The following is a 144,179-nucleotide window of genomic DNA, read 5'->3' on the forward strand; positions in this document are numbered from 1 at the left end:
CCCTTCCCAGAATCGACATCTTGGCATCTCCCCAAATCAGGATTTGTTTCTGAAAAGGTCAGCCCCACAGGTCTTTGTGCATACACACAGAGCTCAGCTTCTTGCAGAACAACCCTGGGGGCAGCAACACTGTCCTTCCCAAGTGTGGGCCCCTCCTCCAGGAAGTCCTCCAAAAGATGCAATGGGCTCTGAGGGCAGGGGACTAGGTGGATTTACATCATAAATAAACCAAAGGCCTTCAGGCGACTATCCTTCCAGACATCTTGTAGAGGTTGTTTGTGCCAACCTCGTTCCACTCAGCTGCCTCCCTCCCTACTGCCCTCCTCCAAGCTGGCATTGTGTCCAGGAACCATGCTAGGAAAGAGTGATACTGAAAAGGAGTTAAAATTCCATATACCTCAAGAGTACTGGAGAAAGCAGACCCATAGCCAGTTCCCATGTCGGCCTCTCCCCCAAGGAGGGCCCCTGAGGAAGGAGCAGAAACCAAAGGCCACAGGTGAGCAGGTGGCACGACTTGTCACAGGTTGCACCTCTCCGTGACTCAGCATTCACTTTCCACAGGTGAGTGCTGCTGCTTGTGCCCCTTCCCTGAGGCTGGCTCGGGTCCAGGTGTCCACAGCAGGCAGGGGGTGAAAAGCGATGGTTGCGTGGCACAAGACTCATCTCCACAGACACAGGACACAGCTGGGAAGATGGAACAGTACCTGTCTGCAGGCTGCCATCCTAAGGGTGAAGAGAAGGCAGACGGTCAGAGGAGTAGGGGACAGACCTCCAGATGGAAGCCTGTAGCCCCCAAGTCCCCACCAGAGTCCACGTACCTGTTGGCTGCTGCTCCAGCTCCTCCCCAGAGCAGACTGCCTATACAGGAAACTCTCCAGGCAGCACTGGAATCCCAAATCCCAAGTGGAAATACCCTGGTATACTCATATCAAGGGCTGTGGACAGGGCTATATCTGCCCGAGGTACAGAGAGCAACGGCTGGAGTGAAACCTCAGTCTCTTCCTGAAAGTTGATGGGGCTCCAAGGGGCCGTTGACGGATGGACTGGATGGGCTTTCCACCATCATAAATAAAGCCCATGGCCTTCCACTACTTGTGAGAGGGTCTGACATCAAAGTCTCTCTTCTGAGCTTGATGTCGTACCCTGAAAGCCTTTGGGGGATAACTTGGTACTGAGGAAGGGCTGCTCCATGTATGATCTTTAAAGAAGCAAACCACTATGAAACTCAGCGCAGAAAAGAGCACGGACAAAAAGACTTCTCTGCCTCCCACCAGCTGGACATGGCCTCCAGGGAGTCTTCCAAGGGAAGAACCAGGCACCAAAGGTGGAAGGAGGGCCAGATACCAACCACATAGCTGAAGACCACATTCCAGGTTCAGAAAACCTTGCACATACCTGAGAGGGGCAGGCATCAACTTCTCTCTGCTGAAGATGGAACAGGGTCCAGAGCACCTTCTCAGAGTTTGATACACAAATAAGAGTCTCCCCCTGTATATTCATCATGAATAGAGTGAACATACAAAGGGTATCCTCTCTTCAAGTACCAAAGAGCAGCCCTGGTGAGGACCATGCAGCCTCTTTGCCTCCTGCAGTGCCTGTGATCAAGGGAGAGAGGATCAGTGACCCGCATCATCTGCTTAGCCCCAGAGCTGAGCCCTGAATCCCACACACTGTGACCCAGCCCTGAAGGGCCACGTCCAGGATTCCAGTAAGGCAGGAGTCACTTCTAAACAAGAAAATGAGTACATCTTTCCACAAACATAATCATGCAAAAGTGAGCTCCCATCACATGCCCCCTAGCAACAAGGGGAACAGAGCTACTGTCTCCCTCCAAAGGTTTCCTGGCCCCAGGAGGTAGCGTTAATGACGCTTTGTGTATGGGGTTAGCAAACCAGAAGACATAGTATCATCAGGGAAGGAGGGAGTCCATAAGCACTCACAGACCCTGCAGAGAGTGGAGCCCAAGGTCCCTCTGCCAAGGTTGGTAGTGACGCATCTAAGCAATGACTGGATCCCAGAAAGCAGCCACCTCTACCTGCTTCACAAAAACACAAGGAGGACCCTACAGTCAGACTCCAGGTACACCTGAGTCATGATGACCACAGGCACCTGCCCATACACTCAGGGGCATCTCCACTTGACAATGTTCTAAAGGACTGGACAGTGTGGTCAGTGACCCAAGTGACTCTCCCAATAACCATGAGGTAGGCTTGGGGACTCACCCAACCACGTGCCCTAGATTGGCACTGACATCAGCATCCTTTGCTTAAAGTTGGAAGCTCTCTCAAGGATGGATTGAAGACCATGATTTGGTAGATGAGATGACTATCATTGAACCAGCGTTGGCTCTTTGTTCCACTATCCATGAGATCTCTCTTCTCAGACTGATGCTGTGAGCAGGAAGATTCCTAGATACAACTTGGTACTGAGTAAGAGCAGGCCCATGTATGATCTATCTTTAAAAAGGCAAATCACCATTAAACCCCCCTCAGTAATGACTACAGCATGGACAAAAAGACCTCTCTGCATCCCACCAGCTGGACATGGCCTCCAGGGAGTCTTCCAGGGGAAGAAGCAGGCACCATGGGTGAAAGGGGGGTCAGGGACCAGCCACGTAGCTGAAAACCACCTTCCCAGCCCAGAAAGCCCAGCACGCACCTGAGAAGGACGGCATCAACTTCTCTCTGCTGAAGACAGAGCTGGATCTGGAGCAACATGCCAGACAGAGTTTGATACGCAAATAAGAGTCTCCCTCTGTATATTCATCATGAATAGAGTGAACATACAAAGGGTATCCTCTCTTCAAGTACCAAAGAGCAGCCCCAGTGAGGACCATGTCACGTCTTCGACTCCTGCAGGGTCTAAGACCTAGGGGAAGAGGGCGGGTAACCAGCACGACCCACTCAACCCTGGAGCCAGGCTCTGCACCCCACATTGTCCCCATCCTGAAGTTGGCCTTATTTTTGGCATTCCTCCAAGGCAAGATTGGTTACCAAATAACAGGACAATCTGTAAGACTTAGAATATACTGAGTGTAAAATTGTTAACATCCCTTCAAAACCTGCAGAATCGCACTGGGATAAGAAGCAGTGCTTCTGCCCAAAGCCATGGCTCCAGGGAGGTCCTTCTAATGGCACACTGGTTGCTGGGGGATTAGAAGACACAGTCACATACATCATTAACAAAAGGAAAAAAAAGTGAAACATACTCCATGACCAACCACCCATTCAGAAATCCTGTGGCAGTAGTAAAATAAGTGACCCTTCTCCTGAACCTAGTGTTCTGTCCAGAAAGCCATCTGAACAGTAATTCGTTACCCATCTTGTGCAAGATTCACTAAAAGTAAGATGAAAGCCTCATGGGCACTCTCTGTAATTAAACGGAAGGGATATCAGCTATCCCAGGGCCTCTCCATCAGGATAAGCAACTATGCCAAGAAAACATCTATGGAACAAGAGAACACTAGGGCCATTGGATGCCCTGGGGCCATCCCCATCGTCTTACTCTGGGCTGGCACCAACACCCATTCCCTCCCCTTTAATGAGCATTAAGGCCCAGAAGTCAATTCCAGAATGGGCAGCTGGGTTCATGGAGGGCAAGTGGACAAGCTGACTCACATTTAAATTAGACACTAACTCTGCTTTTGACCATTTCTTCACATATCTTGGAAATGAACTCTCCATGAGATCTCTTCTCAGAGGTTGGGATCATGTCTAAGAAATCCCAGGTGGATGCTTCGCCATTACGTTAACTAGGACAACTAAGGAAGGCACCGCTTTCTAAACAGATTAGCAGTTCTGGAAAGAAAACCACTGCATTGTCTCTAAAGTCAGCATTTCTTCCAGCAAGTCCTCTCCGGGATGCCTGGGATCAGAAGGATCCAAGGACCAAGTAACAAACATCAATAAAGAGGTTCATGCCCTCTGGTCACCCACACATTTGCATACCCTGGACCAGTCCTGCCCTTGGGTGGGTCTCAAAGCTGGTCTTGTTTGCAAGAAGCCTTCCCGGTCACGATTTGCTCCTCAGAGAGAGCTTGCCCTTGTATCTGCATTACAAATAAAATAAACACACAAAAGATAACCTCTCTTCAAGTGGCAAATGATACCCCAACTGCAGGAAAGCCATGGTCCTTGTCACAAAGCTGGTGTCATCTCCAAGAGTGAGCCCAAAATAAAGAGATCGGATATGCAGAGTTAGCAGGCAGCCAACACGTGCTCTGTGTGAAGTACGCCCTGGTGGGTCAAACAGCCATTCCTTCTGTAACCCCTGGAATGGTACACTCCCACCAGTGCCCCTTCCTGAAATCGACAGCCCAACCAGGTGTTCCCTAAGGTGGGATTGGTTACTGAGAAAGAGATAGATTCCCCAAAACAACATCATAAACATGGCAAACACATAAAGAACAAATCATTCAAGGTCCACGAAGCGCTACCCGAAGCATAGTCGCGTAACAACACATTAAACGACGAGAGCAAATAAGGCAAATGGCACATTTCATACAAAGTACAGTGCTGTGTCCATGTCCCATTCCTGTACCCGGGAGGGGTACAGACATCGTCTCTTCCCCGATGGCGACTTCACATCCCGGAAGGCTTCCAAAGCAGCATTTGATACTGAAAACGTGGATTTTCCTCTATGATTAATCATAAATAATGTACTCATAGAAGGAGAATCTACCTTTTAAATACCAAAGAAGGATTCCATCCTGGAGCACGCGAACCTGTGCTTGATTCATCAAAAATGAACGTTGCATGGGGTAGATAAGCTTCCACGAAGAACAATATCTTCACCAAGGTGGCTTCTCAACAAGAAATGGCTCCTAAAGATTGGTGCTCCTCAGGCGTGAGTCGTTAAGATATGACATGTGGTCCACCATCTTTTCACCTCCCCAGGGCGAGCGGTGGTAAGGGGCTAGCCCTACCTTTGGAAATATTTCCAAAGCAGCATTTGATACTGAAAATATGGATTTTCCTCTATGATTAACCATGAATCGTGTAAACATAGGAGGAATATCCACCTTTTAAATACCAAAGAAGACTGGACTTCTGGGAAAGACAAATCTGTGCACATCTCATCAAGAGTGAAAGCAATAGGGAAGACCAACTGTGTTCTGCCCCAGGGAGCAGCTATGATAACAAACCACAGCCTCTTTGCCCAGTGAGTTTCTCAGTGAGAACGGGCTTCAGAAGGTGATGGTCAGCAGACATACGGCATGAATTACGCACATGTTCATGGTCCACCATCTTTTCACTTACCCCTGGAGGGGCCGAACCGTACTTTGCTTTCCTGATGGTGGTTTCAGACCAGGAATATTTCCAAAGCAGCATTTGATACTGAAAACGTGGATTTTCCTCTATGATTAACCATAAAACACGTAATCATAGAAGGAAAATCTACCTTTTAAATACCAAAGATTTAATCCTAGCGAGCATGAACCTATCGACAATACATCAAAGTAACAAAGGACAGAAATGACTGCTCGGCTGTCATGGAGAAACTGTGACCACGGACCCCAGCCACTTCGCCAAGTTGGCAGCTCAGCGAGAGGGGTCTCCTCAAGACAGGTGGTCCACAGACATATGGCATGAATCAAGCACATGTTCTGGGGTCCACCATCTTTTCACTTACCCTGGGGTAACTCTACTGTCTCTTTCCTGATGGTGGTTTCAGTCCAGGAATGTTTCCAAGCAGCATTTGATACTGAAAACGTGGAATTTCCTCTATGTTTAACCATAAATAACATAAACATAGAAGGAATATCCACCTTTTAAATACCAAAGAACGATTTAGTCCTGGAAAGCATGAACCTAAGCACAATCCATCAAAAATAAAGGTAACATAGGACAGACAAACTCTGCATGGGCCTCTTAAAGAAGTAGCCATGGTGGCCCACAACGTCTCTACCATGGAACTTACCTGGAGGACACTGATCCTGATAAGAACCCTCACTGACAAACGCGTAGCTTCTGGGATCCAGTTTCCATTCACTCCTGGACGGAATCAACCTTCCTCTCTCCTCCATGAGGAGAATTTTGTGTTCAGAAATGTTTTAAAAGCAACTTCAGATACTAAAAATGTGGATTTTCCCCTACGGCTAACCATAAATCACATAAACATAGAAGGAATATCCACCTTTTGAACACCCAAAATTGAATAGCCTTGGGAAGCACAAACCTGAACACAAGTCATCAAAAATAAAAGTAAGCTAGGACAACCGAACACACTTTGTAAGTTCCATGAAGGAACTGTTGGCCTCTTCATGTTCACGTGATGGGTCTCATTAATAGGCACATGATTTTGTCTGTGATCTGTAGTCACTCTCCCTGGCTAGAGGCTAACCCCAATGTCTCTTCCCTAATGGCGGTTTCACAGCCAAGAGTGTCTTCTAGGGCGTCACTGGATTCTGACAAAGCAGCTATACCTAGAAAATTCATCACAAATAAAGTAAGCAGAGCAGGGATGCCCATCTTTGAAGTTTCAAGAATACCATGGAACAAAAGAGAAAAACTGCAAAGTTCCTAAGGTCGGGATCACTTCTGTGAACTCCTCCTAGGTCAGAGCTTATATATAAGCAAAGCATCCTGTCACATACCTTGGAGAGATGAGGACATCGAAGACGCTTCTGGAGTGTGAAACATGGGTCCAGAAAGTCCCCATAGGCAGCATTTGAAAAGTCGATGTGGTAGACTGTTAGGAGTACCTCAAGCAAAGAGATCACAAAGAATATCTCTTCAAATACAACTGAGTAGCAGTAAAGCATAAGGTTCACCAGTCACTCCCAAATATTAGCAGATCTTCCAGAAAAACCATCTTTCAAGTGGATTGGATGTAGACACTTACCGAAATAGGTGCTGTGAATCCTCAGGAAAGCACGCTTCCAAAAGCGCCAGTCAAGTCCCAATAATCCCAGACCCAGTCCCTATTCTCTGCAAGGATGCCATCACCTCTAGGAAGTCAACCTAAAAATAAATTCAGTACTGAGGACAAATGGGTCAGGTAACATCCTTTATAAACAAAGCATACACCCTGGGGTTGGCCCTCCATTCTATTCCACAAAAGGGTGCCCACGCCACCATCCTTTTTCTGAGGTTGGAATTGTTTCCAAAAAGTCTTTGTATTTCAGAACCACTGCCTCCTCACAAGGGTGGAGTTCAGTGTTCCTCCTAAAACGAGTGGACATTGAGTGGACCGGTTAACATCTATCATCCACAAAGAGCCACAGTAGCCCTTCCCTGTAGTTGCAGCTTGGGAAGGATGCAGTACTGATCCATCAAAATCGGTCACGGGAGCACAATTTGTCACAACTACAGCAAACACACAATGAAAAAGTGGTTTTCACATACCATTCAAGAGCCATGTCGCTTCCCTGAGGTTGGTGCTGCCTCCACGAAGCCCTGTGAAGAATAAATGAGACACTGCTGGTTAGGGAATCAAATGGACTAAGTCATAAGTAAATACTCTGTGTGGTCAAACATCATTCGTGTGCCTGGGAGCAATGTTTTCAAGAATGTCCATGAAGGAGGTCGGATGCTATTGAGGGACACAATTTGATTGGGATCTTTATTGAAATACCAGCAGCCAGGAAAGATCTGTGATAGAGACAGTGACAAACCAAAAACTCCTATTCAGGTATCATAGTGGAGCAATGTCAGCCTATCCACTGTTTCTTCCAAGAAGGGGCATCCAGAAATTGTAACTTTTCCAAGCGAACAGGTATTTTGCCCTTTAAGATAAAGTTACTTCACTTCTAAAGCATTGGTATGCCTGTCATGTATTCACAAAAATCCTCGTGATCATCTTGTATTTGTCCTTTAAATTTTTTAAGTGTGTGTCTGTCTTATCTCTTCATTTAGAATATAAGCTTTGGAAACCGAGGTATCAGATAACATATATCTTGGTATTTCTCTACAAATCTGAAAACTGTGTGGAACATGTTTTGGTCACATTCCTTTATTAATTTTTTAAAAGAGATTGGTTTTGTGGTGGAACATAACTTCTGATGTTGATAGATTTACCTTAGGAAATAGGATTATATGTCAATTTACTCACTAAATTCTCAATTCTGAAAATAAATAAAGGAAAACACTTGCCATCCGGTTGATCATCTGTTCACATATGCTTGGAGAAGCACTGACACCCACATCCATTCCTGAACTTGGCCCCACATACAGCGAGGCCTTCAAGGAGGCACTTGACGCTAAAAAGAGATCGACCATATAATATTCACCCTAAACAAGGTGAACACATCACTGAGAGCTTTCTGAGCACCTCAGACCAACTTCTGTGCAGCTGCCTCTCCTCCAGCTCCAGGGTAACAAAAACCCAGTGCCGTCGAGTCGATTCCGACTCATAGCGACCCTATAGGGTATCGTCCTGGAAAATAGAAAGGAGGGTTAATGCACAGGGAACAGATGCCACCAATGACCTAAGGCTCCCTCGGGGCCTTCCTTTTACGTACCTGTGGCAGTGTAGGTAACAATGACCCTTCCTGATGTCAATGGCAGGATTTGGAAGCCTCCAAGATGGAAGAAGAGGTTCAATTCTGAACAAGAACTGTACTCTTCCTGTCTCCTCAGGCATAAAGCAAAGGCATCATGGGACAACTGGTCTTCACGGTCCACAGGATGTCTCAGAACCAGAATCCCTTCTAGAAGTCCTCCAGGCCAAATGGATTCTGAGGGTCCATGGGCTGGATGGCACATGTCATGCAGACAACACCTTACCTGTTCTCTATCTGCAGTTCAGGAAACATGAAGAGGCACTCCCAAAGCTGTCTTCCCTGAACTGGCACCCCATCTAGAAGGGTGGGTCTCGAATTAATAAGATGGGTTAACTGTGTGTGACATATATACAATATCTCTTGATGGACTGCCGATGAACCTTGGCACGAAAACAACTATGTTATGGATTGAACTGTGTCCCCCAAAAATATGTGTTATAAATTCTAACCTCTATGCCTGTGGTTATAATCCCATTTGGGAATGGGTTGTCTTTGCTATGTTAATGAGACAGGATTAGTGTAGGGTGTATCTTGAGTCAATCTCTCTCGAGACATAAAAGAGATTAAATGCAAGCTAGGAAGAGAGATGGGGGAAGAGAGATGTCAAGCCACATAGAGATTGCCCAGGAGGACAAATTCAGAAGAGACAAGGACCTTCCTCCAGAACTGGTGGAGAAAAAAAGCCTTCCCCTAGAGCTGACACCCTGAATTCAGACTTTCAGACTCCTAAACTCCGAGAAGATAAATTTCTGTTTGTTAAAGCCATCTACTTATGGTATTTCTGTTATGGCAGCGCTAGGTAACTAGACAGAAATAGGTAGCAAGACGGGGGTGCTGCTCTAAAAGATACCTAAAATGTGGAAGCGGTTTTGGAATCGGGTAATGGGTAGAGGCTGGAAGAGTTTTAAGGTGCCTAATAGTAAAAGTCTAGATTGCTACAAAGAGACTATTGGTAGAATTATGGACGTCAAAGACAATTCTGGTGAGGGCTCAGAAGGAAGCGAGGAGAGCTATAGAGAAAGTCTCTATTGTCTTAGAGAATACATACGGGGCCAGCAACAGAGTGTTGCTAGAAATGGAGACATTAAATGTGTTTCTGGTGAGGCTTTAAAAGAAAATACAAACATGTGATTGAACAATGGAGGAAGGGTGATGCTTTCTATGCCATGGCAAAGAATTCGTCTAAATTATGTTCAAATTTTGGTGGAAGATAGAACTTATAATTGATGAACTTATATACCTGGCTAATGAGAATTCTGAGCAATATCTTAAAGGGAATGCATGGTTTCTTCTTGCTGCTTACAGTAAAATGTGAGAGGCATGTCCTAGAATGTTCACCAAAGACATGGCTATACAATCTTTGGTTAAAGAGGTTAAGCCTGTGACTGATGGATCTAACCAACTACCACAGCAGAAAACCTATTAGCTTAGACTGAAGGGGACTGAAAAGGAATGAATGCTGTCTGCCTCTTGGAATTCTGCAGGCAGGAAACAGGCCAAAGGAGCTTCATCTTTTGTCCTCCAAGAAAAGGACCACCCCAGGATCAGCTCAGAGATCAGCAGAACCATTGGAAGGAGCATGGGAAGCAGGGCCTTTTCAGTTTCAAATGGTGGGGCCTCAGTCCCTGGATCTCAAAGGGTAGGTCCATAACCTCCTAGGTTTCTAAGAGTTGGATCTTTACCAACTCATTTCCAGAGTGTGGGGCTGCCATTAAGGTGTGCCAGAGGGTTGGGGCTGCCACCCAAAGCTGAGGGGGCAGGGCTGCCATGTCCAAGGGGCAGAAGAGCAGGAGCCTGCCAGCTGCCAGGGCTAAGGGAGTGGGCTCGCCACTCAGATGGACTAGGAGAATAGGGCTGCCCAAAGCTGAGGGAGCTGAGTTGCCATTCCAGAAGGCCTGGAAGGTGGAGCTGAAGCCCAGGGCCAAGGGACTTTCACCCAGAATCTAGAGGGCATGGCCAACAACCTCCAGAGTCTTCAAGCCTTGAGAGCTAATGTAATTTGTTCTGCTGAGTTCCGGACTTGCTTGGTGCCTATTATCCCTTCTTTCCATCCAATTTCTCCCATTCGTAATGGAAGTGTCTACTTTGTGCCTGTTCCACCATTGTACTTTGGAAACATAACTTGTAGTCTAGATCTCACAGGTTCACGAATAAAGAGGAGTTTTGTCCCAGGGTGGAATGTGCCTAAAGTCTCACCCATATTTGGCTTACATGATTCAGAAAATGAGATTTTGGACTTGGACTTTATTTAAGACTTTTGTGATGATGTGATGGGGTGAATTTGTTTTGCATATGGCAAGGGTATGACTTTTTGGGGGTCAAAGGGTGGGATGTTATGGATTTACTCATGTCCCCTCAAAATATGTTTTGCAAATCCTAACCTCTATGCCTGTGGTTATAATTCCATTTGTGAATGGGTTGTCTTTGTTATGTTAATGAGGCAGGATCAGTGTAAGGCATATCTTGAGTCAGTTTCTTCTGAGACATAAAAGAGATTAAACGAGTGAGCAGAAGGAGGTGGAGAAAGAGTGATGCCAAGCCACATGGAAATCTCCAAGGAACCAAGAAACAGAAGTTGAAGACAGAAGCACCTTCGACCAGAGCTGACAGAGAGAGAAAGCCTTCCCTTAGAGCTGGCACCGTGAATTCAGACTTCTAGCCTCCTAAACTGTGAGAAAATAAATTTTTGTTTGTTAAAGCCATCCACTTGTGGTTATTTCTGTTATAGCAGCACTAGCTAACTAATACTAGCTGCTGCTTCTCCAAAGACATCTTTCTAAGATTTATGAAGGAAGGTCAGGACTCAGGGGATGGGTGGAGCAGGAGTAACCATTAAAAGGGCATCTGCTAAGGCCACTAAGGTCCAAATGCCACGGACAGGCTTCCATTGGTGGCTCTTCCCAGATTTGGCATCAGACTTCAGTGATGGGAGATGATACTCAAATGGAAGTGCACCCATGACACACTGCATCAATGAAGGGTCTGCCCTCAAGTGAATCTTCTATGTACATACCAAGATAAGCAGTGACACCAAGGTCCTTTCCCCAAAGTCCCATCAGGGCCAGGGAGCTCTTCATGGTGAGTTTTGATACCGAAAAAGAAGTGCACCATGTTTGTTTCGTCACGTATAAAGCGAAAATAACATGGGCAACTTCTTTTCAGGTACCAGAGATTAGCTCTGGTAGGTGGCTGTCTGCACTTCCTCACCTCCTGCAGTCCACCTGGCTGTGAATGGACACCGAGGGTTAGGGCGTGGTGGTGGGACTGGGCAAACACCATTCATTAAACCTGTGCTCCAAAGCATTTGCTTACCCTGGAGGATACAGGCTGCAGGCACCTCCCCTGCAGCGGCAGCATGTTTGGGAATTCCCCACGGGCGAGGCTGATATTGAGCAGAGGTGGACTATCCCGGAGTCACCATGCATAAAGCCAACCGATCCCAGACTCCTTCTGCTCCAGCATCCTAGGAAGCCGTCATGGAGAGAGTTCAGTAATCAGGACAGACAGGTTCCTGCATGTTTACTGTCAACCCCTAAAACACTCATGGAGAACATTGCTTCAGGTAAAATGGGATGGTCCTGGTCTGGGAAACAGAATCTCCCCCGTGAGTCAGTGGTTCCAATAAGTCTTCCTTTTGGGAGATGGGAAACTGAGGATACCAAATTAAGCTCAATAAGCTACCTGCATCTGCTCTCTGTTGCCTTGCATGGCTCTGACACCAGTGTCCCCTCCCCTCTTGGTTCCTTGGAGGCACAGCTTGGTTCTAAAACCCTCTAGTTTGCCGTTGCTTGTCAGAAATACAGGAAACACATAAGAGCAAGCCAAAGAATGGCAAGGACAAGGAAATGACAACAGCTTCCTCAAAGTCAGCACACTTCTGGGAAGTTCTCCTAGGGATGGACAGGTGGACTCTGAAGGTGAATGGGTCAGGTGAAATGCTCTGGGGTCTGCCATCCTTCAGGTCTCTTGGAGGGGTGCGCACACCAGTGGGTCTTCCCTGTGACTGGCATTCTGTGAAGTTGGACACATGAACTGCGCATTATTTGTCATTCATAAATTAAGCCACTAGGATAATGCTTTTCAAGTGCAAAAGCAACAGCACCACAAGAAAAAGTCATCTTTCACCAAGAAGCTGCCTTAAATAGGAGAGGATACTAAGGGTGGCTGAGCCAGAAGACAAACAACCTGGAAAGGGAAGGCTGTTCCAGGCACACTGACAGTGGTATAGGATCACCTGGAATGTTTGTGTCCCAAGCAAAATAAAACCCAACTCAAACTGGCTTAAACAATAAAGGGATTTATTAGCTTATATCACTGAAAAGCACAAAAGCAGTGCAATTTCAGGAAAGGTTTGATTCAGGGAATCAAACAATGTCACCCAGGTCCCCATACCTCTCTAACTCTGCAACATGCCTTTCATGGGACAGGCTTCCCCTGTTGGTCCACACAGTTCCCCCTCCACAGTCCCAGGAACTCTTCTCTTGGTCTTTAAATGGCTTGGGAAGCTACAAGGCTCACGTTTATCAATCACATGACTCAAGAGAACAGAGAGGACCTACCCTAGCAGCTCTCACAGGAGGGGTAAAGGTATTTCCTTTCCCAGGGGCCTCAGCAACATCTCCTTGCATCCTATGGGCTTAATGGGGTTAGGGGCTCATCTCTGAGCCAATCACAGCAGTAAGGGGGCTGAGGCAAAGCAATTCACTCTAAGTGGGGGCTGCGGGGAAGGCCAGCCCAAGGCACATGGCGGGAAGAGGGGAGCATTCATGTAAGAAATCGGTCAACACTCAGGAAGGGCAAAGAACCCAAGGCAACCAGATTTGGACCAAAGCCCGCCACAGATGCCTTCCCTGGGGTTGGCATCCAAATCAAGACATCCTCGAGGCAGAATTGGATACTGAAAAAGAAGTGCACCGCGAATGTTTCGTCACAGATTAAGCGAAAAAAACACGGGCAACTTCTCATTAAGTACCGCAAGTCGATGAGCAACGCTGTATCTCCACGCGGCTGGTGTGTCCTCCAGTGGACTTCCTGAGGGGATCGGACGCTGTCAGCATACCAGGCAATGTACAGAAAATACTCAGCCTTGCTGTGAGGGCACTCCCGATCACGTACCTCATAGGGCTCTGGCAGGTGTGCCCTTCTCTGCAGGTGGCAGCCCATCCAGGAGATTCTTGTGGGCAGGAATTGTGCAATTCATCATTTGAAAGTTCTCCTGACGTGTCACAGAGATGACAATGGCACAGAAAACACTGGCTTTGCTTCCAGAAAGTCCTCCTAGGACTAAATGAGCAGGGACTAGGTGAGTTGAGGTAATGTCCTAGCTGTGTGGTCAATTATGCCCCCCCACTGAAGGTGCAGAGAGCAATGTGCCTTCCCCCAATGAAGCCCCAGGTCAAGGAAATCCTCATGAAGTGGGTGAAGGAAGAGAGGTGTGATGTTTGTCAAAACCCCATAAAATGCCTCATGGGCAACACCTCCTCAAATGAGAGGAGGCCTGACTCAGAGTTGCCACTGCAGACCAGCCTTAGCTACAGGAAGCACTCATGTGGTAGATAGAAGCTGGAAGGTATAGCATATGCCGCCCATAATAGCCAAGTTCTCAGCTGACCCTTGGGGCTGACAGACACCCCCAAACCCTCACCCCTTCCTGCATCCACATCTTGGTCATGACCACCTCCTGGGTGGGCCTCCCCACCCCTCATCATTGGGTGTGGCCATGTGGCTTGCTTTGGCCAATGGTATATGAGTAGAAACTGGCTATTCTGAGCTTGTCTTCAGAGGCCCCTGTGTTTCAACTTACTTTCTTGTGCCTCTGCTGTCACTGTGAGAAAAACATGCCAGCCAGCCCAGGAGGAGGATGGGAGACAAAGCACCAGCCTTGTCCCCCAAAGTTGTCCTTGTCTCCAGAAGCTGTACGAGGTATGTGGGCCAGGAGACGCACATCAGAAAGAGAAGGTGTGCTCTCTGGTGAAACATCCATTCCCATACTTCTCGTGAGGAATTGATGTCACATCTGCAATGCAACTTAGGCAGGATCTGACACTGAAAAGGATCTAATACTGAGCGAATCCTCACAAATCAACTAAAGTGGTACAAAGATGCCTATCTTCAGGCATCAGAGCCTCTTCCCCCAAGTCATCAGCCGAACTTCAAGTCAGCCCAGGCGGGGACTGGATTCTGAGTGGTAACGACCCAGGAGAGACACGTCATCACCACACTGCAAACTCTCTATCCCCCATCCCTTCACTCTCCAGGACCAGAGGTGACACCAGTGGCCCTGCTGGGGTCTGGCTTCATGTCCAGATCTTCCAGGGTAGATGGAATTTGCCATCGAAAACATATGGACCATGTAACATTTATCCTACACATGGGCCAGCTCATCAGAGAGCCTCCCTTCAAACACCCCAGAGCGAAGTGGACATCTCAACCACAAACACTCCCATCATGACCACTGACATACCCCACTTCTCCAAGCCCTCTCCAGCACAGTCTAGATCCCTGCACCAGATGACACACATCTGGCATTCAATATTTGCTGTGGGGTGGGCCTTCCCCTTCCTGAAGGGCTGATATCAAAGCATCTTCCCCGACATTGTCTGTAGTCAGGCCAACAGCTCTCCCAGGCAGGGTTTGATACCGTAAGAGAAATTATTCGCTGATGATTGCTAATATTTATTTTAAAAAGCTGGAAGGAGGGAACTCCCGAGGGCAGCTCTTCTTTAAATACTGCAGATTCTCAACATCCCCAAATCCTCCTTCATCTTCTCAAAAGTTTCCATGTGCACCAAGATGGACTGGGTGCTGATAGATAGTCAAACGGGTGACCTACATCATAAATGAAGTGCACGTCACCAGTCTACCACCCTCTCAGCTACCCTGGAGCGTTGGCACTACTGCCCCTTCAAAAGATGCTGCTGGCGCATCCAGAAAACCATTCGAGCAGAACCTTGAGCCGAAGAGCCACCACCTACCATGAGCCATCATAAATAGGCAGAAACCCTCCACAGCAGAAACACAGGTTCTTCTCCAAACTTGGCTTCCCTTCCAAGGAGCCCTCCTTTGGGAGAACCAGATCTCAGAGTCACAACACCCGGTGAAACACATCACGCAGCCTGCCCTTCTCTGCGCCTATCAACAGCGGACCCGGCAGCAACATCCCTTCCCTGAAGGCTGCATCAGGACCAGGAAGTGCCTCCAGGGCGGGATTTGATACTAAAAAAGAGGTTTCCCGTGTATGTTTCATCATAAATAAAGAGAAGACAACATGGACAACCTCTCCTTCAAGTATCCAAGATTAGCACTGAGCAAGAAAACAAACAAAAAGCAAAGCCGAAAGTACTGAATCTTCGTGGACGTTGTTGTCATCTCCAGGAAGGTTTCCTGAGTCTACACACTGCACTAGGTAGACCAGATGTCAAGTGACCTGGAGTTGTTTTTAGAGGTCAGCATGGGGCCAGGAGATGGGTCAAGACTTAATACTAAAAAGAGCTTACCTCTGAAATATTTTTCGCCAATATCAAGCACATTTTGTGTACAGGCTCCCTCCGGGTATTGGAGCTTTCCAGATGATGGCATCTGGTTCTGCTTCTGGAAGTCAGTCAGGCCTCAGTTAGCCCCCAGAAACAGTTTGCATGACAAGGTCAGTGCATCAGGAGAGAGTACAGGAACGTCACTCGCATTCTGTGGTCAAGAGGCAGGTGGCGCGGTCTGCAGCAAGCCACACCCAGGTCCCTACAGGGACTTGGCCAGGGATCCAAACAGTCTTCTCAGAAGGGTTATGATTCTGAGAACAGATGTACATTATCACTTTAGTTGTGAGCAGAGTAGCGCCCGCGACAACCTCCTGCTGAGGTAGGGCCTCAGCCTCCAGATTAAATATCACTTCAGGCCTTCTACAAGGGACGCTGGCAGTGCAGTGGTTCAAGCGCTTGGCTGATAACCAGGAGGTTGGCAGTCTGAACCCACCAGCCACCCTGCAGGACAAAGATGTGGCAGTCTGCTTCCGTAAAGATTTACAGCCTTGGAAACTTCGTGGCCAAGTTCTGCTCTGTCCTATAGGGTCGCTATAAGGTGGAATCGACTCTATAGCAGTGGGTTGGTGGAACACCTTCCACAAGGAGCCCCAGTGGTACAGTAGTTAAGCACTCGGCTACTAACCAAAAGGTCAGCAGTTCAAACCTGCAGCTGCTTCATGGGAGAAAGATGCGGCGATCTGCTTCCATAAAAATTATAACCTTGGAAACTCTGTGGGCCTGTCCTACTCTGTCCTATAGGGTCGCTATGAGTTGAAACTGACTCTATGGCAACAAGTAACGCCTTCCACTGACTTTCATTTAATTCAGGATAATTAAGAAATAAAGGCAAGTTTCATTTCCTCAAGCCAGCTCACCAAATGTTTGTGCCAACTCTGGGTTGGTTTTGCCATTTTTCTGCAAAAATCCTTTGACCATAATTTTTCATGGTATGGGGGCATATTGATGTCTTCAGTCTGTTTCACTTCGACCAGGAGTTAGGCCCAAAACCAAACCAAACCCACTGCCGTCGAGTCGATTCCGACTCATAGTGACCCTAGAGGACAGAGTAGAATTGCCCAGCAGAGTTTCCAAGGAGCGCCTGGCGGATTCGAACTGCCAACCTTTTGGTTATCAGCCATAGCACTTAACCACTATGCTACCAGGAGTTAGGCCAGCTCTAACAAAACTGGAAAGACAAGAGTGAAGAATCAAAGGAAAGAAAAGTCCAGGTTTCCTCTTATAGATCTGTGTAATCATGCCCTCTCCTCCCCCCAACCTGGCCGTGAAAGCAGAGGACAGAGAGGAGAGTGACACCGAGTCATGTCACCTCCGTACATCCTGCACAACCCATCTCTTTCCCCCTGCTTAACCTCTGGAGCATCCAGTCTACATGAGCTCGCCAGCCCCCTACCCTAGATACATCAGGGGTGCTAGCATGCTCACCACTGTTGTACTTCCTCACCTTCCTCTGCTTTCTTTCCTTTTTGGGCCTCTTTTCAGGTGAAAGGAATAATGTTTGGGCCTCAGTATGAAAGACGGGTTGTGCCAGTCATGCCTGCCACCTCATCTGTTACGGCTCTAATTAAGCAAAATAGGGTTGAAGTGGGAAGACCTGACCCTTCTCCAGAGCCATCTACCTGAACACACTCCTTCCCCAAATGCCATGGAAAAGCCTAGAACCGAGAAGCATTCCTGGCCTATTGTCATCAAAACAAATCCACCACCCACAACCTACCTCCATGCCCTGGCTTTAGAGCCAACATGAGAACTGCCTCTTTCCCTGAAGGTTGGTGTCACCTCAACGAAGTCCTCCTGAGAAGAATCAGGTACTGAGCATGAGTGCCAGGCACAATACTCAGAGTGAGGGAAGCACACACCTCTGCTCACTCACCCTGGATAGGGCTGACAACTTCTGTCTCGCCGAAGAAGTCTTCCCAGCTAGTAACGGATACCAAAGAGTGGTCAGCAGGAATAATTCATCATAAAAAAAAAAAAAAAATTACACCAAAGGAAGCCTGCCCTTTAATACCACAGAGAAGAACCATCTACAGAAACATAGCTTCTTCTCTAACGGCAGCATCATCTCCTAAGGATGGACTGGATACTGATGACCCATGGGCCAAGTGTGTCCCTAGTAAAGCACACATCCTGTTGTCAGTTATCTGCTCATTTCTCCTGGAACGGGGCTGATGACAGTGCCCCTTCCCTCAAGTTGGCATAATACCAAGCGTTCCTCCAGATTTAAAATAAATCAGCTACATAGTTCTTGTTGGAAATAAAGAGGCCCACCTCAGGCCAATTCCAGGGAGTCCACGGTTTCATCTTGATCTCAGCACCAGCTTTTCTCCCCAAAGGTGTCATTACCTCCAGAACATCATTTCAGAATAAACTGGAGGGTGAAGGGCAGTGGTCTAGGACATCTATACTGACTGCACAAAGCATGATTTCTGAGCAACAAGTAATTTGCCCAACTTGGGTGGACCAACACCAAGCCCATCACTGAAGGTACCAGAGCCCAGCCATCCCTCCGAAGCAGGGCTGGATACCAAACTAGGCTTAGGCTGGTCCCGTTCATCAGGAGCTAGATGAACGTAAGCATGGATAACCTACCTGCATGTTCCACAGCAAGGAGCTGCCGCAGGCATCACTGTCCTCTCCCAGCTTGGCATCACTTCGGGAAATTCTCCTAACAATGGATAAGACAAAGAGGGGTTAGTAAAACCAGCGACAAACGTCAGAAAAAGGTACCTGGCTTTATGGGCAACTATTTATTCATGTCCATTTATTTATGTCCATAACGCCCTTTTCCTGAAGCTGAGATCTGGACCAGAAGGCCTCCCAAGGTGGGATCTGATACTGGAAAAGAGGTTAACCAGGTGTGTTTCATCATCAAAAAAGAAACCGAAACCCAGGAAACCTCTCTTCGGGTACTACAGATTAACACTGACAAGAACACAACTGATTCTTCCCCAAACTTGACCTTCTGTTCTGGAAACCTGTTTAATGTGGAACTGGACACTCAGCACTAGTCGGTTTGGTGGTGTTAGCAATTAGTTGAGTGCATGCTATCAGCCAACCATCCATCCAAGTACCCCAGTGAAGCAAATCCCAATTGCACCTGCCTGTTGGCATCAAGGCCAGAGGATGGTGATATAGTAGAGAGACTGGTCCCATGAGCTGTCATATTTACAATAACCCCCCAGGAAAACCTTTCCTCAGTTACCATGGAGAAGCACAGATGCCCCAAACCAAGGCTGAATTCACCAAAGGTCCTCCCAAAGACTCACTGGATCCTGAGGTGTGGTGGGACAAGTGGCCTGTGTCTTAAAGTGCACACACTCTTGTCAGCCTATCACTCAAGTACTTTGGGGTGGTACAGACAGTACGCCCCTGCCTGAATTTGGACGGCCCCTTGCCTAGGAGGCCCTCCAATGAACAGAAGCTACCGAAGACAAGTCCAACTTTGCCATACTCGGAGCTTGTGCAGCAAGCACATCACAGATGCTCTCTCTTCAAGGCTGGCCGAGTGACTGGTCCCCGATTTATTGTCTCTTTCCCCAAAGTTGGCGCTTCTTCCAGGAAGTCCTCCAAGGAGGGATTAGATACTGAGGGTTAGTGGACCAGGTCACAAACGTCATAAATAAAGCGTGTGCTCTCTGGTCAACCATCTCAATGTACCCAAGTACGTGCTGAGGCCATTCTCCTTGTCCTCAAGGTGCCCTTGCCATAGAAGCTGCCAAGCCAGAGGGTTTTGCTGAGAAGAGGGCTACACACGTGAGTTATTGTCACACACAAGACACACACATCACAAACTCCACTGGGTTGCACTGAGCCCAGGCCTAGCATCCCACCCCCACAGTAGACTTTAGCTCCAGGAAAGCTTGCAAGGCGGGATTAGATACTGAAAAGAGGTCGACCGTGTAATGTGCGCCATAAATAAAGCGAACGCGCCACGGACCACCTCTCTCCAAGTACCAAGCAGCAGCAGTACTGACACCAGAACAGTGGCTCCTCCTCAAAGCTGATATCACCTCCTGGAAGTCTTCCAAGGCGAAATGTGATATTGAGAAGAAGTAGACCATGTGTCCTACGTCGTAAATAAAGCGTACACACATGGTCGACCGCATCTGCGAACACCATAAAGAGACGCAAACGCCCGCCTCTCTTCCCTTAATTTGGTATCCCCTCCAGGAAGCCCTTGTAATGTTCATCAGGAATTAAGCAAAGGTGGCAATGATCACAGACTCATGTCCAATGCTGCTACCACCTCCAGGATGTCCTGTAAGGTTGGGATTGGGGGCTGAGCATTAGTTGGCCAGCATCATAAATAAGGTAGATAGTCTGCAGCCAAATGCCCAGTATCTGCGCTAGATAGCGCCTCCCACACAGGCCCTGCTGGCAAGCTGGCATGGTCTCCAGGAAGCCTCCTGAGGCTAACTGAGACTGAGAATTAGTGGACCATGCTACACACGTCAGAAACAACGTGTAGGCTTAATGGTCTACCATCTCTCCAAGTACTGTGGAATGTGCTGCAGCCAGACCAGCATGTCTCCCACGAAGTTGGCTTTGCCTCTGGGAAGCCCTCTGCGACTGAATTTGATATTGAGAAGACGTGGACCATATTACATACGACACAGAGATAGCGCATGTTCTATGGTCAACCATCTTTTCAGGTACCGTGGAAAGGGCTGATGTCAGAACCGGCGTCTCTTTCCTCTCGTTAGCATCACCTTCAGGAAGCCCTCTGAGGCTAGGTGCAGTACTGAGAAGAGGCCACCATGCAAAGTTGGATACAGATGCAGAGAACACAGCAGAGAAACCCCTCCAGGCCCCAGAATGGAGATGACGCCGGAACCAGTGCTAGGCCTGATATTTAGTACTGCCTCCAGGAAGCCCCCCAAGGTGCACTCGCTGTTATAGAAAGGTGGACGGTGGAACATGCACTGTAAGTAAAACATATGAAACATGGTCAGCTTCTACTGCCGTGCCACGAAGCAGGTACTGGTGGTGCCAGAACTGGTGCCTCGTGGCCTGAGGTTGGCATGACCTCCCTAGAGACCTTCAAGGCTGAATTTGATACTGAGGAGAAGTAGACCATGCTACATACGCCATAAATAAAACACATGCAGTGCGGTCAAACCCTTTTCAGATACCGTGAGGTCAGGGCTGACACCAGAAACATTGTTCCATTTCTGAGGTTGGCAGCATCTTCAGGAAGCTCTCAGGGCTGACTGGAGAGAAGGACAAAGTGGGCCATGGGACAGACATTATCTCTGAGCATACATGATGTGGTCAATCAGATCTTCATGGGGGATTGGTGCTGAGATCAGAGTTGGGGCATTTTCCCCAAGATGGCTAGACGTGCATGGAAAAAAAGATAGACTGCGCACGCATCGTCAATGAAAACTACAGGTCAGTGTTTCTTCACCTGCCTGGAATGGCACTGTCTCATGTCCCCGCATCTGTCACTAAATGAGCATGATGTCCTGAAGTCATCTGAGGGTAGCTTTTGAGACTAACAAGAGGCAGAATGTGCAACATCAATTGTTCCCAAACATTTGCAGCACTAACCACTGTTTCTTCAAATACTACGGGGGGATGGGTGGTGCCAAGGCTGAAAGGACACCTTCCTGAAGGTTATCACTGTCTTTGGGAAGCAGTTGGAGGCTGCAGCTGGCACTAAGTGCAAGCCTGAGACACAAGCATTAAGAGATTAAGCACACATGTGACGGTCTACCATTCTGCCAAGTACCATGGAGCGGTATGGGTGCTGACTCCAGGGTCCCTTCTCTAACTTCAGGCTCTCTCCAGGATGGTTTTGGCGGCTGGGCTGGATACCAAGAAGCGGTTTACCATCCCACATACATATTCAAAATGTATGTGGGACGGTAAACCATTTCTTCAAGTACCGCACAAAGGCAGGAATGCTGGAAGAAGGCTTGTATCCACAAAGCTGCCTCCAAGCACCTCTTCATGGCTGGACTTGATGCTGAGAAGAAGCAGGTCATGGTGTCTACTAAACAAGAGTTGCATGGTCAATCGTGCCATTGAATGCCACGGAGCAGCACTGATCCCAGAAAGAATCAAGGTCTCCTCCCCAAAGACGGTGAGATTTCCCAAGGCAGAACTTGATATAAGAGCAGCATTACGTCATTTCGCACCATGCAGAAAAGAAAACATGCCACACGAGACAACCATCTCTTCCAGTGCCACAGAGAGGCCCCATTGTAGGACCCCATGGCACCTCCCCAAAGACAGCAGCATTTCCAGGAACCTCGAGGATGGATTTGATACTGAGGGTTAGTGGACCGTGTTACATACGTCACAGATAAAGCGTACGCTATACGGTCTACTATCTCTCCAAGTACCACACAGGGACGCCGAGGACTAAGGTTGAGGACAGGTCCAGGAAGCCCTCCAGAGCTGGGTGGAACCAGAGGGTAGGTTGAGCACAAAACATGCATCATGCGTACAAGCACACACAGGCCAGGAGTCTCTCTCTTCCATGTTAGGGTCGACATTGATGCTAGTACCGGTGGCTTATCCCCAAAGCTGGCAACTCCTTCAGAAGACTTCCAAGGCTGAAGTCCCTCTGAGCAGAAGTGGACGATGTTATGGATTTCATCACTGGTAAATGCCGATCAAGTGCCTACTATGTGCCAGGCACTATGCTGGGTCTGAGAGCATAGGTAGGTAGGCACAGCATAAGGTTAACACGACTGTATGGGAGAGTGGGGAGCAACATCTGAAATGCAAAACTGCCTGTGTATGACCCAACAGGACACCTGCCCAGTTATGTGTTGAGTAGGCAGAGCAAAATATACCCAGGGCACTTGAGGCACAGTTCCATCCTATTTGTGAGCCCTTGTCTTGGGCATAAAAAAATTATACTGCAAAGAAAGGCCAATGGCCAGCTGTGTCCCAAAGTCAGGGACATTTCCAGGAGGTCCTCTTAGGCTGGGTTGGATTCTGAGCAGTAACCACCAGGGCATCTTCATAAACACAGTAGACGTCGTTTTTGCCAGCCATTGCACTAATGTCAGAAGCACTGTTTCTTCCCCAGATTTGGCACCGCCTCTGGAAACTCCTCTGAGATTGAATTTCGTATGGATAAGCGGTAGCCATTAATACAAACATGAGGAACTCCAACACAGGGAAGCATCTCTTCAGTACCACAGGCTGTGATGGAGACTGGGCTGCTGGGTTCCCATAATGGTAGCATTGGCTCCACAAAGCCCTCCAAAGCTGGCCGGGATACTGGGAAGTGGTGGGCCATACACGCCACATGTATCTTCCCTTGTGCATATGCCACACAGCAAACCATGCCTTCAAGTATCATTGCTGAGGATGGAATCCATGTCTTTGCCTCCAAGTTGCATCATCTCCAGACACCTCATCCCTTCAGAGGGTGCACTGAATACCCAGAAGAGATAGGCCATGTTGTACGAGTCAGACATCAAACATAGGCAGCAGGAATTACCATGGCGCAGTGCTGAAGGTAAACCCAATGTTCTCTTCCCTTACGTTGGCAACACCTCCGGCATGCCCTCCGTGGATGGATTGGATACTGAGAGTTAGTGGACCATGTTACATAGGTCAGAAATCATAAAGCCTACGTTCCATAGTCTACCATCTCTTCAGGAACCATGGAGTGGTGCTGACCCCAGAATCAGGGCCTTGTCCCTGAAGTTGGCATCACTTCCAGAAAGCTCTCTGAGGCCTGATTTGGCATTAGAAAGCAGGCACATGTTGAATACAAACAAGCCCTTCCTCGAGTATAGGGAGCAGTGCTGATGGAGAAGGGGTGCCTCAACTCCCAAGCAACATCTCCTCTAGGAAGGCCATGCCAACTCAGAAAGATTGCAAAAAAGCAAACCATGTTCATGCTTTGGCCATTGCATAGTCAACCATTTCTTGATCAAAGTGAGACGCAATGGTTCGCTCTGCACGGCAGGATGGGAAGACCTAAAAGCAGAGGCCATCATGTGAAAGGGGATCCTTCATCTTCTGGGTAGCAACCTGCCCAAGCTTACCCAAGCTACAACTCACCATGCACTATACCATCCTTGTACAGTCAAACTACAGAGATGAGTGGGCAGTGGGCTTTTCCAGCCCCTTCTCAACATGCACGCCTCCTCCAAGAGTCCTTAGATTCTGTTTTATTTTCTCTCCTAGTACAAGTATCAGTGTCACCACCCTAAGCGAATGGGAAGCCCAAGTCATTAGGCTGGTTAATCTCCATCGAAAGGGCAAGCGCAGACTCCTGGGGCAGCCCTGTGAGAGGGCATGTGCTAATTTTCCAAAGTCCTGAAGCCCAGAGTTGACTGTGTCATCCCCACTCCCAATCTAGTGGCTGAAGTCTAGACTTCTTAGCACGGCATTCCAGGCTTCGGCCTTTATGCCCATCATCTTCCTATACTGCCCCGTGTAAGTCAGATAATCCAAAACAAGCAGATTACCCTCTGCTCTCTATACACTGTCCACATGCTTTCCCATCTCCATGCCTTTGTTCACACTGTTCCTCTACCTCCAGGCTCATCTCTAGTTGTATCCCGTTCAATCCCAACCAAAGGTAGCTCCTCCCTGAGCTACGCTGTCTTCCCTGACACCACCTCAGCCAGCTCAGGCCTTTGTCTCCCCTGACCCTCAACAGCACCGTGCCTGAACCTCTCCTGCAGCCCAATCACATTGTCCATGTAGTCAGTCATGGCAATAAACTCATGTTTACTCAAAACTTACGAGATTCTGGAACTACAGCTATGATAAGACAGAATCTCTGCCCTCCTATAGCTTCTAGTTTGGCAGGGGATACCTCACATGAAAAAATGGTTTCAAACTACTGATGTAAAAATTAAAAGAGCACAAGTGTGAAGAGGAGCAGGGAGCATTTAATAAGAAGGTCTGACCAACTGAGGGAAGCTTTTTGGAAGAAGAGGTCTTCAAAGTAAGAGGTGAAGAATAAGGAGACTGAGCCAAGAGGAGAGGGCTCAAGAGTGAACAATGCAGGGGTGTGGGAGCAGAGGACTGAATGGAGCATGGACCATATGGGGCATGGACCAGATAGAGATAGACCAAATGGAGCATGGACCAGATGTAGCTTGGAGTAGATGGAGCATGGACTGATACATGCATGATACATGAAACTTGAACCAGATAGATGAAGCACGGGCCAGACAGATGGAGCAGGAACCAGCTGGAGCATGGACCACATAAATAGAGCATAATAACCAAAGGAACATCCAGGTGAACCAAGTGTGGGGGGTCATAAAGTTCCCAGAAATGAGGCTGAAGAGATGGGCAAGGGCCAGATCACTTAGGACCTTATAACAAAGGTTAAAGATTTGGGGCTTCATCATCAGGCCAAGTAGAAACCATTATTAGCTGATAAAGGACACAGTGGCATTTTTATAAGAATCTTCTTATTGATATCAGAAGAAAGTACTTCTGGGGGCAAGAGTGGGTAAGAGGAAAGAGATTGTGGGGCTATAGGTAGGAGTCTAAAAAGAGAATGGCACCCTGAATGGGTAGGATGGGGGAAAATGAACCCATTTGAGAATTTTCAGGATGAAGAAACTGAGAAGTTTGGTAATGTTCTAGAGGTGAGTGGGGAGGCATAAGCTATAAGATAACATCAAGAATCCTACCAGGTGCCTGGCATGGAAGTTGGTGGAGAGAAACACTACGCTTTAAGCTGGAGAACACTGAACAAGGAACAAGTGTTGGCAGGGGTGCATGAGTTTAGTTTTGAATGAGCTGAGCTTGAAATGCCTGTGTAAAACCCAAGTGGAAATGCTGAGTTGGTCACTGGATGCACAGGTCTGCAGATGAGGAGACAGATTGGCTACACAGATTTGGAAGTTGTTGGTAAAACAGATGGTAGTTGGAACTGTGGGCAGATCCGAGGTCGCCTGAGGAAAGTCTGTCAAGTAGGAAGAGAAGAGGGCTTCCAGACCAAGTCTTGAGGATTATCAACATTGAAAGGAGGAAAAAAGTGGCATGGCCAATAGAGAGAAGATCATGAACAAGGTCAACCAGCAGGTTCAAGTTCATAGAAGCTGGAGGAAGTACAATTTTTCAACCAACAGGAACTCAACTAGCGTGAATGCTGCCGAAAGGTCCTTTCCGATGGTAATGGGAAGACCTCTATCGGATTGAACAAAGTGGAAATCCCTGGTGATCTTAGTGAAAACTGTTTTAGTGGAGTGGTACGGTTGGAAGCCAAGTAAAAGTGAAATACGGAGAAACAATCAAGAGGGCAGTAGCTAGAGAGAAAAGCTGGATTCTAATTTTTTTTTTTCTTTTCAAGATTAAAGGGAATACAGCATGGTAAAAGCCATTAAGAAGGCTCCAGGGGAGAGGGAGAGGCTGAAGATGTAAGACTGCTAAGAAAGCTACAGGAATGAAGCCCCAGCCCAGGTGGCAGCGTGCCATTGGCAGGATACCTCCTCCACTGGTAAATCAGGGAAAGAAAAGCAATGGAGGAAGGTTGGTGGTGAGGCAGTTCATTTCAATGGCTTTTATTTTCTCTGAAGCCATGGCTGGAACGAAGTCACTGATGTCTCCCTATGGTATTGGAGCTCCTCCAGGAACAGGAAGGGGTCATACTTCCTTCCATTTTGTACCCCCCGATCCATTGCCATCAAGTCAATTCCAACTCATAGCGACCCTATAGGACAGAGTAGAACTGCCCCATAAAGTTTCCAAGGAGCAGCTGGAGGACTTGAACTGCCAACCATTGGGTAGCTGCCAAGCTCTTAACCACTGCACCACCAGGACTCCTTTGTATCCCCAGTACCCAGCCTATGTCACAGAGTAGTGAGGAACTAAAGAATAGGTAGCTCAGAATGGCAGAGGCGGACCCTAAAACAGCCTTGTCCTCCTGAATAAAGTCACATGTGTCCCCATTAGCATCTTGGAATCTCTAGAAGGGTGAACACATCCACCTTCCCCACCCAACCACCCAACACATGGATACCAGCCTGGGCCTGAATGTCTCCTTCTGAGCTCGAATGGCTAGAAGCTGGTGCCCCTTCTTACCTCCACAGGCCCTCCTCGGTGCTCCTGTCCTTCATCTGCCCTTTCAAAGGTGCACCAATTCACCCACTCATCTATGCATTTGCTGTATTCATTGACTCCGCAGCTCTCATCCTCTCATCAGCTTACCCATATATCCTCTAATTCATCCATTAAACACACATTTTCTAGCATCTGCCCTGTGCACAGGCCAAGGAAGGCACAGTCTCGATGGGCGAAAGGGGGATGCTCAAGACACGCTTTGATAAGTGATAATAACAGTGTACAACATAGTAGGATCTGAGGCCTACACAGCCTGTAGTTCAGAAACAGTAAGGAGTTCCAGCTAGTACAGAGGGGGCCAGAACCATGGAAGGCAGAGAGGCAATTCTCTCCTCCCAAAGAAGATGGCACATGGATGGAAGTAAGTGGAGGAGACACTGATGAAATCCACCATTAGCCTAGAGTTTAGGAGGATGTGGATGGGAGGAACAGAAGGAACCAAGAAATACTAAGCTTTGTCATTTTACATGGGGCAAAATCATGAGAATACAATTTCATTCACTACCACAGAGAGAGAAGTATAGGTACAAGCATAATTAAAAAAAAAAAAAAACTGAAATGTAAGCACTAGCAAAATTAGAAGCTGGTTGTGTACTTTCTAAATCACCAAAGAAAACTAAAATAAAAAGAATATCATAATAAATGCTAGTAGGAAAAGCAAAGAGGGATGAAAAATAAGATATATATATATATATTTAAAGCCAAACAAGAACATTAAAGGAAAAAAAATGTAAATGGGTGTACTCCCTTAATAAAAGGATTTCCAAATCTGGACAAAGCATCTCAACTCTAGACTATATGTTGTCTGTTGGAGACAGACTTTAACTCAAAAAAAATTTCACATCAAAGGGATGAGCACAGGTCCATAGGAAGGCCTCAATTTTCACGCACTAGACTCTCAGGAAGCCCATGCAATCAGGCACTGACATCTCGAAAACCATGGGATTTATACAGCAGCTGACTGCCAGCAAGCAACTTCATAGCAGTGGCTCCCCTGGTTTTGCATATACAGCAATTTGTTTAATTTGTTTGTGCAATTATTAAAATATTTAATTGCAGAGGCTTTCAAGGGCTATTCTGAAGGGCTCCTGGGGTTCCCCATGACACTTTAAAGAGGGCGCTGAGCAGCCCAAATCCAAACAGGGGATATCCGATTTGATCCATTTTATTTATTAGGCTTCTGGGTAATATTTGGTTTGAAGGAAAGGTTTGGCTGCATTTGAAACCAGTATTTAATTATATTTCACTCTTATTTTTTATAAATATAAGTAGAAAATGGAAAGATAAAGTTGCTGATACCAGTGGTAAGAGCATAGATCTCATATGTACTTAAGAAATTAGGACAAAGATGGATATCATTAGGCAGACCTTATGGTGGCCAATCTTTTGCCTCAGTAATTGAATTTAAGGCAGTAAACTGTGTGTTTAAAAAGAACAAAATTAAAGAACATTCATGGAATTCTAGAAGTCAGCTAGGAAGATGCTGAATATTTAACTCCCTAGCTATCTTTTGTAACGTGCAAGTCTCTGGTTCAACTTTCAAAGATTTTGCCTTGAACACAGGCTTCCAGAAATAATTATTTGGAAAAACAGGGTTACCTAACTCAGAAACACTCATGAAAAGGAGGCAGAGGTGCTTTGACAATTTAAAGTACCGAAGAACAAAATTCATTAAACAGGTCAATGAAAACCATCTCTCAGAGATGGAAGGTACAATCCAGAACAATAACAGATCATTTGCAAACATTTACATTAGGAATAAAACAGCATCCAAAAATGGGGAAAACAGAAAGAAACAATTTCCAGAGCTTTCTCAGCCCTAAAAACATCAAATAGGCAAATCTAGAACCAACATCATACTTAGAAAATGAAAAATAAGGAAAAGATTCTTACTACGGTCATATTAGGTTTACTGTCCAAGGAGTTCTAAACAATGTAATAAAAGAAAAGAAAACAAAAAAAGTTAAATATAAATTACGGTTATTTACACAGTACATGGTTCTCTGCAAAGAAAATCTAGAAGAATCAACTGAGAAGCTAGTAAGCAAAGTATCTTTACGTCAAAATCTATATCCTATAAACAAGCAGTATACCTTACTTTTAAAGGTCTATGAAATATTTACAAAATTGATCATATTAGGCACAGAGAAAAAAACCAATCCAAAGTAGAATTTGTATGTCCACATTGTCTAGCCACAATGAAATAGAATTGCAATTAAATTAAAAAGTATAAGCGACAACACACAACCCAAACCAATTAGAAATTATTTTTAAAAAACAAGCCCTACTTTTGCACAATTCAGATAATCATTTGTTCTAAGACAAAGAAGAAATGAAAAGTATAATTACAAATATTTTTAAAATATTGAAAAGACTACATAGTAAAACTTATGAAATGCAGTCAAAATTGAAACCAGAGGCAAATTCATAGCACAAAATATTTTCATCATTAAAGAAGAATAACAATAAAGGATGTAGGGAAAGATTCATCAAAAGAACTTGAGGAAATCAGAAGGAAGGAATCAATAAAGATAAAGCCAGGTATTATTTTATTTGAACACACAAAAACACAACTGAATTGATAAATTATTCTAAGAATTGATTCTTTGGGGGAAAAAATCTAAACTAGACACTCCTCTAACTCATCTAACAAAAAAGAGATAAAGCACAAATACACACAGATAAGAATTACAAAGGTAATAAAATCAGAGCTAGATCACTTTTATTACAAAAAAATACTATTTGCAACACTAGGCTAATAAATTTTTAAATCTCAGAAAAAAATAGATTTTCTAGAATTTAATAATAGCTTAAAAATTATTGAACACTCACTTTGTGCCAGACACACAGCAAGGTACTTTATGTCTTTAATTCTCACAGTGACCCTCTTAGCTATAGGTTCTCATCACAAATAACAAAAGAGAAAGCTAAAAATTAGGGAGGAGAAATAGTTTTCCCAATATCACATGGGAAATGGCAGAGCAAGAATTTGAACCCAAGTTGTCTGAATACAGTGCCTACTGAGCTATGTTAGAAAAAGAAGCAAACATTCTAAAGGCAAAGAAAATCTAAAGAACCCAGTAAATACAGAAGAAATAGGAAAAGTTGTCAAAGAATTATCCCAAAAGGGTAATATAAGTGAGTTCTTTCAAACTTTCATAGAATAGATTAACTCAAATAATGTATATATGGTACAGAATAGAGAAAAAGATGGAATGTTCCCTAGGGCATTTTACAAAGCCAGCATGACTGTCATACCAAAATCTGACAAAAAATAAATTGGAAAAATCCTAAATCATATTCAAGTCATAATCAAGTTCTAGCAAATCAAATCCTATAGTATGTTAAAAGAACAATACATCATAACCAGGTACAATCTGATGCAAAAATGTTTTGAATTTATGAAACATTATCATTATTCATTGGATCAATAGGTCAACAGAGAAGAAACAATATTGATATTTCCGTAGGTGTCAAAATCATTTCGCAAAATTCTAAATCCATTCCTGATTTTAAAGGTATGTATGAACTAGGAATAAGTACTTCATTATCATTATAAAAAATGTCTACCTAAATCATTAGTTGTAGTTAACAGTGAACCAGAAAGATGACAAAGATTTCTGTTATTGGTAATTTAATATTTTTGGAAGATCTAGTCAATGCTATATGACAAGAAAGACAAATAGAAGAGATAAAATATTGCAAAAATTCCGAAACACCCAACTACAAAGCTTGTAGAACAAATAAGAGAATTCAGTGAGAGCCAGTAACAAACACATAATCACTTTCCTACATATCAGTAATAAACAGGTTGAAATTATTAGGAAAAGGATCAAATTCACAAATACTTAATGCCTTGCAATAAACTTTATAACAAATTGTGACTGTGTCAAATTCAACAAATTTTAAATATATGTATTTATATAAAACTGCAAATATTATGTGAAGCCTAAGTAAAAAAAGTATCGATTATCTTTAATTTACAATTTAGTGAAATTCCACAAACATCCATAAAGAATTCTTTTAGATTCACAGTATCACTCTACAGTTCACCTGAAAGAATAAACAAGTGAGACTAACCACAAAAATCTTGAAAAATTAGAATGAAAGGAGGCTATTGCTACTGGATAACAATACATATGATAACAATGTGATACGTTAACACAAAGCAACCCTGCTATAAAAATAGACAGATGAGTGGAACAGTAGAAAGTCAGAACAAAAATCAAAACTATAAAAGTATCTAGCATGTGGTAAATGCAGAAACTGGACAAACAGTTACTTCTCACAATGATTGAATTGACGGATTAGAGATTTAAATATAAAAGATAAAATCATGAAAGAACTAGAAAAAAATAAGATGACTTAATATGAGCTCAGGGTGGGAAAGACCTTTCTAAGCAAAAAGAAAAAATGCAAATAGAGACACTATAAGGAAAAAATGAGTGATAGATTTGAGAATATGAAAAAAAAAAAAAAGCTCCATGAACAAAATGGAATGGCTAATGAAGAAGTAGGGGGAAAAATGATAACATATGATAGAAAAGGTTACAATTCTTATGAAAGAGGTATTACATAATAAAAGATGAACACATCAATAGAGAAAAACAGGCAAATGACTTCTAGTTCAATATGTTCAGTCGAATGCAGGTGTTCATCTGCCTTCTCTCTTGTAACTGTGCTAAGTGAGAGTAAATAGAATTTCATTTTGAGCATAAGCAAAAGTGACAAAAGGAAAAGAGAGGAGTGGTAACTGATGAAGACCTGCAAAAACTGAATTCTGAACTGGCAGGAGGCAAAGTTAAAATAAAGCCCAATATATCCATAGAAACCACAAAAGTCTCAGGAATTGACAGCACTGGGTACATCTAGATGTGGTAGGAAAAACTGGGCCTAAATAAGATGAATTTGTACAAGTTCTATGTAAGGAGCAGGTAGATCCCAAATTCCTCACCCGCTCTGATGAGGCCGCCTTAACCCTGAGAGAAGGCCAAAGATGTATTACATGGAAAAAGTAATGCATAAGTGTCTAGAGCAGAAAATGCAAGCTCAGTTGAGGGCAAGAGTCCTAACCCAAAGAGAAGAAGAAAGCAGATTTGTACAACCTGGATGTTGAAAGCCACCAATCTTCTTCCTCCATCAACCTCCCAGAACACTGGCAGACAGAAATATACTGTCTAGACCAGAGACTGAAGAGGCATCTTTGGGACATCTGAGCAGTCCAAAAGAAAAGACTTAAAAATGCTAACACCTGGAGTTCCTCAGTGGAAAGACCAGCTAGCTCATTCTGTAGTAAACCCTACAATCCACAATGCCCAAACACAATCTGGAAGCTTCCAAACAGCTTGATAATATGCGTGTGTTTATATCTATGTTGTTGTTATTGTGTGCCATGGAGTCAATTCCAACTCATAGCAACCCTATGTCACAGACTAGAACTGCCCTCATAGGGTTTTCTAGGCTACAACATTTACAGGAACAGATCGCCAGGTCTTTTCTTCTGCACAGCAGCTGGTGGGTTCAAACTGCCTTTTGGTTAGCACCTGAGCACTTAACCATTGCACCATCAGGACTCCTTATCTATAGCTATAGCGCTATCTGCCTATCTATCTATGTATGTATCTATCTCACCAGAGAGTAAAAGAAAGCACACACAGGAAGAAAGAAATCAGCTTGAAGGAATATGACACTCTATAAGGAAAATAAAATTTCAGAAAAATTATCATTACTACTCTCAGGGATGTAAAAGAAGCCACTGAATCCATAAAACAAAACACTGTTATAAAATAACATTTAGGGGATTATTAAAAAAAAAAAAAAAACCTGAAAATTATACATATAAAAGCAGAAATAAAAATAAGGTTAAAAGGTAAAGACAAGGAAATCTTTCAGAAAGAGGGCAAAGAAATGAAAAATAGAGGAAAAATATGGGAATAGCAGAGAACCAGTCAAGGAGGTACAACATACGAATAGCAGAAGCTCTAGGAATTAAAAATAAATGGGAAAAAATTATTCAAGAAAAATTTCCAGAACTGAAGGACACAAGTTTCCAGATCAAAAGCATCTGGCAAAATGGATGAATGTAGACCAACACCAAGAAACATACATGTGAAATTTTAGAACACTGAAAGGCTGTGAGAAAATTCTACAATTTCCAGATGGAAAGAAAAAAAAAATCACAAGCAAGGGATGTGAATCAGAAAGACTTAGGACTGATCACCAAAACTGGAAGCTAGAAAAGAATGATTTATACTTCTATACAGACCCAAAAAAAAAGATTTCCAATTTAGAATTTTATACCCAGCCAAACTACCAATGTCAGGGTGAAATAGAGCTTTTTCTTTTCAGATGTAAAAGATCCCCCAAAATTTACCTCCCACGAACCCTTCCCCAGGAAACTGCTAAAGGAGGCAATATAGCAAAACAGGAAAGGTAAAAAAAAGAGTAAAATCTGTAATCTATAAAATCAGTGATCCAACAAAGGACAGAGAATCAAGGGAGTCCACAGGAATGGAATGAGGAAGAGACCCCAAGATGGCAGCAGGAAGCCTAATGGTCAACCAATCCATAACAGAACAGGCAAGAAGGCTCCAGAAAGAGATTTCTTTAAAAATATTAAATTCACGAAAAAAAAAAAAAAGTGTGTTTGGATGTGTTGAGAAGCTTGGGATAAATCTGTGATGTTCATTTCAAAAGCAAGCAGCCAACTAAAGAAACAAATAAACAAGAAAAAAGGTAATTATTAACTCCAGAGAAAACACTAAGTTGTGAAAAAGAAGTAAATGACCACAGTGCTACATCACTCAGCAGTCAAGAGTGTTTACAGTGTCATAATAATGTAAACACTGAATATTGATCAAACCAAAACTATGAAATAAATATACTGAGAGACTAGGGCACAGAAGTGTATGTGAAACAAAGCTAATTCCTCATCTTCTATGGATCCAAAATCAAGATAATGCCTAAACTAAGAAATATGGATGTAAATATCAAGAATTGAATTGGTTTAAGGATTTAGAAGGTGTTGCTTCCGTGGGGCAGGAAATTGGAATGGAGTTGGGAGTACTGAAGGGCAGATGCTTCTGCGACAAGGTTGTAGAACAATTGGACTCTTAAATTCAGGCATATGTATGACTTCAACAAAAATGAAAATTAAATTAAAAATGAAAAATGCAAAGGGACCTGAACTGGCAATTCAGAAACAAATAACCAGTAAAGACAGGGGGGAAATGTTCTTTATCACAGGTCAGAAAAGGGTTACAAACGAAAACCAGGAGATACCATGTTTTGACAAATTGGTGAAGGTTAAGCATGATAATCCCCACACAAAAAGGCACTTCTTAAAACTAATTCCGACAATACAAGCTGGCTCAAAGTTTAAGGATGGCAATTTATCCATAAATGCTCAAGCCTTTTGACACAGCCATTCCAGGTTTAGAATGAAGTGCAGGGAATGAATCAGAGACATGCGTGAAAGGCAATGCAAAAGCTGCCCACCCCAATTTACACACTCCCGCTTGTCAATTTACCTATGTATCAGACAAGACCAAACCAATTAAATCAATGATGATAGAATCGTTTGCTACAATACCATGTAACCACCAAAAATCACAAGATACCAAGCTATTTATTGGCATGGAAAAATACCAGGATAGATGTGTGAAAAAATAGGAATGGAAATGATATACAATATATAATGTAATTTATAGGAAAAAGCAAAGGATCAGAGGCTGGTCACCAAAATGTTGGCAGCGGCTGTCTCTGAGTGGTGGAACTGGGGGTGCTCCCCATTCTTCCTTATGTTGTTTTCAGCATTTTACTAAGCTTTTATAATAAACTTTTTTTTTATTTTTTAATGAGAAAAAATATTTTATTTTTTAAATTATTATATGCCATTAATTTCAGTTATTAGTTTAGTATCTTTTATGGGCAAAACACATATTTCCTGCTTACTGCATTCTCCATTACAGTAAGAATTTAACGAAATGCAATTATCCTCCTAATTTTTAAGAGACTCTAAGCAGAGGTGTGACGGTAACCCCTGAGCCCCCGACCCAAGCAACCAGAAAGGACTCTGGTGTCTAGCCTGCTGCAAAGTAGACATGGCCCCCACCACTTGGACGGGACCAGAGAGGAGGGATAGCTGTCTGGAGTTGAGCCCCTGCTGACTTCACTTCTCCTGTCTGCCTTTTCCTTAGTTGTATCTTCAGCAACTAACAAGGCAACTTCTCTGGCCAGCCCTGCCCTCCACTCAGAGAAGAAGTTACCAGAAATGGCCCAGCCTCTGCTTACAAACACTCCCAGTGGGAAGTGCATGCCTTCTGGCCCCCTCCCTGAAGCCTTCACTCAGGCTCCAGCCCTGTCTTTGATCGCCTATGTCTTTGCATTCTCAAGACCACAGTGTGACCCTTGGTCACAACTGTACAGAAGCGTTTTAGAGTATAGCTAGGCAAAGCAGAGCTCACCCGGTGGAACACGAGCTGTCTGTGCCCATCTGAGTCCTCTGCTCGAGCAGCCACGCCTCTATGGGCTCCTTGCAGGATGACCTTCCAAGACAAGAGGAAAGAGTCACAAAACAAGCCCAACCAGGGTAAGCACGTGTCTCATCCACAGAGTATGGTGTGATTTGTAAACCTTCATTGAGAGCTTGCTTGGGAATGGCCAGCATTGAGGACACAGCACTGAATCACGGCTGGATTCCATTCTAGAATTCTATTCTATTATAGTATTCTAATTATTGTTATTGCTGTTAAGTGCCATCAAGTCGGTTTTTGACTCATAGTAAGCCCATGTGACAGTAGAACTGCCCCATTGGGTTTTCTAGGTTTTCCCAGGTCTTTCTACAGAGGAATCACTAGGTGGGTTTGAACCACCAACCTTTTGGTTAGCAGCCAAGTACTTAACCATCGCGCAACCAGGGATTCTTACTCTAATTATAGGATGCTGCAGTCCAGTGGAAAACGGGCATCTACGGAGTAAAATCTGAGAGTTCTGTATGGGTCCCTTACATAGGGATGGGGCTAGGCCTGTCATGGGGAGCTTCACAGAGAGATGGAGGTGATAGGAGGTGTTAACTTGGGAGCTACGAGAAACTCTGAGGCTGGAGCAAGAGGCAGAGGGGAAAGGGGCAGGAGGGGCAGAGAGTGGGGCAATAAGATGCAGGATTGGTGCCCCAAGGGGTGGAGACTCTGGTACCCCAAAAGGTTTTCAGCAGGAGGCTGGGGCAATACGCAGCTCTGCATTTTTGAAGCATTTCTCTGGGAGCCATAGAGTGGAGAATGGAACTGAATGGGGGCAGCTGAGATTAGGAGACCAATGAAGAGACTGTCAAATTAGACCAGTGAGGAATGATGAGCCCCCAAGTGGGATGGCAGTGGAGGAAGAAGGGGCAGGATGTCAGGATGAAGTGATGGATGGTTAGCAGAAGATGGAGGAGGGGGTGACCCGTGTGGCCTCGGTTTCCCAACTGGTGGCCCCATTCATGGAGATAATGGACAAAGGAGGTGTATGGATTTGGTCATGAAGGCCAAGGCACTCAGATTTAGGCGAGTTAAGCAACTGCTAGTATTTATTATTCCTACTGTGACTGTTTGTAACCTCAGATATACATGAACTGGCCCAGCCGTGGGCTTTATTCCATGACACCAGTAACCCTTAGGTTGAATGCCCATCCACACACCCACCTCCCTCACCCAGAACCAGAACATTAACTGGAACTTACATCCACGGGGGCCCCTCCCCTGTGCTGGGCCGAGGTTCTGCACAGCCTGGTGGTCACGGCACTTCCCACCAGCATACATCCAAGGCTCTGAGCACATGGTCACTGAGAACCCCTGGGCGATGCCCCGATCCTGACTTCGGGAGCTGTGCTCTGACGTGCTCCCTGCCTCGCTGGTATGAATATGGTTCTAGCTACGCTAGTTCTGGCCAACAACTGAGCTCAGCCAGGCGTTCCCACCTGTAAAGGAAATCAGCTGGTATTGAGAACCCACGAGCACCAAGCTGAGCGCCATGGAAAGGAAAACTGGGGGGTTTTGCAAAAGCAGGAAGTACAGGGGAGGCTCTGAAGTAGGGAGAGCACCCCGGCAGGCTGAGATTGGCCCAGGACCCTGCTCTGGGAAAGAGGGAAGGAAAGAATCCTCTGGGGCCTGGCCAGGAGCGTGGCTGTGAACACGGCAGCTCTTATGTTCTGGAATATTTTGAAAAATGCCGTTTGGGGGTGACTGTCAGAAAAAGGAAGGCGTTTTCTGGATGCTTTGCTGCACAGCTTTCATGAAAGGTCACCAAACTGGAAAACCGGGCCAGGAAAGTTTGGGAAGTTTGTTCGTCCTGATGAGCAAACAGTAAACATGTCCGCGGGGTGTGCGAGACGAAACCTCTTGCATTGAAGGGTTTGGTCCACAGTCTCACAGGTGGAAAACAATGGGCACCTGGGCTCCACTGACTTCTGCTCCAACTCCCCACCCACCCTCCCACACCAGGGGTGAACACTGGGGGGCAGCGGTGGGGTGGGGTGTGCCCTGGACTTCGGGGGCAGAGCCAGATTGCTGCACTCATTCAAGCCTCAGTTTCCCTCTTGGTAAGGGGGCTCCTAATGCCTTGCTTCAGCACTGGGGGGCTTTTCTGGGGTGGCAAACGTGGCAGCACCTCTGACTCTCTGTAACCCTCCAGCCGGCCTCAGCTGGCTCCCTGAGGAGGGGTGTCTTGCAAACTGGAGCTAAGTGAGTAGGCACAGAGGGCCTCCCCCTTCTTCTCCACAGCTGTCCAGCATTTTCTCACTCACCCCTTTCCTTTGCCCGCAGTTGTGCCCCAGAGAACTGCCACCACCTAGCAGGCCTCATTTTCTGGCCAAGCCTAGCCTCTCTAAGGTCCCCCACTCGTCCTCACAACACAAACACCAAACTCAGTCCAGACAGCCACCATCTCTGAGAAGGGAGGGCTGAAGGAAGAGCCCTGCAGAGAAAGTCCGTGCCTGGGTAGCCATGAACTGGACAAGGCTGCTGTGCATGTACAGCGAGGATTGGCCTGCCTGCTGCTGGCGCTATCCCTCTGACTTCTTCGGCTTCGTGGAGTGCTGTTACCTCTGGTCACCTTCCTCTACTGCAAACATGGTTCTCCAAGTCTGATGAGCAACCACCAGCTAAGTAAGTGGCTGAACCAAGGAATGCGGCCAGCTGAGTTATAAGCTATTTTGCAATGTGACCAGCAGGGTGGCAGAAATTGTGGACATGGCAAGTACAGAACAGGTGGGCATGGACAAGAGGGAGCAGGGGTCCAGGATTGTCAGGAAGCAGCAGGTGAGCCATCGGACCCTTTGAGAAGCCTGACCTCTGGCCTGGGGCTCTCCATAGAAGCCCATGGGAGGGTCCATCAATAAAGGAGACCAGGAGTCCAGAGATGCCCAGGGACAGCAGAGGTGAGGCGGTAGCTGAGGAAAGCAAAGCCATGGCAGGAACGAGTGTGCCCAGGCTCCTCTTTGTCTCTCTGGGCGGCCACCAGCAGCCCCAGCCAGCAGGAAGTTACTGGCTTGCACTGACACCAGGAATATTGGCCAGGATGAGTTCTGGGCCCCTACCAAGCTAGCGGGGTTGTCTTTTATCATGTTGAAAAAACATGTGCTAGTAGAAGAAGCCTTGGATCCAAGGGAAAAGAAAATACAACAAACTGGCCCCAAAATTACAGTAGAGGATCAAGGACCTAGAAGGCCACGGAGGAGAGTAGGGGTCAGAGTCGACTAGAGAGAAGTCTCTTCTCTCTTCCCAAACAGCCAAAGTGAAGGTGTCAAGGTTGGGTGCCATTGTTCCCTTTTCCTATTTTATAGATGGGGAAGCTGAGGCTAAGTTGGGCAGAGTCACTGGCTCCCGATCAGGGCTCAGATGGAGGAAGAAGGAAGGTCAGCATAATGATGCTGAGGTCCCTGTGAGCCTGAAAAGGGGGATGTAGGGTAAACAGGCTCTAGTACAGAGATTTCTTCCAGCAGTCAAAGTTGGTGGAATCCTTGAAGCTCAGAAAAGACCAAAGACTAGAGGCTCATCTGTATAGTTAAGAGTCTGCAGCACAGTGCAGACCACGCACTGCCTGGGGAAGGAGCCCACTAGGACCACGCCTCACCATTCATGCACGGCTCACAGCACCATCAAGACTTCTGCAGAGTAGATCAATGAGACAGACTTCCATCTTACCGATGAGGAAACATGAAGCATGGAGGGTTCTGGTGACTTACCCAAGGCCACACACCAATGTTTTTCCTAGGCAGAGAAAAGAAAAAAGGAGTTGAAAGATTCCTAGGAGTAGGTCCTGGGCCAGTGTCCACTCACTGAGGACAGCAGGGATGGGGAGATAGCCAGTCATAAGGGCATGAATGCTGAGAACCCAGGCTCCAGGCCATCTGACCTGTCTTGTCTTCCAGCCCTCTAGCTTGCCTCATCTGTGATCCTACAGGGGGAGCCTCAGTCACTGCTCTGCGTGGCCAGTGCCCACTGAGGACAAGGCCGGGATGCTAGAAAGGGCACTGGGCATTGAGTTGGGCCCCAGCACTGCCCTTCCCTGGCCTCAGTTTCCTTTCTGCTCAATGAGGAACTGAGGCAACCCCCTACCCTGCCCGGATGTTGCCAGGATGGAACAGGAGGTACTTCTGGCCATCCCTGGTGCACAATTGGGATAATGTAGTTGTATTATTCTTTCTCCTTAGTGTCAGGGCCAACCAAGCAATAGTTCTCAGTCCCAACTGCTGCCTGCTGTCCTTGGGGATGGAGAGCCTCCAACCGCTGAAGTCCTCTGAGCTGGGCTGGACCTGTCCAGCTTCCCTGTGGTCACTGGACTGTTCCCTGAGGGTCCCTTTCTCCAGGCCACAGTGCCAGAGCTCCAGTCCCATCTACCCAAATGCTTAAACACTTGTCACATCAATGTCAGGGCAAAATCAAACTCCCACCTCTGGCTTCAGGAGATTCTGAGGCTTCAGCCAAAAACTTGAAAGAGCTAATGAGGGTAGCTGAGCTCACTTGAGTTTCTCAGAGAAGCAAAACCAAACCGCGGAATTCTGTCTCGCAAACCGTCAGCGAGGGCCGAAGGTTTGTTTTCAATCTTCCCTCGCCTTCCTTGAGAGGAGGCCCCAGCGACCCCCATGCGCCAGGCTCAGCTCTGGCCAGTGGCCACGTGGTTTCAAATTTTGAAATGGGCCTTTTGCAAAATGTTTGGTTTCAAGCCCTGGTCTGATTGCCCACATCCTGTCCAAACTTCCTGGGGGAGCGAGATTTATTTAAGAAAGGAATAGAATCCCCGTGTTCATGCCATTGAGCAGAAACATGCGCCATCCCAGGCAATTTCAAGGATTAAGGTTACATATCTCTTAATCAGTCACAGGTGGTAGGCAAAGTGAAGTTGGCTGGAAGAGGAGCCCGGGCTTCCGCGGTGAGGAGGCACTAGTCCTCAACTCCAAGGACCCCAGTTCTCTGCCAGGGATGTAATTTTTCCCCCAACATGGCCTTACAATCATTCTTTTGTTCATTCATTCATTCCTTCATTCGACCAGCATTTTTACTGAGCAGTTACTCTGTGTCAGGTTCTGTACTGGATAGTGGGGAGTCTGAGATATCCAAGACTGAGCACCCACAGCTGAGGAGCTCAAGGGGGAGGCAGACGATCATGACCAAGCAAAAGGAGAGGCTTCTGAATAGGGGCCAAGTTCGTGGTGGTGGAACTGTTCAGAGTACAGGGTGATTCCAAAGCTCATCAGCTATTGAGCAGTGTGAGGGAGGCCATGAGGTCAAGAAGAACTGCGTCAACCAGAGAGGAGGGCAAGAGGAATCATTTGTGCAGAGACACAGAGACACAGACGCATGGAGACTCAGAGAGGGTCTGTTGGATGGAGCACAAGGATGGATGGCGTGTGTGAGGGTAGGTGTGGCTGAAGGCCAAGCCATGAAGAACCTTGCATGTGAAGCCAAGGAGCTTGGCCTTCATCCTGGGTCTTAAAGGAGCCAAGAAAGTATTATAAGGAGCACGGGGACTCTTCAGTGTGCATTCTAGAAAGTTCCCACTGACTTCAGTGAGAAGAACAGATTGGCCGCAGGGGCAGGAAGACTGATTTGGAGGCTGAAGCAAGCCACAGGGAGGTGAGCTTATACTGGTTGGGCGGGCGGTAGAGATGATAAAAGGGAACTTGTGTGGACACCATGGAAAGAAAATTAAGTGGGTAGAGTGGGAACTCTGATGGGGACTGAAAGGCAGAGGCAGAGGGAGGGAGATACTCAGAATGATGGCTGAAATAATGCATGCCCAATGGACAGGTTTGCTACAGAACATTACAGTAACGGTACTGATAGAGCCGTTGTTTTTGTTTTTGTTTTGTTTTCTTTTGCGGGGGTTGCCATTTGAAGAAACTCAAAATTAAATGTGGGAGGGGAAGAAAAGGTCAACTCATATTCCATTCTTACTCTTCATTTGTCATTTGGCAAAATATCTAAGAGAAATACTTAAAAGTTGAACAGACAGATCAAACACAGACACTCAACAGACTTTAAACAAGCATAGGGCTTGGATGATATGCAATTATTGTGCTGGTCATAACTGCCCAGGTAAATAACCAGGTAGCAGCTGCAGGAACCCCAAAACCCAGTTATCTCTTTTATCTCTACGGAAGTACAAAGACCCCACTGACTTAACCCCAGAGAGTCAAAGCCATTGGCCAACTCTCATTACGGCTGTAGTCTTGGAGCTTATCATGGGGGTCATGGCCAGCCCAGCTGACCAGGTTGATGAAACCCCAAGCATATTGGCTTCATTTTATTTGTTTTAAAATCTGTCTCCCACCTAAGGCTTGGCATTTCAAAGGGGCACAGGTGTTATCGGTCATATTTCTTGCTATGTATCACACAGCTCTGGCACACACAGAAAGAGCCCAGTATGTCTTAAATAAATGAAAGAATGAATGGATGACTAATTCACCAAACAGTCCCTGATGCCTTGACCTTCTGCATGGCTATAATGACACAGAAAGAAGGCCCTGTCCTCAAGAAGTTCATAGCCCTTTGGGAGAAACTGGCAAGTCATAATTAATGTAATACGGGTTCTGTCAAAGGTACAGATGAGGGATGAATGAGTAAGAAGGAGTGAATTTGGATAAAGAGATGTGGGAAGCTAAGGGAAAAGGCAAGGGATTGTGAAGGTGTGAGGAGTGGATGATATTTGTGTTAGGCTTATCACAAGGCTGAGTAACCAGTGGGGAGTACCAGAAAACTAAAATTAACTGGAAGTTTTTGAATGCTATGAGGTTGGTATGTCTCATTTCCCAAGAAATTCTAGGGAAATGAGTGAGAATCTAAGTCTTCTCTCCTATATCTGGACACATTTGCCAATCAAATCTCAGATCCCAGTCAAAAGCCATCAGCACCAATCCCCCTGCCTAACCTCAACATTCAGGGGTCCCACCTGTGACCAGCATGGTCTGAACTTTCATGAGGGGCTGGAGCTTGTCCAAATGGAAGAAAGCCAACCTAGAAGAGTCACAGTGAGGGTCCCAGATGTCAAGTTAAGAAGAGGGAAGACTCCCTCCTGCCTGATTCAGTCTGAAGTAGAAGGCCAAAAGTTTGGTCTTCAAATCAAATCCACGTGGAGAAGAGGCCTGTATTCCAAGTGAGATGACCCAGCACCATGACCAAGTCCAAAGGAAGGATGCAAGACTAGGAGTAGGCGATGGGATCCAGGGTCAGGAGCCGGCCAAGAGAAGAAAGGGAGTGGTCCATGTTAGACATATAGCGGATGCTGAAGATGTATCTGCTGAAGGAAGAGAGAGAGGAAGGGATTACGCAAGGAGGGAGGGTAGGTCTTGGTCAATTGCCCCACATGGAACCAAGGTGTTGCCAACTCACTTTTCTTGTTTTCTGTCCCTGGTAGAAGGGAATGTTACAATACCTTAAAGGTGTGTGGTCTGAGGTTGCCTGTTTCATCCAAACTGGTGTTCTTCCCAGAACTTTGTTGAATTTTCTGTTCTTCTGGAGCAGGGGAATTTAGGTATCACATCCATTTGGAAGCTTTTAAATATATACAGTTGAAATCATCAATTACAGCTGCTTTGTGTGGGGATGGAGAAAACTGGAAGATAACATTTTTGACGCATCTATTCCCTCCAAGGTACAATACTACGTACATGACAAGTATTATATCTTTCAAGTGCCTTATAATAAGCTGTTGTCAAAAAGGCTGAATTCTCTCAACAATTCGGTCAGGTTAGTATTGTTATTCTCATCTCACATATGAAGAAGCTGAGGCTCAGAGTCTAGAGGTGCTTCAAGTCTGACCCAAGGTCCCACAACTAGAAGAAGCTTGGTTTGCTTGGAAAGCCTAGGAGTGGGGCAGCCACAGAGAGATACTCCGGCCCACTCACTGAAGGCATAAAAACAAGACTGGGTTATTTTTGATCTCCCATCTTGGCAGAGGCAAGGGCAGTTTTCGGGAAGACCCAGCGCTTCCGGTCCACCATGCCAAGCCAATGTTGCCCAAGGATGGGCCAATGTTCAGGACGGTCAGAACTGCCAGTATCCTGTCTCACTATCTGGCCCTGAACACAGAAAGCTCAAGACTCAAGGGAGAATCTGGACTTGTGTAGGAGGATGCCACAGACCATCTGACATGCAACACACTTCCCCATAGAACAGCTTCCAGGCCATTCTGAGAAGGGCCACCCTGGTTCCACAAAAGCATATGTATTTTTAGCTATTTGTTCATTCATCCAGCAGTAATTTACTGGGTGCTTATTGGGCTCAGGGCTGGGCAGGGCGCTAGAGATAGAGAGAAAAATCTGACCCAGTTCCTGGCCCTAAAGGCTCATCGGTTTAGTGATGACATGTAAACAAATGCCCATGATAAAGTGGGATGGGTGTTCTGGTTAAAGTATTTATAATGTGCCCAGCTAACTTTCCTTGGAACAATCAGGGAAGGAGTCACATTGTGTATTCATTCACTCACTGCCTCACATGTGGATCACTGACTCATTCACTCATTATTGACTCATTTGCTTATTCATTCATTCATAGAGAAGTTAATTTACTCTTCAATTAACTACTCATTCATTGGTTCATTTGTGCATTCACTGATTCATATCTTTATTCATTGGCTCTAATAAATATTCATTTTCCATCTGTTTACCTAGTCATTTACTCATTGTCTTATTCACTGATTTATTTATTTATTCATTAATTATTCAATTTTCCCTCATTCATTTATTCACTCATTCCTCGCTTATTAACAGATTCACGCATTCATTTACTTACTTACTGACTCGTTCACTCATTGATTAATGCATATATTGACTTCCTAACTTATTTATTCCTTCAGTACTAATTAACTTTCATTTACCTGTTAATTCATACACTTATTCAGGGATCCCATGGTTCATTCATTTACTCGTCCATTTGCGGACTTATCTTTCATTTATTGACTTATCGTCCTATTAACTTAGTCTTTCATTCTTTTGCTCACTGGCTTCTTCACTCATCACTCACTCATTCATTTTTCGACTTATTTACTTACACTTTCATTCCTTCATCAACTCAGTTGTGCATTTACTCCTTATCACTGATTTTGTCACTCATTGACTCATTCTTGATTCATTCGCCCATATGTGTACTTGATCACATTCTAATTCATTAATTTATTCATTACTTTGTTTACTTAAAGACTCTTTCATTCAATGGCTCACTGCTTCGTTTATTCTTTCACTCATCATTTATTCAACTACTCATTCGACAAATGTTTATTACGCGTGCTCTTGTTCAAGGTACAGAGGGAAGAGAAGCGAATAAGATGCATACATAATCACTAACTTCACGGAGCTTAAAACCTAGTAAGTATGTCATTGGTTCCGGAGTTAGCATTTCCATAAAGCATCTGAAATTTTCAATTGAGTTCAGAGCCTGCCATCCGTGCCTGCAAAGCCCACACACTTGCCCTATTATTTTGAATTTCTGTATTTAATAGAAAGGTCTCCACATAATCCCAAAGAGCTCCTTGATGGCCAGAAATAGATCTGATTCATATATGAACGCCAGGCCTAATACAGGGCCTGGCACAGCTTAGGGCCAAGAAATATTTGTTGAGCTAAAATCAATGTCTCAATTCCAGTTATTTTAGCACTCTCTCAGATACTAAGTGCCAGAAAAAAAAAAAAAAAAAAAAAACTGGGTATTTATTTGACACCACCTCCAAAGAATCCATGTAAGGTGCATGTAAAAATATCCAAAATATTTTTGTAGTACATGCAGAACAGTTCTCCAGACTATATACTATTAAGACAAAAGATACATAAATTTATATTTTATTTCACAATTAATTTTACTTAATACTTTAAGAGATTCAAATATCTGTAATACTTATGGTGCTGCAAAATTGGAATAATCACAATATGTGCCTCAGAGCTCAGCTTCTTCACTCGTCCATGACTGGTTCGCTTCTAATTTCCTTTTTGATAGAGTGATTTACTAAATAATAATAAGACCAGCACCATCATGAACCCACCAAAACGCAAAAACACAACACTGCGTATCTTAACAGCTGTCTCTGCCCTCATTAACACAAAGGTAACATTCAATCTTATTGATTAAATGGAACTCAGAGAAGCAGAATTGGCTTGATAACAATTCTTGCTTCATGAAATTTTATCATTGGAATATTCTTAGTCATGTTAACTTTCTTTAAAGATGTGTTTTCCATGTTTATTAGTTTAGTCAGTTACTCATTCTCAAAAATAAAACCAACAACAAAGAATCTACTACAAACAAGAGAAAAAAAATAACTATTCTTTAAATGTCTCTGTATTTCTTAAACAGAGTGGTAAAATAGTTTACCCAAGTTACACAAAATCTTGCTTCGTAACATAATCTCATTAGTCATGAGTGGCTACTGTAATTTTATTAGCACCCTAGCATATTTAGTTTTTATTTGCTTCATTAGTTATTACTTTTAATAAAATAATAAAAATAAGGAAAACACAATCAACCAACCCAAGAACACTTTATGAATTAATGTAGCCAATTATCAATTTTAATAATGAGCACCCTTGAGTGTACAACCCAACTTAAGAAAGAAACTATGAGTGTTAAATACATCTAACTCTATGCCCCTTACATACGGCCCTAGCAGCCTAGACTCCTTTCTTAAGGGCTTCTGTTGTGCTGAATTAGAATAACCAGAAACCTTGGTTTATACCAGCATCACATCCATGGTCCTTGTGAGGTCTTCTTCAATTATAATCCACATTTTTTTGATAATACAACAAATATCCTAAACAGACTACTCCAACAAAGACAACAACTTTGACTATTACTCACATTGAATGCTAGCTCCTAACACGTACAAACTATAAAGGTTTTGCCAAAACAGGCAAAAAAAAAAAAAAAGGGAGACGTTCTCTCCATTGATTCAAGCTTTTTCCCCCTTTAACTTACTTACTTAGTTGGTTATTGATTTGTTCATGGAATTAGTTATTTCTGTTTCACTTCATAGAAGAAACAAACTGGAACTCACCACTGACCTAGAGCGGCAATACTAGCAATTCCGTCCAGATGACTTTGACCCCAAGAGATGAAGATGACATGCCCATTTATTTATGTATTAATAATAAATGTCCCAAATCATATTAAAAGTTACAGAATTCCACAGTGTGCTTACTGACCAGATTAATCTTTGGTGTACAACACATTCAAATCCTTTCTCTCCATTACTTTTGTGCATTTTTTAATAATATAATGATATAATAATAAGAACAAATCATCAACTCAAGAACAAGAACTTTGCTTATTATCTATATGGGTCTATAGGATGACAATGGGTTATAGGCTACTTACCCAGAGACATTATAAGCCAAGACCTTCAGCAATGAGCATCTTTTCTGGGGAGTAGAGAGCAAAAGTTAAAAAGAATAAAATATTCAAGATTTTGATTTTTGCTAATACATTAATGGATGTGAGTTGAGTGGGTTTAGATTAATCTTAAACTTTAGGTTATGTTACTTGTTACAACTGAACCCAGAAAGGAGAACAAAGGGAAAAAAAATATTCTTTTATTGACTTAATTCCTAATTTTATATTTTTACAAAAACACCCTTGAATCCACCACCTGAAATAAGAACAAGATCTGATTAAGAGATACATCAGTCTCAAGATCTATACTCATACATGTTGTTGGGTGCTATCAAGTCCGTTCTGACTCCTAGCCGCCTCAGATGACAAAGTAGAACTGTCCCATACGGTTTTCTTAGCTATAATCTTTACAGGAACAGATCATCAGGTCTTTCTCCCTTGCACCCACTTAAAAAAAAAACAAAAACCATTTGCTCAGCTGCTATCCAAAAGGTGGGCAGTTCAAATCCACCAGCTGCTCCTTGGAAACCCTATGGGGCAGAGTTCTACTCTTTCCTGTAGGGTCGCTATGAGTATGAGTCACATCCACTAGGTGGGTTCACACCGCCAACCTTTCAGTTAGCAGCCAAGAGCTTCACCATTGCACCATACATACATACAACCACCTAAATATTCTACATCAGGGAATTCACTTGTGCAGCAGAAGACACACCTAAATGAGTGTTTCAAAGTACTTTCAAACCTCACCAATGACTGACTTATTTCATTCATTCAATCATTCATTCATAAATTTATTTGACCAACAATGAAGACAGTCAAATGACACACACCCGCACAATGCCTTGGACTATCACAGGATCACTTCCAATAAACGAAAGGTATCAATAACTCTCTCAGTTGGAGCTCAGCTTATTATGTACCATCCATGACTTGTATACCACGAACAGTCATAAATGCTCCAGGATTGGCCCATTTTTCTTCATTCTTATCTACGTATTTTAATTGATTCATTCATGAGTTAACTGATTCTAATTATAAAATTTACCTTAGAAGATATACAAGTCAAAGATATACAAAACCAAATCAGAATCTTTTACTATCCTTCATATCTCTATCCTAATCCGAAAACACAGAGTCAGTCACACAGCTTGATACCCTGTCAGAAAATTCAATCACCTTGATTGAATTAAAGGTACAAAGCAGAAAAGATGGTGAAGTTTGTCATCATTAATTTACTAATCATAGCAGTCCACTTTTCATTATCCATACATTTAAAAATGATTGCCTGGGGTAAGTACTTATTTCCTTTTCATTAAGATTATGAAACACATCAAATAGGTCACTGACTAAGAAAAGACCTTTGCCTATGAGTAATACTGTCTTTATGCCCTTAGCCAAAGAGACAACCCCCTAAATTACATTACTAAATAAAGATGAGAGGATGCAATATATATTAAGCAAGTTTCTCCTCTTACAGTATGCACTTAACGATTGGAAAAGGCTTTGAAATTTCCATTTTTATTTATTTAAGGACTTATTATACATACTTACATTTATATTTTATTATAAGCAATATTCATTAAGCATAAAAGGAGAAGTACCACAGCAATGAGAACCGTTTCCCCCTGTGAAAAGGGAGAAGACATCTCTTTCTGTTGCAGGTCACAGTTGTTGAAATATACTATACACGATGCATGACTCAATGCCACGAGTGGTCATCACTGGACCAGGACTGGCCCTGCTTTCTTCCTTCACAAGCATCCATTGCTGTTGACTATTTTTTAAATAAAATAATAATAATTTTAAAATACATAACAGGATACACCATCTACACCCACTAGGACAAGATCTTTGTTACTCACATTGATTCCCATGCCCCTAACTCATGAAGTCAGTTTTACCGCACTTGACCATGGCAGAGATTGGTATCAGTCCAGGGCGCCCATTCTGAGAGATATAAGGCAGAGCAGAGAGTACAAATATTGAGGCATTATCTCCATTGATAGAGGGGCTTTTCACATTTAATTCGTCATGCTCTTAGAAGATGATTGACCCTCCGTAATGTTGACTTTGCTCTTCCCTTAAGAATGCTAACGATATCCAACATAACAATGCCATGGATAAGATCATGGACTTAGGGTTTGACTGTCCAAATCATCCTTAGCCAAAGAGGTAACCCCTCCCCACCCCAAAATACCATTCTTAAGGAACATTGGGCTTCCAGTATAAGCAAAGAGTATGCCTTGCCATGTGCACTTAGAGTTGAAGGATGCTTCACCCTTTACGTTCTTATGAATTTAAATCTTTTCTATGGATACTTCCATTGATTCTTTATAATATTCCAATCAAAATTCATTAGTCATTAAAGGAGAAGCACCAGATCCTTAAATATCTCTAACATCTGTCTTCACTAGCACTCCAACAATGGGATGGGCCTGCATGTCTGTCTATGTAGGACCTCTGAGTTCCAGACATACACTATTCATCGTCCATGACTCAGACCCCACCAGTGGTCATCGCTGGTCCAGGATAGGCCCTCTTTTTCTTCATTTGCCTCCTACATTCTTATTGGTGAATTCAGCAAATAACTGACACCCATAAGAAAAAAACAGGACCTAAGAGGACGTAGAAACCACCCACACCCAGACAGGATCTTTAAATGTTACTCACACTGATGTCCACACTCTAAACCCAGAGCCAACCATCAAGCTGGTTATCCTAGTGGAAGGTGCCATCACTATGCAGACAATTGTCCTGAAGGGTAGGAAGCAGAGAAGAGGATAAAAGGCTTGACACCGTAACTATATTGATCGGACCACTCCACCTTTCCTTATTCAAGCATTCAGGGAATTACTAACTGGGGTGGATGTTTACTTCTTCTCCCCTTAAGTATTCGAACAACAGAGCACAGGCCACCAACCAAGAAAAGAACATTGACTATATGTGTTATACTGCCCATCTGGTCCTTGGCCAGAGAGGGACCTCCCTGGAATGACACCTTTCTTAAATGAGCTTAGGGTCTTAAATAAAAACTAAGAGTATTTCTGGCCTCCCCTATATGTTAATCATTGGACAAGGCTTCCACTTTTCTATTATTATTCATGTCTTGATTCTTGTGACTACTTCCACTGATTTTGGAAATGTCATAATCAATACTCTTTAGGCATGAAGAGGGAAGCTCCAGTCCAAGGAAATGGCTAGTATCTGTCTACACGACCATTTTGCCACCAAGGGAAGGGATAAGGTACCCCTTTGCATTGGACCTCAGAGTTCCAGACACATACTATTCATCGTCCATGACTAAGACGCCACCGGTAGTCATCATTGGTCCAAGATTGGCCTTGCCTTTCTTCCTTCACATACACCTATTGTTATTCTTTAAGACAAGATCTTTGACTGTTACTCACATCAGTTTCCAAGATCCCTGTGCACAGAGGGTCATTCATTCTGCACGCGACCCTGGCAGAATTTGAAAAAAGCCTGGGGCATCCATCCTGAGGGGTAAAAGGAAGAACAGAGTATACAAATATTAAGGTATTATCTACACTGATCATGAGAATTGCCACCTTTCATTCCTCATGCTCTTAGGAGTTGATGGACCCTGGGTAATGCTGACTTCCTCTTCTTTTAAGAATCCTAATATCCCACATGCCACCACCAAAGATAAGACCATGGACTTTGTGTTTGACTGTCCAAATGACCCTTGACCAAAGAGGTAACCACCACCCACCTGAAAATGATACCTTTCTTAAGGAACGTCAGGCTTTCTATATATATATATACACACAAAGACTATATATATTTGCCATTGGCATTTAGAGTTGGACAATGCTTCACCCTTTACATTTTTATAGACTTAAATATTCTTGATGGATTCTTTCATTGATTTTTTATAAAAATCCAATAAAAACTCACTAGTCATAAAAGGAGAAGCATCAGATCCTTAAACATCTCCAAAATCTATCTTCACTAGCATTCCAACAATGGGAGGGGACTACATGTCTCTCTGCACTGGACCTCAGAGTTCCAGACACATACTATTCATCGTCCATGACTCAGAAGCCACCGGTGGTCATCATTGGTCCAGGATTGGCTCTCTTTTTCTTCATTCACCTCCACACATTCTTATTGGTGAATTCAGCAATTAACTGATATCGTGAGAAAAAATACCAGAGAGGACACACAAACCACTCGCACTAAGACAGGATCTTTGACTGTTACTCACACTGATGTTCGTGCTCCTAACACCTAGAGCCAACGGTCCAGCTGGATACCCTGGCAGAAAAATCCATCACCTTGGGGTAAACCATCCTGAAGAGTGAGGAAGCAGAACAGATGATAAAAGGTTTGATACCTCAACTACTTTGATCAGACCATTTCACCTTTTCTTATTCATGTATTTAGGTAATGACTGACTGGGGAGGATGTTTACTTCTTCTCCCCTTAAGGATTTGAACAACAGAGCCCAGGCAGATGACCAAGCAAAGAAGACTGACTCTGAGTGATACTATCTACCACATATGGTCCTTAGCCAGAGAAGAAACCACCTGGAATGCCATTTTTCTTAAATGAGCTTCAGGGGCTTCAATAAGCAGCAACAGTATTTCTGACAACACCATGTATATAGATCATTGGACAAGGCTTCTACTTTTCTGCTTTTATTCATTTCACAAGTTCTTGTGGATACTTCTGTTTAATTTTCAAAATATTATAAGAGATACTCTTTAGGCATGAAGACGCAGGTCCAAGAAAATCATTACTTTCTACAGGACCATGTCCCACAAAGAGAAGTGACGAGATGTCCCTTTACATTGGGCCTAAGGGTTCTAGACATGTACTATTTATCGTCCATGACTCAGATGCCACCAGTGGTCATCATTAGTCCAGAATTGGCCCAGCTTTTCTTCCTTCACATATACCTACTGCTGTTCATTTGGACAAGGTCTTTGACTGTTACTCACATCAATTCACATGCTCCCAATGCTTGGAGTCAATTGTACCACACACGGCACTGGCAGAAGCTGAAATCAGTTCAGGGCACTCATTCTAAAGCATAAAAGGCAGAGCAGAAAATACAAATATGGAGGCATGTTATCCATTAATTGCAGGACTTTCCACCTTTTATTCGTCATGCTCTTAGGAGTTGATTGACCCAGGGTAATGCTGACTTCCTCTTATCCTAAGAATGCCATTAATAACCAACACACCAACACCAAGGATAAGATGTTGGCTTTCAGTTTGACTGTCCAAATGATCCTTGGCCACAGAGGTAGCCACCCCACCCCTAACTGATACTGTTCTTAATTAAGGAATATCGGGCTGTTGATATATGCAAAGAGTATTCCTTTTTTTTTTGCCATTCACATTTAAAGTTGTACTGTGCTTCACTCTTTACATATTAATGGGTTTAAAATATACTTCACAGATACTTCCATTAATTTTTAATAACATTCTAATCAAAACTCATTAGTCATAAAAGGAGAAGTACCAGATCTTTAAACATCTCTAACATCTGTCTTCAAACACTTCGAACAATGGGATGTGCCTACTCATCTCTCTATATTGGACCTCAGAGTTCCAGACACATACTATTCATCGTCCGTGACTCAGAAGCCACCGGTGGTCATCATTGGTCCAGGATTGGCCTTCTTTTTCTTCATTCACCTCCACACATTCTTATTGGTGAATTCAGTATTTAAATGACACCCATGAGAAAAAATACCAGAGAACACACAAACCACCTGCACCAAGACATGATCTTGACTATTACTCACATTGATATCCATGCTCCTAACACCTAGAGCCAACTCTCGAGCTGGAGACCTTAGTGGAAAGTTTCTTCACCTCTCAAGCAGCCGTCCTGAAGGGTATGAAGCACAGAAGATGATAAAAGGCTTGACACAATAACGGTAATTGAAAGGACCATTCAAATTTTTGTTATTCATGCATTTAGGTAATTACTGACTGTGTGGATGTTTATTTCTTTTCCCTTTGAGGATTCGCACAACATGGCACAAGCCACTGACCAAGAAAGAAAACTGACTATGGATCATAAAAAAAAAAAATTCTGCCTATATAGTCATTGGTCAGAGAGGGAACCCCCCGGAATTACACCTTTCTTAAATGAGCTTCATGAGCTTCTATAAATAGTAAGGGCATTTCTGGCCTTGCCATATGCATTTATCATTGGACAAGGCTTCCACTTTTCCATTTTTATTAATTTCACAATTCTTGTGGAAACTTTCATTGATTTTTTGAAATGTTATAATCAACAATCTTTAGGCATGAAGAGGGAAGCACCAGTCCAAGGAAATTGCTGATATCTGTCTACAGGATCATTTCCCACCAAGAAAAGGGAGGAGATGTCCCTTTGCATTGGACATCAGAGTTCCAGGCACATACTATTCATCTCCCATGACTCAGACACCACCTGTGGTCATCACTGGTCCAAGATTGGCCCTGCTTTTCTTCCTTCACATACGCCTATTTTTATTCATTAAGACAAGATCTTTGACTGTTACTCACACTGAATGCCACACTCCCAGTGCATGGAGTCAATCGTACCACGCGTGACCCTAGCAGAAATGGAAATCATCCTGAACATCCATCCTGAGGGGTACAAAGCAGAGCACAGAATACAAATATTGAGGGATTATCTACATTGATCACGAGACTTTCCACCTTTCATTCCACATGCTCTTAGGAGATGATCAACCCTGGGTAATGCTGACCTTCTCTTATTTTTAAGAATGCTAACAACTTCCCACCACTGCCAAAGATAAGATCATGGACTTTGAGTTTGACTGTCCAAATGATCCTCCACCAAAGAAGTAATCATCCCTCATCCCTAAATTATACTGTTCTTAAGGAATGTTGGGCTTTCAGTATAAGCAAAGAGTATTCCTTGATTTGCCATACAGGTACAGAGTTGGATGATGCTTCACCCTTTACATTCTTATGAAGTTAAATTTTTTTGATGGACACTTCCATTCATTTTTTATAATGTTCCAATCAAAACTTATTAGTCATAAAAGGAGAAGCACCAGATCCTCTAACATCTCTCTTCACTAGCACTCCCAACAATGGGAGGGGTCTCTCTATGTTGGACCTCAGAGTTCCAGACACATATTATTCATCGTCCATGACTCAGAAGCCACCGGTGGTCATCATTGGTCCAGGATTGGCCTTCTTTTTCTTCATTTGCATCTGCACATTCTTACTGGCGAATTCATCAATTAACTCACACCAATGAGAAAAAATACCTAAGAGGATACACAGGCCACCCAGACCAAGACAGGATATTTGACTGTTACTCACATCAGTATCCATGCTTCTAACACCTAGAGCTGACCATTGAGCTGGAAACCCTGGTGGAAAGTTCCATCACCATGGGGACCACTGTCCTGAAGGTACGAAGCAGAGAAGATGATAAACGGCTTGACACCTTAACTACATTAACTGGGTCATTCCACCTTTCCTTATTTATGCATTTAGGCAATTACTGACTGCGGAGAATGTTTACTTCTTCTTCCCTTAAGTATTTCAACAACATGGCATGGGCCACCAACCAAGGGAAAAATATGTTATGAGTTATACTGCCTGTATGGTCGTTAGCCACAGAGGGAACTTCCTGGAATGACGCTTTTCTTAAATGAGCTTCAGGGACATTGATAAATAGTAAGAGTATTCCTGGCCTTCCATAGGTGTTTATCACCGTACCAGGCTTCCATTTTTCCATTTTTTATTCATTTCATGATTCTTGTGGATACTTCCATTGATTTTGAAAAATGCTATAGTCATGCAGAGGGAAACACAAGTCCAAGAAAATTGTTCCTGTCTGTCCATAGGACCATTTTCCACCATGGCAAGGGATGAGATGTCTGAGTTGGACCTCAGCGTTCCAGATATGTACTATTCATCATCCATGACTCAGACGCCACCAGTGGTCATCAGTGTTGCAGTATTGGTCCCGCTTTTCTTCCTTCACATACACTTATTGTTATTTACTTCATCAATTAAGTAATAATAATAATAATAAAATACCTAAGGTGACACATAATTTCCCCCCACTAAGACAGCATCATTGAGTGTTACTCACATAGATGCCAATGCTCTTAACTCATGGAGTCAGTTGTACTACACGTGACCCCGGTAACTGAAATCAGCTCTGGGTTGTCCATCTTGGGGTATACAAGGCAGATCAGAGAATACAAATATTGAGGCATTATCTTCTTTGATCGTGACTTTCCACCTTTCATTTGTCATGCTTTTAGGGGTTGACTAACCCTGGGTATACTGTTATCCTCTTCTCTTAATAATACTAACAACGTCCAACATATCACCACCAAGGATAAGACCATGGACTTTGAGGTGGACTGTCTAAATGATCTTTGGCCAAAGAGACAACCTCCTCCCATCCCTATTTGGTACCATTCTTATGGAACTTTGGGCTTTTAATATATGAAAAGAGTATTCCATGCTCTGCCATATGCCTTTAGAGACAGAAGATGCTTTACCCTTTACATTCCTATGGATCTAAATATTTACAATGGATATATCTATTGATTTTTTAATAATATTTTAATCAAAACTCCCTTGAATATTCCTAACACCTGTGCATAGCACCATTTTCAACAGAGAGAAGAGACTAGGTCTTGCTTGTGCTGGGCCTCAGACTTCCAGACACACACTGTTCATTGCCCATAACTCAGACGTCACGCACTGTCATCACCGGTCCAGGGTTAGCCCTGATTTTCTTCATTCATGTACACATATTGTTGTTGATTACTTCATCAATTAAGTAATAATAATTTTTAATAAGCCTAAGACACATAATCTACTCCCAGTAACATGATTTTTGACTGTTACTCACATCAATTCCCCTGCTCCTAAGATATGGTGTCCATGCACTGTACATGATTCCTGCAGATATTGAAATCAGCCCAGGGCATCCATCCTGCGGGCTACAAGGCAGAGCAAGCAAGAGCAGAGGATACAAATACTGAGGCATATCACAGTTGTTCGCAACTTTCCACCTTTCATCCGTCATGCATTTAGTGATGATTGACCCTGGGTGATGCTGAGTTCCTCTTCTCTTAAGAATACTAACAACATCCAACATGCCACCACCAAGGATAGGAACACTGACTTTGAGTTGGACTGTCCAAATGATCTTTGACCAAAGAAGTAACCTCCCTGCTCCCTGAAATGTTACAGTTCTTAAGGAATGTTGGGGTTTCAATATATGAAAAGAGTCTTCCTTGCTTTGACATACTTGTGTAGAGCTGGAATGTCCTTCACCCTTTACATTTCATTGGTTTAAATATTTTTGATGGATACTTCCATTGATTTTAATAATATTTTAATCTAAATTTATTAGCCATAAAAGGAGGAGCACCAGATCCATGAATATCTCCAACACTTACTATCATTTCCAATTGCGTGAGCAGCCTACACGTCTCTCTGTGTTGGACCTCAGAGTTGCAAAAACATACCATTCATCAACCATGGCTCAGACACCAGTAGCTGTCACCATTTGGCCAGGACTGGCCCTCTTTTATTGAAAATTTCCATCTTTTTAAACACATGAAGAACCATCAACCCACCATCCTACTCAACAAATAGAATGCTGACAATATCTTCCTTCTGTTAATATGCTCCACCCTCGATGAGTTTAAAAATTAGTTCTGTATCCATAAAGGAATGTTTAGATAACCTACAATGAATGCAAATACAAAATGAAATATTTACCAACTATGACTATCAGTAAAACACTCCTTATTTCTTTAATGGACTTTAGTTAGCGTAAATTGGATTCATCGTATTCCTTTCCTGGAAAACAATCTAATCATTGGTCCACACTTGGGCTTCTTTGTTTTATTCTTCTTATACAATACCATAAACATTCGTGACCAAACCACCCCAACCAAGAACTTAGGCAATTACTGACCTCAGCCTATGCATTCTATACCCCCATAAAAAACCAAAACCAAACCCAGTGCCATCGAGTCGATTCCGACTCCTAGCGACTCCATAGGACAGGGTAGAACTGCCCCATAGAGTTTCCATGGAGAGCCTGGTGGATTCGAACTGCCGACCCTTTGGTTAGCAGCCAAGCACTTAACCACTATGGCACCAGGGTTTCCATACCCCCATAGGTAACACGTAAAAACTTCACAACTGGAAATGATTAAATTGGCCCTCCTGAGTTCATTCTGCGGCGTATAAAGCAGATACTAGAAAGAAAGAAACAACCCCAATTTTTTTAAATGGGTGTCAGGTGAATATTACTAGAGCAATTGCAATCCTTGATATGTAGCAGATTTTCATCACTGGCCTCTAATTGGCCTATGAGTAGTTCATATTTAATTTTTAATACAGTGGTAAGTACCATGGTCTCTATCACTAAAGACAAGAATCAGGACCACGTCTTCGATGAACAGCTGTGTATATGTTCCCCCACATAGATAAAAGTTTATATCTACTTGTAAATGGATTGCATTTAAACAGGATTAATCTAAATGCTTGCTTCTAAAGACAGCCTCACTAATGGCCCGTGGGTGCCCTTATTTATGTATCTCTGTATATGTCTGTATCTATTACGTAGGTACTTCCTCAGGGATCTACTTAGTTATCTATTCACATTTCTAAAGAAAATGAACAAGATAAACCAACCAAAAATATGGAACTAAAATGTAATACCTTACCCAAAGATCTTCTTTCCGTATATGAAAACAGTTACGTAAACAGGAGGATTCATTATCCTTGTTTCTCCCCTCTTTGGTTCTCTTTTGTTCAGTGAGTCAATCTTTTATTTATTTACATAACACCTTTTTTTTTATGAAAAACCATCAATTTCCTCCCTAATCAGACCCACTGACTCACTACATTCATCTGTCTATATGCTCCTCAGCCAAATAAGTAATATGCTGCATCTATTTTTAATGGATTTCAATGCTTCAGAAATATTTTAATAATAATTGCTGTTTTATTAAATACCCTCATAATAGGTCCTCTTCTTTCATTTATACATTAATGTATTGATTTATTCATTGATGCATCTCTAGTAATAGAATCACTATCTAAATAACAGAATTAAAAATCCATGAATACCGCTTCATCTGTCTACAGACTCATTCCCCACTGCTTGAAGAGACTCTTGTGATTGGGTGTCAGTGATGTTGATAAAAACCAAACTCAGTGCCGTCGAGGCGATTCCGACACATAGCGACCCTACAGGACAGAGCAGAACTGCCCCATAGAGTTTCCAAGGAGCGCCTGGCGGATTCGAACTGCCGACCCTTTGGTCAGCAGCCGTAGCACCTAACCACTAGGCCACCAGGGTTTGTTGATAAGAATGAATGATAATACTGTGTTATGTCATTTCCACCCTCATCTTTGGTCTGTGGAAGCCCTTTCACATGTAACTGGTCTATGTTTTAAGGATTTAACAATTATAATGAACAACCTTAAACCCAACATCTCACTCAACGCCTGGGACACTGTTAATACCTTCTATATTCCAATATCCTCCGCCCTCAGGAAGTTAACGTGTCTAGGTCGTCATCAGCACTGGTATTTTTAAACCAATTACAGCTCTGACAGAAAAGAATGAAGTATTAAATAGCTATAAAAATAAAACGTCTTCCACCATTTTAATAAATAAAATTTCCGTTCTGCTGAAATGGATTGACTGTAATATTTGGCTCCTATCACATTTGACTCATTGGTCCACGCAGGGCATTTCTGGATTTCGTGTGTGTACCCATCTATTCCTTTTATAGGCATGGTATACCCAATAACTAATAAGAATAACAGCTTTGGATATTAAGTTAGTATGTTCCCTACCTATTCACAGAGGGAAGAGCCAACACCTTCATCATTAGAAAATAATTAAATCAGCTGTTTTGTGTTCATCCTCTGTGGGCCAAAGCATTGGTTAAAAAAGAACGAAACAACCTAGATTTAAACATTTTTTTAATGGATACCAGGTGAGTACTATTGAATCAGTCAAAGAACATTCTGTCTTTGGCCCCGAAATGGTATGCCTTGGTTATTTATTGACTTATTCAACTATTAATTTTTTTTAAATAAACACCCATGAAGCCACCACCCACAACAAAACTAAGAACTGTGACTATTACAAACATCTGTCTGTCTGCTCCCAACGCACGAAAGTCTCGATCTTTTTTTAATGGATCTCACTTGTGGACAAGTTGGTGGGCTTGACTCGTTCTTACTGATGATCAATTGATTGATTCTGATTGACTCATGTGTGGACTAATTTATTATCTATTAAATTTTCTTTCAAAAAGAAAAAAACAATGTTAAACCTACCAGCAACACAGAAATGAAATACTAGTAGGTGCTTTTCCTACGTGTACTTTATATAACGTGGGAAGGGCCTAGGTCACTTTTTCTTCATATTAAACACCAGTTGGGCAGAATTGGATTAACCATATTCTTTGTTTCATAACACAAGCTTTTCTCACTTTTAAGTAATCGGTTGAGTTTGAACGTATTCATGCCTTCATTTACATTAATACAATCAGTGTCACTTTATGTACCCAAACTTAACCAGACCAGTGACTGTTACAACATCTGTCCAGGGGCCCACAACACACCAGATGTCTCGTTAGTCATTACAGTTTAAGGAAACTAGTGAACAGAATTGCATTAACCAAAAATCCTGCCACACAAAACCTTCTCAGATAGTCTAAGCATACCCTTCTTTCATTCGGTTAATGGTTGGTAATTTATTTAATTATGTAAATTTTTCCCTTTTTTGTTATAAAAACAGTCGGTAATCCACCACCAACTCAGAACGGGAACATTGATTAGAACACACATGCTGATATGCTTCTTAATGGAAGGGATAGCAACCTTGAACTTTTTTTAGTGGTCCTCAATGCTTAAGATAAGGAGTCCCTGGGTAGTGCAAACGGTTATGTGCTCATCTACTAGCTGAAAGATAGACAGATGGAATCCGCCCAGAGGTACCTCGGAAGAAAGGCCTGGCAATCTGCTTCTGAATGGTCGGTCACAACCCTGAAAACTCTATGGAGCAGTTCTACTCTGCACACATGGGGTCGCCATGGATCAGGATCGACTCGATGCCGGACAACAATTCTTAGGATATTGTGGTAGACAGCAGCTAAGATGGCTCCAAAGGAGCCTCACCTGATATTCACAACCTTGTAAAATCCATTCCTCTTGAGTGGGGGCTGGACCTCTTTTAAAGAATAAGATAAGGCAAAATTGATAGAATGAAACATTCAAGATTAGATTGCAAAAGACTGTGACTGCTGTCCATCTTGCTTGCCCTCACTCTGAGGAAGCCAGCTGCCATGTTGTAAGATGCCCTAAGGAGAGGCCCACATGCTAATCAAATAAGGGTAGCCTCCAGCCAACAGCCCTCAAGGAGCTACATCCTGTTGACAACTAAGCGAGCCTAGAAGCAGGTCCTTCCCCAGTCAAGTCTTGAGCTGACTGCGGCCTGAACCAACACCCTGACTGCCGACTCATGAGAGACTGTGAGTCAAAGCACCCCCTAAGTAATGCCCAGATCCTTGACCCACAGGAAGAGTGTGGTGATTTGTTACATAGCAACAGATAACTAGTACTGATATGCCGTCATACGAATCCTTGTTTCATTAAATAGTCTCATAATTGACCCATGCTTTTGCTTTATTTACCTATCTTTTTTAAGGTATTTATTGATTCATTGAAGGAGCCCTGGTGGCGCAATGGTTAAGCACTTGGCTGCGAACCAAAAGGTTGGCGGTTCGAACCCACCCAGCTACATCATGGGAGAAAGATCTGGTGATCTGCTGAAAAGATTACAGCCTAGAAAGCCCTATGGGGCATTTCTACTCTGTCGAATGGGGTGGCTATGGGTTGGAATCAACTTACCACCACCCAACAACACTGATTCACTTAATAGAATCACTTTCAATCAATCACAGCCCCCAAAAATAAGATTTCTGGAATATTCCTAGCATTTATCTAAGTTTCACACCATAAGAGGGACTAGACTACTCTTTTTATAACGGACTTCACTAATGCATATCTGGATTAACCGTAATCATTGGTTCACGCCCGGTGCAAACCCACCATTGGTCCAAGCTTACTACTCTTCTTCCCCATTCATTTATACATTTGTTTATACTTTCACTGATTCACAATAGTATAATTGATGTTTGTGAATCACAAAAACTAAAAAACAAAGAGTTTGGACTCTGAAAACATCTATCCACAGATATTTCTCAGAGAGGAATTAGATAATCCTCTTTGTATTACAGACTCGGCTTTACAGGTTGGTGGGTCAGTCACCATCCTTGCCTCCTAACAATCCCATGGTGGTCACTGGTCAGTGCTTGATCCTTTTGTATTTATTTTGTCCATATTTCAAACACATGACAACAAACAACAATGAACCCACCATTTTCTTCTGCACTTAAAACACCGACGATATCTTGCATCTTCTAATGTGATTCTCCCTCACATTGGCTATGTCTTTAATAAGGAAAGGGAGCTTTAAATCAACCGTGACTCAAAAATAAAATGGAGTAATTAAGTAACTGTGAAAATGAATTAAATAGTCTCGCTTGTTTCTTCGTAATTGTCCACAGGTGTGCTAAATTGGTTCACACATGACCCTCATTCATTTTATTTGCCTATAGCAATTTATTCCTTTTTAATAACAGAGTTAACACCCATGACAAATCGTCAGATCAGAATCAATTACTTTGACTATTACTTACATAGGTTTCTACCCCCCTTATTCAAAAAGATAACAGCCAAGATCGTCCTCATTAGAGAATGATTGAATCAGCTACGTACATCTGTGGAATACAAAGCAAATGTAAAAATAAGTAGGTAGGTAGGTAGATAAAATATGGTTTTTAAAACTGAGTTCAAGTCAGCAGTAATGATTAGGAATGAACTTTTGTGCTTGTCATATCTTACATTGAAAGCTTGAATGTCATACCTATTGATTGATTGAAGTATCAAATTTAAACACCAAAACGAAAATCTTTGAAACTGATACCAGACAAAAGAAAAGAACTGTAACTATCGCCCACATCCACTTACATGCCCCCTACCCAGTAAAGAGAGCTAGATATTCCTTCTAAACAAATCTTATTTCGAAAGAATGAGATTAAGCAGAATTGTAGATTCAAGCACGTTCTCAGCAACTGTCCATGTTTGTCCCACCTGGGTGTCTGTATACATGTATGTCTGTAGTTGCTAAAAAAAAGAAGAAAAAAACCCAAACCCACTGTCACTGAGTCGATTCCAACTCCTAGTGACCCTATAGGACACAGGTTTAGAACTGTCCCACAGAGTTTCCGAGGCTGTAAACATTTACAGAGGCAGACTGCCACATCTTTCTCGCTCAGAATGACTGGATTCCAACAGCCGACCTTTCAGTTAGCAGCCCAGCACTTAATCACTGCACCCGCAGGGCTCCTTATGTGTGTGTATGTGTAGTTACTTTATATACGTAGGTATGTAGTTGCTTTATGCGTGTGTATATGTACGTGGTTACTGTATATAGGTGAGTATGTCATTACTGTATGTATTGTGTAGTTATTTATGTATGCGTTATGTAGTTACTATATGTATGTAGCAGTTTGTATTTATGTCACTACTTTATGGATGCATGCATGTATGTGTGTGTGGCAAATTTATGTATGTATATACGTATATATCTAGGTCCTCTATGTATGTATATGTAGTTACTTTATGGATGGATGTATGTGTAGTTACTTTATATATGTATGTGTGTATGTAGTTACCCTATCCTATGAATGTATGTGTGTATACTTTATATATATGTATCCATTCATGCATGCATGCAGTCACTTTCTGTATGTATGGATTGGTTATCTATGTATATAAGTAGGTAGATAGTTACTTTATGTATGTTTGTTAACCCTGGTGGCATAGTGGTTAAGAGCTCGGCTGCTAATCAAAAAGTCAGCAGTTCAAATCCACCTGCTGCCCCTTGGAAATCCTGTGGGGCAGTTCTGCTCTGTCCTGTAGAGTCGCTATGAGTCGAAATTGATTCGATGGCCACAAGTTTTTGACTTATGTATGTTCTTACTTATATGTATGTATGTAGTTACACATAGAGTAATTTAAGTATTTATTATATTTTTAAGGAAACTGTCAATGGTAAATGCACCAAAAGAACAAGAAAGGGAAATCCAATCTAAATATATTTGCCATTCCAAAAAGTGGTAAGAACCTGGATTTGTGTTCTTTATTTGAAGAGCGGTTGGGTAGAACTGGATTAATCACGGTCCTTATTCCATATCAAATGCGCCTCATCACTCCATGGGTTGCATTCTTTTAAATAGTTGATGGAGATATGAGCTGATTCTTTTATACATTCATACACTACCATTAATATCTGTGTTCCTACAGAAACTGGACACTATGAACATATGTGTCCGTATGCTCATTAGGCACAGAAAAAAGATCAGGTCATTTTTTTCTTTTTTTAATTAGAACTTACTGAAGATCACTGGATTAATTATAATTGGTCATGTGACATATTCTCGACAGAGATATATACTTGTAGGTCCTCCCTCAATTAGGAAGTTATTTAATTAATAAGTAATTTAAGGAAAAGTTTCACCCTTTTCTTAATGAAACAAAAACACAACTACCAACCCAGAACAACAACACAAACTCTAAAATCCATCAATCTAAATGCTCCTTACTCAAAATGATTAATTTCCTTCATTGGAGCTCAGAGCTTCAAAAATATATTAGTAGTGATTCTCATTGCATTACATACTCTCGTATTTGGACAAGGAATAGCCCATTTTGCCTTTATTCATTTATATATTTCTTTATGTAGTTTTGTACTGATTAATTAAAAATAATAAAATCCACACTCAAGAGCCACAGAAGACCACGAACACACTCCCAAATATTTTTAACTCTTGGAATACATTCATTTTTCATTGATAAAATAAATAAGACCTCAGAGTTATAGGGTATAATCAAAATCCTTGATTCAGACACCCCAGGGTACTCATCATTGGTCCGGGCTAAGCAATTCTTTTCTTCATTTATACCTTTCTTTATTGATTCATTCACAGGGTCATTAACAGTAATAAAATCAACACTCGTGAATTTAAAAAAAAGAACAAGATGATTGAATAAGGCCAGGATCTGTTTATAAGCTATTTTCTCGTAGAGCTAGTAGACTAAATCTCGTTTTGCAATGGATCAATCAACATCCTTGCTTCATACTCTTCCCATAGTCATCGCTGGCCCAACCTTATTCCTCTTTTATTTAGCTTGTTCATATTATAAAGATGGTAAAATAAGCAACTATACACCCAATAGATTCATTAACAACTATCTTCCTATATGCTCATCCCTCAGCAAGGAACAGTCCAATAAAACTTCCTGTGATGATGAAAATGTCCTATAACTTCACTGTCCAATATGATTGCCGTTAGCCGCATGCTGCTACTTAGCGCTTGAAAGACAGCAAGTGCAACTGAGGAACTGAACGTTAAAATTTTACTTAAATTCAATTTAAATAGCCATATACGGCTAGCAGTGACATCACTGGACAGTGTATTGCTAGATTTTATTACTGGAGAAATGTTTAGATCAAATGCAGTATAAAAATTAGATGGATAATTCATCAGCTTCCAAAATGAACAAAATGCTCTCCATCTTATTTTTAACCACAGTTATGCTGAATTCTAATAACACATTCCTATCATTGGTCTATACAGGGCTTAATTTAATAATTCAGTGAACACTAATAAAAATTCACCCAAACGGAGAACTTTTCAGCATTACTTACTTCATTCTTTAGGCTCCTTACTCACGAAGAGAATAGCCAAGATCTATATCAGTAGAAATTCATTAAATCAGTCATGGTCTTCACTCTGTGGAGTCAAATGCCAGTTTTCAAAAGAATGAACAGCCTAGATTTAGATTCATTTTAAGTACATTATTTGTGTGGTTCCAGATTAATCAGAAAATTGATTCACTTACCATATTCATCTTGACCCAAGAACAGCACACCTTTTTACTCCTTGACTTATTTAATTATTAATTTAAATTATATAATCAACACCTTGCATCCCCCATTCAAAAACAGCTATGACTAGCACAAGCATCTGTCTATAGACTCCTATCTACATAGGCAAGAGGCTAAATAATTTTTTTAATGGACTCAACTTGTGTAGAAATGGATAAATTTAAATTCATGACTCATGGCATATTCTTACAAAAAGTTTAAGCTTGATCTACCTATCTATTAATTTAATTGCACATTGCTTTATTATTCATTTATGGGATAACTTATGGACTAATTTAATCAGATAGTCACATATCCTAAGAAAAAAGTACACAGACACACACACACAAAATGGCACACGCAATGGTAAACTCGTAAACAACCCAGAATGGAGATGCCCTCTGCATGCAAGTGTCTATATGCCTGTACCTATACTGGGAAGAGAGAGTCATTAGTATAGACAAAGGTTACTCACAATTCTTGCTTCAAAACACGTCCTTTTCATTAGAGCATGCTTTTCTCTCTTTTTATAAAAAATTGACCACTGTAAGAATTTACTCATTCATTCACATGTAACAATTCATCAATAGCTGGAAATTAACACCGGACAAGAATCTTGAATAATGTTGCTATGCTTCCATACGTCTGTTACGTTAACCAAAGAGATTTAAAAAACTAGATCCCTTTGCTTGTTTTTAATAAAACTCAATGAAGAGTTGGGTTAATAATAACTCTTTTCGTAAGGCACTCCTCAAGATGAACAAAGCTTATTCTTTCTTCCCATTAAATAACTAATTTATCATTTATTTATGTAAATATCTTCCTTCTCTATATAAAAACAAACAACCACCAACTTCAAATAATAATTTGAGTCTTACACGCATCTGTCCACAAGCTCCTTCCAGAGTTAATAGCCTTTATCAATATATTTTACTCTAACTCAGTGCTACAAAAATGTGTTAATAACAATCCATGTCTTATTATTTACTCCCATAATTGGCCCATAACCATCCCTCTTTATACTCACTTATTCATACATTTCTTTATTTATTAGTACATTGGTTCCCATCTAAAAACTCAGGCTATAATCATAAACTCTGAATGCCTATGATTGAGATACATGAATATTTTCAACTTCTGCTATAATCCCATTTCCATAGAAGGAAAAAAGCAGGTCTCTGTTTATAAAGGACCTCAGGGTTGCAGATAGGGTTTAATCAAAATTCTTGATTCAGACATCCCCCAATCTCACCAATGGTCTACACGTGGCACTCCTTTTCTTCATTCATGTATACCTTCCCATTCTATGACTCACAAACTCCTGACAACAAGATCCTTGACATGACTATGTCTACCTATAGACTCATTTCCCACAGAGCTTTGAAGCTAGACCTCAGTGTTATACATACGGAATCATCAACAAAACTCCCCTTGTACCAGTGTCATCATCATTAATAATCCATGACTGAGCTAAACCCAAAAAACAAAACTCATTGCCGTCGAGTCACTTCTGACTCATAGCGACACTATAGGACAGAGTAGAACTGCCCCACAGGGTTTTCAAGGAGCAGCTGGTGGATTCGAACTGCTGACTTTTTTGTTAGAAGCCAAGCTCTTAACCACTGTGCCACCAAGGCTACATGATTGGGCTACTGCCATTTAACTGATCCAATTTTAAACATGGCATCATGAACAACAAAACACCACAATGACATCCAACAACTAGAACACATACAGTATGCTCCACCTTCTGAGAGCTTCCCTAAACAGCTAACGGCCTGGATCTCTAACCATTATGGGAATATTGAAATCAACTGTAGCCCAAACGTTGTATGGAATATCAAATTCCAAAAATGAATTAAGTGCCGTCCATCTTTTTTTTTCTTTTTTAATGGATCTCAGTTGTGCTGAAATGAGTTAGCCCTACTCCCTGGTCCACGTGATACAGTACCAACTATTGCCCCATACTTGGTGCTCCTGAATTTTATTTATGTGCATATGGTCTTTTCTTCCATTGAAATAGAGTTGATCCTCATTACTCACAGATTCTGTAATGCACAAATTTGCTTACGGGCTAAAACATATTTCTAATCCCAAAATCAATACCTGCTGAGCTTTAGCAGTCATTCATGAACATGAACATGAACATGTGCAAAGTGCTGAAAAATTGGAGCTGCCCAAGGTGCAAGGTCCCAGCTGAGTACAAACAAGGCTGGTTTGATATTCCTTCACTCAGCGTTCACGGGGACTTTATAGAGCCTAACCACCGTGACTAACAAGACTCGACTGTACATCGGTGACCACACATGAACATGCACCCAAACCAAGAAGAAAAGCTTTGATCGTTACTGACATTGGTGATCTGTGCTCCTTATCCATGGAAGTAGCACCTGAGACATTCATCACTGGAGAATGGTGGAATCACAGTAGTGTTCATTCTGCAAGAAAAAGTAGAGTTTTAAAAAGAACGAACAGAGCTAAAAAACGAATTTAGTTCTGCTTTACTACATTATAGTCATGAGCACTGGGTCTGTGTCACAGACTCACCCTCAGCCCATGGATGGCATCCTTTTCATGTACTAACTTGAACGGCTTTTAACCTACCACCCAACACAAGATGACTAACTATAACTACTGCTGGTATCTGTCTATATTTTTTAATGAACAAAAGTTTTGCAAAATGGGATGAGTTTAAATCCCTGTTTCATGACACAATCCAAACAAATTGACTTTATGGCCCTTGTTGCTGTTGCTCGGTGCCGTCAAGTCAGTTCCGATGCATAGAGACCCCATGTGGCTGAGGAGAACTTCTCCATAGGGTTTCCTAAGCTATAATCTTTACGGAAGCCAGGTCCTTCTTCCACAGAGCCGCTAGGTCGGTTCAAACCACCACCGTTTCGATTATCAGCTGAACGCTTAAATGTTGCACCACCAGGGCTCCTTTTATGACCCTTAGAATCATTTAATCATCTGTTCTTTCTCAATAAGAAAAACACAAAGTGGCAAAACCACCTACTACCCACACTGAACACTACTGCCTTCGACTGTCTCCATCAGCACTTTCCGCGATGACAGAACTTCAGGCCAAGATGCAAACGTTCTCTATTGGCACTGCCCAGCAGGGTAGCCACTGGCCACATGATGACTTGAAATGTGGCTAGTGTGAATGGAGAACTGGGTTTTTATTTTTAACTTGTTTTAATTTTAACGTGAATAGCTAGATGTGGCAAGGGAGTGAGGTCTATATGACCCTTACCTAAAGAAGGTGCGGGTCCTGGGGCTTTATTGGTTTAAATCAGCTTCAAAAGGATCCATGCCATGGTTTCCTTTTTTAAATATGGGATTAAATTATGAAATTCTTCTTTTGCTCACATATAATAATAGCACCAACATTTGTGAGCCCTGAGGACATTGAGCAAGAACCCTAAGAAACACTAGCACCCATCCATTCGCTTATTACTCAGAAATCAACAACAATAGGCTTTCATATTTTTCTATTTCTAAGTCAGGGGCACAAGAGAATTCGCGTTTATTACGTTCACAGCCTCAATGTTTGTCCAGGCTCAGGCCTTTTCCAGGTTTTCCAATAACTATCTAATCATTATTAATTTTATTATTAATGATATTAAATTATTATGCTATAACAATTTAAACTTACTATATTGAGTCATCATTGACTATATTCTTATTATTGCTTACACCAAATATTATCATATTAAATGCATCATTTAGTTATGTAAACATACTGTCCCTTTTTAAAATGAAACAAGCAACCAGTAACTCACCACCAACCTGGAACAACAATGATGCCCATATATATCCACGCATATGCTCCTTTCCCAAAGGGAGAATGACCCTATTCCATTTCTTTTATCTGAACTCAAAACTTTAGAGATGTATTCATAATAATCCTTGATTTATTAGCTTCTGTAATAATTAGATGAGCTATGTCCCTCTTTGTCTTTATCTATTTATACTTTTATTTACTTATTCGTGCATTCTTTTATGCATGGTAATACAATCCACATTCATGAACAACGAAAGACAAAAACATGACCCCTGGATGTTTCTAACTTCCTCTCCAAGTATATTTCCCATGGATGGCATCACTAGGTCCCTGTAGTAATAACGGACCTCAGAGTCACAGACAGGGTCTAATCAGAGTATTTTGTTCAGATGCCCCACAGGTACTCATCATTGATCCATATGTAGTGTTCTAGGCCTTTATTCAATTATGCTATCCTTGATTTATTCATCGAATCACTAATAATAAAATAATCATTGCTCATGAATTAGGAAAAAAGAAAAAAATCACAAGATCCTTGAAGATCTGAGTCTCTCTGTGGAAGCTCACTTCCCACAGAGCTAGAGGATTAGCTCTCATTGTGCTACGCACCTCAGTGCTGCACACAGGAAGTAATCAGTGTTGCTGTGTCACGGTGACTCCATATTAGTGGCTGGGCCATGCTTGGACCGCTTTCATTTAACTTATCCATGTTTTAAAGATGGTATAATGAGCAACCATGAGAATACCGTCTTACATCATAACTAAGGCAAAGACAAAAACTAAAAGTCAAACCCATTGCCAACTCATAGGGACCCTATGTAACAGAGTAGAACTGCCCCCGTAGGGCTTCCGAGGAGTCGCTGGTGGATTTCAACTGCTGACCTGTTTTGGTTAGCAGCTGAGCTCTTAACCACTGCACCATTAGGGCTTCCCACCTCCCACTTTCTTATGGAAGAAATCCATACGTTAACCCTTCAGTGGGTTAACAGCCTAGGACAGTATCAGTGGAGAAGTGTTCAAATCCACTGTGGTGCCAAAAAAAAAAAAAAAAAAGTTGTGAAAATGACTAACATGCCTCCATCTTCCCATTCGTCTGAGTTCGGTTGTGCTGAACTGGTTGAAGTGCATTTCTTAGTTCATGTTTCCCTCATTGGTCAATCCATGACCACGTTTGAATTGTTTGGGAAGGTAGCTATTTAATTCTTGAAGTAATTCAGTGAAACGCATCAACAACCCTCTCCTCACCTCCACCCCACAAGCAACAACACGAACTTTGATTATTACTTACACTAATCTCTTGTCTCCTTTCCCCTAGGGAGCCAGCAAGAGCTTCACCATGAGATGCCAATGAAATCAGTTATGGTGTATTCATCCTGGGGAGAAAAAAGCAGCTTTTAAAAAGAATCAAACGGCTTGCATTTGGCTTTTTTAACTAAACCGCGGTAGCGCAGTAATCAATTAGACATAGTCCTTGGTTCATGTCATCTTCCTGACATTGGGAAAGAGGGAGCACTACTTTATATTTATTGACTTATGTCATTTTTGTTTTAAATAATTTAATAAATACCATTGAATCTAGCAGTGAGCGCAAGAAAAAGAACAACAATTATTAGAAACATTTGTCTGTACTTGCTAACCGCTTAATTAAGAGCCAAGAAGCCAAGATCCTCTTTTTTATTGGACTTTAATCGTTCAGAATTGGATACGTAGAGACTCAGTTCATGGCACAATCTCACCAATGGTCCAAGTTTGATCCTACTTTATTTATTGCTTCACTCACAAACTGATTTATTTAATGACTCATGGAATAATAAGACTACCCTTTCATTTTTTTTTTCCAAATAAATTTAAAAGTTTAAATGGCAAAACAGAACTGAATAACTACTACTCACCAACGTTTACATGGCTCAACTAAAATGGCCTAGAACCTGTTGTCTTCCTATGGGTATCGGTTGTACAAAACACTGTTATCTTTATATCCAGTTACACACTTCTCAGTGGTGGACTGTTTGCTGCCTTTTTAAAAATTTGACTGGGATATAAATGTATGCATTTGTCCACCTACAATTCCACTTAAATATGTGTGAGCCCACAGACGCTGAATAAGTAACACAAATACTATTTGCATTTGTCCTAAGGTCATCACCCAAAAGAATAGCGCACTGGCTCCTTTTATGTTGATTTTCATAAGTAAAATTCCATAAAAAAGACTGCATTAATCATAAGTGTGGTTCTATATACCAGTATCATTATTACTCCATGCTTGTCTCTCTCTTAGTTACGGAGTTATTCAATCAATGATTTATTTATGTAAATGTGTTTTCCTTTCCTTAATAAAATGATCAATCAGCAACTCAACTCTAACACAGAACAGAAACATTAACTCTTAGGTACAAATGACCATATGCTTCTTGTCAAAGAGGTAAGAGCCTTGCATATTAATTTACTGGGAAGAAGAATCTTGAATTCCCTTAATAATAATTCATGTCTTACGGCATGCCTGAAATATAAATGCATCACTAGATGGACCCTGATAGAATAGGAGAAAAAATATGGAACAAAACCTCCAATTCCTAAAAAAAAAAAAAAACAACTACTGGACTAGTTGAGACTGGAGGCCTCCCAAGACTATTGCCCTGAGATACTCTTCAAGCCTTGAAGAAAACTAACCCCTGAGGTCGGTCACCTTGTAGCTAGATAACAAATTGGTTCCAAAAGTAATGCCTATCACCTGTAAGTACTGTGCTCCTTTAAAAAACCACCTATATGAAACCAATCAGCCAACAATTACTTTGAAACAAAGACGGTAATGTAAAAGGGCAGGGAAACTAGATTAATGGAAACATAACAACCAGAACAGAAATAGCGATAATGTTCACGCATTGTGAAGAATGTAACCAATGTTACTGAACAACTGGTGTAGAAATTGTTGAATGGGAACCTAGAATGCTGTGTAAACCTTCGCCAAAAACACAAAATACAACATATTTTTTTTAAGTGCTTGCACACCCCTCTCATTCTTTATTCATTGGTGCATTTCTTTATTCATGGGCAGGTAGTATCATAATAATGCAATTCATACCCCAACATCACAAAAGCTCAAGAACAAGGGGTGGTAGATTCATTTCCCACAAAGACAATAGCTAAGGTGTCTCTTTGTAATGGACCTCAGTGTTGCAGATGGGTTTAATCAAAATTCCTGTTTGGGAAACCCCATGACACTTATCAATGGTCCATGCTGGGCATGGTTTTTTGTTTTTGTTTTTCATTTATTGATTAATTTGCCAATTCACATGCAATAATACAATCAGAAAATTCCAAAAAATGAGATCCTTGAATTTTAGGCTCTGGCACCTTAGAACCAACAGACTTTCTTCTGTAATTGCCCTGAAAATTGTACATATAGATCAGTCAACATTCCTGCTTCACATCAAATCCATACTCAGCACTGCTCCCTGTGTGGCCCTGTTTATTTATTTCTATTTAACGATGGTCTAATGAAAAATGATGAAACGGCCATTTCCCATCCCCTCTGAAACTCTCACTCGCAACGTCTTCCATATTGGATGGGCTGCGCCACAAAAGGTTGTTTATCAGCCAGTTTGTCTGCTCACATGGGAAGGCTTAAAAAAAAGTAATACTAAACTACTCTGCTATAAATGAAATACCTTCTACCTGCTTTTAAAATCACCCCAGTTCTGCTGATTTAGATTCAACTTAATTTTTGATTCATAATGTATACCCATCATTGGTCCGTTCTTGGCGTTTTCTATTTATTTTCTGTGTTCATGGTACTATTTTGAAACACTTCAGTGAACACCCATGAGCAAACCATCCGAACAAAGAACACAAACTAAAGGATTGACTTACGCGCTGTCCTTACTCATGCGAGTGTTTCTTTATTAGAAAATGATTAAATCAGCTGTCCTGTGTTCATTCTGGGGAGGAAAAAGCAGATTTAGACTAGATTTAGATTTTTTTAATGAATGTTAGTCAGGCAGAACTAGATAACAATAAATCTTGGCCCAAGAATGCAATGTTTTTTAATTAACCCAGTATTGAATTTTCAGTTTTAAATAATATAATAAACACTATTGAGTTCTTTACCTAGCACAAGAATAAGACCTATAATGATTATAAATATCTGCCTACACACCCTCTATGAGCAGAGGTAAGAGACTCTTTTTTAATGACGCTTACTCAGAATTGGGTAAATTTAAATTCTTATTTTACAGCATATTCTCACCCTGGTCCAGGAATTACCCTACTCTCTTTGGACGTATTCATACATTAATTGATGTCATTAAATTCTCACGTAATATTTGATCAAATATTCATATACCTTAAAAAAAATTCAACCCAGCTCTCAAGCACTCTTTACCTGCCACTGTCTCTGTGTCTTACCCACAGGGGAGAGGGCTTGGATTTCTTTTTCTTTATCTAGACGGGTACTATAGAATAGAATGAATCATTTTCCTCATTCTATAGGGTTTTATAAGGCAAACAAAAACAAAGGAAAAAAAATATTCCAACTCATGGCTACCCGATGTGTATCAGAGTAGACCTGTGCTCCATAGAGTTTTCAGTGGCTGGTTTTTTGGAAGTAGATTGCCAGGCCTTTCTTCCAAGGTTCCTCTGGGTGGTTAGCAGTTAACAGCCAAGTGCCTTGATCCTTTGCAACACCCAGGGACTCTCTTCATTCCGTAACACGTGCTTTTCATTGGTTCACACTTTTCCCTCTTAAATAATTAAGATATGAATTTATCATTCACCAATTTATCATAACACACCAATAAGTGTAAACCAATAAAAATTGGACAAGAACTGTGAACAATATTAACACTTGTCCAGGAACTGTTCCATACTCACTGGAAAGAACACTAGCTCTTCTCTTTGCCTTGTTTTTAAATAAGAAGAGCGAATAGAATTAGATTAATCATGACCCTAAGCACAATATCCAATACCCACTTTAGTCCATATTTGGTCCTCTTTAAAGCAGACGGCTATTTAATGAATTATTGACTGAGACAAACACTTTCCCTTTCCTTAATTAAAAAAAAAGCAAACTACAACAAATCTAAAACAATATTGCCTCTTAACTACAGATGTTTACATAAAAGAAAAAGACTTTTTTTTAAATATCTCTAATTATTTAGATATAAACTTGACTTGTTCATTTTACTTCAGAATTGTATTAAAATTAATACTTGTTTTATTGCATATTCTACTAATGAGGGCCATGAGTGGGCCTCTTTGTCTTCATTCCTATATATATATATATTTTTTTACTTATTCATGCATTGAATTGATGCTCTTGAAGTAACACAACCCGTATCTATGAAGCAAGAAAGCCCAGGAACAAGTTTATTGAATTTTCTTAACTTCTACTACCAGTTAATTTCTACAGAGAATGCAGGCTGATTCTCTTTTGGTAATGGACCTCAGAGGTACACAGAGTTCTTAATCAAAGAGGCTGATTCAGACTCCTCCACCAGTGTCCATCATTGATCCATGCTCAGCTTTCCATTCCTGCATTCATTTATAACTTCTTTAACTAATTCACTCATTAGTCATGGATAGTAATGTAATCAATAACCTTGAAGGACAAAAACAGAACAAGAACAAAATCCTTAAATGTAATCAAGATCTGTGCATTGCCCTCTTTGTCAGAGAGCAGATATACCAGATCATTTTCATAATGAAAATCTCTGGTTTTGCTCACGTGGATTAATCAGCATCCTTGCTTCCTATCAATCCCATACTTGTGCTTGGTCTCTGCTTGCTCCTCTTTCACTTTATTTGTCTATATATTAAAGCTGGTGTAATCCACAGCCATGGAGCTACCACCTTAGCTCGCAAGTGAGCAAGCTGACATGACATCTGCCATCTTCCAAGGTACTCTCACCTCAAAGAGTTAACAACTCAGACCTTTGTCGGTGAGAGAATGTATTAAGCAACTGAGGCACAAGCACTCAGTGCAAAGCTAAGCTGCTCTGACAATATGTGAAACAACCTCTACCTCTTTAGCAATGGCCCTCAGTTGTGCCGAGTTGGGTCAATCATAAATTTTAGTTCATGACATATCCCTGGTATGGGTTCATAAATAGCATTCCTTAATTTTATTATCATTTAACCATTTATTTGATTGAGAGAATTGAGTGAGCTCCTATATATGACACCCATCCAAGCCTAAAACATTAACTTTGATGTTTACTTACATCAGCCTTTATGCTCCTTATTACCAGTTACAGTCTTCTGATTATAGAATGATTAAATCATCAATGTGGTGCTCTTTCTATAAAGAAAAAAAGCATATTTCAAAAAACAATAAAGAATCCTCAACAAGATACTAGCAAACCAAATCCAACAGCATGTTAAAAGAATTAGTCACCATGGCCAAGCGGTATTTATCCCAGGAATGCAAGGGTGGTTCAGCATGAAAAAATTAATAGAACAAAGGAAAAAAAACACAGGATCATCTTAATTTTTGTTGAAAAGGCATTTGACAAAATCCAACACCCTTTCATAAAAAACACTTAGCTCACTAGGAATAGAAGGGAAATTCCTTAACATGATAAAAGGCCTTTGTGAAAATTCCACTGTAGCTAATATCACGCTCAATGGGAAAGACTGAAAGCTTTTCCCCTAAGGTCAGGGACAGGAAAAGGATTCCCACCTTCACCACTGCTACTGAACATTGTACTGGACAGTTCTAGCTAGAGCAATTAAGCAAGAAAAAGAAATAAAAGGTACCCAGATTGGAAAGGAAAAATTAAAACCATCTCTAGTCACTGATAGAATGATTCTACATATAAAAAACCCCAAAGATTCTACAATAAAGCTACTAAAAACCAAAAAAAAAAAAAAAAAAAAAAAACCCACTGCCGTCTAGAGCTAATAAATGAATTCAGCAAAGTTGCAGGGTACAAGGTCAAGACACAAAAATCAGTTTTGCTTCTCTACACCAGCAATGAACAACCTGAAAATAAATTAAGAAATTCCATTTACAATAACATCCAAAAGAATAAAATATGTAGGTATAAATTTAACCATGGAAGTGAAGACTTGCACACTGAAAATTAAGAGAGCATTGCCCAAAGAAACTAAAGGAGACTTAAATAAATGGAAAGACTGCCTATGTTCATGGATTGGAAGACTTAACATCATTAAAATGTCATTACTACTCAAATCAACCTATAAATTCAATGTAATCCTATCAAAATTCCAAAAGCCTTCTTTGCAGAAATGGAAAAGTGGTTCTCACATTCATATGGAATTCAAAAAGCCCCCAAATAACCAAAACATCCTTGAAAAAGAACAAAGGAGGAGGACTCACACTTCCCGGTTTCAAAAAAAAGCTACATTAATCAAAACAGTGTGGTACTATTATAAGGGGAGACATAGAGACAAATGGAATGGAAACAAGAGTCCAGAAAAAACGCTATACTTCTATAGCTAATTTATTTTTAACAAGGGTACAAAGTCCACTTGATGGGGAAAGAATAATTTCAACAACCGTTGCTTAGACAACTGGATCTTCACAGGCAGAATGATGTCTTTCCAGTTATTTAAGTCTCCTTTAATTTCTGCCTCACACCATATATGGAGATGAACTGAAAATGGATCAATGACCTAAGCATTAGAGCTAAAACCATAAAATTCTTAGAAAAAAACATAGGGGTAAATCTTCAGAAACCTGTATTTGGCAATGGATTTTTAGATATAATGCTGAAAGCAAGAACGACAAAAGAAAAGTTTGAAAAATTGGACCTCATCAAAATAAAATACTTTTGTGCATCCAAGGACACTACCAACATAATGTAAAGACAACCCATAAGATGAAACAAATGTCTGGAAATCATATGTCTGGTAAGGGTTTAATATGCAGAATATAAAGAACTCATATAACTCAACAATAAAGACACAAGTAACCCAACCAAAAAATGAGCAAGGAACTTGAATAAACATTTATCCAAAGAAGATATATAGTCAATAAGAACACCGAAGATGTTTTACACTGTTAGTCAGTAAGGAAATGCAAACCAAATACCGTCTCATGCCCACTAGTTTGGGTATTATTAAAAAAAAAGAAGAGGAAAAATAACAAGTGTTGGTGAGGAGATAGAGGAATTGGAACATTTGTCCATTGCTGGTGGGAATATAAAATGGTGCAGCCTCTGTCACACTTTAGTCAGTGGATTTAGAATGGCCCAGAATATTATTTATTGACTTATGTAACACCAAAATGGAGTCCCTGGGTGGCACAAACAGCTTAGCACTGAAGGACTAGCTGATAGGTTGGCAGTTCGAACCCACCTAGAGGCACCTGGTGATCTGCTTCTGAGAGGTCACAGCCTTGAAAACCTTATGGAGCAGTTCTACTTGCATACATGGTGTCGCCATGAGTTAGAATTGACCAACAACACGCAGCACAAAAATTAAAAATGTCACTATTACTCTCTACTCACATGCTTTGAATCACGAACGTTTTTTCTAAGTAATAGTTCTTGTGCAGAACTGGATGAATTTAAATCTTTATGACACATTTTTACCATAGCCCATGCTAAACCCTACTTTATGTATTTATTTATTCATTGTTTTATTTGTTCATCTATTAATATTTATGTACTCATATAATAATCTGAACATCTATTTTTTCCAAGAGAAAACAATCTGGCAAACCCAGCAACTACCCAAAATTGCAACCCAGTTAAATGCAACTGTACCTATGAACCTGGCCTGAAGGTGGAAGAACCTACTTTTTTGTTTTTGGGTCCCCCCCGCCACCCCGATCTGAATATCCGTTGTTTTTTTTTTTAATACAGCTTAAATAATTATCTTTTTTGTAACATGTATTTCTCATTGGCCTATACTTTACCCGGTGGTTCTCACCCAGGGGCAATATCGCCCTTCAGAGGACACCTGTCAAAGTCAGGAGACATTTTTGGTTGTTGCAACTTGGGGGAGGGGGTTGCTACTGGCACCTAAAGAGTAGAGACTAGTGAATCTACTAAACGTCCTACAATGCACAGGACAGCCCTCCTAACAAAGAATTATCCAGCCCATAATGTCAATGGTGCCAAGGTTGAGAAACTCTGTTTTACCCTCTTCAAAAATAATCAGAATAATTGATTGCGATATAAATGTATTCATTCATTCACTCATATCACCATTAATATTTATGAATACAAAAACTGGATTCGAAATTTGAACAGTATCACCAGCTGTCCACCGCTCATTCCTCTCAGACATAACTGAGCACGTCATACTTTCCCGTTTTTAGTACGCAACCAGCACACCCCAAGCACCGCACGACAGTAGCACTGACTCCTAGGTGCTTATCTCTACTGCTCCTTACGGAAAACAACATCAGATTTACTCAATTTAAGTTACTGGCACTGAATGCTCTAGAAATGTATTCATAATAATAAACATATTATGCACATTTGTCCACGTGACTCTCCTTATCTTCATTCATTTGTATATGTTTATTAATTTATTGAATCAGTGATAATAATACAATCCAGAACTACGAACCTTAATTGCCTAAGAAAAAAATTTTAAATATTCCTAACTGCTGCTATAAGCTTATCTACCGTAGAGGCACTAACTAGGTCTCTTCCACCGACAGACCTCAAGGTTCTGAGGGTTCGTCAAATCATTTATTCAGACACTCCAGGGTACCCATCATTGGTGCAGACTTGGCAATCCTTTTCTTCCCGTATTGATTCACTAATAACAATAAAATCAATATGCATTAATTTAAAAAATTAAAAAGAAGATCCTTGAATATTATTAAGATCCATCGATAAGCTTATTTTCCACAGACCTAAGAGACTACACCTTTTTTGCACTGGCTCTCACATCACATATACATATTAACCAACTTCATTGCTTCATATCAGTCCCATACTTTGTCCACACTTGCCCCTCTTTAATTTGTTCATATGTTAAACACGGCCCATGTGGTGGCCAGCCTCCAAGATGGCTCCCAATGAGTCATACCTCTTGGTATGCATAGCTTTGTGTAGTCCTCTCTGATATATAAATCACAGCTGGCCTGTGTGACCAATAGAATACTATGGAAGTGATAGTGTGTGATTTCTGAAGCTAGATTATGAAAGACATTGAAGCTTCCTCCCTCCTCTCTCTCTTGCTTGATTGCTCTGGAGGAAGTCAGCTGCCATGTTGTGAGAATACTCAAGTAGTTCTGAAAAGAGGTCGATGTGGGAAGGAACTGTGGCCATCTACCAGCAACCAGCACCAACATTCCAGCCATGTCAGTGAGCCACAGATATAGATCCTCCACCCCAAGGAAAGCCTTCAGATGACTGAAGCTCCACCTGACATCTTGATTGCTACCTCATGACCCTAAGCCAAAAGTGTCCAGTGAGCTTCTCCTGGATTCCTACCTGAAATTGTTAAGTCACTAAGGTGTAACTTGTTACACAGCAGTAGCTAACTAATACAATACATGAGCTACCACAATACCTCACCATGAGGACACTGGCACTCTCTTCCCTCTTCCTAGATGCTACCTCCTCAAGGAGTTAACAGCCTGGATATTTATCATTGAAGGAATGTTTAAATCAACTGTGGTACAAAATACAAATCAATACTAAAAAAAAAAAAAAAAAAAAAATTCTGAGAACAATTAAAAACCCTCCATCGTTTTTAATGGATCTCAGTTGCACTGACTTGGATTAATTCTAAACTTTGGCTCATTTCCATCATCAGTCCCTACAAGGCATCCTTTGATTCTACTTGTATGTTCGGCCATTTATTCCTTTGACACAATTTAGTGATGAACAAACCACCTAAACCAAGGACATGGATTTTGACTGTTTTTACAACATTCTCTAAGCCTTACATAGAGGTAAGCCTTTACACAGAGGTAAAAAACCAGCATCTTTATTACTATTAAATAATTAAATCTGCTATATTGTTTTCATTCTTTGAAATAAAATGCCTACTTTATAAAGAATGGGACAACATAGATTTAACTTTTTTAATGGATTTGAGTTGTGAGGTACATTACTGAACCAAGAATGACATCGCTTTTTATGTATTGACTTATTTACAATTTAATTCTTAATACTGTAATGAACACTGTTGAATCCACTACCCAACACAAAAGTAATAAATATAACTATTAAAGCTACCCATCTTTATGCTCCCTAACCACATAGTTCACAGCCTCATTCACCTTTTTTAATGGACCATACTCGCACATTGCTGAGACTATGGCATGAAGCAATCGTCCAAAATTTATCCTAATAATATATTTACTGATTCACTCACAGTTTTATTTTATTTAATTACTCAAAGAATAATTTGTTAATCTATTCAATTTAATCTATTCAAATTTCAAGAGCAAACCCACCAGTAATGCAAAATTAAAATACCATTTCATGTAACCGCTGATATGCACTTTGCCCAAAGTGGAACTAGTCTAGATTTCTACTGCTTTCTCTGAAAAATGGACTAATTATCATCCTTGTTTCCAGGCATATGCTCTTCACTGGCCAATGTTCTGCCTCCCTTTAAATAACTGGCTAATTATTTCATTCATTCATTCATTCATTCACTTTTAACTTACATCAGAATCAATGAAAGCCAAGATACTGGAGAAGAACAGCAACTAATACTAATGCCTTTACATACACTCACTACCCATATAGAGAGCCAACTAGATCCTTTCTAAAAAATAAAAGAAAATTCAGTGAACAGAATTAGATTAGTCACACCTACTGTCATATTCTCAATATGGGTCCATGCTTGGCCTTCTTCCAATTAAGCAATGATTTAAACAACTATTTTAAAGTAAATGATTTGTTCTTCTGAATAAAACCACCCACCAGCTACTCAACACCAATCCAAAACAACAACATAATCTCTTATGGAATAGGATATGCCCCTTAGGGTAATAGGTAAGAGAGCCTTGATCTGTTTATGTTATGAAACTTGTTTCACTGCAGACTCACATAACTGGTCTATGTGCAGGCTTCTTTGTCTTCATTTATTTGCACATCTTTATTTTTTCATGTGTTCACTCACTTATGATACAACTCATACACCATGAAGAATAAAGTTCAAGAATCAGATCCTTGGCTATTCCTAACTTTGGCTATAAGTTCCTCCTCCACAGAGTATTTTCTAATGGGCCTCAACGTTAAGAGTTTTTAATCAAAATTTTTGGTTCATTCATCTCAGAATACTCATAATTGGTCTATGCTTGACATTCTTTTCTTCTTTTGTTTGTACATTGATTGTTGCTTTATTCTTGTGAAAAATAGGAATCCTCACAACTGGACTGAAAAGCGACATCTTGATAAACAGAGAAAATATTGAAGCTCTCAAGGATTTCACTTTACTTGAATCCACAATCAACGCCTATGGAAGCAGCAGTCAAGAAATCAAATGATGTGTTACACTGGGCAAATCTGCTATAAAAGACCTCTTTAAAGTGTTGAAAAGCAAAGATGTCACTTTGAGGACTTAGGTGTGCCTAACTCAAGCCATGGTATTTTCCATTGCCTCATATGCATGGGAAAGTTGGACAATGAATAAGGAAGACCGAAGAAGAATTGATGCCTTTGAATTACGATGTTGGCAAAAAATGTTAAATATACCATGGAGAGCCAGAAGAACAAATAAATCTGTCTTTGAAAAACATACAGCCAATATGGCTCCTTAGAAGCAAGGATGGCAAGACTTTGTGGCACTTACTTTGGACATGTTATCAGGATGGACTAGTTCCTAGAGAAGGACATCATACTTGCTAAGGTAGAGAGGGTCAGCAAAAAAGGGGAAGACCCTCAACAACACGCACTGACACAGTGGCTGCAACAGTGGGTTCAAACATAAAATGATTGTGAGGATGGCCCAGGACCAGGCGGTGTTTCATTCTGTTGTACATAGGGTGGCTACGAGTCAGAACCAACTCAACAGCACCTAACAACAATAGCCATCTATATGCCCCCTTCTCACAGGGCTAATAGATGAGTTCCCTCTTGGCAGTGGATCTCAGGGTCGTGCATATGAACTAATCGACATGCTTTTTTCATGTTAGTCATTGGTTCATGCCTGGTCCTGTTCCATTTAAAGATGGTACAACTATACTCCACAACTAAATCACTGACAATATTGTCCATCTTCCTATGTGCTCCTCCCTCAAGAAATTAACAGCCTAGATCTTGATCCATAACCCATTACCATCGAGTCAATTCTGACTCATAGCGACCCTATAGGACAGAGTAGAGCTGTTCCATAGGGTTTCCAAGGAGCAGTTGGTGGATTTGAACTACTGACCTTTTGGTTAGCAGCCGAGTTTTTAACCATTGCTTCACCAGGGCTTCTCTTGCTCATTGGAGGGATATTTAAATGAACTGCAGTGCAAAAATAATACAAAATGTGGAACATCTCTGAAAGTGAATGAAACACCCTGTACCCTTTCTACTGAACTTTGGCAGGACTGAACTCAATTCACCATAAACCCCATTCAGAGTACACTCTCAGCACTGGTCCATGCCTCATGTTCTTTGGTTTTATTTAGGAACACATCCATGTATTACTTTGAAATAATCCAGGCAAAACCCATAAACCAACCTCCCAAACCAAGAACGTAAACTCTGTTACTTACATTGATCTTTCTCTTCTTACCCACAGAGGTAGAAGCCAAGGTCATTATCATTAGATAATGATTAAATCAGGAGTAGAATTTTCATTTGGTGAAGTAAAATAGAAACTTGCAAAAGAAAGAAATGGCCTAAAGTTAGTTTTTTTTTTTTTTTTTAACTTTTTTAACGGTATTTTTTAAATTATTCTTGCAGTACTCAATTCATAATAAACTTGGGTCATCTCATAGTCTCATCATTGCCCCAGAATGGCACTCCTTTGCATTGTATTCTTATTAAATTTTGGTTTTTAAATAATATAATGAATGCCCACATGAGAATAAAAACCGTACTTATCATAATTATATGTCTACATACTCCCTATTTGTAAATTTAACAGCTGGGTGATTGCTTTTAATGGACCTCACTTGTCCCAAATTGGATAAATATAAATCCTTGTTTTATGGCATATTCTCACCAATGACCCAAGAATTTTTCTGATTTATATGTCTAGTGATCCATTTATTTATTCATGTATATAATTATGCATGGAATAAATTAATAACCTACTCATTTTTCTAAATAATTGCTACACGCAAATTTCTAGGTACACTTTACCCAAAGGGGAAGGCACTTAGAGCTATATTTCTTTATCTGGACAACACTTATGTATAACAGGAATAACCATTATTTTTGCTTCGTAACACATGTTCTTCATCAGTCCATGTCCTGCCTTCTTTTGAATAGTTGATCTAGATGTGAATGTACTCACTCATTCCCTTATAACATCTTACCAATATCAATGAAAGCCAAGACACTAGATAAGAACACTGAATATCTCTCTACATGCTCACGGTCCACTGACATAACCAACTCATTTTTTTTTTTTTTTTAATTTTTAAAAAATAAAACTCAATGAACAGAGTTGGATTAATCCTAAATCTGATCATATGACACATTGTCAACATTGGTCCATAACTGGTCTTTTCTCAATAAGGCAATTAGGAGATACTACAATAGATCCAAATGAGATTAAGCAGATTGTAACAGAATACTATAAAATACTGCAGTCCAACAGAATTGAAAACCTAGAAGAAACGGATAAATTCCTAGAAACACACTACCTACCTAAACTATCACAAATAAAGGTAGAAATCTAAACAGACCCATAACAAGAGACTGAAGATGTCATCAAAAACTCCCAACAAATAAAAGCCCAGGACCAGATAGCTTCACTGCAGAATTTTACCAAACGTTCAGAAAAGAGTTGACACAAGTTCTACTCAATCTCTTCTGTCCGTGATCATTAGCCATTAGAAAGATGCAAATCAAAGCAACAATGAGATTTCATCTCACTCCTGCTAAAATGGCACTAATCAAAAAAAAAAAACCCAGAAAACAACAAATGAAGGCAAGGATGTGGGGAGATTGAAAAATTTATCCACTGCTGGTGGGACTGTAAAATGGTACAACCACTATGGAAAATGGTATGATACTTGCTCAAAAAACTAGAAATAGAACTACCTTATGATCCAGCAATTAGGTCGCCAGGCATATGCCCTAGAGACCTAACAGAAGTGACACGAACAGACATATGCACGCCTATGCTTGCTGCAGCACTATTCACAATAGAAAACAGATGAAACCTAAGCGTCCGTCCATCGACAGTGAATGTATAAACCAAATGTGTTACATACATACAATGGAATACTAGACAGTCATAAAAAATAACGATGAGTTCTCAAAACATCTTGTAATGTGGATGAATCTGGAGGGGATTATGCTTGGTGAAATAAAGTCAATCACAAAAGGACAGATGTATATACTCTCACTTTTATAAGAAAACAAGAATAGGTATACAAACAGAGACCAATGTTCATTAGTGGCTACCTGCGATGAGGGGGAGAGGGAGAATTACTCTCCAGATAACACTGATATTTTTGGAGATTGGAAAGGTTAACATCAAATGTGGGTGAAGTATGCACAGCGTGAGCAAGGTAAATGATGTCACTGAGGAGTACACACACACAAAACGGATGTTTTTGGTAAATGCTAGGACATATATAATTTTGCAATAACAGACAAAAAATATATGCGTCGTTACGTATGTATGTAGGTATGCATATATGTATACAGGTATGTATATGTGTGAATATATACACACATATATATCTATATATATATGTGTCATGTGTGCATGCATATATATTCATATATACAGTAAAGCACATAGAAGGCATAGTTATGGAAACTTCTTAGACATAACCAAACACCTTGTGGGATTGGTTTTCCGGGTTTGAAGTCTTAGGACCATAGTCTCATGGGACAACTGAGACATTTGGCATTATACAGTTCATCAAGTTTCTGTTCTACATCCTATTTTGGTGATTAGTGTCTGGAGACTTAAAAGCTCCCATGTGGCCATCTACGATACAACTATCAGATTCTTCTCATCCGGAGCAAAAAAAAAAAGGGAAACCAAAGACTCAGAGAAGAAACAAGTCTATAGGACAGTCTACATGAATCAGGACCTCATCTACCTTGAGACCAGAAGAACTAGATGGTGCCCTGCTACCCAAGGACCATTTTGATCAGGGCCAGAATAGAAGGAACCTGATAAAACAGAGCTCAAATTCTTAAAAAGTCCAAACCTACTGAATTGGTTGAGACTAGAGGACTCCCTGAAACTATCACCCAGAGATACTCCATAAACCTTGAACCAAAACTACCCCATAAGGTCACCTTTTAGCTAAATAACAGATAGGCTCTTAAGATAAAGAATATTACCAGTGAGTATGGCACACCTTTAAAAAATCATCCATATGTGACCAAATGGTCATCAATTAGTCTAAAGCAAAGACGAAAGGGTAAGGGGACAGGGATACCAGATGACTGGCAACATTCAGAATGGAATTAATGAGAATGTTGCCACATAGTGAAAAATATAACTAGTCCGACTGAACAATTTGTATAGTAACTGTTAGATGTGAACCTAATTTGCTGCATCAACTTCCACTGAAAACACAAAATATTATTTTTTAAAAATAATAAGGCAATTATTTAAGCAAGTGTTTATTTATGTAAACCTTTCCTCCCTTTTCTAATTAAAGCAACCAACCAACCAGTCAAAGCAACAACATGGACTCTTAGGTCCATCTGTCTAGACTGACCTATGGAAAGGGCTTTGATATATTTATCTTATGGAAATTAGTGTTTCGAATATGGATTAATAATAATCTTTGTTTTATTACACAATTTCATAATTGGCCCACATGTGACCCTCCTTGTCTCCATTCATTTATACATTTCTTTATCCATTGATGAGTTCATTTGGCAAAGAGCTTAGCTTTTCTCTTTTTACAGTGGGCCTCAGAGTTCCAGATAGGGATTAATCACAGTGTCAGATTCAGACCCGACCCCCACCCTAGGAGTCATCATTGGTCCAGACTTTGCACTTTTTCTTCAGTCCTTTATCCCTTTACGGATTCATTCCCTGATCCAATAATAATACAATCAACACATATGGATCACAATATCTCAAGAATAAGATCCTTGAATATTACTAATACCTACCCATACGCTCACTTCTCATACATTAGTTCTCTTTTCACAATGGTCCTCAGTGTGGCACATCTGAATCAATCAACACGCCTTCTTCATAACAACCCTTTACTCATCACTGGTCCATATGGGCCCCCTCCTTCCATTAACCTGCATATAGTTTAAAGATGGGACAATAAGCAACCATGATGCCACTATTTTTCCCTAGACCAAGACGACTGACAATATCTTCCAATGTGCTCCCTCTCAAGTAGATCTTTTGAAGTTAGAAATGTTGACATCAACTGTGATATAAATATAAAAGCCAATAGTAAACAGCCCTGAAAATGGGTGAAACACCTTCCATCTTGTTTTTTAGGAGTCATCAGTTGTACAGAATTAAATAAAATATCATTATGCTAGGTTCATAGTATATTCCCATCATTGGCAATGTACGATATTCTTTAATTTTATAATTTGATGTAGCTATTTATTACTTTGATAATTGTATGTAGTTATCTACCACTTTGGAATATTTCAGTGAAAACCCATGAACAAATACCCTTAATCAAGAACATAAACTTTGAATGTGACTCACATCAATATTTATGCTTCTTGAACACAGAGGTATCAGCCAATCTTCATTGTTTCATATTGATTAAATCAGCTATGGTAGGTTAAGTCCATGGTGAAAGGCAGGTTTTAAAAATAATGAAAAAGCAGAAGGTTAGGTATTTTTAAGGAATATTACTTATGCAGTTCAAGAGCAGACTGCACATAAAACTTGAATGAAGACAAGGAAGGCCACACACGAACTAAGACCAAATGAAGATATAAAACTTCCTTCATTTCATTGACCCAAGAATGTCACTACTTTTTACTTACTCAATTATTTGATTTTCATTTTAAACAATATAATGAACACCATTGAATCCACTAATCTGACCCACAAATAAGATGGATGATCATTAAAAATATCTGTCCAAACACTTTACTGAGTAAGGTCTACATCATCATTTTAATGGACATTTCTTCTGCAGATTAGATAAATTTAAATTCTTATTTCATAGAATATTCTTAACAATGGCCTGTGCTTGGCTCTACTTTATGTTTTCACTCATTCATTTATTTAATTACTCCTGGAATAATTTTATCATTTGTTCATGATGTAAAGAAATGGTAAAATGGACAGCGACCCAGAACTGAAATACTATTATGTGCAAGTGCCTATGTGTACATTATCCAAAGTGGGGAAAGGCCTCGATGTTCTAAAATATGGATATCAGTTGTATAAAACAGGGTAATCATTATTCTTATTTCGTAACAAGGCTCTTCATTAGTGTTTAATTTGTGACATTTTAACTAAGATATGAACATATTCATTCACTTATAATAATATATAATTATAATATGTCATTATTATAATTATAATTCATTGGACCCAAACCCTGAATAATATGAACATTTGATCATATGCTCATTGCCCATAATAAATTATATTAATCATAACTCTTGTCATGTGACATATTCCCATCATGAGAATGCTTGCCATTCATGATTGCCCTGTTTTAATTAGCTATTTAATTATTTGGGCAAACATTTTGCCCTTTTCTAAATGAAATAAACAATCGCCAATCCATAATGACAACGTTTAATTTTGCACACATCTATCTGCTCCCTGGTGAAAGGGGTTAAAAACCTTAATCTATTTATTTTACTAGGCCTCAGTGCTTCAGAAATCCATTAATAATTCATAATTTCACAATGGGTGGCTTTCCTTGCCTTCATTCATTCCCTCATTTCTTTCTTTATTCATGCATTACTTCATTATAATAAGAAACAAAAACCATAACCAAGGAATACAAAACCCCAAGAACAAGACCCTGAATATTCTTATCTTCTACCGTAAGTCCCTTTACTACAGAGACAATAACTAGATGTCTTCTCGTAATAGACCTCAGAGTTAATGGGTTTAATCAAAATCATAGATTCAGACACCCCAGGATACTCATCATTGGTCAAGACATGGCACTTTTTTTCTTCTTCATTCATATTTTTCTGACTGGATTTATCCTTAGATGCATAAATTATAATACAACGAACATCCATGAATCATGAATGCTAAGAACAAGATGCATGACTGTGATTGCATGTATGGACTAATCAACAAACTTCATGTCCATCACATGTTGTTCACTGCTACTTGCTTATCTGTCTTTGCATTTTTAAGACAGTACAATGAACAACCAGGAACCTACCACTTTACCCCACAACTAGAACACTGACAATACTTTACATCTTCCTAAGGGCTCCCTCCTCAACGATTTAACACCCTAGAACTTTATCAGTACAGAATATTTTTAATTGTGGTACAAAATAAAATAGAATACTAGGCAAACTGTGAAACCAAATGAAACACCCTCCAACTTTGTTTTTAATGGATCTCGGTTGTACTAAAATGGATTGATCTTAATCCCAGCATTGCTCCACGCATGGTATTCTTTGATTTCATGTTTGCAGTCATTTATTCCATTGAGGTAGTTCCATGGACCACATGAATAACCCCTTCCAAACCAAGAACACGAACCCTCTTACTTACTTAAGTCCCTCTGCTCCTCATCCACAGAGTGACTGCAGAGATCTTCATCACCGAATAATGAATAGGCCAGGTTTGGTGTACTGATCCTGTGGAGTAAAACGCAGATCCTAAAATATCGAAGCAGGGTAGATGTAAATACCTTAAGGGGCCTTAGTCCTCCTTTACTAATTTTATCATAAGCCTCTATTTTCATCACGTTTCCATCATTGGCCCAAGAACGGCCTTCTTTTTAGTAATGACATATTTAATTATCAATTTATCTAATATAATGACAACAGCTAACTATAATTCCCAGCAAAAAAAGAATTTTTTTTAAAGAACTTATTTCTTATTAATTGTTTCAAATTCTGTCTATTAAGCCCCACCCACATAGCTAAGAGTCTAGATTCTCTTTCTCTTTTTTTTTTTTTAAATGGAATTGGATAAATTTAAATCCTTATTTCCTAATCTACTCTAGCCAATGGTCCATGTTTGGCCCTGTTTTATAAATTTATTCATTTATTTGTCTATTCTGTTCAAATTTTCATTTTCTAAAATATGAACAGAATAGACAAATAAATGAATAAAATATGGTCTAAAATACTATTACAAGCAATAGTCTCTACATTCTTTACCTAAAGTGGGCAGAGTCCCAATTCCTTTCTATCTCCATGGACATTAGTAGAGAAGAGCAGGAGTAATTATAAACTTTCTTTAATGACACACGATCCTCATTGGTACGTTTGCCTTCTTTTAAACAATCAATAATAAATGGGAGCCTCTTCCTTCATTCACCTGTATTAATACCATCAGTATTTGTGAACCCACATACCCTGGGCAAAAGCCCTGACTAACACTAATATCTGCCCAGAATCTCAATACCCACAGAAAAATGAATAGATGTGATTTTTAAAAAAATAAAAGTCATTGAACAGAACTGGTTTTAATCATAACTGTCATATAACCTATTCTTAACATTGACCCATGATGGGTCCTGATTCAGTTAGGTAGCTCTGTAATCAAGTATTTATTATGTAAACCTTTTCTCTCTTCTTAACAAAATTAACACCTGCCAACCCAAAAACAACACTGACTCTTGTTTTGGGGTTGGCAGGTGTTAATTTTATTAAGAAAAGCGTGCACACGTATGTACCTTAACAATGTGATAACAGCCTCGAGGTATTTACTTATTGAACTCAGCTCCTCAGAAATATTTGTAATAATAATTTACATCTCATTTAATCATCTCATAATTGGTGCATGTCTAGCTCCCTTTGCCCGCATTCGTTGATACATCTCTTTTTTTAATTCATGCATTACTGTGCTAATAATGATAGGATCCATACCTATGATCTAAAAAAGCCCAAGAGCAAGATACCTATATTCCCTACTTCAACTATAAACTCATGTCTCACCAAGGCAGTCGGTTAAGTTTGCTTTTATAATGAACCTCGGAGTTATAGAGTTTAACCAGAACACTTGATTCAGACACCCCAGGATACTCATCATTGGTCCAGCTTTGAAATTTTTTTTTATTCATTTGTACATTGGTTTATTGATTCATTTTTTGATTGACTAATAATTGTTGTGTCATCTGCATAACAAGGTTGTTAATGAATCTTCCTCCAATCCTGATTGCCCTGTTCTTCTTCATATTGTCCAGCGTCTCGGATTATTTGCTCAGCATACAGATTGAATAGGTATGGTGAATGTCTACGACCCTGGCTCCCCCCTTTCCTGACTTTAAACCAATCAATATCCCCTTGTTCCATCCGAACAACTGCCTCTTGATCTATGTCAAGGTTCCTCATGAGCTAGTGGCCACTATATTGGACGGCACATACCTGTAGGCTAATTTCCCATAGAAATAAAACACTAGGTTCTATTCTACAATGAATCTAACTGGGGCACATGAATATTGTTTGATATAGTGCTAGAAGACTACACAGGAGCTGCAACAACGGACTCAAACATGCCAACGATCATGAAGATGGCTCTAGACAAGGCAACATTCCAGTCTGTTCTACATAAGGTTTTTTTTTTTTTTTAAGAAACTATTGAGTCACAGAGGAAATCAAAGATGAAATTAAAAAAATACTTAGAATCAAATGAAAATGAAAACACAACATATCAAAACTTTTGGGACACAGCAAAAGCAGTGCTCAGAGGGAAATTCACAGCAATAAATCCCTACATTAAAAAAAAAACAAAGATCCAAAATCAGTAACTTACGTCGACGAGTTGAACAAATAGAACAGGAAGAACAAAAGAAGTGCAAAAAAAGAAAGGAGATAATAAAAATCAGAGCAGAAATAAATAAAACAGTAAAACAACAGAAAGAATCAACAAAACCAGAGTTGGTTCTTTGAAAGAATCGGTAAAATAGACAAACCACTGGTTAGATCGACAGAAGAAAAAAATGAGAAGAGACAAGTAACCAAAATAAGAAATGAAATTGGAGACATTACAACAGACGCAACTGAGATAAAGAGGATCACAACAGAATACTATGAAAAATTGTACTCCAACAAATCTGAAAACCTGCATGAAATAGACAAATTCCTAGAAACATTCTACCTACCTAAACTAATACAGATGGAGGTAGAAAATCTAAACAGGCCCATAACAAAAGAAGAGATTACAGATGGCATCAAAAAAACTCCCAAGAAATAAAAGCCCAGAACCAGACAGCTTCACTGGGAAATTTTACCAAACATTCAGAGAAGAGTTGACAACACTTCTACTCAAACTCCCTAACTCCTATGCAGCCAGCATCACCCTCATGCCAAATCGAGGCAAAAAATCACAAAAAAAGAAAATTACAGACCAATATAAGGGTTGTCTTATCCCTCACGAATATAGATGCAAAAATTCTTGAAGAAAATTCTAGCCAAGAGAATTTAACTACATATCAAAAGAATCATAGACCATGATCAAGTGGGATTCCTATTAGGAATGCGAGGGTGGTCCAACATGAGAAAATCAATCAATATAATTCAGCACATAAACAAAACAAAGGAAAAGAACTGCACATCATATCATCTCACTTGATGCAGAAAAGGCATTTGATAAAATCTAATACCCTTTCCTGATAAAAACTCTCACCAAAATAGGAATAAAAGGATAATTTCTCAACATAATTAAGGGCATATATGAAAAACCAACAGCCAACATTATTCTCAATAGAGAAAGACTGAGAACCTCCCCCTGGAGAAAAGGAACAAGACAAGGGTGGCCATTATTACCTCTCTTATTCAATATTATACTGGAATTCCTAGCCAGAGCAATAAGGCAAGAAAGAGAAATAAAATGTATCCAAATTGGAAAAAAGAAGTAAGACTACCTTATTCACAGATGACATGATCCTACACATACAAAAGCCTGAAGATTCCTCAAAAAAAACTGCTGTGTCTGGTAGAAGAATTCAGCAATATTGCAGGATACAAAATCAACACACAAAAATCAGTTGAGTTCCTTTATACTAACAAAGAGTATTGGGAGATGAAATCAAGAAAACAATACCACTTACAACAGCTCCAAAAATGATAAAATACTTAGTAACTAACCTAACTGGGAACATAAAAGACTTGTACAATGAAAATTACAAAACACTACTACAAGAGACTAAAAGAGACCTATGTAGATGGGAGTGCATTCCGTGCTCATGGATTACCCATAAAAACTACCCATTGCCATCATGGATTAGAAGATGCAATATAGTGAAAAATGTTAATACTACCTAAGGCCATCTACAGATACAATGCAACCCTGATACAAATCCCACCAACTTTCTTTTCTGAAATGGAAAAACTAATGACCGACTTTATACAGAAAGGGACGAGGCCCCAAATAGCCAAAGCTCTATTGAAGAAGAAAGTAGGAGGCCTCACATCCCTGATATCAAAGCATACTATTCAGCCACTGTAATCAAAACAGCCTGGAATTGGTTTAATGATAGACACATAGGCCAGTGGAATAAAATTGTGTACCCAGAAATACATCCATCCGTTTATTTACAACTGATTTTTGACAACGGGTCAAAATCCATTCAATGAGGAAGAAACAGTCTCTTTAATAAATGGTGTAAGTAAAACTGGATATCCACTTGCAGAAAAATGAAACAGGACCATATACAATAACTAACTCAAAATGGATCGAAGACCTAAATGTTAAACCTGAAGATAGAAAGCTCCTGGAAGAAAACAGAAAAAACTATGGGACCTAATTCTTAAAAATAAAAATAATAATAATAATTAGCTAACAAACATAACTACAAATGTATGAATAGCAGAAGAAAAACAGATAACCATGACCTCATAAAAATTACATTTATGCTCATCAAATGACTTTATCAAAAAAGTAGAAAGACAACCTACAGACTGGGGAAAAAAAATCTGTAAAAATGGCACATCTGATAAGGGTCTAATCTCTAAAATATATAGAAAACTTTAACAGTGACAACAAAAAGACAAGCCAATTAAAAAATGAGCAAAGGACATGAACAGATATTTCACCAAAGAGGACTTTCAAGAGGCCAACAAACACATGAACAGATGCTCAAGGTCATTGGCCATTTAGAGAGATGCAAATCAAATCCACAATGAGATACCATCTCACCCCAGCTAAAACAGCACTGATTTAAAAAAAAAAAAAAACCAGATAACAAATGTTGTAAGAATGTGGGGAGATTGGAACCCTTATTCATTGCTGGTGGGACTGTAAAGTGGTAAAACCACTATGGAAAATGGTATGGTGCTTCCTCAAAAACTAGAAATAGAACTATCTTATGATCCAGCAATCCCACTCCTAGGTATATATCCTAGAGACCTAATAGAAGTGACATGAACAGACATATGCACACCTATGTTAATTGCAGCATTATTCACAATAGCAAAAGAATGGAAATAGCCTAACAGTCCTTCAATGGATGAATGGATAAGCAAAATTTAATACATTCATACAATGCAATACTACACAGCCATAAAGAATAATGATGAATCTGCGAAACATATTATAATATGGATGGATCTGGAGGACAAAATGTTGAGTGAAATAAGTCAATCACATAAGGACAAACATTGTATGATCCCACTTTCATAAGAAGACAAGAATAGATATATAAACAGAAGACAGTGTTCATTGGTGGTTACCAGGGATGGGTGTAGGAAGAGAAGGAATCACTCTGTAGAGCACAGATACTTGTTATCTTTGGTGATGGAAAAAGAAGCACAAAACACGGATGTAATGAGCTCAGCTTGACCAAAGTAAACAATGCCACTAAGAAGCCCCCCAAAAAAGAAGCACACAAGAGAAAAGGATGTTTGTGCTAAAGAATATGACATATATAATTTGGCAACAATAACGGCAATAACCGCAAAACAATTATATGGTCACGTACGTAGGTGTATAGGCATACATGTGTTTGGGTAGGTATAGGTGAGTACATATGTGTGCACAGATAGAAGTATCTATATGTACATGTACAAACAGATATGTGTGTGCACACATATATATTCATATAGGGCACAGTTACAGATACTTCACGGCATAACCAAACACCTTGCTAGAATGGTTTTCTGGGTTTAAGGGCTTGGGACCTTAGCCTCATGAGACAATTCAGTCGACTGGCATTACAAAGTTTATGTTCTGCATCCTAGTGAGGTTAGTAGAGCCTAGGGTCTTAAAATCTTGTAAGCAGCCTTCTAAGATACAACTATTGGTCTCTACTCATTAGGAGCAAAAAAAAAAAAAAAAGAAGAAGAATGGAACCAAAGTCTCAGAGAATAAACTAGCCTACAGAGCTAATCAACAGCCTACGTGAGCTGCAGCCTCATCTACCCTGAGACCAGAAGAACTAGATGGTACCCAGCTACCACTACTGGCCATTCTGATCAGGGCCACAATAGATGGACCATGATATAACAGGAGAAAAACACAGAATTCAAAATTCCTAAAAAAAGCCCAGACTTACTGTACCAGTTGAGACTAGAGGATTTCCTGAGACTATCACCCTGAGATACTCTAAACTTTGAACCAAAACTACCCTCTGAGGTCACCTTTAGTGAAATAACAGATTGGCACACAAAATAAAGGATATTATCCGTGAGTACGGTGATCCATTACAAAAAACAAAAGGTAAACAATTATTCTAAACCGAAGATGAGGAGATAAGGAGGTAGAAAAACTAAAATACTGGAAAAGGAACAACCAGAACGCAATTAAAGAGAATGTTGACACATTCTGAAAAATGTAACTAACGTCGCTGAACAACCTGTGTAGAATTGTCAAATGGGAACCTAATCCACCGTGTATAAGCTTTGGCCAGAAACACAAATGAATAGTATGTTAAAAATCACAAAAGAACACTCATGAATTGACCATCCTATCCAACAAATAGAAAATTACCAAGAGCTTATGTCCCTACGTGCACCTCTTATTGAATTAGCAGCCAAATCTTCATCAACAGAAAAATATTTGCATAAACCATAATGCTTTAATTAATAGTAAAAACCTATAAAATGAATAAAATTACATAGCTTTTCTAATGTCCCTCAAATTTGCAGAATTGTTTTAATCATAAATCTTGGGTTATAATACACTGTCTTCATTAGTCCATGCTTGGCCCTCTTTGATTTTATTTATGTATGCATCCATTTATTCTTAATAAATCAATAAACACACATGAACCTATCACCCAAGCCAAGAACAAGGAAAGGGTCAGTGACATGTATCTGTCTCAACTCTCATTTCCCACACAGAAACCAGCCTAATTATATTTTTTATTTCAGTAACACTTGTGCTCAACATGATTAATCACCCATGGTTCATCACAAGGTCTTGCCCTTGGTCCACACGTTGTTATCCTTGATTATATTTATGTGTTCACTCATATTTAATAAAGGAGCAAACACCCATCAAACAAACACCCAACCTCAAGACAACACTAATCATTACTTGCACTGGTTGGCCCCTGGCTGATTTCCCAGAGATCACAGCCAAGATCTTCATCAACAGAGTATCGTTAGATTGCTCTAGGGCCTCCATTCTGGGGAACATAGGCAAGTATCAAAAAGAATGAAACAACCGAGATATTTTTAATGGCTGTCAGACGAGCAGCACTGGAATAATTATCATCTTTCGTTCATGACACAGTTTCACCACTGGCCCAAGCGTAGCTTCCATTTTATATATTTATTCATTTATTAATTTTTATCATGATGATGAACATGCACGGATTTACCACCCAAATCAAAAACAAGAATACCCACTATTACAAACGCCTGTCTCTATGCTTCATACCCTAAAATGGACCAGCCCAGATCTTCCCACTGCACTCAGGTTTGCAAAGTTACCTATAACCTGTTGCCTTCAAGTGGATTCCGATTCATAGCAACCTTACAGGACAAAATAGAACTGCTGCATAGGGTTTCCAAGGCTGTAAATCTTTATGGAAGCAGACCGCCACATCTTTCTCCCATGGAGCCGCTGGTGGGCTCAAACTGACGACCTCTCGGTTCGCAGCAGGCCGCTTTAACCACTGCACCACATGCCGTGCTTATCCCAGGACTCCACAGGCAGAGTTAGAGTAATAATAGTCTTTGATTCAGATGTAACTTCATCATTGTTTCCTGCTTGTTTTTTATTATTTTTACTCATTTTGACACAAAACACATGAACCTAGCACTAACTCAGAACAAAAATATCGATTTACCATTTATACCTGTCCAAACGCTTCTTTCTCCACAGACATACAAGCCTTACTCTCTTTTTTTTTTTTTTTTTTAAATAGTCCACAACTGTACGTAAGAAACCAGTTCTGCACCTCAGCTGGTTTGGGAAGCATGGATATGTACCTATAACTGTGTGTGGCAGAGAAAGGGCTGAAGCCTGAGCCATCTGCTCCCAAAATTGCTGAGTTTGGCCACTGAGCCACCTTGTCTCCTGGGTCGTACAATGAGACAAAAAAGTTTCAGTTAAAAGTTGAAAAAGGAGTAAGAGGGAGAGTGGAGTACACCCACAGGGAGGAGGACCAGGCGAAGACGCCGCCACAGGCAGCAGAGGAACGCCAAGGGTTGCTGGAGACCACTGGAAGCCAGGAGAGAGACCCCGAGCAAGTTCTCCCTCAGAGCCCTCAGAAGAAGCAACATGGCCAACACCCTGATTTGGGCGTTCAGCCTCCAGAACTGTGAGACCATAAATTTCTGTTCTTTAAAGCCACCCACTTCATGGTATTTTGCTAGGGCATCCCAGGGAACCTGCTATCAGACTGTGTGCCAGTCAGGAATTGGTGTGTGCAATGGTTAGGGCCACACGGCCCACTTCCAGATCCAGCCTCAGCCCCTCCCAAGTTAGCAAACCTCTGTGCCTGTTTGCCTGTCTGAAGAGAGTAACAGCACTAGTAACTAAGCAAAAAAAGACCCAAACCCGCTGCTGTTGAGTCAGTTCTGACTCATAGCAACCCTACAGGACCGTGTAGAGCTGGCCTATAGAGTTTCCAAGGAGCGGCTGGTGGATTCGAACTGCCCTTCTTTTGGTTAGCAGCCAAGCTCCTTCCCAATTCGCTATGAGGGCTCCTACAAGCAGAGTCAGCTATTGCTTTCATGGCAAAGGCAGCCTAGTAAAGCCCTTCCACCCGTCTCTGCACCCCTCACCCAAATCCTTGGCTCCCTCTGTAGCCATGCCCCAGCTGCAGTGCTGGGCGGTCAGGCCAGTCCCCCCTAAAAGGCACTCACTAGCTGTGTGACCACAGAACTAGCTCCTGTCCACACGCGCCAGGCCACCCCCACCCCACTGCCCACCCCTTGGATCAGACAGCCCCCAATCTGATTAGAGAAACAAATTATCTCCATGCTCAGGCCAAGCTGAGGGTTTCGGGAAGCAGGGGCCTCAGGCAAGAAATTGTTAGGATCTGCTCTTTTTTGGACATAGCGTCAAAGCTTACATGAGTGCCCTGGAAAATCAAAACCCAACTAAGGATCACTCTGGACAACTGAAGCCATTTCACTAAACAGGACTGCTCCTGGGGGGTCTCTGCCTCGAGACTCTTGGTGTCCGGATTGTTTCCCAGAATCCAAATAGGCCTCAACAAGGACCTTACCGCCAACACTCCACTAGTCTCCTTCCCCCGTCCCAGACTGGCCTCAGACTGACTCAGGACACGAAAAATCATTCTATATACCTTGTGTATGCATATAATACATTGTAGTCCTTAGCTGCCATTGAGTCGGCCCCCGGCTCACAGAGACCCAGGCATAAGAGTGAAACGCTGCCCAGACCTATGGCTGTGATCCACAGGGTTTCCATGGGTTGATTTTCAGAAGTAGATTGCCAGGCTTTTCTTCCTAGTCTGCCGTCATCTAGAAGCTCCGCTGAAACCTGTTCAGCATCACAGCAACATGGAAGCCTCCACTGAGGGATGAGCGGTGGCTACGCATGAGGCGCACTGGGTGGGACTCAAACACTGGTCTCCCACAGGGAAGGCGCGAATTCCCCCACTAAACCACCAATGCCGTACGTGTACACCTACATATTACTGTGAATGACCATACTGTTAGGGAACTTTTCCTAAAGAAGTGAGGGAAAGATCACCAGTCTGCGAATCAGGCCCCTGGGGACGGCTCCAGCCTTTGCCTTGGGCAAGACCTTTCCCCTCTCCGAGCCTCAGGCGGCAATAATCCCACTAGTCTTCCCTCCCTCCTAGGGTGATGTGAAGATGAAAAGCACAGAGTTTAAGAGCCAGCTCCTGCTCAGCAGCAAGGGATCATTAACGTTGTGCCTCCTGTAAGCAGCACACGGTGTTCCCAGCATGCTCTAGCATACATTAGCTCGTTTGATCCTCACAACAGGCCTGCGAATTAGACATAATAATCATAATTAGCCAATATTTACGGAACGCGTACTCAAAGCCAGCCACCATGCTGACTGCTTTGCTTTGCCTGTGCTGACAACCCTCTGGGGTGGGTACCATTCAACATCTTTCTTTATACCCCCCAAAATGTGCTGAGAGTACACTTTGTACCTGGTGCTGGTCTAGAGGCTGGGAATGCTGCAGTGAGCAGAACAAACACAGTCCCTGTCCTCAGAGAGTGGGCATCCTTGTGGGTGCAGATGGGAACAGACGACAATAAAGACAAAACGAGAGAAGTAACACACGTAGGACATGAGAGAGCGATGAGACTATGAGGACAGAGAAAGCAGGAAAAGACAGCAGGCAGTGGGGAGCAGGGGGGCAGTGGGGAAGCCTCACTGAGAAGATAATAATTGAGCAAAGACATCCTTACTCCCATTTTACAGATGAGGAAGCTGAGCCTCAGTGAACCTGAGTGACAAGTGATCAGAGCAAGTAAGATGCAGAGCTAGGAGGTGGATGTGGGTAGTCCAATTTAAAAAAAAAAAAAAAAAGTTGTCCTTGAGCTGATTCCAGCTCATGGTGACTCCACGTGTGTCAGAGTAGAACTCTGCTCCATAGAGTTTTCAGTGGCTGGTTTTTTGGAAGCGGATCACCAGACCTTTATTCCAAGGTCCCTGTGGACGGATTTCCGCCTCCAGTCTTTTGGCTGAGTGCTTAAACAATTGTGCCACTCAGGGCCGCCTGCCTTACCTACTTTGCTTCACCCTCCTTCAGGCTCTGGGATCATTTTTACATTCGCTTTCCTCACCATTCAGCCTGAAACTTGGCCACCAAAAATCGAATCTGGCTTGATTCACGGGACGGTGGGATGCCTGTGATAGAGCTGGCCCTTGTACACGTGATCATTAGAGATAGGACATGCAAAGGAAGATGTTACTTGAGAAGTAAACTAAGCCGCATGGATGAGAAGTTAGGTCACCCATGGACCAAAGAGGTGAGTCTGGCATGGGTGAGCCCCAAGGAGTGCCAACTTTGTCAGACACAGTCAGAGAAACAGAAAGGGGAGAGGGCACGGGTTCAGAAGGAAAGCAACCGAGGGTTCAAGTCCTGGGTTCTCCATTGGCTCGCTATGTGATTTGGGACCAGTCACTTGCCACTCCTAAGCCCCGGGTTCCTCTCCTCGCAGTTGAGGGTGGTGATTGCTGCCACGGAGAGTGGCTGTGAAGATTCAGAGATACCGTTACGCCAAGAGCCCTGGTGGTACAGTAGTTAAAGCATTTGGCTGCTAACAAAAGGTCAGTGGTTCAAACCCACCAGCTGCTCCATGGGGGAAAGACGTGGTAGTCTGCTTCTGTAAAGATGGAAACCTTGGAAACCCTATGGGGCAGTCCTACTTTGTCCTATACGGTCCGTATGAGTTGGAATCAACTTGACCACAATGGATTTGGTTTTTCATTTTAAGATTATGCCAAGGGACTAGCCAAGGACCAGGTATGTGGTTGAGCTCAGAGCTTAGTTCACCCAGGGGGCCAGTGCAAAGGCTGCCTGCAGAACCTCAGTGCTATGCAGGAGTGGCTGGGGTGCAGCACCTGGGCGCTGGCAGCTCACCTGTTGCTCAGAGCCACCTGAGCCAGTCAGCACACCAAGAGGTGATACGGAAGACAGGAGCTTCACCAGCCAGCTCTGCTCAGAGGAAACTTCCCTCCACTGATCAAGTAAGCTGATGATGTCTGGAGAGACTGCTATGCTCTCGTTCCCCCGGCCAGCCACCATCCACCCATCTCCCCAGCATGCCTCCTCCAGCCAGCACCTCTGCACCCATATACTGATGCACCTGGGGACAGGCAGGCATCCAGCTGGCTGTCCAAACATCCATCCTTCCCTCTCTCCCTTTCCAGAAGAATCTGACAAAGCTGAGTTAGAATTCTGCTTCCTAGCTGATCTTGGGCAAGTCACCAAGCTCCAAAGCCCCCTCCTCAGTCAGACACAGCCAGGTGGGGATCTAAAGAGACAGCAGACATGCCAGTGCCTGGCCCGAGCAAATGGGCATCGAGCATCCTTGCATTCTGCCTAAGATTCATGCAGAGAGGAGCCCACTGTGTCTCCTACATGTTGAGAAATGCTTTGTAGAAATTATCTGCTATGTTTTAGCCGTGTGCATCCCCCTGTGGTACCCATGGCTGGATGGTGGCCAGCGCAGCCTGGGGCAGTAGGCTCTTCTGGACTCACAGCAGAAGATGCCATCTAGTGAATCAGCCCCCTGGGGGTCCTGGGTGGCAATGGTGGGACCTGGGGTGGGTCCCAGCAGACCCAGCTCCCCCTCCCCCACCCAATCTGCAGGCTGCCCTGGTTGAGATGCGGTGCACGTACTGTCTTAATCACTCAAGGGACCTGGGCTGCCAGGAGCCTTTCTTTCGTGGACAATCGCCAGCTCTGTTTTGCCTACCCCAGCCCAGCTCCTCTTTGGCGGTTTCCGGGAATAAGAAAAATTCTAAGAGCTACTGTTTGCTGAGTGTCTACACTCTATTAGACATTAGACCCCAGGCTGGGGACTTTACAGGCGTTATCTATAACCCTTTCGATGACTCTAGGACAAACACGGAATTTGCCCCAGTTACCCCAAACTGAGGTCTGTGAAGTCTGGGTTTCTCACTTCAGGTCAGGGCGCTTACATTCAACCACCCCAGCACCCCTTGAAAGTATAGGAGACAGTTTGGCCACCCATCTGAACAAGCCAACTGTAAAGGAGATTTATGAGTCCATCCGGAATATCGGAACGCCGGGGAGAGACTGGATGACATTAAGGAAATGCTGTTAATTTTTCAGCTGTGCTAATGGCGTGTGGTTCTGGTTTTTAAAAAGAACAGCGTCCTGACGTTTTAGATACACACAGAAGAATGCTCACAGAAAAGGGTGTGGTGTCTGGAATTTGCTTCAGAATTGCCCCGGTGGGTGTGGGGGGTGAGGCCGGGTGCAGGGAGGCCAAAAGGATCTGGGGTCTGAGCAAGGAGAGTGGGGGACTGCTTCTACTCCTCTCCTTTAGTGCCCTTTGCTGTTTCTCAGAGTGAAAAGTTCTTAAATCAGGAAGTGAAAAGAAAGTATGGGTGGTGAGCGGCCTGGGGAAGGGGGGCGAGGAGCCATTTACAGAAGCAAAGGGACCAGGGTGGAGCTAAAAATTGGCGGCGGCGGGGGGGGGGTCCTCAGGGGGCTGAGTTACAAAAGACAAACAACTCCAAGTGGACAAGGGACCAGAGATGGGCCAGAACCAGTGGGAGATGTCATCCAGAAGCTGAGTTGGGTGGCTCAAGTGGGGTGTGCAAGGGTGCAAGGTGCACCAGAACCCCCAGGCGATCCTGCTCCCCGCCAGATTCCCTTGTCCACCCCCCTCCTGCTCCCCCACAGGTCCTCTGTCCTCCCACAGATCCTCTGTCCTCCCACAGGTCCTCTAGTCCTCCAGACCCTCCTGCTCCCCCCAAGAGGTCATCCTGTCCCCCCACTCTCCTGCTCCACCACAGGTCCTCTGTGGCCCCCCTCCTGTTCCCCCCACAGGTCCTCTTCTTCTCCCCTCCTGCTCCCCCCACAGGTCCTCTAGTCCTTCCCCTCCTGCTCCCCCCACAGGTCCTCTAGTCCTCCAGACCCTCCTGCTCCAACCAACAGGTCCTCTGGTCCCCCCCGCCCAGGTCATCTGGATCCCCAGATCCTCCTGGCCCCTTGCACCCTCCACCTTGGCTCTAAAGAGGCCTGGGGTACCTCCCTTTTCCAAGGCTGAGCTGACCACCTGGCAAGTCCTTCCTGGAACCCTGTGCACTTCAGTTACTGGGACAACACTGTCTTCCATCAGTCACGCTCTAAGGGAAATCCTCACAGTGACGGCTCAGCCTAGCTGAGAGGGATTCAGCTGCCTGGCCCCTGGCTTTCAATTATCTTTTCTTTTTTTTTTTTTTACTTACTATTATTATTTTTTATTTTATTTATTGCTTTTTTGGGCAGACAAAATTGGTGCTTTTACCCTAAAATCTGTCCCCAGCAGGAAGGAAGCCTTGCCCCTCACTGCCCCCTCTTCCCTGTCCCCAGCCTCCCCCTCTTTACTGTCCCTCGTACCACTCAGAATCTGACCCACTGGCCCCAGACCTACATCTATCTCCCTGGCCCCCTCACCCACCACCCCACCTCCTGGGCCTCTCTTGTGTCCCTGCCCATCTGCAGCTGCCAGACCCTAGGCCCCTTCACCTAGGCAGCCTCTGGGGTGCCCAGCTCCCTAGGCACCGCCTGGACAGGTTCCCTCCCCACCTCGGCCCCCACTTTGGAAAGCAGCAGGCCAGCCAGTCCGACCCTCTGCTGCAGTCTGCTGCAGTGCAGTGCTGCCCGTGAGGGAGGGGCGCAGCCAGCGGCACCCCAAGACAGGCAGGCCACCCTCCCAGGCAGGGCCCAGCCACCCTGGAGGCTTGGGCTGTGTTTCAAATTGCCACTACAACAGCACTGGTCCCTCGTGATGCCTCCCCCTCCTCACTTTATAGGCTCAAAACGCGGCCCAGGCAGCCCCCTTGTGGCACTTGGGGGCGCCACAGACTCTTGGCTCATGGCTGAAGGCTTCAGACTGGTTCCACTGCATCGTGAGTTGGCACAAATCTGAAGTGGCCCAACTCCTGCCGATGCGGACCCGGCGGCTGCCTCTCTGGGTGGAGGCACTACTCCCAACCCCTTCACCCTTCCACGCCCTCCTCTCTGGACCTGGGACCTCCTGTTGACACTGCCAGGACAACACGCAGGTGCGGGGCCAGCACACACAGGTGCGGGGCCATCACACACAGGTGCCGGGCCATCCTAATGGTGCTCAGGGGCAGGCTGAATTAGAGGGGTCACTTTGGCAACAACGTTTGGTTCCCATCCCCATCTCACAGATGGGGAAACTGAGGTACAGGGAGGCTCAGAGTCCCTGTCCATGTCAGAGTATGGGCTGAGGAGCCCCCAAAGAGTGGGTTCCAGCTTGGGGTATTCTCCCTGGGGTAAGGGTCCATCCCGAAGACATGTACCCTCTTCCCCCTCTCAGCCTCATGCCCACTCAGTCCCTCCAAGGCTGGTTCTCTGATTGGGAAACCCAAGGGAGCACCAAGATACACCCACTTCTTCTCTCTCTCACTGTCCACATAAACAAGCCCCAGCCTCCTCCATCCTCGTCTGCAATCTGCTTGCAGACAGGCAGAGCCCTCCCCACGTCAGGTTCATAATCCCATTTTCATAAGCCTCTGCCCATAGGTGCTACCACCTAATTTTGAATCTGCCCTTCAAACGGATTGGGCCACAGAGGAGCTGGGATCTCAAGCACCGCTGGGAGGTGCTTATAACTGATCAATCCATCCCCTGCCCACCCACACCCCCCAGCACTCGGCACAGCCCTTGCTGAGCTGACTGGAGCAGCAGGGTGTGGTGGGCAGCTCACTGACACTGGGCTTCCAGCCTGCCCCGGCTCGTACCAGCTGAGAGACGGTGAGTACAGCACTTCACTTTTTGGAGCCTCAGTTTCTCCATCAATCAAATGGGGATCCTGAGGCCCATGCCCAGGGTTCCTGCAAGGGCAAATCCCAGGCAGAGAGCCCAGCTCAGGATCTGGCCCCAGGATGGAGATCCATAAATCTCATCTGCCCTGCTTCACCCAGGGCTGCCTTGATTTATGGTGACTTATTCCCTGTCTCTTTCCCCCACCAGACTGAGCTTCAGGACCAGAAGCAGACCGGCATCTCTTCGTCCCCAGCCCCAGCTCAGGTCTGGGCCGGGGAAGGTAGGTGCTCTGCAGCTGTTTGGAGAAGGAGTGCATGAGTGGATGGCTGGACCCCACTGGTCCCCCTGCCCCAGAACCCTCCCTGGGGAAGCTGGCCCTTGGGGGAAGAGGCAGGGAAGGGTATCTTTGGTCCCTACCCTGGGTCCCCGGGGCTGTTACAGACCATGCAAACACTTGGGCTATTAAATGCTGATGTGGGCTTAGTGTGCCATTCCTGGTGTCTCCTGCCTGTACTGTGAGCTCCGCAGGCCAGGGGCTGCCTCACTGACTTGATTTGTGTGATGAGCCGGTAGAGGGGACTTTGCGAGGGCAAGCTCCTGTTCACATTCTCAAAGAAGAGTTTGCAAAGGCCAGACTGTTTTCTCCCTCAGACACTTGTTACACCCACCCTCAAGCATCCCTCCGCCCCTCTGCCCCTCCAGGGGTCCCACCATGACGCCACATACATTGATGCAGCGTCTGCTGTGTGCCCAGCTCATGTGATCCCACTTCTAATCGAGCCCTCCCAGCAGCTGGGAGGAGGGAGCCCTGCTCAGCTCCACTGTATGGAGAAGAAACCCAGGCTCTGTGAAGTAAAAGGAACTCCGTGGGGTCCCACAGCTAGGAAGCACAAAGTCCAACCCCAGCTGGTGGCTCTCAGGTCGGTCCCCTCCATGGCTCGGGAGCCCCCACCCTACCAGGCGCCTGTTGCAGGCTGGTCAGGGCCAGCCAGTTGGCCAGCTGCTCTTGAGGAAAAGGCAGGGGGCTTTGCATAGAACGCATTCTCCCTGGCAACTGGCAAAGGGGCCATAAAAAAGCCGAGAAAGGGCTTGGAGCTGCTGCACAGATAGACTCAGAGCCGCTGGACCCGGGAGGGGAAAACTGCGCCCTCCCCTGGCCTGTCTGAAGAAGCGCAGGGCAAAGGGCTCCATCCAGGCGCCCGGGACAGGGGCAGAGGGTCGTGACCGGCCCTCAAGCCTGATCCCGAGGTTGATGGGGCTTGACTCTTCAGTGCTGAAGAGAGAGGGCTGAGACCGAGCACACTGCCTGCAAAGATGCGAGGGCAGAAGGGGGCTCGAGGGCTGCTGCGAGCCGCGAGGCAGACGCGCAAGGCAGGGGGAGGATCAGCACAGCAGCTTCGCGTGCTGGGAGCCCTGAGCAGGCTTCTCAGGGAGAGAGGGAGCTCCCTGTCACAGGAGGCATCCGAGCAGAGAGAGGCAGGCCGACACTTGGCCGGGGAACGCCACGCAGTTCTGTGCCTGGGCTGGCAGTGCGTGTGGCTAGGCCTCGGCAAGCTCTAATCCTGGTGGGCCAGGCGGGGAGCAGCGGGCCAGCAGGGGCGCACGGGCTTTCCCACGCACCTTGCCCCGGGCTGACTGCAAAGGCACCGAGCCGGCTGTGCGTGCAGCGTCTGAGTTATCAAGAGGCAGTGAGGGAGAGAGGAGCAGAGGATGGGGGTGAGTTCTGGGCTGGCGGGGGGAATGGGGCTGTCCTGCAGCCAACTCCCCAAATCCAGGGCCAGGCCACCTGAAGTGCCAAGTGCCCTCCCCACTCCCAGGCCAGGAAAGACTGTCCTCTCTAAGGCAGTAAGCTGGTGCAGCCAGGGAGCTGTCCTGGGGGTGTAACGAGGTGGCTACAGCCACTCAAGGGGCCACCGGTCATGGGAAAGCAGGGCCCCTTTCTGAAGGCTGGGCCACAGCCACGGGCTTGGCTGGTGGTGGCCCATGCCTTGGACACTAGGGAATTCGGAAAGCCCCCTTGCCCAGTGATGGCCGAGGAGCCTGCATGCAGATAAATGAGGCAGCCCTGGAGTCTGTGCTGGCTCTCAGGGCCCATTCCCAGGGCTCCATCTGCTCCCAGGAACTCCGGGGCCGCGGCCTTTATCGGGGGACCTGCACTAGGCGAGGCTCTGGTCTGCAGTTTCTAAAGGAGTTTTCCTGCCTTTGTTCCCAGGCCAGGCGCTGTGCATGTGTGTGTGTGTGTGCGCGTGTGTGTGTGTGTGTGCATGTGTGTGTGCGTGCACACATGTGCACTTGTGCATGGAGAAGGCCAGGCTGGGCAGTGGGCGACCCGGGGGCTATAACCATGAAATGACAGAGACTGGCCTGGCCACCCTCGGGGAGGGCAAAATGACAGGGAGGACAGAGCCCCTTGTCACTGCCACCTAACTGTCCCACTCTTGACAACCCCATCACCATTGCTGTCAGCCGCGGGGTTGCGACAGCTGCTAGGGCTTGCCGTGGGGGGGCAGCATCGTGTCGCCGGTGGAAGGCACAGGCTGGCCCCTGTCTACCAGACAGACAGACAAACTGCCCCAGCCACCTCACTTAGGAGCGGCCAACCTTGGGCAAACTGCTTGCTTTGGAGGAGCCTCGGGTTTTTTTTTAACGTTTTTTTGACATTGCTGTTGTTTTAATCTATTAAAGGATTGATCTGAAGCTGTCCATTTGAAAATGTTTGATAAAGTGACGTTTACATGTGTGTGTCTCATTATGAGGGGGGCGGAACCAGACGGCAGCCCCATCGCAAATGTTGTGAATAAAAGGTTTCTGGTCTTGGGGTAGCTGGTGGTGCAGAAAAGGGCTCAGAAGAGCTTGGAAAGTCACCAACCCAAATCCCAAACCAGGGCCAGAGGCCACGGGGAGTGACAACATACCCTCTAGCCCCTGCCCAGCAGGCTGCTGCGAGGGGCTCCTGCTGACGAGGGAGCGCCACCCCCTCCCACTAACAGCCCCTCCTGCTCCAGGCGCCAACAGCCTGGCTGCCTTGTCATTCATTGCACCTGGGAGTTAGGAACTCGAGTTCCCGCGTGAAGTGCGGGGCTAAATTGCTAACCCATCTACAAAGACATGGCCAGCTCTACAAAGGGCCACAGAGAACTACCACTGGGGCAAGAAGTGTCTCCAACCAGAGTCAATAAGCGGAGAACTCAGGAGAGAAGGGCCGTGTGCTCAGGACCAAGGAAGTCCACTTTTGTGTAAGAGGCAATACGCGCGTCATCCCTCCACTAGGTAAGTCCACCTGACACACAGAAGCTCATTTAGGCCAGCCTGGCCCAGGGAGCATTTTCTGCAAAATTCAGATGTCAGGTTTAGCCAGAAGTTTTTCCAGGAATTATTAACCTCGAGGGGCTGCAACCATGTGCCTTCCGAAACACCCCTGCCAAGATGCATGAACTGTGAGCCTAAAAAACCTGCCTCGAGAGCAGTCTGGCTTATTCTATATATTTATAAAATGCACCATCGCCAAACTTTTCAGAAAAACCCAATTAAAGCCGGCGAAGGCAGCCCCTCCTCCAGCCCCCAGGAGTCTGAGAAAAGGCACGCGTGGCCCTTTGGGGTGTGGGGCGCATCGAGGGGGCAGCGCCTCCATGTTTATTGTCATGTCTCAGCTTTTTTGTTTAAGTGTTTGGTCTTCCTGCTGGGAAAACAAGCGGCCTCTTGTCTCAGGGCGGGGGGGACAGGCATTTGGGGACAGGACGTGACAGGGAAAGTGTCTGGTCTCTGCTAGGTGCTTTGTGTTGGCTACTGTGCCGGTGATTTACTTGGGTTATTATCTCACTGAGCCTCTCAATAGCCCTGTGTGTGGGAGATTATGATTCTGTTTTTGTTTTGTTGTTGTTGTTTTAACATCAGGAAACTAAGGCAAAGAAATGCTTAGGGAGCTGCCGAGGACACACCGCGCGTCTGTTCTATAGCTGGGTTTGTGCGCAGGGACGGCAGCTCCAAGCTCATGCCTGGCCTCTCGGAATCCCACCTACCCCGGGAAAAGAAAGGGCACCCAACCTTTGAGCACACTGAGTGACTCTTGTTGCCCCCCCCCCCACCACCACCTAATCAGGACCCAATCTCACTTGGTGTCATAGCTTCTCTAGCCCAAAGCCCATGACACTGTCCCAAAGGCAGACACACCCACTCGACCCCATCCTGTCACCATCACCTGGCATGGGACCTGCCATCAGGTTCCTCCCTTCCAAGCCCAGCTCCTGTTCATGTTTGGGACCAGACCTGCTTGCCATGAAAGACGCCATCAACCATTTCCCGCTGTAACTATGCCCAGCAAATCCATTGCTGCTACTCCTGGCCTTGGGACACTGCCCCCAACCCGTGAGACTCATGACCCTGGATTCTGGCGCCCTGCACAGAGCTCCCAGCAGATTTGGGGGACCTGGTGTGTAAGCCCGAGGGCTAGAGATGCCCAGAGCAGTCTGGGGCAGTGGGGTGCCAACCTAAGCCTCCCCAGGCATGTGTTTGTAGGTTTTTGCACTCTGAGGTCTTACCTGGTGCCACAGGCAGAGATGATGCAGTTTTCTGAAGCTGCCTGTCACCCAGAGAAAGAGTACATGGTTTTCAGCTATAGGAAGTCAGGTCCAGGTGACACTGAGGGCCAGTTGGGGTCAGGGGCACCAAGGGCACTGTAAAGGGACAAAGGAAAGGAGGCGATTAAAATGTGATCAGTTTTGTTTGTTCTAGAAAAATGTGGAATGTTCTCTTGGACTAGGGGAAAAGAGAATCACAATTCGGGAGATGGATGCTTTGGTAGATTTTTGCTGGAGGTGCTGTGAGGGCTCTGGAGGAGGGCGCCTCTAACTTTGAGTTCACCATAGGGGGTATTTCAAGACTGGTTTGAAGGCTCACGAGCAGGCAGGGGCACGCTGAGAAGGGTAGGTAGCCCTGTGTGGCCGCGGTGCGCCAGGCAGGGAATTGGGTGGGGGGGGGGTGGGGATGCATGAAGCTAGAGAGTTCAGAGCCAGACCCCCCCGGGTCCTGCGTGCCAGGCTCCGGCTGTTTTGGACCACATTCTGGGAGCTCCGGGAATTCGGTTGGAGGATTTAAAGCAGGAGAATGACAAGGTCAAAAGGGCATCTCAGAAAGATCCCTCAGCTAAAACAAATTCCTGCAAACCGTTTAATCCAGCAACTCTACCTCTGAGGAGTTGTGGTAAGGGAATAATTGAGACCGTGTTTACAGGTTTAGCCACAGGAACGCTCAGTGCGGTGTTGTTAGCAAAAGCAAAAAAGGCAAGTGGCTTAGACTGCTTTTTGGGGAAGCCAGTTGGGCAGAATTGTATGACTTAAAACCTCACCACTGCTCTGTGCAAAGCCCGCTTGTCTTGTACATGTTCATTCGTATTGATTTCTTAAAATAATTGAAGGAACATCATGAGCCCGAGACCAAGGCTTATATTCACACGCCTCCTCCCCAGCGTGCTCACAGCTGGTGTCTGTAGCGGTAGGAACGTATAACGCACCCTGGTGCACATATACCCTGGAATATTAAACAGCTCTTAAAAAGAACGCAACGGCGAGGCCTATTGTCTTTCAATGGACCACAGGATTTGGTGCCGAACTGAATTAATCACGATTCTTTGTTCATAAACACACCCTTGTCATTGGTCCAGGGATGCCTGTTAGTTCACTAATTTATGTATTCATATATTCATTTGCAATAATGCAATAAATACTTGAGAGCCCACCACCCAAACCCAGGCCTCAGCAATTACTTGCATCTGCCGCTCCTATCCGCCCCCCACCCCGAGGTAAGGACCTGGGGCTTGCAGAGTATGGAGGTGATTTGAAAACACTCTGGCGTGTACACATTACTGAATTCTAAGCTGGTGTTCTAAAGGAAGCTGTCAACCTTTATTCTCTCCAAGCATATTCTCGAGTGAAGAAAGACAAGCTGCTGCCAAAGAAAACGTAGCTATGATATGGTATATGCAAAAAATAATCAAAATAATATATGTTAGTGGTTTATAAATATAAGCAAATGCAAAGAACCGTATCTGAAACTAGACACCTGGAACTGGCACCAGGGGTTAATTTGGGGAAGGAGTCTGGGACAGAGGGAGGGCTAACGATGATGGCTTTAGCTGTCACGGCAGTGTTTGATTTGTCAGTAATGACTAATAAACATTTTTAGTAATGTTCGATTTTTAGGAATTTTATCAGTGCATTTCTCGTAGAATTAAAATAAACATTTTGCGTGTGGGTTTTGTTTTGTTTCTTTCTCTTTTCATTTGGTTTTGTTTTTACGAAAACAAAAGAGAGAGCCCTTTGGGGATGGATCGGGGTGGGCACAAATGCCCAAAGCAGTTCTGCAGACACAGGGGATTTGTTTTCTCCCTAAGACTATTCCTTTTTTTTTTTTTAATTTTATGTGCTCTGAAGCTGGGGCCCAGGGGCCTCCAAGGTGGCCTGTCAGTGACATTCAGCCAGCAGGTGTGTGCCCGCCTGCTTCAATTTCTCCACCCACAGCTCTAGCCCCCACCCAGCCTCCTGCAGTGTCCGCAATGTGCCCATTGTGGGGGTGGGGGGGCAGGAAGAGGACTTTCCTTTTTGGTCGATAAGAGGCCCTGAAAGCTAAATGCTGTGGCACAGGCCCTTGGGGATTTGGTGACTGGAATGAAAACGCCGGGGAGACAGGGACCCGGGCCTCAGAGGGCAGCAGCCCCACCGCTCACGTGCACAGAGCACAGCCAGCTCACTGGCAGACCCGTACCTGCTGCATCCCCCCACAGCCTGCGCCTGCCCTGAGTGACAGCAGCCGCCAACTGCTGTGTTTCCTCCCCAATTCCAGTGCAGAACTAAACAGGCTAAACAGACACAGGTATTTCCTGCTGGTCCCTGCCCGCTCCCCACTGCCCCTCACCCACACCCAGGGTACTGCAATGCATCCCAACTCCCCATCACAACCCCTTCTCCCCAAGGCACCCCAACTCCTGCTTGCACCCTAAGCTTCACACCCAGCTGCCCCAGGTCCCCTTTAGCAGTCACAGGCCATCAGGCCCCCTGGAGGGCTCAGCAGCCAGGCTGTGAGTGACCAATAAGTATGACCACACTCACGTCTAAAGATAAAGACATCGAGGCTCAGAGACAGCAGGTGACCCAGGAGCCCCCAAAACCAAGCCTAACTTTAAACCAATGTCAGTCAGATCCCCTGACCCTGCAGACTATCCAACTGGTTAGCTGGTTAAATAAATGCCTCTCCTCTTGCTGAGTTAATGCAGGTAGGGCTCTTCCAGAACTTTCTCCGACCCCTCAGCCACCCCTCTCCTCTTCTGAACAGAGCCCCATTTTCAACCGTGACTTTGTGTGGAAGAAATGTGAGCTTAGGTTCCACAGGGCTCTGCCCACCTGCCCGATTCATAACCGCCTTTCCCACAGGCAAGGCTCCACTATCTGTGGCGGGGTGGGGGGTGGGGGGAAGGGTTATTTTGGACTGGACTTGCTCCTTGTGCATATTTTCGGGGTTTTGTCATAGTTTTGCAAATACAGAATTTTTTGTGATAAATAAAGATAAAGTGCAGTGCCAGGTTTACGGACAGTGAATCCCTAAGGGCTGAGGTCACCGAACGTGGAGACATGCTTTCCTCTAGAACCACATGGAAGCCCAGGCAGCACCAATAAAAATCACACAGTTGCACAAAAAGAAAGGCACTCTGGAGCCCAAGGCTGACCCTCTCAGCTCCTATTCTCTTCATCTTCCCTCTGGATTCTATAAAAATGAAAAGGGCTTTGCAGTGAGGCTGTTGGGGGACAGAGCTGCCTAAAATCAGGGCTGTATTTACATTTGTTGGATACCAACCAGGTGCCAGGCATTTTACATTTTGTTTTGTCTAAAGGCAACTCAAAATCACCGTCTCGGTCCTATGGCGGCGGGGGGGGGGGGGGCGGGGGGGGGCGCGTGATTTACAGTCACTTGTCCAGGGTCACACATGTCCCTCAGTGGGGCTTGGTCTCTCTGCTCCAGGTCAGGCGGGATGAGGCCCCTTAAGATTCCCGGGGTGTTGGTACCCGTTGTATCATGGTGGGAGATTTTAACACCCCCTTAATAATATATGACAGACAGGCAAGGATAATGGGGTTATTCTGGATTTTAAATTATGTTCCTATATTACGGTTGTACACCCTCATTTCTTTAGACCCTCACCTTCCAAATAAGGCTATGCGCTCCCCTCCCCTCCACAGGTAATACGTGTAGCCACTCCTGCTGCTGGGAAGGCCAACCTTTGTCAGGTGCATGAGAGGAGGGTGCACATACCTGGAGGGCACTAAGTGAGACTGGGATGCTGGTGCCAGACCCCTCTGGGCAGGTGGGCCATCCTCGGGGCCACAGGAGCCACGCTCACTGCCCATCCAGGGGCAGCGAGCCTCAGCTGCAAGATAAAGGGCCTGAGTTAGTTCCACTCCAAGGAGTTTCATGTATAAATTTACAAATAGTTAAAAAAAAAAAAAAAAGCTCATTTCCCAGACCTTTTGATGTGCTCCAGGGTCAGGCTTCTGCTCCCTTCCTGGGAGAAAGCAGCATCACACTCCAGGCCACCTGGGAGGGGAGAGGAGACACTGCTCATGGGTGTCCTGCTCAAGGGCACGCAGCCTTCCAGACCCAGCCTCAGGCCTCACTCACTGCCAATAGCCCTACTGTGTGCAAGGGAGGACAGGACCAACCAATGGCAAAGGGCAGATTTACACCAAGGGCAGCAGGACAAAGCCAGGCAGTCCCTGTTGATGGTGGTCAGGGTAAGAGATAGAAGAGCCAGTCCAGAGCCAGGCTTTGGGGGTCCAGGAAGACCCCTGCTCTCTCAGACTCTGCCCAGGCACTGGGAACAAGGGAGAGACACACAGGGCAGGGACTTAGTGAAGATGTGATGCCAGGAAGACGGAGAGGAGGAAGGTGCTGCATGGATGGCCAGGGTCACTTCCCAGAAGTGGGGTTATACACACTGTGTGTGCCTGTGTGAACAGTGAACACACACACGTGTGCACACACATGTATTCACACAATTATACATGCACCCCACACACATCACACTTGCGCCATACATACACACTAACAGACACGCATGCACCCACATACACACAGGTGCATACGCACATCACATAGAGACACACGTACACACACACGTGCACCACACACCACACATGTGGACCACACACAGCATACATATACATACATATGCACACACAGCACATATACCACACATGTACACACCATTCACATACACACAGCACATATACACAAACCACACATATGCACCACATACATGTGCCATATACGCTACACACACATCCCACATGTGCACGCACCACACATTCATACACGCACACACACATACCATGCACACTGAACACTCTACATGCCACACACACACACACGGACACACATACCACATACATCACACATGTACACACCACCCATTCATACATGTGCATGCACACACATATGCACATACATACAACACACAAACCACACATGCACACGCACATACACATACATGCACACACGCACACGATGTATGTGTCCCATAAAAAACAAGTATGCGCTAGGCTATTCTTAAAAAAAAAACGCTATTCTTAGGGACATAAAAATGTTTACAAGCACTACATTCACCCGGACTAACGTGTGGAGTGCACATGCTCTCTGTGTCACCACACGCCCTTCCTCCACCCTGCCTCCGGACATGGAGCAGACACTGACCCCTAGCTGGCCTGCACTGCACAAGCTGCCTGGGCTCTTATAGTGGGAGTTTATAGGTGTCCCCAAAACAGAAACAGGGACACCAACTGGGGCCCAGGGGTTCCAAAACCAATTTTAAAACCTTGATGGGGAGGCTCCATTTTAAAAGTTAACAATTTGAGACTCAGCATTTTGGGGGTTCGATAACTTGGCCAGGACCCCATTGGTCACTATGCCCAAACTTACAAGGCCCAGGACATGAACAGAGGTGCCAGCTGGGTTGACCTGCTGGCCTTGGTCAGTCCTGGTGAGAAAGGTGAAGTCAGGCCCACGAGGGGTTTGAGGTGTGTCTGGGCCTCCGTTTACCCGTCTGAAAATGGGGACAATAAAGGCCATGCCCTTACAGGTAGTTATGAGAATGAAAAGAATTAAAACATATGAAATGTTAGAACGTGTCTGGCACATACTAAGTACTCAAGAAATATCACCTAAAAAAAAAATCATAGAGGCACCCAAATGCAGCAGCATGGAGAAAAGAAGGTCCTAGTATAAAGGGAGGTGGCAGAAGTAGGATCAGAGGCTGTGTGCAGGGACCGCTGCTGTGGAAAATGCAGCTCGTCCACAGGACGGCGGGAAGGCAGGAAAAATGGCCACGCCGTTGTGGAAGGCACAATTTCCCCTTCCTTAAAGAAATAAACTTATCTTATGACTTTTCAGAGAGAAGCGAGTTCCCAGTTGGGACAGCAGGAGGTCGGCTGGCCACTTGCAGCCAAGGTAAGACTCGGGGTGGGGGTTCCCTGCCAACGACTCTTTCCCAGGGCATCTGGTGGGGGAGGGACTGGGAGATTAGCGGGTGTGGGCCAGCACTCAGGAAGAAAGGTTAAAGGTTTCATTTGTCCTCAAGGAGAGCGGCATGACACGGAGGGAGACTCGATGCCTCTGTGCAAACACTTGAGCAACTATAATTAGCAGGTCCTGGGCCAGCTGTCCTGTCCTTCCACCGACAACCAAATGAGCAAAAATGAGTTGGGGATGACAGCAAGAGCTTTTTGGGGAAATGGAGACAGTCACTGAGGGCCCCCAGGCCTCTGGTCGGGCCCCCAGCCAGGCCTCGCGGTGGCTGCATGACCACCAAGGAATGAGGGCCTCTCAGGTCCCCAAATGTCAACTCCCCACTTCACCCGGACAGCTGCTTCTGCCTGCTCAGTCCATCAGAGCTGGCCTTCAACACTGCTTCTGCCTGTTCCCTTCCAAAGGCCTTGGGCCAGCACTGGCCCCTCTGGACCTCTGCTTCCCTGTTGGGCGGGGCTTGCTCCCTCCCTCGTAAGAAGCCAATTCAGCGATGGTTGAGTGGCCAGGACCATGCCTGGCACAAGGCTCTCTACAGCCATCTCCCCCCAGGAAGGAGGTGAAACGGCCTCTGCCTCCTGCTCCAGCTGTCGTCCCACCATGCAGCGCCGCATCAAGGGCTGGTCTCCTCATTTGGCTTCTACTCCCCACCTTCCTGTGTCAAGAACCACTATCCTTTTAGGCCTCCAGCCCCCAGAACTTTTCCAGATATAATACAGGACACCTGCTATAGTAAGAAGCCCGCCTGATGTGAACAGATCCCACTCACAGACCCCTCAACAGCTGCTTATAAAATCAAGATAACCACTAGAAGACACCATATAGTCTGTGCTTTTGACCAGGGCTCTTACATGTAGATACTTTTGTTTAAATGATGTAACAGCAAGGCCCCAAATGATAAGAGCAGCTGGTGGAATTGAGGCAGGGTGGGAGTTCCTGAGCTCACCTGTGCAGCCAACAATACCCCCCCATCACTGTTCCCCAGGGTCGTGTCTCGGGCACCTCGAGGTGCCCTCAGGCTATAGAAGTCACATGGGAAGACCACGGCCTGAGCCTTCATTGCAGATATGGGGAAACTGAGGGCCCAGGAAAGAAGGTCATAGAGAAAGTCAGGTGGGTGCAGGCCCAGGAGCTGGCACACGGCTCCTTCCCCGCCTTCTTGCCTTGAAAGGCAAGAGCAGCCTCAGAAAGCTGCTGATTGGCTGGCCAGCCTCGGGCAGCCCAGAGAAGAAGGATATGTTCATCAGTGACCCCTGTCTAGCCCCTCCTACAGGCACATTCTCCCCTTCTCCAGCTTATGCTGAGAAGAGTGATCCAGCTGCCCCCTGGAGCTGCCAGTCAGGAGGGGGCCGTGGCCCCCCACCATTGCTGGGCCAGGGGTACTGACCTCACCTTGATGGCTGGGGGAGGCGAGGAGCTGGGGACCCTGTTCAGGAGGTAACAGGGCTATTACGCAAGGAGGCCCTCTACTCTGCCTGGCCCAGAGAGAGCCTGGTTTGCGATGAGAACAGGACCTCCAGAGAGCAACCCCAGGTCTGCCATAACCCACTGTGAGTCCAAGACTCAAGGCCCAATGGAGCCTGACATTCCAGGACCTTTGTCCAGGGCACCAGGAAAAGGAATAGGAGTAACAGAGACCAGGCCTCTCTGGGCCAGGATGAGAAGATCTTCCATCTGTAAGACCCAACTTGTTCTTAGCAACAAGTCAGGTGGTTGAGTGAACAAGGCAGGGGCCCGGGCCACTGGAGGGAACCCCAATACCAGCTATTCCAGGTTAGCAGCCCACAGCTTGCTCCCAGGTTGGGGGGCAGCCCACTGGAGCCCTGGAGGTTCCATGGTCCCCAGAGACCCAACCCAGGCTCCTTACAGAGTCCTTAGGAAGCCATCTTCAAGAGTCCCTCCATCCTCCTCTGCTCCCAGGTAGCACACTGAAGGAGAAGAGTGGCTTATCCACACCAGGGAAACCAAGAGAGATCCCAAGCCCTAGCCTGCCAAGGTCATGTCTTGACCTTGACATTAGTTTCAAAAACCACAACCACCTGTGGCCCTCCCAGCCTCGCAGCAAACCCAGGCCTGCCATGCTGCATGAATCCTAGCATGACCAGGGCAGGAGGGGTCAAAGGGAAACCTTTGCTTCAAAGTCACTCAGCCCCTAGACCCACCAAAAGCCTGGTGGAGCTGCCTCTCAGCCCAAGTGGCTCTAGAGGGAGGCCGAGGTAGGTGGGGGTCTTCCCTCCAGGGTAGCCCTGACACCCATCCTGGTGGGGTGCAGGGGCTGTGCAGCCAGCTCTGCAGAGAAAACAGGCTTTCTCTTGGTCTTCACCTTCCTCCTGGGCTCCTCGAGCCCCCTCTATCGCCCTCACCTCTCCTCTACTTCCTCCATCCCCCACCCCCCACCCCAGGCTCAACACTGCTCCTAAATATCCTCTCATCTTCTCTTCCAAGCTCTATTTTTAAAATCAAATTTCCTTTGCTGTTCAGGCAGGCTGACGGGGAGAGAGGTATTCGCTGAGGGATTTGCCCCCCCCCACCCCTCCATGCCTGACCCTTCATAGACACACGGTGGCAGCTTGACCCCATGGGCCACTTGCTCTAAGCGAGCAGAGAGCTGGCCAGACCGAGGCTCTGGGCACAGCAGTGGTGAGGCTGGGGTGTCTGTCTCTGAGTGTCGGGGAGACAGGGTCCAACTCAAAGACACCAAGGGTGATTCGGACTCCAAGCCAGGTGCACTAACTCCTGACTTTTTGGAAGGTGAGAATTGCCAAATCAATAGACATTTCCTAAAGAAATTGTCATGAGGCTCAAGAAATCAACACTGAGCCACATTGGGAGGGCTGAGAACATGATTTCTGGAGACACTGGAGGGGTGGTCGAGGCAGCCCCTGTGCTGGGTGCGGGCAGGTGGGCAAGTGGGCAGGTGGGGTGGGAGTCAGCCAAGAAGCCCACAAAATTGTGGAATGGGGGAGGTGGAAAGGCAGAGACACCAACAAAGTGCCAGGGGAATACAGGTCCTACCTTGGGAAATGACTGTCCCAACAATGCCCCAAGGATGACACCTGAGTGAAGCCTCCAAGGAGATGGTCGCCAGGTGTAGGAGAAGCCCCCCTCCCCCTGACCCCAAGCCCCCTGTGCTCACCTCATGCAGGTGGGCATGGACCTCATGCGTCCCTGGGACATCCTTCGTGGGAGGGCTGTCTCCATCTCTTGGCAATGGGGAGGGGGTCTAGCACAGTGCCTGGCCCAGAGAAAAAAAAGATCAGAACATGCCATGGAGTGAATTAATGAATTCTGCGCAGATGTGGATACAATACAATCAAGATGTGTTTGGGGATGGGAAGTGAGATCTTCAGTCTTTGTGGAGTAAAATGAGATGAGGGGTAAGGAATTGACGCTAGGAACCATGAAAGGTTAAAATTTTGGGTTTCATGCGTAGGAACTGAAGGTTTTATGTCATCAGCAATGGAAAGCCATATGGAGATTTTCCATCCAAGAAATATTCGGCCCTATTTTCATTCCACGCTGAGGCCGTTTGGATTTTATGTGGTGGACATGAAATTTGAAAGGTTTTAAGCGAAGAGTATCATGATGAAATCTGGATACCCGTGCTAAGCAGTTGAGATTTTTTGTTAGTGATGAAAATGCATTAAAAGATTTTAAGTGGGGGTTTCATGAATAGATCTGGGTTTGAGAAGCAATCTGGACTTTATTCTGAGGGTGACAGAATCAAGCTTTCATACCATGTGAAGGAGCCTGGGCACTTGCCAACAGGTTTCAAGAAATGCAATGATGAGATTTTTTTGCCCGTGGGAGATAAGTAAAATACATGGGAAAAGGTATTTGAAGGCTAAGAGTTTTGGACTTTAGATTACAGGCACTGAAGAAATATTGAAAAATTATAAATAGAAGGGTAACAGCCACAAATTTAAGTAGCCGCTAAAACATTTTATATGTTGAGGGGGGTGCCAGAGTCAGGTTTTCTGAGCACACTGAGGAGATCTGACTGCTGCTGAAGACATCAAAGTTGAAAGATTTTAATCAGAGGAGTTACATGACCAACATTGCAAATATGCAAAGAAATGTGCAATTTATTTTTCAGCTCTGGCATGATTAGATTTTCGCTCGTGCCTTGGATTTTGATTCCAGCCAACAAAAAGTTTTAAGGGCGTGAAATGGTGAGGTTTTTGTTTGTTTGTTTGTTTGGGCATATGTCTGATACAAGAGTATGCAGAGAAATTACAAAATAAAATTCACATCCTATGCTAAGGAATTTGGACATTTTTTCACATGCAATTAAGAGACATTGTAAGGTTTCAAGGCAGAGTTAAAAGACCAAATTTTATATAGTGCACAGGGAAGTGTGAACTTTAAGAGCTAACATGATCGCAATTTTATATCATGCTAAAAGTCTGGATTTAAGCCATTGAAGGCTTTAAAGGAGTGGCCGGGTGTGACACAGGGGTTTTTTTATAGTTTAGTTTGTGTTTTACGTTAAGCAGTTGGGACTTTATGTTCCAGGCGATGAAGAAACTGAAAATTTTCCATCAAATTTATGGATTTTTGCATAGCCAAAGGAGTGGGTTTTTATGAAGATAGTATGAGCAGGTTTTCATAGCTTGCCAAGGAGACGTGATTCTACATGAGACCTTCGGGTGCTGGAGCGTTCCCTTATGAAGAAGGGCGTGATCTCATGTCTGAGCACTCATGTGGAGGACAGCATGGATTTTAGCCAGTCAGGGGAGTCAAGGAGTTTAGTCTACAGAAGAATTAGGTGGTGAGACACAGTTTATGCAAAGAGGTCTGGACTTGATGAAGGAGACAACGGAAGTGTCCACAGGTCCCTTGGGACCAAGACACCCTGTACTTTACGCGAAACAGTTTGTTCTTTTATTGGAGGCCGTTTTATGGAGATGGAGCAGGTCTTTTGGAGAGGAGGTCTATGATGGAATTTACATAACATGCTAGGAACTTCAGATGTTATTTTGAGGAGTGACAGAATCACATTGTTGTGCCACACTAGGGAATTTAGATTCTAGCCATTAAGGGATCTTAAAAGTGTGACGGTGAAATTTTTGTGTGAAAGAACAGTCCGCAGCGAAATGACATAGCAAGATATATATTTTATGGTAAGGAGTTTGGACCCTACCCCACAGGTCATTAAGAGATCACAGAAGGCTTTAAGCACAAGTTACAAGATCAAGTTCACATACCTTGCAAGGGAGCGTGACCTTTTAAGTGATGACACGACCAAATTTTTTTATCATGTGAAGAAATTTGGACTGAAGCCAATAAAGAGTTTAAGGAGTGATCTAGTGAGGTTTTTGGTTTTATATGGATTAGTCTGTAAGGAAATTACAAGGTAAATTTTTTTTATTTTTGTGCTAAGTGGTTAGAACTTCATATTACAGGTAATGAAAGGAAACTTTGTTAAGTTTTAAATAGAGGCATTATTGGAATAACTTTTATGCATCTCGTTAAAAGTTTGACTTTCACATTAAGGAGTTTTCAGATCAAGTTTTTATGACATGTCAAAGATTTTAGATTTCAGGTGGGAGATAGGCAAGTTGAAAGATTTAAACAGAGTTCTATGATCGAATTTGTAAATATGCAAGGAAGTATAGACTCTATTTTAAGGATAGAACCTAGTTTTTTAAATCATCATGCTAAAGAGTCTAAGTTTTAGCCAGTAATGGACTTTTGGTGAGAGACTTGGTGAGATTTTTACTAATAGATGAGTCTGCAGATAAGTTGCTTAGTCAAATTTTGTCTTCCATACTAAGAACTTTAGGACTTTACTTTAGAGACTTGGAATTTTACAGTATGATAATAATATACCTTATAGGACTTTTGTGGAAAGGAAATGAATTAATGTATGCAATATATTATATATACGTTGTTGTGACAACGATATAAAGATGGTGATGGTTTTACCTGATTGGTATACCACACTATTAAAAAAATGCAATATTACATTGAGGAATGAAGTGATCGGAATTTTGAATTACCCAAAAGCCTTTAAATTTTAACCAGAGAAGGGGTTTAGGTCAGTTACGTGTCAAATATTTTAATGCTAAAATGTTTATAGATTTAATATTGCAGTCAGTAAATAAACAAAGGAAGGTTTTAATCATGATCAAATTTAAGTGTCCCCCTAGCAAGGGTGTATTTAACTTTGATAAACAACAGATCGGGCTTTTGTTTCTGGCTGGAGAGTTTAGATTGTAGCCCATGAAGAGTTTGACAAAAAGGAATGCATGTTTTTTATAGATCGGCTTGGTGGCTAAGAAGAGAACTGAAAGGTGACAAAAGGTGTTCAATTTATAAAGGGAGCTAATCTAGTCAATAGTCAGAGATCAATTCACTTTGCCCCAGCAGAGAAGAAATGTGCAAAGAACCCCAGCCAAGACCTCTCCTCAAATTGAGGTCTCGGCACACTCTGACCCCCCTTCACTGGATTTGTACAAAGCCTTTCCAGACAATCACATTTCAAATATATCTTATACCTGCCCTCCCCATCACAAGACCCGGACCCTATTCTGCTCAGTGCACCCCTACATTGTGGGGGGGTGCCTAATCAGTGGCAGAGAGAAAAGGGCCTTTGCCAAAGAGTGACGAAACCAGACCCACCTCATAAAGAAGGGGGGCTTGGGGAGAAAAGACAGGGGGACCACATAAATATGGCTGCAGGTATGAGATGGAAGCCAACCATTTGGAATTCCTGAATCCCCCCAGACTAAGAGGCCAATCCTGGGAGAGTGGAGATTATGGTGGCGGGGGGGACATTTGGGTGGGGAAGATATCTGAAGACCTCCTCAACAACTCAGAGCTGGAGAGAATGTGGCATTAGGAGGGGATCCAAGAACTGAAGAGAAATCAGCAGAAATTCCAAGTCAGACTCAAGTAATAAGCGTGCAAGTATGTGGCACATAGTAGGTGCTTTGTAAGTGTCCATGAAAAAGAGTGCAAAATAAAAAGGCTGAATCTGGACCTCTACCTCCCCCTCAAATTCCTACTTTGAGCTCAGGGAAGGAAATAAAAGCTATTTTGGGCCGCTGATCCAAAGGGCAGGAGAAAGGCCAAGTGGCGTCTTATCCCCTTCCATGAACGTGTTAAAGAGCTGGGATCACTGAGGGAGAATCCTGCCTCCACAAACACAGAGACTGGGCTTGCTCCAGAGTGCTGGACTTGCCAGGGTGGCTTTGGCTAGCACTCAGATGTGACCTCTGTGGCTTTCGGGTGGCCAAAAAGGGAAGAAGGGTTCGTCGGACGTAGGGGACAGTGTGAAATGAAGCCACTGGCACATTTTGCCATGGCGGCCACTCTGGGCCGGTCACGCCACAGAATTTATGGGCTGTGAATGTCTCACCTCCCCAGGCAGGCCAGGCAGAGGGGTCCTGGGAGCCAGGTTAGGGGCTGGCAGATTTTTACAGTCTCTCCCAAGAGGCCAGTCGAGGAAGCTGGCTCGGACCCGATTCCTCTCTGTTCTGATCAGTTGGGCTTCTGATTTTTGAGAACTTGACTCTGACCTTGTTGAGACCCTAAACTGCTGCCTTTACTCCCCACCCTGTCCACCCCATCCCCAGGTTCCAATCTCCGTGGTCCCAGTTGCTGACGGGACACACCGCCACCTCACCAGTCTTCAGAATCTATTCTTTTCCATCCGAAGAAATGATAGAACCCTCTGAAGACTCATTTGAGACGATGATGGAGCGTAAGAATCCATCATCAAAACAAATGGAGTCCTCCGAGGGCTCATCCAACACCACCGTGGAGACATCTGGCAGCCAACTACAGGAAGCGTTGGAGCCAGCCAGTGGCTCATCCCAGGAAAGAAAGGGGCCAACCAGTGGCTCACTCCAGGAAATGGAAGAGCTGCCCACTGATCTACTCCAAGACATGGAAGAGCCATCCAGTGGCCCGCATCAGGAAATTGAGGATCCACCCAATGACCTACTCCAAGACATGGAGGAGTCATGCAACGGTTCACGCCAGGAAATGGGGGATCCACGCAACAAAGCATCTGGTAGAATGGGAGAACCTTCGGTCAACCCATGTGGAGCCCAGGATGAGCAAGAGAGCGACACTGACCTGTCTGAATCTAGCGATGAACAGGATGCCGATGAACAAAGCGTGGGAAAGGTCTCTGAAGAGACGAGGGCCACAATGAGTTCCTTTGCCTCTGCGTACTACCACATGCAAGACCTCAGAGAACAGCAAAGAGTGGCAGAAGAGATCCTGATGAACGGGATCCACGATGGCCAACTGCCCTTCCCAGTACCCTTCACTGGTGATCGCAGAGAATATCGCGAGTTCATTGTGCTCTGCCAACTGATCTTACAAAACTACCCAAGGATGTTCTCTAACGACCGGCTCCGCATCGGGTACATCATCACTCACCTCTCCGGCTTGGCCTTAGACTGGGCCAAGGCTCTCCTGCAGGATGACAGCCCTCTGATAGGCAACTTCTCAGGCTTCCTGGGGGCCATGTCCAGTTTGTTTGAGTACCGGCAGGCACTGCGAATGGCTGAAGAGGCCATGTTCAACATCAGGCAGAGGAATCGCCCTGCCGCAACCTATATCAATGAGTTCCGGAGCCTGGTGCCCATCCTGGGCTGGCCGGATGAGGTCCTGCAGGCCCACCTGTGCCAAGGGCTCAACGAGGAGATCAGGCACTATCTGTTCCGGGTTCCTCAGCCAGCCAGTCTGGAAAATCTGATTGTGCTCATCCTGCAAATAGAAGAGAAGCTGGCAGAGAGAAGAGCACTACTCAGGCTGCCCCCAGAAGCCCGCCCACGAAACCTAGCCTGGATGGATTCACCTTCTCCACAGAGATGGATGGTGAGCAGCTGGTTGCCCTCTGAAGTCCATCCCACCATCAATAGGGCCCACATCTTCCTGCTGCTTATGGTGAGAGTAAGCCCCTATCACAGTGTCGCAGTCCAGGCCCTGGTGGACTCTGGGGCAGGCTCCAACTTCATGGATGAGCGGTTTGCCCAAGAGCACTACATTGCGCTCTACCAGAAGCCGTACCCCCGGCAAATCCAAACCATGGACAGGTCACTGATGGATAACGAGCCTGTCTGGCTCTACACTGAACCCCTGGTGTGCACCCATCAGAACCACCAGGAGTACATCGAATTTGACATCGTTCCTTCACTCAGCGTCTCTATGATCTTAGGCATCGACTGGCTCCGAACACACACCCCGGAAGTGGACTGGATCAAAGGCCGCTGCACCTTCCACTCTCCCTACTGCCTGCAGAACTGCTTCCGCCCGCCCCCGCCATGCATCGCGCTGGAAAGACAAGGCCTGAGCTCGCTTCCCGGACTGCTGCCCCCATACTCCGACCTGGCCGACGTGTTTAACCCGAGAGAAGCAGATGATGAGACTTCCGACCAGCCAAGCTCAGACGGATCCGATGATCTTTCTGAATCAGAGCCCTCTGAGCTTCAGCAGGCTGGAGACAGTGATCACGACGAGGTCTTTCACGAATGTCCCTCCACTCCGTCATGGCAACCTGTGGGTACTGGGATGCAAGACAGAGCCAGGCTGCGCAATGAATACTGGGACCCGCGAGACATGCTGACCAACAGACAGGACTACATACAGATGATTCCAGAACTGTTTGACCAGTTACATGGAGCTACGTGGTTCACAAAACTGGAGCTGCGTGGGACCATCATGGAGGAAAGCATGAAAATACACCAAGCAGAAGATGTATGGAGAGCAGCATTCGGGTTGGAGTTTCCAGACATGAACAGTTACCAGCCTTTTGCGATCTCCCCAAACCCTATCATACCTCAGAGAGTGATTCATTACATCCTTCAGGGCATGCTAGGTTACTTTGTGCTCTCTTATGGCCGGGATGTCCTGATCTACTCAATGAGTCAAGAGGAACACCCCCACCATGTTCGCCAAGTCCTAGTCCGCTTCCGGCGGCACAACGTCTACTGCTCCCTGGACAGGAGCCAGTTCCACAGAAATACCATTGAATTCCTGGGATTCATCATCACCCCCAAAGGGGTAAAGCTGAGCAAGAGCATCATCACCACTGTGACAGGGTACCCCATCCCTAGCTCTAGGAAGTCCCTGCGACGCCTGATAGAATTCATCTTCCCGTACCGGCACTTCGTGGAGCGCTTCATCACCATCATCGAGCCCCTCCTTCGGCAGCTGCTCTACCGTCGGGGCTTCTACTGGGGTGACGAGCAACAAGTGGCCTTCATGCGCCTGAAGAGGGCGTTCCGGAAGGCACCACTTCTCCACCACCCAAAGCCCCAGAACCCCTTCTTCTTAGAAACCGGCATCACCAAGACATCCATATATGCCTCCCTGATCCAAGTGGATAACCAGACCGGTAAGAAGGTCTACTGTGCTTTCTACTCCCGCAACATCTCGCCTATCGAAGATGACTACTCTCGACTGGAGATGAGGATCCTCCCCATACGGGCTGCCTTCACGGTGTGGTGCCGCTACCTGGAGAACACCGAGGAGCCCATCATGATCCTTCTCAACACAGAGGATCTAGCCTCTCTGAATAATGACAGGCTCACCGTACTTCTCCCCGGGCATTGGGTCTTCTTCTTCTCCCACTTCAACTTTGACGTCATGGAGTGGCCAACCCAAGATGGTCACCGGGTACAGCTGCCTCACAGGAGCCACCGCCTGGAAGCTCAGCCCCTGCTGCTCTTGTCCAGCACGGCATTCCCGAGTGGCCAGGTGTCAGCATCCAGGCAAGAAGGGGAGAACGGAGACGCACTACACGAGGGCCAGCCAAGTGGGCAGAATGTCCAGCAGGAGATACCGACTCTGCTACCAATTGACCAAATAATCAGTACCTTCCTCATTCACTTTGGTACTACCCAGGTGAAGGCGGTCGTTCTGCACTTCTTACGGAGCTTCTTGCTCTGGCAGAGCAACATGACCCTGACCACCATCCTTCTGCTGCTCAAGCTGAGGCCATGGTTCCTGCAGCTAATGGCATCAGCCCCACTAGTGGCTCAGCCCCGACCCAGGCTCCCAGTGTGCCTCATCCTGGACTGGTCCCTCATCACCAACAGTGGCATGGCCACTGCCATAGCTGATCTCCTCATTCAGATGCCGCCCCTCGTGGACACCAACGCCATCCAATCCCAAGAGCTGGCCGAGCTGTTCCTGGGCCCTGGCCACTGGCAGCGCGATGCCCTGCGCCCCCAGGCCTACCAAGGCCTGCAGCTGACCCCCAGCTTTTGGTTGATGCTGTGTGAGTTCTTTGGTGTCAGAGTCACCCCCGGAGAGGAAAGCCACCCGGTCCCACGCAGGCCACGCTACCTGGAATTGCACATCGTTAACGAGGAGAATGTCGTCTTGCGAGAAGCCCCGCAGGGCGACCTGCAACGTTACCGTCAAGGTGGCCTGCATGACGGCCTGCAAGACACCCCGCAGGACGATCAAGAGAGCACTGTGCAAGAGGCCCTGCTGAGGGACACAGCCACCGTGGCCCTCCCCATCCCAAGACACAGCCAGGCCCACCCCGCCATCCTCGCCCTCCTGCGCCACACCCGAGCTGCCCAAGGACGGCCAGCCCTGCTCGCCCGGGGGCTGGTAAGCAGACTCCTGATTCGTTTTCTGAGGATGGCAGGAGCCCAGGCTCCCCCTAGCACTGTGCGGGCGAGCCCACCAAGGGAAGAGGCAAGGCTAGAAGAACTACCCAATGACAACAAAGACACAGACAGACCTTGACTGAAAACACCTGCTCCCGGGGAGGCGCCGCCTCGCCCCCTCTGCCCCCAACACTCCCAGGGTCTCCCCAACCTCCTTGTGCCTCCACGTGCTTAGCTCAGACCCGGCGCTCCCTCCCTGCTGCTCCTGGCCCTGGGGGACCCCACTTGTGAAGGGCAACTCATCATTCACCAGCACTACCATCAACAGCTATGGACCATGATCCATCAGAAGCCCAGAGCCAGTCTCAGGGCTACACAACCCCACCGTCTAAATTCTCCAGGTCCCAGGCCCACATCTGGGAGTGTAATCAATGAGAGGAGGAAGCAGTGATGAGCAGAGAATGACCCCATGACCCCAGGCCAGGTGAAGATGCAGGCACAACAGATGCAGCCAAGCAAGCAGGGGCCAGGCGCACTGGCCACCCTGTATCATCCTGGGACACTGACCTCGGGTGCTCCACTGACTTCTACCTCCGTCGCAGGTGCTCCTGGTGTGTTGAAGCCACAGTTCCTGCTCCCCTGGGCTCCCTGCTCCCCCACCCACCACCCGAGTCTCATGGCGTGCTGTGTTGCCGCCCCAGCCCACCCTGCAAAGCAAGCTGCCTCCCACCGCCTGGCTCAGTTCTCTGACCCTGCTCTGAACTCTGAGACTGAGAAAGTGGGCCCAAGCTCTTACCTGGATGCTCCAGGACTGTCCCAACGTACCAGTGTTGACTGCCACTTACCAGACTTGCACTCCATGGCGTCTCCCGTGACATCGAGGACCCGGAGGCCACAGGACACTGACTGAACGGGTGACTGCCCTTGAGGGACTTGCCTTCCCTGCCACAACAGGGAGAGCCCTGGGGCCCAGGCCCCAGGATAAAGGGGAAGGGGCTCCGAGAGACTCTGGTGAAGACCCCGAGACACAGTGGACCATGCTGAGCAGCTGAGAGGCCCTGACCTGACCACCGCTCTTTGCCAAGAGGAGGAGACCCTCTCTCCTTCCCCTACGTTCTCACCTTTTCACTTACACACGCCCTCCTTAAATAAAACAAAATAAAAGAGTATTTGACTTTCTGGTTTGTTCTGCAATGGTAGGGTGAGGAATAAGTGGGCGGAAAGCAGGTGAGGTAAGATGTCAGTGAGGCGGGGCAAGCAGGATGGGGGCAGGTAGGATAGAGAGGGCAAGGGGCAGGTAAGATGGGAGGCAGGTGAAGTAGGAGGACAGGGGGCAGGTGGGGCAGGTGGGGCAGGCACAGGCAGGAGGGGGATCAGGCAGGGTGAGGTGGGGTAGGAAAAGCTAGGTTTTCAGAGGCCAGCCTTGGGCCGTCCTCTAAAACAGTCCCCATCTGGGGACTGCCAGACAATCAGGAGGCCTGTCACAAAAGTGACCACCTGTTGCCCCAGAGACAGGGCTCTGGTTGTTCCCCTTGCCTGGGGAATGCGCCACCCCCTGAGGCTTACCTCTGGTACCGCTCCCCACAGGAGCACCTCGGGAGGGATGCAGAGGGGGCATTGGGAGCTGTCCTTCCTGAGAGCTCTGAGCAGGGGGCCCTGAGACCCACAACCCCACCTGTGCCCAGGCAGGCGTTCTTGTCATGGGAGAAAGGAGGGGTGGGCAGTCTGGGTCTTTGGGTACCAGGGAGCCTTGGCCTCAAGCCCCCTGGCCCCCTGGAGAAGGCCCTGGTCCCCATTTCAGAGGGTCACAATGCCTGCATGTGACCCATGGATGCCTGTCTTCCAGAGGGGTCCCCAGGAAAGCATACTGAGGGGGCATTGCTCTCACTTTCAGCTCACACAGCTCACCATGTCACACACGCCCACCAAGCCACACACACATGTGTGCATGCAAGCATGCACCCACACACACGCATGCCCCCCACGGGGCAAGGGGCCACACCGCCCAGGACCTGGTTCTCACCCCCGCTGGGAGGGGTACCTGCGCTAGGGGGCAAGGGGCACACCTCTGCAATAGGGCAAAACGATGGGAACATGGACCCTCCCACCCAGTGTGAACTTGGGCCTCATGACACAGAGGTCCACGCCCATGAGCCCTACACACCAAACAGCAGGTCTGCCTCTGAGCCAGAATCTGCCCCGACCAGACACCCTGAGATCACCCCAGATCTCTGAGTTCAAAGGTAAGGGCTTAACTAACCTGGACAGGGTGGCCCCTCCCCCTCCCCAGCATGGCCTTGAACCAGCTATTTCCCTCACTGACCCCAGAGCTCTCATGTTCCCAAGCCCAGGGAACCTGAACCCCTTCCTCCCCACCCCACCCCAACCTCTGCGTGTACCTGGGTTCCAGAGGACAGAAGGGCCCTGCCCAGAGCCACCCAGCACTGGGCTCGGCTGTGTCCCACTGACACCACCCTTATGCCTTGTGCCTTCCCTGGTCCCAAAGGGATAATGGGCCACATGCCCACCCGTTTGTCTCTCCAAGGAATCTACCCCTGACAGCAGTACCCAGAGATCATGGTCAGGATCCCGAGGTTCAAAGTCAGGGGCCCAGTAACTCTCTTGGACTCTCTCACCTAACAGTGAAGTTCCCAACGGCCCCACCCACACCCAGCTGCATGGCGCCCCCTCCAAGCCTCAGTTTCCCCATCTGTCACTCGGAACCATAAAGGCCGCTGGGAGGATTCCCAAGGGTCACTAATAAAGCTCTTCATCCCTGGGCCAAGACTGGGCCCCTCCTCAGGGGTCTCTGTCCCCTCACCCTGGGCCACTCCATCCACACCTGAGCACAACTATGGCCAGGGGACCCAGCAAAGGTCCCCCCAAATAGCTGACATAACAGTGGCCCCTGGAGCCCAAGGGCAGTGTGTCTATCTGTTTATCCCAGCACGCCGCCCCAGCTGCAGCCCCAAGAGATCACTGACAGGTCTCCTGCTTCAAGGCCAGGGACTAAGTAGCAAGACCCCCAGCATCCCCCCAACCACGCAGCACAGCAAGGTCTGTCCCCCTAAGGCACAGTGAGCTTGGGTCCCAAGCCCCAACTCCAAGATGCCAGGCGACCTGAGTGGGTGGCGGCCCACCTTGGGCCTGTTTGCCCATCCACGGAATGGGGCTGTGGGAGGGGAGGTCAAGGACGGCAAGACGCAATCTTCAAAGGACCTTGGATTCTAAAACCCCCCTCTGATGCCAAATGACACTCTTCTTGGGGTCCCCAAATCCCTTAAAGTGAGCTCAAATAAAGGTGCCTTTCCCCCAGAGGAGGCCCGGAATGGTGGGAGGGGGCCACACCCATGAAGGAGGAGACTGGGAGTCCCAGGGCTAGGCCTCCAGGGCAAACCTCCTCCCCTGCTTAGCCTAGGGGTGGGTATCCTCTGCTAATGAGGGTGGATGGGTAAGCTAGTTGATGTGCCAGCCCCCAACAGCCCAGGACCACCCTCACAGGGGGAAGAGCAAAAACAGGAGGGCCTCAAGGGGGGCTGATGTCAAATGAGGCCTGCTTCGCCCTGCCACCAGCCCTGCCTGCAGCGGGGTCAGGATGCCCACGAAGGCATGTGCATTTAGCACACACACACAGACACACACAAATACATGCACTCGCACATTCACAGACATTCAGATGCTCTCACAGTAGTACACTCGCACACAGACATATACACCCCCTGCACTCACACACACATACACTCACACAATACATATACTCTCACGCTCACACATACACCCACTCACATGCTCGCAGGGTCAGGAGCACACATAGGAGTGGGCTCCTAGCATGATAGTGGTCTCGGCATCCTACCTTAGCAAAGGGCAGCATCCTTGCCTGCTGGGTCCCCCTCCCCACCAACCCAGCCAGAGGGGGCTTTATCCCCATTTCACAAATGAAAGAGGCAGTTCCCAGGCCTGGAGAACTACTGACAGAACAAAACCATTGGGTTATTATGCTTCTACTAGCCCAGAAAAAGTGGAGAAAAGCACAAAACAAACCTTGAGTCTCCTAAAAAAAAAAAGGAAGAGGTTAAGATTAAGTGATGTGCTGGGTTATGACATCACGGCCACCACAAAGGAGGTGAGAAGACCAGTCACCTGGCTGCTCCCGCAGTGGGGCCCAGCCCAGAAAGGCTGACAATCACATGGGCCCAGGCCGGGCCTTCTCACAACCAAGTGTGAATGCACCCACCTCCCACCACCACCCCCAGCCCCAAGGATCAGTACCTACCTCCCACCCACCCCCAGCCCTGGCCTGGGTCAGCTGGCTTCCAGCAAGCCCAGTCCATGCCACGCAGAACTGCTGGGCACTCAGCCACTCAGCCGCACACGCTCCAGGCAACGCAACTACTCACCACTCAGCTCCGGATCTACCCCTCCAGGAGCTGTGGATCAGATCAGTTGGCTCTGACAAACACCCCTATGATAGCTCCAATCAATCACTTGAAATCTCCTCCCGCCCACCAGGCAGCCCCCAGCCTGCTCCCAAACGTGAGGGAAAAAAAGGCAGGCTCCCACCTCCCCCCAAGGCCCTGTGCTGGGCCAGGGGCACTCGGGTCACAACCCAAGCCCTCAAGGGGCAATCTTAGACCCACACACAACCCTCATCCTGACCTTTGCTCAGGGTCTTCCAGAACAAACAGGGTTCTGAAACGCTGCCACTAAACCTTCATGCCACACCCCATGGTGGTGGCCAAACTTGGGCCCTCCTGGAAGGTCTGTTTAAGCAGGCCAAAGGCAAAGAGAAGGTGCCTAGAAAAGACAGAGAATCAAACAAGTATGGAGGCCTCGGCAACAGGCTTCTTTCTCAGTAGAGGGGAGCCAGGGCAGAAAGGAAGCGCCAAGCATGGACCACTTTCTATAAAGCTTTTCTCGAGTGAGGCCCTTGGGCCACCCATAACAGGCTCATCAAGGGCAGCTGTTGAACATGCAGATTCCCAGGCACTGCCCTAGCCACCCAAGCCCCAGGAAGGCCTAACTCCAGCAGAGGGTGGAGAACCATGGGTCCACTACGTGCCAGACATTGTCCACCCCTTGAAGTGAGTATCTCCTTGGAGATCTGAAGTTGAGAGAAGCAGGAAAGAAAGGAAAGGAGGAAGGGGAGAGGCAAGAGAGGAAGGGGAGAGGTAGGGATGATGCAAGGGAAGAAGGGTAAAGGCAGGTGAAGGGCAGGGGAGGCAGGTAAGGAAGGGGAGTGGCGGGAGAGGCAGGGAAGGTAGGAGAAGTAGACATGATGCAAGAGAAGAATGGAAGACAAAGGGGAAGGGCAGGAAGGCAGGGGAGGTGGGCAAGAGCCAGAGGAGACGGGGAGAGGAAAAGAAAGAAGGGGAAAGGGAGGGGAGGAAGGGGAGAGGCAGGGGAGAGGCACGGAAGAAGGGGGGAGGCAGGTGAGGAAAGGGAGAGGTACGGATGATGCAAGAGAAGAAAGGGAGTGGCAGGGGAGGGGCAAGGAAGGCAGGTAAAGAAGAGAGTCAGAGGAGACAGGGGAGAGGAAGGGGAGAGGCAGGGGAGGAAGGAGAGAGGCCGGGGAGGCGGGGAAGAAGGGGAAAAGCAGGGGCAGAAGGAGAGACGAAGAGGGGGAAGGCTAGAGGCACAGAAGGGGAGAGGAAGGGGAGGAAGGAGAGAGGAAGGGAAGGAAGGGGAGAGGCAGGTGAGAAAGGGTAGAGGCAAGGGAAAAAGAGGAGAAGCAGGGGAGGAAGGGGAGAGGCAGGAGCGGAAGTGGAGAGGCAAGGGAGGAAGGAGAGAGGCAAGGGAGGAAGGAGAGAGGCAAGGAGGGAAGAGGAGAGGAAGGAGAGGAAGGGGAGAGGCAGGGGAGGAAAGGGAGAAACAGAAAAGGAAGGGGAAGAAGGGGAGAGGCAAGAGAGAAAAGGAAGAGGTAGGGATAATGCGAGGAAGAAGCGGAGAAGCAGGGGAAGGGCAGGGGAGGCAGGTGACGTAGGTGAGATCCAGAGGAGACAAGGGAAAGGAAAGGGAGAAAGGGGAGAGGCAGGGGAGAAAGGTGAGAGGAAGAGAAGGAAGCGGAGAGGAAGGGTAGAGGAACAGGAGGAAGGGGAGAAGCAGGGGAGGAAGGGGAGAGGCAGAGGAGGAACAGGAGAGGCAAGGGAGAAAGGGGAGAGACAGAAGTGGAAGAGGAGAGGTGGGAGAGGCAGGAGAGGGAGGGAAGGAAGGGGAGAGGCAGGAGACAAAGGCAAGACGCAGAGGAGGAAGGGGACAGGCGGGGAGAGGCAAGGGAGGAAGGGGAGAGGAAGGGGAAGAAATGTAGAGGCAGGAGAGGAAGGGTAGAGGAACAGGAGGAAGAGGAGAGGCAGGGGAGGAAGGGGAGAGGAAGGAGAGAGGAAGGGAGGAAGGGGAGAGGCAGGAGAGGAAAGGAGAGGCAGGGGAGAGAGGGGAGAGGGAAGGGAGGAAGAGAGAGGTGGGGAGGAAGAGGAGAGGCAGAGGTGGAAGGGGAGAGGCAGGGGAGGAAGGAGAGAGGCAAAGGAGGAAGGAGGGAGGCAGGGCAGGAAGAGGAGAGGCAGGGAAGGATGAGGGAAGAAGGGGAGAGAAAGAGGAGGAAGGGGAGAGGAAGGGTTAAAGAAGGGAGGAAGGGGAGAGGCAGTGGAAAAGAAAGGGAGGAAAGGGAGAGGTAGGGATGATGCCAGGAAAGAAGAGGAGAAGCAGGGGAGTGGAGGAGAGGCAGGTGAGGTAGGCGAGAGCCATGGGAGACAGGGGAAAGGAAGGGGAGAGGCAGGGGAGGGAGGGGAGAGACAGGGGTGGAAGGGGAGAGGAAGGGGAGGAAGGAAAGAGGAAGGGAGAGGGAGGAGGGGAAAGGGAGAGGCAGGGGAGAAAGGGGAGAGGCAAGGGAGGAAGGAAAGAGGCAGGGGAGGAAAGGGAGAGGAGGGAAGGGGCAGGGGAGGCTGGTGAGAAAAGCAAGACCAAGAGTAGATAGCGGAGAGGAACGGGAGGAAGGGGAGAGGAAAGGAAAGGGATAGGAGTAGCAGGGAGGAAGGGGAAAGGAAGGAAAGGGAGAGAAAGGGGAGGAAGAGGAGAGGAAAGAAAGAAAGGGAAGAGGTAGGGGTGATGCAAAAGAAGAAGGGGCGGGGCAAGAGAGAACCAGGAGAGGAAGGGGAGAGCCAGAGGAGACAGCAGAGAGGCAGGGGAAGAAGGGGAGAGGCAGGCAAGGGGAAGAGGAGGAAAGGGAAAGGTAGAGATGATGCAAGAGAAGAAGGGGAGAGGCAGAGGCGGGGCAGGAGAGGCAGGTGAGGTAGGCAAGAGCCAGAGGAGGCAGGGGAAAGGAAGAGGAGGAAGGGGAGAAGCAGGGGAAGAAGGAGAGAGGCAGGGAAGGAAGAGGAAAGGAAGGGGAGGAAAGGTTAAAGAAGGGGAGAAAGCAGAGAAACGGGAGGAAGAGGGGAGGAAGGGGAGAGGAAGGGAAGGAAGAGGGGAGGAAGGGAATGAAGGGGAGAAGCAGGAGAGGAAGAGGAGAGACGGGATGAAGGGGAGAGGCAAGGGAGTAAGGGGAGAGGAACAGGAAGAAGGGGAGAGAAACGGGAGGAAAGATAGAGGAACAGGAGGAAGGGGAGAGGCAAGGGAGAAATGGGAGAGGCAAGGGAGGAAAGGGAAGGGCAGGGAAGGGGCAGTGGAGGCAGGTGAGAAAGGCAGGAGCCAGAATAGATAGGGGAGAGGAACGAGAGAAAGGGGAGAGGGAAGGAAGGGGAGAGGAAGAGGAGGAAGGGGAGAGGTAGGGATAATGCAAGGGAAGAAGGGGAGGAGCGGGGAGGCAGGTGAGGAAGGGGAGAGCTACAGGAGATGGGGAGAGGCAGGGGAGGAAGGGGAGAGGCAGGCAAAGGGGCAGGGGAGGAAGGAAAGAGGTAGGGATGATGCAAGGAAAGAAGGGGAGGGGCAGGGGAGGCAGGTGAGTAAGGGGAGAACCAGAGGAGACAGCAGAGAGGCAGGGGAAGAAGAGGAGAGGCAGGGGAGGAAGGGGAGAGGTGGGCAAGACGCAGGGGAGGAAGGGGAAAGGTAGAGATGAGGCAAGAGAAGAAGGGGAGGGGCAGGGGAGGCAGGTGAACAGGTGAGAGCCAGAGGAGACAGGGGAGAGGAAGAGGAGGCAGGGGAGAGGCAGGGGAGGAAGAAGAGAGGAAGGGGAGGAAGAGGAGAGCCAGGGGAGGAAAGGGAGAGGTAGGGGACGAAGAAGAGAGGAAGGGGAGGAAGGGAAGAGGAAAAGAAGGAAGGGGAAAGGAATGGGAGTGGCAGGGGAGGAAGGGGAGAGGCATGGATGACGCAAGGGAGGAAGGAGAGGAAGGAGATGGCTAGGGGCAACAGAGGAGAGGTAGGGTAGAGGCAGAGGAAGAAGGGGAGAAGTAGGGATGATGCAAGGAGAAAGGGGAGTGGAAGTAGAGGAAGGGGAGAGGCAAGGTGGGGAAGGGTGTAAGTTTAATGCAAGGGCGGAAGGTAAAGGGCAAGAGAGTCAGGGGAAGGGCAGGGGAAGCAGGGGAGAAAAAGGAGGGTTGGGGAGGAAGGGGAGGGCTAGAGGAGGCAGAAGAGAGAAAGGTGGAGGAAGGGGAGAGGCAAGGAAAGGAACAAGAGAGGGAGGTCAGCAAGGGGACAGGCAGGAATAAAGCAAAGTAGGAAGGGGAGAGGCAGGCAAGGAAGAGGTAGGGATGATGAAAGGGAGGAAGGGGTGAGGAAGGGGAGGAGCAGGGGAGGAAGGGGAGGGCTAGGGTAGACAGAGGAGAGGCAGGGGAGGAAGGGGAGGGGAAAGGGATAAGGCAAGAGGCAAGGGAGGGGAAAAGGAGGCAAGGGAAGGGCAGGGGAGGCAGGGGAGGAAGAAGAGGGGCAGGGAAGAAGGGGAGGGCTAAGGGACACAGAGGAGAGGAAAGGGGGAGGAAGGGGAGACGCAGAGCAGAAAGGGAAGAGGGATAATGCAAGGGAGGATGGGGAGAGGCAGAGGAGGGGCCAGGGAGGTGGTGGGGAGGGCAGGGGAGGCAGGTGAGAGGTAGAGGTGGAAGGAGAGTTAGTAATAACGCAAGGGAGAGGCATGGGAGGCAGGGGAACGGCAGGGGAGGAAGGGAAGAGGCAAGAATAATGCAAGGGAGGAAGGGGAGAGGCAGGGAAGAGTCCCAGGAGGAAGGGAAGATGCCCAGTCTTGGCGAACAGGAGGCAGTATGACAAGGGACTTCTCTAAGTGACAGGTTCACACAATGGTGTTGGGTGCCAAACCGTATGTATCAGTTATATCCTGATGTAGACATTACATCAAATAACAAGAGATGTTACGCAGCGTATACCCCATCTATAGACACTTAAGATAAATCAAGGCTTCAGACAAAGCGGCCGGACATAGGTGTGGGCTGAGCATCCCAGCAGGACGAAGGCCGCCCTGGCCGGACACCATCTTTCTATGATGGGACCTTGTCTTCCCAGTCATACATCTTGCCCCAACCCCATTCCACCCAGCAAGAGCACACAACAGACCCCCACTGCTCCCTGCCTTTTCTCAAGCTGTCCTTCACCAGGGATGCCTTCCTCAACTCAACAAGGCCACCATGTCCATCCTGATACCATGACAGATGACAGGTAAAAAAGCAGAGGCAGAAGGTGGGGCTGTACAGGAGAGAAGGGGCTCCAGGGCATGGCCACCTTCCTGCTTTGCCCGCCCACCATGTGCACCTGGGCTGGCTGCCAGGGCTGGTTAGTGGGGTTAATTTAATGGTTCCGTTAGCACAGGGGCATGGCATGAGTCATCGCCCACCATGCACGGGACCTGAATTGGTGGTCTAGCACCCCAAGGCATCTGGCATAGGCAGGGCTGGCCCAAGGGGCAGAAAGGGGTGCCTGCGGGAACTTCTTGCTAACAGAGGCCAAGATTCCAGTGAGACAAGCTGAGGAAGGTGGTGGTGATGGGAGACGTATCTGTTGAGAGTAAGAGGCCGCCTGAGAGGGGCCTCGGCCTCCTGGTCATGAAGAGTCCTGGGTAGAGACCGAGGTCCCTCAAGGAGACCCTCCTCCTATGGCCACAGAAGGGTCACACCTGCTCTGTCCAAAACCCCCTCCCAGTCCTGGACAAAGGGCACCCTCTCTCCAAAGTGTGCCTGTCCTGGGAGCCAGGTCCTCTCTGAGGAGCTCGCTTTAGCCACCAGGCTGCCCCCATTTTGTGGGAGTCAGAGGTTGGCCGTGTGTCCAGCCTAGGAACATGCCCACTGGAGGGGACAGGCTTCACCCTCCAGATCCCCCCCTCCAGGAACTCGGAGAGCTGTGGAAGAGAGAGAGAGCCCACAGCAAGCCAGGCGGGACGGGCAGGGGGGCAGCTCCAGGACCCGCTCCAGCAGCCAGGGTGCAGAGGAGGGTCCGGGGGCTGCGAGTGGTTGAAGGGGATGAAGAAAGGCATCATATAGGAGCTGGATAACTGTGCATCAACTCCTGTATGAAGCCGTTCTCACCCCCCACCTACTGACTATGGCCGCGACCCTCCTCCCGGAAGCTTGGGGCAAGCGCCCGGAACATCAGATGGGACGCCTGCTGCTAGTAGTTAGAGCTGCAACAGCAAGGGACAGCCAGCCCAAGCAGTACACCCCCTGTGCACCCGCTGCACCTTGCCCTATTCTTGCCTCCTTGCTCCTCCAGGGGCCCCGCACACAGAGACCCCCAGGGTACCTGAAGACACCCAATCATGCAGGGTGGGATGCAAGGGGAAGGCTCTGAATGGACCACACCACCTGCATCCAGTGCCCCTACCTCAACCTGGCTCTCTCCGCAGCGTAGTGGAGAGTAGTAGACACCACTGGGACCTCTGCACGTTCCATTGTTCCTGCACTCCCTTCTAGACCGCCTCCTTGGTTCCTCTGCTCTGCACACCACACGTGACACTCTCCAACAACCAGCTCCATCAAGGCACAACCACGTGGGCCCACAAGCCAGCACACCATCATCCAAAATATCTGCTGAATAAGTGACCTAGTGACACAGGTTCCCTGAGAGAGCCCAGGGAGGGAAGCCACCAGGGTGCGGTGTTCAGGCCTCAAGGAGAACTGGATGGGGTGGGGGACTGGGGGAGGTGCTCAGAGGGACACAGGAGCCTATGAATGGTCTTTCACCGTGGTGAACAGCCCCGTGAGGAGCACCCCTCGCACAGGGGTGAAGATGGGAGACCCAGGGCCACCTCATCTCAATAGACCCCCTGGGCCTCCACCTGCCACGCCAATTCTGAATCAAAAGCAAATAAAAATGTGCAACCGAACACTCTTGAAAGTGACAGGAGTTAACCCACCAAAGGCAGAATTTCAAATCTGCAAACCTGGAACCCCACAGGAAGATGGCCAATGTCCCCCAGTGCCGAGTCCACTCCAGTCTCTGAAGGGACATGGAAGACAAGTCCAGCGCTGTCTGCCCAGATACCCCGAGTCTTCGTGGGCACCAGCAGCTCCCAGACTGGGCCCTTCCAAGCCTATAAGCACCCACCACAGATACTGACATTCTACACTTGGCTAAGCAAGGTCAAAAGACCAACAGACAAAACAATTACCATCACCCACCACCATCGTTTTAGAGAACGAAAGCACATTTTAATAGCCCCAAGGTAGCAAGGACACAACTCAGAATTTTAAAAATGTAATAAACTGTGCTTTACAAAAATGCACTGCTTTGCCCTTCATTTTCTGATTTTGCCCCAGAACCCTGGGAACTCCATCACAGACTGGGCCCACCCTCACTTTGCCCCCAGCATCTCCCCTTCTCCTCTGAGTTGCACCTGCGGGCTATCTCAGCCTTCAAACCACTCCAGGGTTGAGCAGTGAGAAGATAAAGCGAAGGCACCTCCAAGCCCCCATCACCAGCTTTCGTCTCCCCATAACCCTGGGCATACACCGAAAGTAGGAAAAGGCCACCGCTCGTCTTGGGCCCAGCACAGATCTCCCCCAAGCCCCCACTGTGACCCCAGGTAAAAGCTTCAACTTGATGCAGTTGATTTCGGTCAGTTCTCATTAAGCATAAAGCCCCTTGAATCTAGCTTTCCCAGGGGACCTCTGGCGATTTGACACCCTTTCCCCACCAGGTGCCTCTGGCCCTCCCCGCAGCAGCAAACACTTGAAATTGGGAGGTAGGGTGCTGTTATTCCTAACCTAGGGGATGGGTGTGATTTCTAATATCTGCAGCAAAACACTTCACACAACTCTCCTTCCTGGGAGGGCATAGTACAATCACTGAGTTTACAAGGCCCCTTCTTTGTTTGAGGGTATGTGTTTGGCACTTACAGAGCTCAAGGTGCCTTGCCCAAATCCCCGGCCCAGCAGGGGCCAGGAGTGAGGATGACACCCACAGAAAGGAAGGATGACACAGCTGACCTCCCTGTCCAGGCCCCAGCAGCCTGGTCTCTGGGCCTCCCGAACCCCTCCCCGCAGCAGTCAGTCAAGCCCCTCTCTGCACCCTAGGCCCCACAGTCCTGGCTCAGGCTCGACTGCATCTGTGGCGCGTGTGTGTCGCCGAGGGCCTGGCACACAGTAGGCCTTCACTGGATGTGCAATGAATGAAAGCCTAGGGTGTACAAGGCCCTGGAGGCCAGAATGAGACCTGAAGCATGATGGAGGGGAGGCAGGTGATGCGGCTGGGAGGCCAGATCCAGAGTGACAGGATGAGATGCTGTGCCAGAATGATGACAGAGACCAGGTGGAGGTGAAGGGAGCCCTGATGATGGAGTCCATGGTAATGGATGGGCCAGCCCCTGGACACAGTGGTAGCAGGTAACAGTGACCAGGTGGAGGTGATGGGAGCCAGAGATGATGGAGCCCATGGTAATGGACAGGCCAGCCCCTGGACACGGTGGTCACAGGTGACAGTGACCAGGTAGAGGTGATGGGAATCCAAGATGATGAAGCCCATGGTGATGGATGGGCCAGCCCCTGGACATGGTGATTGCAGGTGACAGTGACCAGATGAAAGTGATGGAAGCCTGAGATAATGGAGCCCATGGTGATGGACAGGCCAGCCCCTGGATACAGCAGTCACAGGTGACGGTGACTCAGCCCTGGGTGATGGGAGCTCTGATGATGGAGCTCATGGGGACAGGTCGGCATGAGATGGACCCCCCAAGACTGGAGGGACAGGAGGAAGGACCCAGGGTCTGTGAGCTGGGCCTGGATCCAGGCAAGGCATGAAGTAGGTGCCTTTGCAGTAGCCATCCTGCCCAGCACCCAGCTCAAGACCCCATCCCACCCCACCCACATGCCATTAAGAGAACATCAATAGTGTGAACTGGAGAATAATCACTGAGCCTGAGAACTTGGCAGAGGAGCAGTGGACACCCTAGACCAGGGCTGGGCAAACATTTTTACCTGCACACCTGGTACAGGAATTTTGAAATAGCATTTATCTCCCCCAGCCCATTTTTTAATTAGCAACATGACTTTTTCATACCAAGTTTAACCTCTGGCATATCATATGCTATATACGTGATTTAGGTGGATGGGTGGATGGATATATAAAGAGAGAGAGAAAGACAGAGAAACAGAGCGCATATGCTACAGAGAGTGCTAGAGAAATCTGATAGACACAGGTAGGTAGATAGGTTCAGGTAGAGATAAAAATAGAGAAAAGATAAGGAAAGATTTATCAAAACCTCAAAAAATGCAAATTTAGCTCCTCCAATTTGTGGGGCATATCCAGTCGCAGCCTCACTGACAAATCAATCAGCCAAACAATTTTCTTCAGTAAAAGTCTGATGGCGTTTTGTTACTTTTCCACTCAAGTAAGCGTGTTATTATGCATCAGAAGACAAACCTCTCAACTCTGGATTCTGAATCTAAGACAGGTGTGTCACCTAGATGAAATAAGAGGGGGCGCGAGGGGCACAGCAGAAACTGACCTGGAAGCTGGGTGGGTCTCATGATGCACAGGCGTTGTCGTCAGGGTTCCAGGCTCTGTTGTGGGTGTGGTGCAGTGGCTGACGTCTGGGAGGCCCCGTCTAGTCCTGATGTCCCCCGCCGATGTCGCGGGGAGGCAGATGCACCAGACAGCCGCCAGGGAGGCTGGGGAAGGCGGGCATGCCTCTTGCCCCATTTTTGTGTCTCCACCCAGGAAGTGGCTGACCATCTACTATGAGGGGCCTTGGGGAGTTGGAGAATGGGGCTGGGGTAGAGGAGCTGGTCAGAACTCCAGGCAAGGGGCTAAGGGCTTGGGGGACTCTACTCCAGGGCTCAGGAGGCAGAAGTCGATTGAGCAGGCTGGGCAGAGCTTCGGAGGGGTAAAGGTGAGGCTGGGGATCTCCCTTCCGGGCACACAGCCCAGCTGGTGGGCAAGAGGGGTCTGGGGGGAGAAGGGACGTGGGGTCCACATTCAGGGCATCTGTCTCTCGTTGGTCACTCTCCACCATGTCTCTCTCACATGCACACATGCATGCACACACACAGAACATGCACATTCCACACGGACACACACACCACAGCCCGGGCATGCACATGCACACACGCACAGGCACACACCCACCCCCTACCCCAGGCCAGGACTAAGCACACACACCCGAACCTAACCCAGGGCTACGTGGGAGCCTGTCTGGGGCTGAGGGCTGAGGCAGGAGTAGGAGCACAACCCTCCACTGGGGTCCCAGGCTATACAAAGGAACCTGGGTCTTCACAGTGTTTACAGGTGTCGGGAGCCCAGGGCTGGGTGTAGGGGTGGCCTGAGGATTAACTAAAGCCTGGCCCTTTGAGGTCACAGTCAATCCTAAGTGAAGGGAGGCAGTCCCAGTCTGGGCGATTACCCCAGGCCCCCAGAAGGTCAGGTCTAGGGTGCATGCACTGGAGGGCTCTGAGCCACGCCCAAGACCAAGAAGACGGCGGTCAGGCTGCGGATCTGTGGGATGGGAAAAAAGGGACTCACAGTGCTCACATCTCCAGTAGTACCCCACCCTCTGAAGAGGTGTCCCTGGGGTACCTTCTTCCAGTCATGTCATCCCTGGAAAGATCCCTCCTGTCCCCCCTAGGAGTGTGAATCCCGCACCCCGGTAGATGCGTGAGTACCCCAGAACAGCCTTGGTCCCCTCCGAGTAGCAGGTTCTGGAATGGGGGTGCTAACTACAGCCCGGCCCACCGACATCATGCTTGCACACACACATCCACCACCAGCCAACACCAATCAAACAGATAAAGTGCTTTGTAAAGTGCAGGTATAGAGGTAAGGCTCCAAACACCCAGCCAGCTCCCGCCCCCACCCTAAGCCCAGCAATTAGCATGGCCCAGACCACCCTGCAGAGCCAGCTCCCCTGGCTTATCCATTGTAGTTGCCTTGCGGTGCTCCACTCAACCACAGGGTCATCGCAGGGCCCCCCAGCAGAGCAGCCAGGACTCGCCCAGGATCACCATGAAGGTCTGTTGAGCTGAACTAAGCTGACACTGAAGACTCAACTCACCAGGGCCATTCAGGATGGAGGGGGTCAGCCCAGGAAGTCAGCGAGAGGGCTGCAGGCTGTCTGGGAACCTCGTAGATAAAAACTTAGCCTGATAAATGAGGGAGGAGGTCCTTTTTCTTTGCTGATTAACCACACAACACCTGGGTGGAGGTGGGCCAACTCTAGGTCACCTGTCCTGCCCTTCACTGCCCTCTCCATCACCTGCCCCACCCACCTCCACCACCCCACCTGTCCACAGGGTCCAGCCTCTGCATGGGAGACAGCATTTGCCGCTACACAGCCCAGCTTCCCCAGAGGCCCTAGTTGCCTGGGTCAGATTTCCACTTCAATCAAGTAAACTGTTCTGCACGCAGTCCTTGGGATGAGGGTTGGGTAGACGCCCAAGTATCTTCTGAGAAGTATGGGGAGGGAGCGATTAGGTGCGTGGCTCGCGTCCAGCTCAGAAATGGCAGCCCCCAGAAAGGATAAGAGGGAAAAATTACAGTTATTGCGGAAAATTGCTGCCCAGGCCATCTTCATTCCCTGATTCTGCTAAGAGCTGAGCTGAAAGGGCTCGTCAAATTGGGGCCCCTGATCCCCTCCTAAGGAAGAAGGTTGTTATTTTCTCTCCCCTGGAATCGCCTACCTCTCTGGCTCAGGCCCATTTTGCCAAGTGGTGGTCATTCTCAGACTCACCCACCTTAGGAACAGTCACCCAGGACCCGCCTCCCAGCCCTGCATCTTGAGGACCTTGGAGGCTGAGTGAGAACCGCGGGGGAGTGACTGCACACCAGAGAATGAATGTCCCTCTGGGCAGGAAAGGACAAAGCCAGTGATGGGGAAACCGAGGCCCTGAGGGGAAGAGGCACAGAAAGAACTGTGGCTGGGCCTAGCTCTCAGACTCCCACATGGTCCAAGGCATCCTCACCCACCGTGGTCTGGGTCTCCAATATGGTGAGGGGGCGCCCGGAGGCCAGGTGCCATCACTGTCAGTCTGCCCAAAGAGGCAGCAGCCCTGGGGCCGAGCCCTCCTACTTCTGCTCTATAGATAGGTAAGCACAGGCACTCCTTAGCCCTTCTGGGCTCCTGGGAATCTTGGGAAAATCAGGGGCAGCTTGGTGCAGGGAATAGTGTGCAACGTCCAGAGAGAGGTCTGGTCTTAACAGACATCCAGTAGCCAGCCTCTGTGTCCTCATCTGTAAAATGGGCAAGCTGACTGGGAGACCACTAGCTGTGAACGAAGGGCATCCCTTGACACTGCGACCATAACAGCCCACCTGAAATTTCTGGGCAGGGACTGAATTGAATTCACCTCCTCCCCCCAGAGTCCTAGCACAATACCTAGCACTCAATAGTCCTTCTGGAAACATCTGTGGAGCTCAGGCTGACCCTCCCGAGAGGTGCTGTATACTCATCTCTGATCTACTTAAGTCAAGGGCTCTGCCTGGTGATGCAGAGGCTCCGTTCTGCCCTTACTTCCACGGCTACGGCTCTACTTTTAAGCCCAGCTCCCTAAGGCTGACAATTTTATGGAACGGACTCCACATTCTCTTCAAAGATTTTACAAGCCCAGCTCACCCGTTTTGCATTTGGCTTCAGAATGTGTTGTGGGAACTTCTACGAAATCAGCAGTGAGTGCTTCTAATAATTGCCTATTCCTGGAAATCTCCTAAAATAACTTGGCCCAGTGAGGGTGGCGGAGGAAGGCAGTCCTTTAAGACGGCGAATCTCCTTCATTCTCTCCCAGGTCTTGAGCTCCAGTAACTCATAAAAAAAGTGTTTGCGTGCATAACTCCAAAGTCTAAGGAATTTCCGGGAACTGTCACCAAAATGACATTGGCATCTTTAGGACAGGAGTACATGTTTTCAAGAATTCTTGCTAGCTGCTCCCTTTCCTCCAGATTCCAACTGCATATAACAAGCCATTCTCTGGGATATATTATCACGGCTGTGTCCAAAGGTATAACTGATAATACTGGGCTCTTAGAAGCCCCCATCTGGAGACTTCAGAGTCAGCAGGTCCAGAATAACCCTCAGCATTCCCACCTCCTGGAGCCTACAACGTCCATCGTTTCAATTGCATCTATCCATGCGATGCATCTGGCCATAATGTGGTTTCTGAGCAAATCAATGTTCTTGGCCTCAGTTCTTTCACTGTCATCTCTTTCAAGCTCAGTGGACAGTCTGGTGTCAATCAAGTCTCTGAAGGACAAAGGTACTGTCAAGGTACACAGGGCAGGGCTTCCACCCAAAACACAGCTGCATCAGGCAAGTTAGTGTCCATGTCCCCGCAGACTAGGGAACTCTGTTGCTGTCTGTTATCTCTGCACCCATTGCAATGGTCTGCCCAGTCCCAGTCCCAACCTTGATTAACTTTCATTGCTGGAGGGAGGCAACCAGATCTGACCAGCCCCAAGGAAGTCTCTCGGTGCCGGGATGGTGAGTGGGCATTTAGCACCTGCCGCTTGGAGAGGAGTTAAGCCGCTGAAACAGGCTTGGGTTACATTCCAGGGTCTGGCCAATTTGGCAGCCCTGGGGGTCAAGACTGGTCTGCAGCCAGCCATGAGTCCAGCAAGACTAAAAGGCATAAAACAGCAAGTTGCTGTGACTTTATGCTCCCCGGGCAGACCTTTTCCTATGGCCATGCTCTTCCCAGTGCTCTTCCACTTAACAGGTGACCCCTCGTCACATCTCTCCTTATGCAACTGGCACTCATCTTTCAGGTGGGGTTTAAATGCCACCTCTGGTTTTGCTAATGATGAA

At 45.4% G+C, this 144,179-nt stretch overlaps 1 protein-coding gene, 18 non-coding genes and 1 pseudogene across 19 annotated transcripts; 1 reads left to right on the forward strand and 19 right to left on the reverse strand.

Moving 5' to 3' along the window:
• Positions 1–49,404: 49,404 nt before the first annotated feature.
• LOC111750268 (small nucleolar RNA SNORD113/SNORD114 family) lies at positions 49,405–49,479 on the reverse strand. The gene has a single exon (XR_002785416.1). It is a non-coding gene; the product is annotated as a small nucleolar RNA SNORD113/SNORD114 family (small nucleolar RNA).
• Positions 49,480–50,209: 730 nt separating this feature from the next.
• On the reverse strand, positions 50,210–50,284 carry LOC111750265 (small nucleolar RNA SNORD113/SNORD114 family). The gene has a single exon (XR_002785413.1). It is a non-coding gene; the product is annotated as a small nucleolar RNA SNORD113/SNORD114 family (small nucleolar RNA).
• Positions 50,285–50,963: 679 nt separating this feature from the next.
• On the reverse strand, positions 50,964–51,038 carry LOC111750263 (small nucleolar RNA SNORD113/SNORD114 family). The gene has a single exon (XR_002785411.1). It is a non-coding gene; the product is annotated as a small nucleolar RNA SNORD113/SNORD114 family (small nucleolar RNA).
• Positions 51,039–51,763: 725 nt separating this feature from the next.
• LOC111750269 (small nucleolar RNA SNORD113/SNORD114 family) lies at positions 51,764–51,838 on the reverse strand. Its single transcript, XR_002785417.1, has one exon. It is a non-coding gene; the product is annotated as a small nucleolar RNA SNORD113/SNORD114 family (small nucleolar RNA).
• A 676-nt stretch (positions 51,839–52,514) lies between these two features.
• On the reverse strand, positions 52,515–52,589 carry LOC111750264 (small nucleolar RNA SNORD113/SNORD114 family). Its single transcript, XR_002785412.1, has one exon. It is a non-coding gene; the product is annotated as a small nucleolar RNA SNORD113/SNORD114 family (small nucleolar RNA).
• Positions 52,590–53,327: 738 nt separating this feature from the next.
• LOC111750266 (small nucleolar RNA SNORD113/SNORD114 family) lies at positions 53,328–53,402 on the reverse strand. The gene has a single exon (XR_002785414.1). It is a non-coding gene; the product is annotated as a small nucleolar RNA SNORD113/SNORD114 family (small nucleolar RNA).
• A 652-nt stretch (positions 53,403–54,054) lies between these two features.
• On the reverse strand, positions 54,055–54,129 carry LOC111750262 (small nucleolar RNA SNORD113/SNORD114 family). The gene has a single exon (XR_002785410.1). It is a non-coding gene; the product is annotated as a small nucleolar RNA SNORD113/SNORD114 family (small nucleolar RNA).
• A 708-nt stretch (positions 54,130–54,837) lies between these two features.
• On the reverse strand, positions 54,838–54,912 carry LOC111750267 (small nucleolar RNA SNORD113/SNORD114 family). Its single transcript, XR_002785415.1, has one exon. It is a non-coding gene; the product is annotated as a small nucleolar RNA SNORD113/SNORD114 family (small nucleolar RNA).
• Positions 54,913–55,615: 703 nt separating this feature from the next.
• On the reverse strand, positions 55,616–55,690 carry LOC111750273 (small nucleolar RNA SNORD113/SNORD114 family). The gene has a single exon (XR_002785421.1). It is a non-coding gene; the product is annotated as a small nucleolar RNA SNORD113/SNORD114 family (small nucleolar RNA).
• A 729-nt stretch (positions 55,691–56,419) lies between these two features.
• On the reverse strand, positions 56,420–56,494 carry LOC111750274 (small nucleolar RNA SNORD113/SNORD114 family). Its single transcript, XR_002785422.1, has one exon. It is a non-coding gene; the product is annotated as a small nucleolar RNA SNORD113/SNORD114 family (small nucleolar RNA).
• A 7,447-nt stretch (positions 56,495–63,941) lies between these two features.
• On the reverse strand, positions 63,942–64,013 carry LOC111750276 (small nucleolar RNA SNORD113/SNORD114 family). Its single transcript, XR_002785424.1, has one exon. It is a non-coding gene; the product is annotated as a small nucleolar RNA SNORD113/SNORD114 family (small nucleolar RNA).
• A 2,181-nt stretch (positions 64,014–66,194) lies between these two features.
• LOC111750275 (small nucleolar RNA SNORD113/SNORD114 family) lies at positions 66,195–66,269 on the reverse strand. Its single transcript, XR_002785423.1, has one exon. It is a non-coding gene; the product is annotated as a small nucleolar RNA SNORD113/SNORD114 family (small nucleolar RNA).
• A 2,866-nt stretch (positions 66,270–69,135) lies between these two features.
• LOC111750270 (small nucleolar RNA SNORD113/SNORD114 family) lies at positions 69,136–69,212 on the reverse strand. Its single transcript, XR_002785418.1, has one exon. It is a non-coding gene; the product is annotated as a small nucleolar RNA SNORD113/SNORD114 family (small nucleolar RNA).
• Positions 69,213–71,955: 2,743 nt separating this feature from the next.
• Positions 71,956–72,030, reverse strand: LOC111750220 (small nucleolar RNA SNORD113/SNORD114 family). The gene has a single exon (XR_002785373.1). It is a non-coding gene; the product is annotated as a small nucleolar RNA SNORD113/SNORD114 family (small nucleolar RNA).
• A 2,198-nt stretch (positions 72,031–74,228) lies between these two features.
• Positions 74,229–74,306, reverse strand: LOC111750271 (small nucleolar RNA SNORD113/SNORD114 family). Its single transcript, XR_002785419.1, has one exon. It is a non-coding gene; the product is annotated as a small nucleolar RNA SNORD113/SNORD114 family (small nucleolar RNA).
• An 11,466-nt stretch (positions 74,307–85,772) lies between these two features.
• Positions 85,773–85,855, reverse strand: LOC111750277 (small nucleolar RNA SNORD113/SNORD114 family; annotated as a pseudogene).
• A 2,045-nt stretch (positions 85,856–87,900) lies between these two features.
• On the reverse strand, positions 87,901–87,972 carry LOC111750219 (small nucleolar RNA SNORD113/SNORD114 family). Its single transcript, XR_002785372.1, has one exon. It is a non-coding gene; the product is annotated as a small nucleolar RNA SNORD113/SNORD114 family (small nucleolar RNA).
• Positions 87,973–89,972: 2,000 nt separating this feature from the next.
• On the reverse strand, positions 89,973–90,044 carry LOC111750218 (small nucleolar RNA SNORD113/SNORD114 family). The gene has a single exon (XR_002785370.1). It is a non-coding gene; the product is annotated as a small nucleolar RNA SNORD113/SNORD114 family (small nucleolar RNA).
• Positions 90,045–109,458: 19,414 nt separating this feature from the next.
• On the reverse strand, positions 109,459–109,535 carry LOC111750229 (small nucleolar RNA SNORD112). Its single transcript, XR_002785382.1, has one exon. It is a non-coding gene; the product is annotated as a small nucleolar RNA SNORD112 (small nucleolar RNA).
• Positions 109,536–122,108: 12,573 nt separating this feature from the next.
• Positions 122,109–136,408, forward strand: RTL1 (retrotransposon Gag like 1). The gene is made up of 3 exons (XM_023546655.2): positions 122,109–126,023; positions 128,160–128,265; positions 136,281–136,408. The coding sequence occupies exons 1-3, from the start codon at positions 122,109–122,111 to the stop codon at positions 136,406–136,408; spliced, it is 4,149 nt and encodes a 1,382-aa protein (XP_023402423.2).
• Positions 136,409–144,179: the final 7,771 nt, after the last annotated feature.

Source organism: Loxodonta africana, chromosome 10 (assembly GCF_030014295.1).
Source record: "Loxodonta africana isolate mLoxAfr1 chromosome 10, mLoxAfr1.hap2, whole genome shotgun sequence".
Lineage (NCBI taxonomy): Eukaryota > Metazoa > Chordata > Mammalia > Proboscidea > Elephantidae > Loxodonta > Loxodonta africana.

What these genes read in the sequence shown, in the direction of transcription:
- RTL1 (XM_023546655.2), top strand. Translation starts at nt 122,109, where the DNA reads ATGATAGAACCCTCTGAAGACTCATTTGAGACGATGATGGAGCGTAAG. An exon ending in CCCTGCTCGCCCGGGGGCTG is followed by an intron (nt 126,024 to 128,159) that starts GTAAGCAGACTC and finishes CTCATGACACAG; the next exon opens with AGGTCCACGCCCATGAGCCC. An exon ending in CCAGATCTCTGAGTTCAAAG is followed by an intron (nt 128,266 to 136,280) that starts GTAAGGGCTTAA and finishes CCCCCCCTCCAG; the next exon opens with GAACTCGGAGAGCTGTGGAA.